This window comes from Canis lupus, chromosome X (assembly GCF_003254725.2).
Source record: "Canis lupus dingo isolate Sandy chromosome X, ASM325472v2, whole genome shotgun sequence".
Taxonomy (NCBI): domain Eukaryota; kingdom Metazoa; phylum Chordata; class Mammalia; order Carnivora; family Canidae; genus Canis; species Canis lupus.
Window position 1 is genome coordinate 106,305,691 of NC_064281.1, and position 143,176 is coordinate 106,448,866.

The window sequence follows — 143,176 nt, forward strand, 5'->3', positions numbered from 1 at the left end:
TCTCCAAACCTCTAAGTCACGCTTGATGGAAACGCCTGGGCACGCAGACCCACTTGCTGTATGTTTTAGACCCGTGACAACGGATGAGCTGGAACACTGGGCCGGGTCCCCTGAAAGGGGAGTCACTGGAGAACGGTCTAAAGATATGAACGGAGAAGAGACAGCTCAGAGAATTCGGAAGAGCAAGTGCCCTGAGGTTTTAGGAGTCAATACCTTAGAGCAGACGCCATATCTGAGGTGGAGTCTCAGTGTGAATGAGGGCGAGGGGGTCCCCGGTTGCTACTCCTTCTGCCCTAGGACAGGAACAGCTTCCTCGCAGCTCTGCAGAAGCAGCTTCTGCACGCGGCTGTGGATCTCCTGGGCCAGGAGGGCCAGGAGCTGCACGGACACCAAGGGACCTAGGACCCGTTCCAGGGTGCGCATCTCGGGCCGAAGCCACCGACCGCTGGCAAAGCTCCAGGAGCCGCCTGACGGTTTCCTGGGGCCCAGCGGCACGATCCACAGGGGCAGGTAGGAGGCCACCAGGCTGCGCCCTCCAGCTGGGCTGGGCTGGGCTGGGCTGGGCTGGGGGCAGCTCCTGGCGGCAGGTGCAGTAACTCCCGGGCTGTCACAGTCAGGAGGCCTTTGGCTCCTGGGAGCACGGGCCAGACGCCAGGGTCAGGTTCCGAGCCCTCGTGACCCCGAAAGCAGGCGCGACCGCCGCCGACCAAGGAGCCCGCGCCCGGGGCGGGCTGGCGCGCGCCAGACCTTGAAAAGCAGGTGCACGACCGCCGTGCCCCGGGCTCCCACTCACAGCCCGGAGGGGCCGCGGCCTGTGTGGCTTCGGGGAGTGGGGCTCCCGCCCCCTCGACCCGATTCTGCGCGGCCTTGGGAGGCCCCATCGCGGGCGGCTGTCTCCTCTCTGTCCGGGACCCACGCACCACTAGGCCCTGCTCCCACCAGGGAAGTGGCAGCAGCCCTAAAGTCTGGCGTCCGAACACCAAGGGCTCCAGCTGAGCTGCGGACCAACGTGTGCACCACTTGGCCTCAGTGACAGCCTCTGCCTGGCGCCGGCTCAGCCAGGAGGGAAAAAATGGGACCCCAGCCGCGGGGCGGGGACTGGCCCAGCCCCGCCCCGCCCCGCCCCGCCCCGCCCGCCAGGGACCAATTGGAAGACAAGAGGCGGGGCGGCGAGGCCAACCCCAGCCCCCACGAGCCCTCTGCTGGCGGCCCAGGGCGGAGAGGAGAGCACCGGGCTAGCCAGGTGGAAGCTCAGGTGTCCAAGGGAAGAAAGTAGGAAGGTAGCTCAAGGCCACTGGGACCCGCCAGACCAAGGTCAGAGGCATCAGCCCAGGAGAGCTTCTGAAAGTGCCAACTGTCCAGCTCCTGCGAGATGCGGTGCGTCAGGGTGTCGGGGTGTCGGGAAGGGGGGCCCCAGAGACGTGCAGTGTTCCGTGCAGGGCCTCCCAGGAAATTCTCCCTGCACTGAGACGTTTGAGAATCAGCGACCTGGGCGGAAGAGCCCGAGGGGGTCCCCACCGCTCCGGTTCCTCTCGACTGGACGGCAGAGAAGCCCTCGCTAGGATCAAAAACGGGGGATGTGCCACCCAGGCAGCCCCTGGGCTCTGGAAGCGCTTCAGACCGGAAACGGGGACGCTTCCGAAGCGGCAGGAGGCCCGACCCACGTCAGCGTCGTCTGGGGCCCAGCCTCGTCTGGGGCCCTGGCGGCGGGGCGGGAGGCTCAGGGCCTGCCCAGGAGCTGGAGTCCGCAGGGCGGGCACTGCCGGCCTGGGAAAGTGGTGCGCCCCGACGCAGTACCTGTCTGAGCCACCGGAGGGCGCGTGGGTCTCTGGGACGCGGGAGGCGCGGCTCCCCGCGCGCGTGCCTGGACCAAGGACCCGGGGCGCGCGCGAGGACGGAGGACTGGCACGTAGAGGAACGATGGGCGCGTGGACGAAGGACGCGTGGCGAGCGCGGGGACAAAGGACACGCGGGGGCGCGGGGACAGAGGACAGGCGCGTGGAAGAATGATGGGCGCGTGGACGAGCACGGGCGGCGGGCGCGAGGACGAGGACGAGCGACACGTGGGGGGCGCGTGGCCAGAGGGCGGGCGCGTGGACGGAAGATGGGCGGCGGGTGCGTGGACGAAGGACACGCGCGGCCCGCCCCTGTCCCGCCCGCCGGACTCCCTGCCGCCGCTCCCTGCGCCCCAGGCCGGGCCTTGCCCAGGTTGTCTGGGGCGAGGAGCGCCCGGCGGGGCCCTGGGTCATCCTGGTGGGGAGCGCGCCCGCACCCGCACCCGCACCCGCACCCGCACCCGCACCCGCACCCGCACCCGCCCCGGCGCCCCGGCAGCTGCCTGGTAACCGGATTTTGGACGTTCCCGAGACGCGTGGCCCTCGCTTTTCCCCGAGTGCGTGCCCGCTTTGCACGCAGCCTTCTTATCCCGGGGCCGAGTGAGCGCGGGCTCGCTCAGGCGGCTTTGGGGAGAAGCCGCGGTGCATGCAGTGAGGCTGCCCTGCGGGAGAGCGCATGGAGGGACGGCCGGACCATCTGGGCCCTCCCTGGTGGTCGTGCTGGAGGGTTGGGGCCCGTGTGGGGAGGGCTGCCAGCTCTGAGGCCCAGCACGGTCAGGGCACGTATGTCCACAGCCCAAGCGGCCCGCTTCCTGGATGCCTCGGAGCCGCGAGGAAGGCTCGGGGCTGAGGGCGGGCGACCGCGCACGCTCTCAAGGAATGGGTGCTCGCGAGCAATCCCCCTGCAGGAGCGCTTCCTCTGGGCCAGGCCGGCCTGCTGCCCGTGGCTTCCGTGCAGCTGCATGCGCCGCCGCGGGAAACCTGGGGAAACTGAAGGTTCAAGGAGAGACCCTGGGCGTCCTTGCAGATACCTTCCCCGAGGTGGGGGGAGGGGGGGCAGAGGCGCGGCGGCGGGCGGGGCCTGAGCGGCTCAGTTGCTTGAGCTTGGGATCCTGGGGGTCAGCTCAGGCCCTCAACTCAGGGTCCTGAGGTCAGGATCTCCCGCGCTTGTCAGTCTCTCCCTCCCTCTCCCTCTGCCACCCGCCCTCCCTCAAGGGAAGAAATCATTCCTTGTGCAAAAGAAACTTGCCCAGGGATGGGGTGGGAACAGCGCTGTCTTCCAAGACTGGGCAGGAAGAGTCCTGAGTCGTTTTCTGTTTCATGGCCTCCAGGGACGAGGCCGGGGACCCCAGGGCTGTGAGCAAAGAGAGGGAGAGCATGTGGGGGGCGCGGGTGGGGGCCGGTACAGGTCTGGAGACCTGTGCTGACGTGCACGTGACCACCCCTGTGTCCACCAGCCTGGCCCCAGACGTTGCACTAAGAACCTTTGGATGTTGCTACACGTGAGCATTGCAAGGGCTATCCACTCTAGCCCGGTCGCCATAACCCTCTGGCATATTCTGTGTGACCTGGGACGCGTCATTCAGTGCTCCTGAGCCACAAGCCTCAGGCCCCTCCTCTGGACTCCGGGCATGAGCTTTGGGTGAGGGCTGGGGGACCCGGCCTATGCATACGCTGCCCCCACTTGTGCGTCGGCCCGCCTATATACAGAAACAGAAGACGGCCAACAGTAGAGTGGCAGTGGGGTTACAAGCCACCACATGGATAGGGCTTCGCTTAAGGGGTGGGGTCCTTAGCCTTAGGCCTGTGGAGTTTCAAAGCCGAGCTGTCCCATAGGACTTCCTGAAATTCTGTCTCTAGAGCACTTGAAATGTGGCCAGTGGGAATGAGAAACTGAATCTTTCAGATTAATTCAACTGAAACTGCCACACGGGACGTGCACTATCGTATGGGGCAGCACAGTCATAGAGGGCCCTTGGATGTTCATGGACATTTTGTAAACCTTTGACATGGGATGTGTGTGTGTGTGTGTGTGTGTGTGTGTGTGCGCGCGCGCTGTGTATTTCTGGGAAGTGAGTCCGTGGCTTTCATCAGCTTCTGCTAACTACGGAAGAGGTCAGGACCTGCAGCTTTATGGCTTTGGGAGAAAGGAAGCAAGGTGAGGGAGGTGAGTGTGACCTCTGGTAACCACTGCGGTTGCCCCTTTCTGCGTTTGTCCGTGGCTGGCTTCTCGGGATGAGCTCCTACGTCGTTGACTTCTTCCCAGCAGGCTAGGACCGCTAGCCCAAAGCGCGCTGGTGTGAAGCTCAGACTCTGATGCATCCTGCGGTTTTATATTTTTTAAGATCTTCTTTATTTGGCAGAGAGAGACAGAGCGCAGAAGCAGAGGGAGCAACAGAGGGAGAGTGAGAAGCAGGCTCCCACTGAGCAGGGGACCTGATGCGGGGCTCTGTCCCACGACTCGGGGTTCACGGCCTGAGCCAAAGGAGATGCTCAACCGCTGAGCCACCCAGGCGCCCCTCTCTCTGTGTCTCTCATGAATCAATCAATGCAATCCTTTTTAGGAAAGGAATAGAGTGTGACCCTTGAACTCGGGGGTGTGAGCATGAGCCCCTCGTTCAGTGCAGAGAGGACTCAGAGGCAAATAAGCTTTTTACAAAGGGAGCACCTTTTAAGTGCGCAGCGCCCATTCTAGCCCTCCCACCACAGTCCAGCCACTAGCTTTCTGTCATATCTTATGGACATTTTAAAAACTTTCTACGAAATAGTTCATCGCATGGATGTCTCGCACTTTATGAAAACAACCGGCTCTTTTGGATAGAGCCCTTGGTTCCACATCTCCAAACCTCTAAGTCACGCTTGATGGAAACGCCTGGGCACGCAGACCCACTTGCTGTATGTTTTAGACCCGTGACAACGGATGAGCTGGAACACTGGGCCGGGTCCCCTGAAAGGGGAGTCACTGGAGAACGGTCTAAAGATATGAACGGAGAAGAGACAGCTCAGAGAATTCGGAAGAACAAGTGCCCTGAGGTTTTAGGAGTCAATACCTTAGAGCAGACGCCATATCTGAGGTGGAGTCTCAGTGTGAATGAGGGCGAGGGGGTCCCCGGTTGCTACTCCTTCTGCCCTAGGACAGGAACAGCTTCCTCGCAGCTCTGCAGAAGCAGCTTCTGCACGCGGCTGTGGATGTCCTGGGCCAGGAGGGCCAGGAGCTGCACGGACACCAAGGGACCTAGGACCCGTTCCAGGGTGCGCATCTCGGGCCGAAGCCACCGACCGCTGGCAAAGCTCCAGGAGCCGCCTGACGGTTTCCTGGGGCCCAGCGGCACGATCCACAGGGGCAGGTAGGAGGCCACCAGGCTGCGCCCTCCAGCTGGGCTGGGCTGGGCTGGGCTGGGCTGGGGGCAGCTCCTGGCGGCAGGTGCAGTAACTCCCGGGCTGTCACAGTCAGGAGGCCTTTGGCTCCTGGGAGCACGGGCCAGACGCCAGGGTCAGGTTCCGAGCCCTCGTGACCCCGAAAGCAGGCGCGACCGCCGCCGACCAAGGAGCCCGCGCCCGGGGCGGGCTGGCGGGCGCCAGACCTTGAAAAGCAGGTGCACGACCGCCGTGCCCCGGGCTCCCACTCACAGCCCGGAGGGGCCGCGGCCTGTGTGGCTTCGGGGAGTGGGGCTCCCGCCCCCTCGACCCGATTCTGCGTGGCCTTGGGAGGCCCCATCGCGGGCGGCTGTCTCCTCTCTGTCCGGGACCCACGCACCACTAGGCCCTGCTCCCACCAGGGAAGTGGCAGCAGCCCTAAAGTCTGGCGTCCGAACACCAAGGGCTCCAGCTGAGCTGCGGACCAACGTGTGCACCACTTGGCCTCAGTGACAGCCTCTGCCTGGCGCCGGCTCAGCCAGGAGGGAAAAAATGGGACCCCAGCCGCGGGGCGGGGACTGGCCCAGCCCCGCCCCGCCCCGCCCCGCCCCGCCCGCCAGGGACCAATTGGAAGACAAGAGGCGGGGCGGCGAGGCCAACCCCAGCCCCCACGAGCCCTCTGCTGGCGGCCCAGGGCGGAGAGGAGAGCACCGGGCTAGCCAGGTGGAAGCTCAGGTGTCCAAGGGAAGAAAGTAGGAAGGTAGCTCAAGGCCACTGGGACCCGCCAGACCAAGGTCAGAGGCATCAGCCCAGGAGAGCTTCTGAAAGTGCCAACTGTCCAGCTCCTGCGAGATGCGGTGCGTCAGGGTGTCGGGGTGTCGGGAAGGGGGGCCCCAGAGACGTGCAGTGTTCCGTGCAGGGCCTCCCAGGAAATTCTCCCTGCACTGAGACGTTTGAGAATCAGCGACCTGGGCGGAAGAGCCCGAGGGGGTCCCCACCGCTCCGGTTCCTCTCGACTGGACGGCAGAGAAGCCCTCGCTAGGATCAAAAACGGGGGATGTGCCACCCAGGCAGCCCCTGGGCTCTGGAAGCGCTTCAGACCGGAAACGGGGACGCTTCCGAAGCGGCAGGAGGCCCGACCCACGTCAGCGTCGTCTGGGGCCCAGCCTCGTCTGGGGCCCTGGCGGCGGGGCGGGAGGCTCAGGGCCTGCCCAGGAGCTGGAGTCCGCAGGGCGGGCACTGCCGGCCTGGGAAAGTGGTGCGCCCCGACGCAGTACCTGTCTGAGCCACCGGAGGGCGCGTGGGTCTCTGGGACGCGGGAGGCGCGGCTCCCCGCGCGCGTGCCTGGACCAAGGACCCGGGGCGCGCGCGAGGACGGAGGACTGGCACGTAGAGGAACGATGGGCGCGTGGACGAAGGACGCGTGGCGAGCGCGGGGACAAAGGACACGCGGGGGCGCGGGGACAGAGGACAGGCGCGTGGAAGAATGATGGGCGCGTGGACGAGCACGGGCGGCGGGCGCGAGGACGAGGACGAGCGACACGTGGGGGGCGCGTGGCCAGAGGGCGGGCGCGTGGACGGAAGATGGGCGGCGGGTGCGTGGACGAAGGACACGCGCGGCCCGCCCCTGTCCCGCCCGCCGGACTCCCTGCCGCCGCTCCCTGCGCCCCAGGCCGGGCCTTGCCCAGGTTGTCTGGGGCGAGGAGCGCCCGGCGGGGCCCTGGGTCATCCTGGTGGGGAGCGCGCCCGCACCCGCACCCGCACCCGCACCCGCACCCGCACCCGCACCCGCCCCGGCGCCCCGGCAGCTGCCTGGTAACCGGATTTTGGACGTTCCCGAGACGCGTGGCCCTCGCTTTTCCCCGAGTGCGTGCCCGCTTTGCACGCAGCCTTCTTATCCCGGGGCCGAGTGAGCGCGGGCTCGCTCAGGCGGCTTTGGGGAGAAGCCGCGGTGCATGCAGTGAGGCTGCCCTGCGGGAGAGCGCATGGAGGGACGGCCGGACCATCTGGGCCCTCCCTGGTGGTCGTGCTGGAGGGTTGGGGCCCGTGTGGGGAGGGCTGCCAGCTCTGAGGCCCAGCACGGTCAGGGCACGTATGTCCACAGCCCAAGCGGCCCGCTTCCTGGATGCCTCGGAGCCGCGAGGAAGGCTCGGGGCTGAGGGCGGGCGACCGCGCACGCTCTCAAGGAATGGGTGCTCGCGAGCAATCCCCCTGCAGGAGCGCTTCCTCTGGGCCAGGCCGGCCTGCTGCCCGTGGCTTCCGTGCAGCTGCATGCGCCGCCGCGGGAAACCTGGGGAAACTGAAGGTTCAAGGAGAGACCCTGGGCGTCCTTGCAGATACCTTCCCCGAGGTGGGGGGAGGGGGGGCAGAGGCGCGGCGGCGGGCGGGGCCTGAGCGGCTCAGTTGCTTGAGCTTGGGATCCTGGGGGTCAGCTCAGGCCCTCAACTCAGGGTCCTGAGGTCAGGATCTCCCGCGCTTGTCAGTCTCTCCCTCCCTCTCCCTCTGCCACCCGCCCTCCCTCAAGGGAAGAAATCATTCCTTGTGCAAAAGAAACTTGCCCAGGGATAGGGTGGGAACAGCGCTGTCTTCCAAGACTGGGCAGGAAGAGTCCTGAGTCGTTTTCTGTTTCATGGCCTCCAGGGACGAGGCCGGGGACCCCAGGGCTGTGAGCAAAGAGAGGGAGAGCATGTGGGGGGCGCGGGTGGGGGCCGGTACAGGTCTGGAGACCTGTGCTGACGTGCACGTGACCACCCCTGTGTCCACCAGCCTGGCCCCAGACGTTGCACTAAGAACCTTTGGATGTTGCTACACGTGAGCATTGCAAGGGCTATCCACTCTAGCCCGGTCGCCATAACCCTCTGGCATATTCTGTGTGACCTGGGACGCGTCATTCAGTGCTCCTGAGCCACAAGCCTCAGGCCCCTCCTCTGGACTCCGGGCATGAGCTTTGGGTGAGGGCTGGGGGACCAGCCTATGCATACGCTGCCCCCACTTGTGCGTCGGCCCGCCTATATACAGAAACAGAAGACGGCCAACAGTAGAGTGGCAGTGGGGTTACAAGCCACCAGATGGATAGGGCTTCGCTTAAGGGGTGGGGTCCTTAGCCTTAGGCCTGTGGAGTTTCAGAGCCGAGCTGTCCCATAGGACTTCCTGAAATTCTGTCTCTAGAGCACTTGAAATGTGGCCAGTGGGAATGAGAAACTGAATCTTTCAGATTAATTCAACTGAAACTGCCACACGGGACGTGCACTATCGTATGGGGCAGCACAGTCATAGAGGGCCCTTGGATGTTCATGGACATTTTGTAAACCTTTGACATGGGATGTGTGTGTGTGTGTGTGTGTGTGTGCGCGCGCGCGCTGTGTATTTCTGGGAAGTGAGTCCGTGGCTTTCATCAGCTTCTGCTAACTACGGAAGAGGTCAGGACCTGCAGCTTTATGGCTTTGGGAGAAAGGAAGCAAGGTGAGGGAGGTGAGTGTGGCCTCTGGTAACCACTGCGGTTGCCCCTTTCTGCGTTTGTCTGTGGCTGGCTTCTCGGGATGAGCTCCTACGTCGTTGACTTCTTCCCAGCAGGCTAGGACCGCTAGCCCAAAGCGCGCTGGTGTGAAGCTCAGACTCTGATGCATCCTGCGGTTTTATATTTTTTAAGATCTTCTTTATTTGGCAGAGAGAGACAGAGCGCCGAAGCAGAGGGAGCAACAGAGGGAGAGTGAGAAGCAGGCTCCCACTGAGCAGGGGACCTGATGCGAGGCTCTGTCCCACGACTCGGGGTTCACGGCCTGAGCCAAAGGAGATGCTCAACCGCTGAGCCACCCAGGCGCCCCTCTCTCTGTGTCTCTCATGAATCAATCAATGCAATCCTTTTTAGGAAAGGAATAGAGTGTGACCCTTGAACTCGGGGGTGTGAGCATGAGCCCCTCGTTCAGTGCAGAGAGGACTCAGAGGCAAATAAGCTTTTTACAAAGGGAGCACCTTTTAAGTGCGCAGCGCCCATTCTAGCCCTCCCACCACAGTCCAGCCACTAGCTTTCTGTCATATCTTATGGACATTTTAAAAACTTTCTACGAAATAGTTCATCGCATGGATGTCTCGCACTTTATGAAAACAACCGGCTCTTTTGGATAGAGCCCTTGGTTCCACATCTCCAAACCTCTAAGTCACGCTTGATGGAAACGCCTGGGCACGCAGACCCACTTGCTGTATGTTTTAGACCCGTGACAACGGATGAGCTGGAACACTGGGCCGGGTCCCCTGAAAGGGGAGTCACTGGAGAACGGTCTAAAGATATGAACGGAGAAGAGACAGCTCAGAGAATTCGGAAGAGCAAGTGCCCTGAGGTTTTAGGAGTCAATACCTTAGAGCAGACGCCATATCTGAGGTGGAGTCTCAGTGTGAATGAGGGCGAGGGGGTCCCCGGTTGCTACTCCTTCTGCCCTAGGACAGGAACAGCTTCCTCGCAGCTCTGCAGAAGCAGCTTCTGCACGCGGCTGTGGATCTCCTGGGACAGGAGGGCCAGGAGCTGCACGGACACCAAGGGACCTAGGACCCGTTCCAGGGTGCGCATCTCGGGCCGAAGCCACCGACCGCTGGCAAAGCTCCAGGAGCCGCCTGACGGTTTCCTGGGGCCCAGCGGCACGATCCACAGGGGCAGGTAGGAGGCCACCAGGCTGCGCCCTCCAGCTGGGCTGGGCTGGGCTGGGCTGGGGGCAGCTCCTGGCGGCAGGTGCAGGAACTCCCGGGCTGTCACAGTCGGGAGGCCTTTGGCTCCTGGGAGCACGGGCCAGACGCCAGGGTCAGGTTCCGAGCCCTCGTGACCCCGAAAGCAGACGCGACCGCCGCCGACCAAGGAGCCCGCGCCCGGGGCGGGCTGGCGGGCGCCAGACCTTGAAAAGCAGGTGCACGACCGCCGTGCCCCGGGCTCCCAGTCACAGCCCGGAGGGGCCGCGGCCTGTGTGGCTTCGGGGAGTGGGGCTCCCGCCCCCTCGACCCGATTCTGCGCGGCCTTGGGAGGCCCCATCGCAGGCGGCTGTCTCCTCTCTGTCCGGGACCCACGCACCACTAGGCCCTGCTCCCACCAGGGAAGTGGCAGCAGCCCTAAAGTCTGGCGTCCGAACACCAAGGGCTCCAGCTGAGCTGCGGACCAACGTGTGCACCACTTGGCCTCAGTGACAGCCTCTGCCTGGCGCCGGCTCAGCCAGGAGGGAAAAAATGGGACCCCAGCCGCGGGGCGGGGACTGGCCCCGCCCCGCCCCGCCCCGCCCCGCCCCGCCCGCCAGGGACCAATTGGAAGACAAGAGGCGGGGCGGCGAGGCCAACCCCAGCCCCCACGAGCCCTCTGCTGGCGGCCCAGGGCGGAGAGGAGAGCACCGGGCTAGCCAGGTGGAAGCTCAGGTGTCCAAGGGAAGAAAGTAGGAAGGTAGCTCAAGGCCACTGGGACCCGCCAGACCAAGGTCAGAGGCATCAGCCCAGGAGAGCTTCTGAAAGTGCCAACTGTCCAGCTCCTGCGAGATGCGGTGCGTCAGGGTGTCGGGGTGTCGGGAAGGGGGGCCCCAGAGACGTGCAGTGTTCCGTGCAGGGCCTCCCAGGAAATTCTCCCTGCACTGAGACGTTTGAGAATCAGCGACCTGGGCGGAAGAGCCCGAGGGGGTCCCCACCGCTCCGGTTCCTCTCGACTGGACGGCAGAGAAGCCCTCGCTAGGATCAAAAACGGGGGATGTGCCACCCAGGCAGCCCCTGGGCTCTGGAAGCGCTTCAGACCGGAAACGGGGACGCTTCCGAAGCGGCAGGAGGCCCGACCCACGTCAGCGTCGTCTGGGGCCCAGCCTCGTCTGGGGCCCTGGCGGCGGGGCGGGAGGCTCAGGGCCTGCCCAGGAGCTGGAGTCCGCAGGGCGGGCACTGCCGGCCTGGGAAAGTGGTGCGCCCCGACGCAGTACCTGTCTGAGCCACCGGAGGGCGCGTTATTGTCTAGGAGGCGGGCGAGCAGAATAATGGTGGGTCCTGGTTTCGTGGGCGAGCGACACGTGGTGGGTGCGTGGACAGAGGACCAACGCTTGGATGAATGAATGATGGTCGCATGCAAAGTAGACGGGCTGCTTTTGCGTGGTCCGAGGACAATCCTTCTCCCCCTGGCAGGCCTGACTCTTTCTGCTGCTCCCTGAGTCCAGGGCGGGGCCATCCCGCCTCTTTTCCAGGACTTTGAGCACCTTTTAGTCGTTAGACATCTTGCTGGGGAGCTGTCTGGGGCCGCGCCGGCACCCGTGCCCTCGGTGGTAGATTTGTCACTGGCCTTTAGACGTCCCAAGACATATCCCCGTCACCTTTCCCTGACTGTCGGGTTTACAAGCACCCTGGTTATCCGCGAGCTGTGTGTGCAGGGGCTTGTTCAGTTGGCTCTGGGGAAGACGGTGTGAGTGCAGGCATGCAGTGACGTTGCTCTGCGGGAGAGCGAATGGAGGGACAGCTGGATGATCAGAGCCCTGGTGGACATGCTGGAGGGTTCTGGCCCCTGTGGAGAGGCCTGCCTGCTTTGAGGCCCAGCACTGTCAATGGGGCTCTACAGCCCAAGGCAGCCCACTTCCTGGATGTCTTGGAGCCAGGGTTGATTGTGGCTAGGGTGTGGGCTGCACACGCTTTCTAGGAATCGATCTTAGTTGCAATCACCTTACAGGAGTGCTTCTGGTCTGCCAGGCCAGGCAGCAGCCCTTGGCTTCAATGCACTTCGATCCACAGGAGGAAAATTGAGGAAGCTGATGGATGGTGCAAGGAGAGACACTGGCTGTCCTTCCAGAAACATTCCTAGGGCGGGTGGGCAGTGGGCTGTAGAGCAGGATATCTAGATGGGTCAGCTGATTGAGCTTGGGATTCTTGGTTTCAGGTCAGGTCCTAAACTCAGGGTCTTGAGTTCAGGCACCGGCTCAGCCAGGAGTTGCCTTGACATTCTCTTCCTCCCTCTCCCTCTGCCTCGCTGTCCTCACTTAAGGACAGAAATCATTCTTTGTAAAAAGAAACTTGCCCAGAGATGGGATGGTAGCCGTGTCATTTTCCATGATTGGCCAGGAAGAGCCATGAGTCGTTTTCTGCTTCACCCCATCCACGGAAGAGCCTGGGAACTCCAGGTGTGTGGGCAAAGAGAGGGAGAGCATGTGGGGGGGCGCAGGTGGGGGACGGTACAGGTCTTGAGACCTGTGCAGGTATGCACGTGACCACCCCTGTGTCCACCAGCGTGGCCCCAGACGTTGCACTTAAAACCTTTGGATGTTGGTACACATGAGTATTGCAACAGCTATCCATTCTAGCCCTGTCGCCATAACCCTCTGGCATATTCTGTGTGACCTGGGATGAGTTATTTAGTGCTCCTGAGTCACAAACCACAGTCCCCTCCTCTGTACTCAAGCATCATACTAGCCCCCACATCTTAGCTTTGGGTGAATGCTAGGACACCTGACCTATGCAGGAGGCTTAGAACAGCTCTTGGACACAGCAATAGGAATGTGATCTCATGGGTTGTGTGGGCTACCTTCCTTTCGCATGTTCGTCTTTGCCTTGGTTAACCTCTCAGAAGCAGATGTCCATTTGGCTGGCATCTGTATGACAGTCCTCATGCACTCCTGGCTACCCTAAAGCTAAGAGAAAGAAAAACAAAGTGTTGTCTTCTAGAGATTGTATTCCTGCAGTACTCCATCTCCCTCAATTTACAAATGTCCTAGTACTTTACAAGAGAAAGAAAGCTTTCTTCTCAATAACCAAATTTCCAGTTGGAAACTCCTAAAGATTGTAATGCTTTACTAGAGGGAAAAGAACTTTAACCTGACAGTGACAATGCTTCTGGGTGGCTTGTAGGTCTTCTTTACCATATGAAAGTTCTTTTGATACTCTCCCTTTTTCATTACCTCCCTCAAGTCTAAAGTATATAATTAGCCATCCCTGAAAATTCCGAGCAGCAGCTCTTTCATCCCAAGGGTCCTGACTCCTTGCTTTAATAAAACCTCATTTTTTGCACCAACGATGCCTCAATATTTTTTTTTGGTTGTGGCCCTGGGCCTCACCTACATTCAAAAAGTAAATCTCGGAGCACCTGAGTGGCTCAGTAGTTGAGCGTCTGCTTTTGAGGCAGATTCCGGGGTTGGAACCTCAACCTCAATGGTTGAGGTCGGTTCCGGGGTCCTGGGATTGAGTCTAGCATCGGGCTCCCACAGGGAACCTGTATCTCCTTCTGCCCATGTCTCTGCCTCTGTGTGTGTGTGTCTCTTATGAATAAACAAATAAAATCTTTAAATACTCCATCTCAATGAAGTACTGATAAATGCTACAACATGGATGAGGCTTGAAAACATCAGTCTTAATGAAAGAACCCAGACACAAAAGGTCACATATTGTATGATTCCATTTATATGAAACGTTCAGAATAGGTAATTATATAGAGATAGAAAATAGACAATTGCCTGCTTATGTTAGGGTTGGTGAAGGGGAATTACAGGAATTCAATTGCCATGTTAATGTACAACTCTAAGAATATAGTAAAGACTACTGACTTCTAACACATTTTAATTTTTTAAAAGATTTTTTAAAATCTTTAAAAATTTTTAAAAATTTATTCATGAGAAACACACACACAGAGTGAGAGAGAGAGAGAGAGAGAGAGGCAGATACATAGGCAGAGACATAGGCAGAGGGAGAAGCAGGCTCCATGCAGGGACCGTGATGTGGGTGGGACTGGATCCCAGGACTCCAGGATCACGCCCTGAGCTGAAGGCAGACGCTCAACTGCTGAGCCATCCAGGCATCCCTAACATATTTTAATTGAGTTAATAATACAATTTGTGAGTTAGATCACAATCGAGCTGTTACAGAATCTAATTACTAGAACCAGAAGTCAAAGTCATGTTTATTTGTTTGTTTGTTTAAGATTTTATTCATTTATTCATGAGAGACACAGAGAGTCAGATACATAGGCAGAAGAAGCATGCTCCCTGCGGGGAACCCAATATAAGACTTGATCCCAGGATCACAACCTGAGCCAAAGGCAGATAGATGCTCAACCACTGAGCTACCCAGGTGCCCCCAAAGTCACGTTTAATAAGTCATTAATACAGGGGCACCTGTGTGGCTCAGTAGGTTAAGTGTCAGACTCTTGCTCTTGGCTCTAGTCTCGCTCTTGGAGCTGTGGGTTTGAGCCCTATGTTTAAGAAAATAATACCTCATTAATATTGTCAGGCATCAGTTTCAAGAGCTACCAATTTTAGAATGGAATCTACTTGGCAATTGTTTTTCTGATTACTACTTGTTGCGTCTTCTTCAGCACAAAATGAAACCTTTGAGATTCATTTGTCACATCAACAAAATCAAGGTGGTAGTCCAAATCATCATACAGCAGATACTTTTTTAAAAAGGATTTATTTATTTGAGAGAGTGAAACAGAGTTTGCACAAGCAAGTGTGGGAGAGGGCAGAGAAAAATCCTAAGCAGACTGCACTGAGCATGGAGCCTGACATGAGTCTCAAGATAATTACCCCAAGATCATGATCTGAGCTGAAACCAAGAGTCAGAACCAAGAGTCAGGTGCTCAACTGACTGGGCCACCCAGGCACCCCATGGATGATACTTTAAATTCAGCAGTCTGTTCCTCATTAGTCTCTCCTATTCTGAATAACTGCCTTCATCATCACAACTTTACTTATTGGAGGTAGCCTTTTCTTCTTCATTCCCATTTAACCACATCCTGTCTTTTTGCAAGTTTGCTTCTAATTCTCCATATTTCTCAAGAATTTATCTATGACTGCCCTCTTCTAAGCCTCTCAGAACACTGTCAGGTTCCTTTCTGTAAAGATAGTTCTTTGGTTTACTCCATCTCAGCTCTTGGCGTGGTTAAAAATCAGTTTTGTGTTGTGGATCTTATTTTTTTAAAGATTTTATTTATATGTTCTCATTCATTTGGGGAATATAAATAATAGTGAAAGGGAATAGAAGGGAAGGGAGAAGAAATGGGTAGGAAATATCAGAAAGGGAGACAGAACATAAAGACTCCTAACTCTGGGAAATGAACTAGGGGTGGTGGAAGGGGAGGAGGGCGGGGGTGGGGGTGACTGGGTGACGGGCACTGAGTGGGGCACTTGACGGGATGAGCACTGGGTGTTATTCTGTATGTTGGCAAATTGAACACCAATAAAAAATAAATTTATTATTAATAAAAAGATTTTATTTATTTATTCATGAGAGACAGAGAGAGAGAGGCAGAGACACAGGCAGAGGGAGAAGCAGGCTCCATGCAGGGACCTTGACATGGCACTTGATCCCAGATCTCGCACTGGGCTGAAGGCGGCACTAAACCGCTAACCCACCCATGCTGCCCTGTGTTGTGGATCTTAATTCTGGAAACTCCTCTTCCTTCTCTTGCTCATTGTAACCTTATTCAAAAAATGGTTTTCGGGATCCCTGGGTGGTGCAGCGGTTTGGCGCCTGCCTTTGGCCCAGGGCGCGATCCTGGAGACCCGGGATCGAATCCCACGTCAGGCTCCCGGTGCATGGAGCCTGCTTCTCCCTCTGCCTGTGTCTCTGCCTCATTCTCTCTCTCTCTCTCTGTGACTATCACAAATAAATAAAAATTAAAAAAAATATTTTAAAAAAATGGTTTTCTTCAAGTTGTTTCCACATACTGAGTTTGCCGCTCAGGATCACGCCTTGGTTCCTTTGGTGAATCAAGGTTGAAGGTTGAAGTGTTTAAAAGAAGAAAAATGCCCTGTAGCTTTTACATTTTTTAGTGTTTCAAACATATTAGCCCAAATTTAACCATAAATGTCATCTAGGTGTTATGTGTGTAATTAGAAACCCCTAATTTTTGCAGTTTTATAAAAAGAGAACATAGCTCAATGTTTGGTTTTATTATTAACCATATTAACAATACATAATGAAATTTGTTTTAAATAAATTACAAATTGTCTTCCTGGAGTCTATAGTCCTTTTGAAGATTTTTCTCTTCGAAGCTTATAAACCATATTAGGTTAAAGAGACTATTATGCTTATTTCTATATTCATTCTAAATGCTTAACTGTTTAATCCACAGATAATTTATATTGAAGAGTTACAAGGTATAACTTTATGCAGATTAAGATATAAAGCTCACACGGTGTAAAAACCGTACGATTAAAAAAAATAAAAGAAAAAGAAAATGCCTTTTATCTAACTACCCTGTTGGTTAGTGAGTGATTCAATTGAAGGGTAAGCCCAGGAAGGAATGGTTCAGATGTAACAATGTCTTGACTTCTTCTTCATTGTCAGAAAACATTGGGTTGAAAATACATGACCTTAGGAACATAGTTTGACCCTACCACCCAGCAATTGCACTGTTGGGGGTTTACCCCAAAGACACAGATGCAATGAAACGCTGGGACACCTGCTCCCCGATGTTTATAGCAGCAATGTCCACAATAGCCAAACTGTGGAAAGAGCCTCGGTGTCCATCAAAAGATGAATGCATAAAGATGTGGTTTATGTATACAATGGAATATTACTCAGCCATTAGAAATGACAAATACCCACCATTTGCTTCGACGTGGATGGAACTGGAGGGTATTAGGCTGAGTGAAATAAGTCAGTTGGAGAAGGACAAACATTATATGTTCTCATTCATTTGGGGAATATAAATAATAGTGAAAGGGAATATAAGGGAAGGGAGAAGAAATGGGTAGGAAATATCAGAAAGGGAGACAGAACATAAAGACTCCTAACTCTGGGAAACAAACTAGGAGTGGTGGAAGGGGAGGAGGGCGGGGGGTGGGGATGACTGGGTGATGGGCACTGAGGGGGGCACTTGACGGGATGAGCACTGGGTGTTATTCTGTATGTTGGCAAATTGAACACCAATAAAAAATAAATTTATTATTAAAAAAAGGAACATAGCTTTGAAAGATCGATTCTGAAATCATTTCTCTGTTGAGGCAAACACCTTTACTAGGGTCATATGTCACAGATAATGCACTGTCTTTTTTTTTTTTTTTAAGATTTTATTTTTTTAATTTTTTTTTATTTATTTATGATAGAGAGAGAGAGAGAGAGAGAGGCAGAGACACAGGCAGAGGGAGAAGCAGGCTCCATGCACCGGGAGCCTGATGTGGGATTCGATCCCGGGTCTCCAGGATCGCGCCCTGGGCCAAAGGCAGGCGCCAAACCGCTGCGCCACCCAGGGATCCCAATGCACTGTCTTATTGCAGGCTTTGAGGCAGTTTTGTTTTTCAAAAACTTAATTTGAGTCTCCTCTGCTTTTGCAGGTAAACAGTTAGATAAGTACTCTTTATTTTTCTCCTAGGCCTGCAGGTCTCTTTTCTGCTTCCCAGGGAAACTTCTCCCACAGACTTCCAAAAGAGGTGTTTAAACCCCACAGCCCTACTGAGTTAGTTTCTTCTCTTTCAATTCATAGGGACAGTTTTCATCCAAATGGCTCAATACTAGGTAAACATGGATAATTTGGAGATGCTGACAACCGAAGATAGTCAGGTTCTTAGAAAGATGACTTATCCAGAAGACTATGCTGAGCACCACAAGGGATAATGGGGTGAAACAAGGCTCTTGGGATACCTGGGTGGCTCAGTAGTTGAGCGTCTGCCTCTGTCTCAGGGTGTGATCCTGGTCTGGGAATCGAGTCCCTCATTGGGCTCCCCTGGGGGAGCCTGCTTCTCCTACTATGCCTCTGCCTCTCTCTTAAAGTTTTTTTTTTAAGAGAGAGCATCTGCCTTTGACTCAGGGCATGATCACGGAGTCCACCGGGATTGAGTCCCACATTGAACTTCCTTCATGGAGCCTACTTCTCCTTCTGCCTGTGTCTCTGCCTCTGTGTGTGTAAAATAAATAAATTCTCACATGAATAAATAAATAAATTCTCTTAAAAAATAAAATAAAATAGAGAAACAAGGTTCCTCCTGTCTCACGGGGAAGAAACAATGCAGCAGAAAAAGCAAGGGAAATAGCAAAAGACCTCAATTTTTCTCTAAAATTTGCCACTGCAATCCACATGATCCTGAGGCCATTATGCCTTACAATTCAGGAGGCTTGGGACAAATCTAGCGACGATTTTCAGGGCGGTGGCCCTCACTTGGGGTGGGGGTGAGGTTCCAGGTAGAAAGGGCTGCTGGCTGCCAGAACGCGACCAGAAGGATCTGCACTTGGCAAGTCAGGGCCACGTGATCGCGGCACCTGGGGTTGGTAGGCTATACAGCTCGCAGGCGACAAGCCGCTGCCGTGGCTCCCCCCACCGGCCTTTAGTGGGCCTGGAAAAGGCGCGTTCGCGTCCTAGCCTGAGCCTGAGCAGAAAGCCGGACTCCCAGGACGGAAGGGAGCGGGGTCACGTTGCCTGCCTGGCTGCGCCCGAGACGCCACAGGTAGAGAGAGGGAGACGACTGGGCGTGGTTGTCACGTAGCCACCGGAAGCGCATTCTTTCTTTTCCGGTTGGGCTAGGTCCACAGACCGCGACCCCAAAATGGCGAGTCGGGGCACAGCCTCGGGAAGCTAGAGGGGTCGGGTGGGGGAACAGTTCTTCAAGGCCCCCGCGCTCCCGAGCTCGGAGCTTCCGTCACCAGGCCCGGAGAGGCGCGGGAACCGGGCGCTCCCTCCCCGAGGCGGCGGGGAAGGCGTAGCAACACTGTAGCCAAGTTGAGGAAGAGGGAAGTGGCGTCCGCGGAAGCTCGGGCTGGGCAGAGGTAATGAAGAAGCTGCGTTGGCCCTGGGATTTGGTGGCCCGCGCCCCCTTCGCTGCTGGCCGCACGTGCCAGTGGCGGCCCCACTTCTCCCGGGGCGGTGAGCTGGGGCGGTGAGCTGGGGCGGTGAGCTGGGGCGGGGCTGGCAGCCTCCCGCCACGCACCAGGCGGTCGGTGGCCCGCGGCTGCAGGGCCAGGCGAGTGCCCTTGCTCCTTCCGCCCCGTCCAGCCGCCGCCAGCACTCTTTGTCCCCCATGTGCACGTGCAGCCCAGTGATGCACCCTGACCATCCTCGGGTGGTGGGCTGGCCGCCCGCGCAGTCCCTGGGAGAGCGCTGGTGGTCAGGCCCTAGGGCGTCTCGGATTCTTTGGGGGTGGAGGGGCAGCAGCAGTGTCTTCCGCTGCACCTGGCGGAACTTCCCCGTTTCCGCTCTGGCTGCTGGTCAGGTCGCTGGAGCAAGGGGCCTTTCAGCCTCAAAGATGTTAGGCTCTGCTGACATAGATATAGAGGAGGTTCCCCTGTACCTTCCGAGCCTGGAGAAGTGGCAGGGAACCGAGCATTTCTTTGAATACCCGTGGCATCCTCAAGAGAACTTTGTTGCTGTTTCTGCTGGAAACAGAAAGGGTGACCTTTCTGACCCTGAAAGGGTCACCCTTAGCCTTACTTAAAAGATCTGTGCGTCCCTAAGGAACTGTAAAGTCAGGAGAAGAGTTACCTTTACTAGGACCCTTCCTGTCTCAGGAACCTTAATCATCACCCTTTGTCTCATTTTTTACAAGCTGACATTGTGTTTGGAAAACAAGGCCAAGTTGTCTTTCCAGTAAAATAAGCAAAAAGTTAATAACACAAGTTATTAGCACCATGCCCTTGATGAGTCTTCCCAAAAAGTACCCCCCCAATTGTTTTTTGACACCTGGTTGCTCAGTTGGAGGATATTTGCTGAGAGGGATTAGGTTACTTTTTCCCCTAATGGCTTTACTTTTCTTATCTGGTTGTCTCAGCTCTCCTGCTGTATTAATACAGTGGAAAATGTTCCATGAGGTAAAAGTTTCAGCCTTCATTAGGGGTGGAAGGGGCATAGTAGTTGTTTCCCCCTAACTAAAGACAAAAGACTGGGCTGATCTGTTAAAATTTAGAGAAACTCAGATATGCCCTATTTGTGCAGGTGAAACAGGAAGCACACAGATTAAATATTGGATATTCTCAAAACTCCATTTAGCGAGTGAGTTGGCACCCACAAGCTTTTCCTCGACCTTAAACCAAAAAAAAAAGAAAAGAAAAAAGGAAAGTTACCAATTGAGGTTTGTCTTCTCTGAGCTGTGCTTTGTTTATCAAGCTGAGTGACAAAAAGAAATAGATATCTTGAAGGAACCTGTCATCGTAAGTGTCCTCATACTTGGCAGGTGATTTTAAAGGGGAGCCTGGACAAGTTCTTTTCTGTTTGTTCTTCTCTGGTAACTATAAATAGCAAGTAAATATATATGTCATGTTGCTTTCCTTTTGACATGTACTTTTTTTCTCCCCTCTCTCAGTGCTCTTGGGGAGAAGATCCACTCATTGGTTTTATACCAAGCCTGACAAGGCCTCAGTTGTCAAAGGTGGCACCAGGAGAATGTCACACATAGGAATAAAACTGTTCCTAGAGCAAATGATGATGAGACATCTGGAGGTGAATGCATGCTTATACCCACACATGGAGGCTTTGTGGGAGTCTAAGGGGTCCGTGAAAGAGAGCTCCAGTGAGAGTCAGAAATCCAGCCCAGAGATGGACAGTCTTGGTCCTGAGACCGCTCGCCAGCACTTCCGGAGCTTCTATTATCATGAAGCACCTGGACCCCTTGAGGCTGTCAGCCAACTTCAGGAATTATGCCACCAGTGGCTGAGGCCAGAGACCCACTCGAAAGAGCAGATCTTGGAACTCCTGGTGCTAGAGCAGTTCCTGTCTATTCTGCCCAGGGATACCCAGAACTGGGTGCGGAAGTATCATCCACAGAGCATCAAAGAGGCTGTGGCCCTGGTAGAGCGCTTTCAGAGAGAACGTGGTGGAATAAGTGATGAGGTGAGATGATCCTTTACACGTACAATTAAATAGAACAAAGGTGGATATATCCGGGCTAGGGGGGAGGAGTCAATTTCCTAAAAAATTATTTATTTATTTATTTATTTATTTATTTATTTATTTATTCATTCATTCATTCATGAGAGATGCAGAGAGAGACAGATACATAGGCAGAGGGAGGAACAGGCTCCCTGTGAGGAACCTGATATGGGACTCGATCCCAGGACCCCAGGATCACCACCTGAGTCCAAGGCAGATGCTCAATCACTGAGCCACTCAGGCACCCCTGGGGAGGAGGGATCAATTGACTATTGAGGTGGATTAGGTCCCTCCTCTTTAATTCCTTTAGGACTGCTATGCAGGATCTGAAATCAGAGGTGTGTAACAGCAGTAGATGATAGCTTTCAGGCTTCCTGGCCATCTTTTCCTGGCCTTAGGAAAAAACATATGTATTTTACCCTCTTTCAGGCCAGGGCAAACTGGGAATGGTGGGCCTTGTTTGGCATGGCCGAGAAGAGAAGACTTAAGTTCTTAGAAGCAGAAATAAAAGGCAAGATGGAGTTAGGAAAGGGAGGAAAAAATCTGGAAAAAAATGCACAGCACTTAGAGATCAAAGGAGAGAGGGCAGAAAATAGAAGTATAAATCAAACAACTTTGGGAAGACTGCAAAGAAAGAGAAGAGATGGAAAGAAAAAAGGGATGCAAGGATACAGAAAGAAGAAACCTGCTAAGAGGGGAGTGGATAGAATCAGGGTGTGGAAGGGTAGTGCCTTCTCTAGTGTGAGTGCCTGTCTCTCAGCCAGGAGGAAAGAGCCTCCATTGCCCTCACATAGTGGTCTGCCCTAGGCCTTCCTGAGAAGTGGGGAGCCAAGGGTATGCCCTCAGCAGATGGCAGCACCCTTCTTTTCCCTGGGGGCCTGCTCTGAAGGGCACAGGACAGGGCATATTTTTGGTGTCTTACTATAACAGAATCTTAGGGAAGAGTCCGAACTTTCCCCCCAGTTTTTCCTCCACTGTATCTCCTTTCTCCCTGAAGTCCTTCCCTGGCTGTGGAAGGATTGGGAAAGATGACCTATAGGTATCTTTTTTTAATTCAAGTTTGTTTGTTTTAGAGCAAACAGAGAAGTTAGAAATATCCTTAGGCAAGGATCCAAGTTGGGAAAGCAAGCCAGTAAAGGCAGCGTGTAAGAGCCAGTGGGCCCCCACCTTGCCCCCATGCTGCTTGCAGAGGGGTGGAGGCTGGCAGCAGCCACAGCTTTCGTCATCTTATACTGATCTCCCTAGCCGGTGTATGTAGTTCTTTGTGAAGAAGTGGTGACACGGTACCTCTTAATTTTTTATTACTTCTTTGAATGTCACAACTTCCTTCCCGAATCCAGGCTCCACTCTTGTTCATCCCTCCACCACCACCCTCGAACCGAAAGTAAGTTCTGTGCTAATGAGGATGGGGATTATTTCTAGGTCACAGCCCATGAGCTGGGAAAGGAGGCAGTGCTCTTGGGAGGAACAGCAGTGGCCCCAGGCTTTAAGTGGAAGCCAGCAGAGCCCCAACCACTGGGTGTGTTCCAGAAAGAATGTTGGAATACACTCCGGGTACCACAGGAACAGCTGGGCTGGAATACTCACAGAGAAAGCCAGCCTGTATATCAAAGAGGTGAGGAGCTTCATAATAATTCTCTTCTGGGCAGTGTGATAGTTATCGGTTCAGCTGGAATGTCATGGGAATTCTCCAGGTGCCCAGCCATGCCAGCTGTTAGGGTGTCTCTCAAGTGTGAGTACAATAGGCCAATGATGGGTAAAGGTGAGGGTCAGCTGGAGTGCAGAAATACCCAAACCAGACATTCCTTGGATTCACACCAGGGACCTTGCTTCTTAGGAATTTGAGAGAAGATGGAATAGGGACAAGTGGGGTCATCTCCCCCTTCTATGTTAGAGAGGAAACTGGGATCAGAAATGTGTTGTCATGGCAGAAGAAGGTGAGGATTGTGCACCAGGAAAAAAATAATAAAAGACAGAAACCACCTACCCTGGAAGGACCTGAGTCTTTCATTTTCAATCACCTCTAATTCCTGCTTAGCTCAGTAAACAATTTGTTTCATGAGAAGCAAAAAAATAATTACAATAATGGATTTTCTTGTAGTAATTTCTCTCACGAAATCTGGGTAAACAGCCAACTAGGGAACCAGTTTGTTGGCATGGTGGGTATTTGGTTCTCATTTACAATGAGAAGGTCACTTCTGGCACCACACACACACACTTGTGGAGGTGAGCCATCTTTCCTGAAGGACTCCTGATGTCCTGTGTTTTAGAAATCAGCTCAGAATATTTGTAAATACAAAAGAGAGACATTTTCTCTGGCTCTTTTCCATCCACAGCTGTGCCTGCTCAACAGATTCTAGCCTTTTCTGAGCAGAAAAGCACCCCACACTGGAGGATGGCATCTGAGCTCATCTTGCCTGAGTACCAGGTGAGCTGTACTTTCCAGCTTTTTCAGGCAGCCTGAACGCAGCCTTGTCTGTGCTTTTGTCTGCTGCCCATAACCCACAGTGCTTGGAAGGTGCTCTGAGGCACGTTAGCCCTGGATGTTCACATCTGGGCAACTAGGCTTGGCACAGTGGGGACCAGGCCCCTCCCGAGCTGTTTACTGATCTTTGGCTTTTTCCTTTTCTGCCATTTCACTTTTTTCCCCTGAATCTTAATACTCTTCTTTGGTGACTGGCCTGCTGTGTATTTCAGAGATGAGTGATAGGATGGCTTCATGCACTGGCAAGTACTGAACTAAAACCCATTCTCTTCTTCAGAGCTTATTGACATTTGAAGATGTGGCTGTGTTTTTTTCTGAGGAAGAATGGAAATTACTGAACCCTACTCAGAAGATCCTTTACAGTGATGTAATGCAGGAAAACTATGAGACTGTCATCTCTCTAGGTAAAAATTCTTCCTTTCCTTTGCATAGGAGTTGTATAATTGGGCTTCGATTTATGGAAGACTATCTCCCATGGGAGAGTCCCAGTTGCTGCTTGTGTCTCAACTTGATGGTGTGAGGGAAAGGCAAGGCAAATCTAGATCATTCAAAATAGATCCTGACTACAACCATGTCTCCCCCGTCTTATGCTCTTACCATATTAGTCTAAGCTGCTATCATCCCTGATCATGTCCGCTTCACCAGCACTGGATTCCCATTCTCTGCTTCATGTACCCTCCCCAGGCTTCCTTCTCCACCTTCTCCTTGTGCATCCCCCCGCAACCACAGTAGACTAGAAAGAGGATAACTGAGTCTAAGAATTTACCCATTTAAACGTTTGGAATAAATGAAAGTATGAAAGAATCATTCACGCTTCCTGAAGAGAGTCTGGAAGTAAGATGCCAGCCCATGACCTCAGGTTTTATACTCAGAGCATTATTGTTACCCCCTAAACCTGAACTAATCTGTTCAGAGCAAGGGATAACCACAGATCCAAGGTCCCCAAGAGTTCAAGGAGTCTTGGAGAGTCTCCTACAGGTAAGTATATACATGGGAAGAAGAGAAATGTTCTTTGGTAAGAATCTTTATAGGGTATTAACATTCCAAGATTCCATTCCTGTGTTTTCCTAAGTGAACTTCATATTGAGTGATAATTGTAAATTTATATGCAGATTTAAAGTGTAATACAAAGAGAACCCATAGATGCTTTACCCAGTTTTCTTCAATGGTAACTTTTGCAAAAGTATCATATAGTGTTACAACCAGGATATTGATATCTATAGTCTTCTGACCTTCCTGTTTTCCATTTTATTTGTATGTGTGCATAATTAGTTTTGTAAAGGTATTTTTTTAAGATTTATTTATTTTAGGGAGAGAGAGAGAGAACGCGAGCATGCACGCTTGTATGTGTGCAGGGGGAGGGGCAGAGGGAAAGAATCTCAAGCTGACTCCCTATTGAGCAGGGAGCATGATGCAGGACTCGATCTAATGACCCTGAGATCATGCCTGAGCAGAAATCAGGAGTTGGATGCTTAACTGACTGAGCTACACCAGGCGTCCCTAGTTCTGTAAAGTTCTGTTGCAATTATAGGTTTGTATATACAGCTCTGCAGTCAAGATACTGGATAGGTACATTACTGCAAGGACCTTTTTTGTTGCTCTTTTATAATCATACATGTGTCTTCTGTACCTCACCCCATCACCAACCCATGCCAACCACCCATCTGTTCTACATTTTGCCATTTCAAAAGTATTACATGAATAGAATCATAAACTGTAACCTTTTGGCATTAACTTTTTTCATTCAGAATAATTCTCTCAAAATTGATCTGAATTGTTGGATGCATCAGTAGTTGTTGGGCTTTTTTTTTTCTTACTACTGAGTAGCATGCCATGATATTGGGAGACCACAGTGTGTGTAACCATTCACCACTGAAAAGAGATCTTTGCTATCTTCAGCTTGGGGCTAGTGTGGATAAAGCTGCCCTGACCTGAGCATTCGTGTGCAGGATTTTTTACAGAGATAAGTTTTAATTTCTCTAGAATAAATGCTTTTAGAGTGCATTTGCTGGTTCATATGGCAATTAAATGTTTAATTTCCTAAGCACTTGCCAAACTGTTTTCTACAGTGGCTGTGCCATTTTATATTCCCAGCAGCAAAGAACGAATGGTCCAGTTTCTCATGTCCTTGCCAGTGTTTAGTATTCTCTCCCTTTTATGTTTGCTATTCTGATCGATGTGTAGTATTTAGCCCATTGTGGCTTGGATTTGCACTTCCCAATTGGCCAATGATGTTTTACAGCTTTTCATGCACTTATTTGCCATCTCTATATTCTCATCTGTGAAATATCTTTTACCTATACTTTAATTGGATTGTCTTTTAACTGTTGAATTTTGAGAGTTTTTCCTAGATTATAGATTCTAGCACTTTGTCAAATATTTGGATTGCAAATAGTTTCTCCAAGTCTGTATATCGTCTTTTTAATTCTTTTTCCGTGGACTTCCACAGAAGAAAAGGTTTTCATTTCATGAAAAGGTTTCATGAGGAACAATTTTTCATTTTTTCCTTTTATACATTGTATATTTGATGTCAAAGCTAGAACTCTAGCCCTAGATCCCTAAAATTTTCTGCTATTTTTCCCAAAAGTTTTATAATCTTATATTTAAGTCCATGATCCATTTAGGGTTGATTATTTTATAGGTGTGAAGTTTAGGATGAGATTCATTTTTTGGCCTATGGAGAGCCAGTTGCTTAGCCCCATTTCTTGGAAAGGTTATCCTTCCATTCAGTTGCTTTTGCACTTTTGTGAAAGATCAGTTGGGTATATTTGTGTGCACCTATTCTGTTCCATTGAGCTCTGTGTTTGTCCCTCTGTCGATATTGCATTGTCTTGATTACTGTAGCTATGTAATATCAAGGCCACAATATCTGTCAAATAGGCTGATTTTTCCACTTTATTCTTTTTTGTAAAATAAAATTTTATTTTAGTCCTTCTAGGGCCTGTGTCTTTCCATGTAAATTTTAGAGTAAGCTTATCTATATATACAAGAAACTTTGTTGGAATTTTGCTAGATACTATAATAAACCTAAGTATTAGTTTGAGGAAGATTGATATCTTTACTATGTGGATTTTTTTGATCAGTGAACACAGTGTGTGTCTATTTAAGTCTTTGATTTCTTTTGTCAACTTTTTATAATTTTCAGTGTACAGATCCTCTATGTGGTTTGTTAAATATATACATTTCATTTTCACTGGAATATTTATAGGTGGTATTATTTTTAATTTTGGTTTCTGCATGTTCATTATTATATAGTAATGCCACTGATTTTGTATTTTGATTTTGTATTCTGTGACCCTACTAACTCACTTATTATTTCTAAAGAGTTTTTTTGTAGCTTCCTTGAGATTTTTATACCTAGATAATCACATTATCTGCAGTGCCTTTTAATATGTTCTTTTTCATGCTGTAACTGCAATAGCTCCAACTTCCTGCTATGTTAAATAAAAGTGGAAAGAGCAGACATCCTTGCCTTGTCCCAGTTTTATCATGAAAACATTGTTTTTCACCTTTACCTATTTATATTAATATGTTTTTTTGTTGTTGAACTATTTTATCAAGTCAATATAATTTTTAACTTAAGTGTTTTTATCATGAATGGATAGTTTGTGAAACACTTTCCTATGTCTGTTGGTAGGAATATGATCTTTAAAAGCTAGTTGAGGGGCAGCTCCGGTGGCTTAGCGGTTTAGCGCCACCTTCAGCCCCGGGTGTGATCCTGGAGACCCGGGATCGAGTCCCACATCAGACTCCCTGCATGGAGCCTGCTTCTCCCTCTGCCTGTGTCTCTGCCTCTCTCTCCTTCTGTATCCGTCATGAAGAAATAAATAAATAAAATTTTAAAAAAAAGCTAGTTGATATGGTATGTTATGTTGATTGATTTCAAATGTTGAACCGACTTTGCATACTTGCAGTAAATTCTTCTTGATCCTGGTGTATAATTCTTACATACTGTTACATTCAGTTTGCTAGTATTTTCTTGAGTATTTATATATTTAAGTTCATGGGAGATGTTAGTCTGTAGTTTCCTTTTATTTTTAAAGATTTATTTATTTATTTTAGAAAGTTGCATGCACATGCTTGAGCAGAAGGAAGAGGAGGGACAGAAGGAGAGGGAGAGAGAATCCTCAAACAGACTCTTCACTGAGTGGGGAGGCTAATGTTGGGCTCAATCCCTGGACTCTGGGACCGTGACCTGAGCCAAAATCCAGAGTTGGCCTATTAACTACCGAGCCACTCAGGCACCCCAATACTTTTCTCTTTTAGTACTGTCTTTATATGATTTTGCTATCAAGGTGATATTGGCCTTATAAAATGAGTTGGGTTATATTTAATCCTCTTTTCAGGAAGAGATTGTATAAAATTCGTGTTAATTCTTTAAATATTTTATAGAATCCTCCAGTCACACCATATGGACTTGGATTTTGGAAGGAAGCTTTTAAACTATGAATTCAACTTGTTTAATGGTGATGGTGCTATTCAGATATCTATTTCATGTTGTTTGAATTCTGTTAGTTTGTGGTTTTGAGAAATTGGTCCATTTTTTCCTAACTTTTATTTTTTTTCCTAACTTTTAAAAGTTATGAACATAAGGTTGTTGGTAGCATTCTCTTACCATCTTTTTATTTTCTATTTTTTTTCTTTTTAATTCATTTTCTATTTTTAAAAAAGATTTATCTATTTATTTTTTAGAGAGCGTGTGAGCCAGGGGAGGGGCAGAGAGAGAAGGAGAGGGAGAGAAGCAGACTCCCTGTTAAGTGTGGAGTTTGAAGCAAGGCTTGATCTCAAGATCCTGAGATCATGACCTGAGCCAAAATCAAGAGTCAGATGCCCAAAGAACTGAGCCACCCAGGTGCCCCTCTTACTATCCTTTTAATTGCTGCAGAATGTGTAGTGGTATATCCAATTTACTTCCTCCTATTGGTGATTTGGATTTTCCATCCTTTTATTTTTGTCAGTTGTGATAGAAGTTTATCAATTTTTAAAATTTTTTTGAAGAACAGGCTTTTTGTTTGGTTGTGACTTTTGCTATGATTTTTATTATTTACTTTCTTTAACTTGCTTGCTTTGAGTTTATTTTGCTTTTTTCTCTAATTTATAGAGGGTGAAACTAGATTATTGATTTGAGACCTTTCCCCTGTTCTATCATAAGCATTCGGGGCTGTACCTTTTCCTCTGAGCACTTTGGCTGCATTCCACATATTTTGATATATTTTAATTTCACTTTTTTTCTTATTTAGTTATTTATTTATTAAAGGTTTTTTTTTTTAATTTTACTTATTTATGATAGTCAGAGAGAGAGAGAGAGAAAGGCAGAGACACAGGAGGAGGGAGAAGCAGGCTCCATGCACCGGGAGCCCGACGTGGGATTCGATCCCGGGTCTCCAGGATCGCGCCCTGGGCCAAAGGCAGGCGCTAAACCGCTGCGCCACCCAGGGATCCCTTATTAAAGGTTTTATTATTAAGTAATCTCTACACCCAGCATGGAGCTTGAGCTCATGACCCTAAGATCAAGAGTCTCCCATTCTACTGACTGAGCCAGCCAGGAGCCCCTAGAATTCAATTTTCATTCAACTGTGTATTTAAAAAATTTTTTGAGACTTTCTCTTTGAATCATGGAAATTTTAGAAGTGTATTTTTCTGTTTCCACATATTTTTAGATTTTCCTGTTGTCTTTCTGTTTTTTTATTAAGATTTTATCCATTCATACATGAGAGACACAGAGGGAGAGAGAGAGAGAGGTAGAGACACAGAGGAAAAGCAGGGTCCATGCAGGAAGCCTGATGCACAACTTGATCCCAGGACCCCAGGGTCATGCCCTGGGCTGAAGGCAGGCACCAAACCACTGAGTCACCCAGGGATTCACTGTCTTTCTGTTTTTGATTTCTAGTCTGATGCTATTTTTGTTAGATTGCCTTTTTTCACTCAAGTTGTGATTTTTTTTTTTTTTTTTGGTTCTTGGTCTGATGGGTGATTTTTTATTGTATCCTGAACATTTTGTTTATTATGTTAGGAGATTCTGGGTCCTATTTAAATATTTTAATGTAATAGTCCCCCTGTTTTAGTTTAGCACATAGGTTTTTTCCTGCTTTTGTGGGTTATGCTTCCAGCGATAGTTTAATTTTCAGAGCCTTCATGGTGTTATCATGATTTCCTTGGTTCATATGCTACTGCTACGGCTTCTTTTTTAAAAAATATTTTATTTATTCATGAGAGAGACACACACACAGAGAGGCAGAGACACAAGCAGAGGGAGAAGCAGGCTCCACACAGGGAGTCCGATGTGGGATTCGATCCCTGGACTCCAGGATCACGCCCTGGGCTGGAGGCAGGCACTAAACCACTGAGCTACCCAGGGATCCCTGCTAGGGCTTCTATATGTCCCTGCTGGTGTTGCTTGAGGGTGAGGAAGGTACTTACCCAGGCCAGAGTACCTCTCAGTGGGAAAGAGGAATCTCAGACCCTAATGGATGAAGAGGCTTCCTGGGCCAGGCCACTGTGGCTACTTACTACTGTGCCTTACACTGTGCCTCTTACTACTTCTGCCCCTCCACTTTGGTGTCTCCAAACTGGGGTTCTGCATGCAGGCTTCCCATTCAGACTGGTGAAGAGATAAGCCTGTCCAGGCAGCTTTCTGTTGCTAAGTTGAGTGTTGGAAAATGCTAGCTTGGGGCTCCATTCCTCTGGTGGGTGTGGGGATGTAAGACCATCTGCTGTGTTATTCTGCTAGTTCTGGAATCCAATACCATTTTGCTTTCATTTTACCATGTTTTAGAATTCTTTGCCGGTTGTGCCTTGCATTCTTTCATCAGTTGTTGTCCCTAGTGGAGAGGATCAGGAGGAAATGTGCCTGTGCCATTTTTTCCATATTGGACCAGAAATCATTTGTTCTGTGTTTTTTTTTAAAAGCAATCATCATTGATTTTTCTCTCCATTCCTATAGTTGTCTTGTTCTGGGACACAGACGGCTGACTCTTCTGTTTATTCCAACAGGGTTAAAGCTCAAAAATGACACTGGAAATGACCAACCTATATCTCTTTCTACATTAGAATTACAAGCATCAGGATGCAAAGTATTAAGAAAGGCCAGAGTGAAAGTTGCCCAGAAAACAACAGGCAAAGAAAATCATGATGGTACACGCAGGGTCCAGAAACGGCACCAAGCTTTTCTAGGGAGGAAAAGAAAGAAACTTTCAACCTGTACACAAGCGCTTCCAAAACATATGGATCTTCATGGGAAAGGCCATGCAGGAGAGAAACCTTTTAAGTGTCAGGAATGTGAGAAAAGCTTCAGAGTTAGCTCTGACCTTATTAAGCACCAGAGAATTCACACTGAAGAGAAGCCCTATAAATGTCAACAGTGTGATAAGAGGTTTAGATGGAGTTCAGATCTTAATAAGCACTTAATGGCACACCAAGGAATAAAACCATACAGATGCTCATGGTGTGGGAAAAGCTTCAGTCACAATACAAATCTACACACACACCTAAGAATTCATACAGGCGAGAAGCCCTTTAAATGTTATGAATGTGGGAAAAGATTTATTCAGAACTCTCACCTTATTAAGCACCAGAGAACCCACACAGGTGAGCAGCCATATACTTGTAGCATATGCAGGAGAAATTTTAGCAGGCGGTCAAGCCTTCTTAGACACCAGAAACTCCACAGAAGAAGGGAATCCTGTTCAGTACCTCCAGTCTGAAGAAAGTCACCATATGGATCTTGACCTTAGAGGTGATGAAAGAGTATAAAACTGTGATACATCGATGATAGGAACTTGTCACCCACAGGAAATTTGAGAGGGGTACATGTCCTGCTTTACAGAAAGGAATCTAAGCTGTCTCTCTTGTTCAGTATTGTATTTTCCGTGCCTAGCACAAGACTGATACACAATGAGTACTTGATAAATAAAGGAGTGGAAATATAGCTATTATATATCTATAGTTATCTATTCATCTATCTATCTATATATCTTTCTGGTTATTCAGCTTCCCCATACCCTCTGCAATCTAAGTTCTGCAAGTGTCAGGTGCTCAGCAAATACATGGTGGCCATGAGTCCTACTCTTATTCTTTCTGAAGAGAGATGGAATAGAAAAGTATTCAGGTCCTCTGAGGGGAGCTTAGAATTTCTAAGCTGGATAGTGTTTCTCTGGCCATTATTCTGCCGACATGAACAACCAAGCTCAGGGCCGAGGGAACTTTATTCTGTACCAGGAAGAGAGCATTCAGTGTTTGCCCTGGGAAAAGTGCCCCCATTACAGTAGCCATTCCCTGGAGTGCCCACTACCACAGTGTTTTCTCTCAAGAAGTTCCAAGAAGCAAGTGAAGGCCTGAATACCACCACAGACCTAGGGACCTTGCAAGCACTTGATATCTCTCCTGCTAATCCTCTCCACACTGAGGTATATGGAATGAAATGATGAAGGAAGCAGTCTGGGCCCTCATCCACACATTTGTCTTTTTGTAGAAAGCCCAGGGCCATGTTAAATGGCTTTTTTTTTTTTTTTTACTTTTCACAATGTGGGCTAGAGGCTTTCACATTGGGGCCACACTGCTCCAGGGCCTAAAGGGAGGCCCATTTTTATGGGTTGCTCAGCCACAACCCCATACACTTTGGATGATCTGCAGGAAAGTCTGGAAGTTTTGTACACTGATTTGCTGAGAATGGCAAGGTGAGACCTGTGGACTAGTAGCCTCAGTACACAGTGGATAGCAGGAGGGAGCCTCTGAAGTGTTGGAGCAAAGTAAGGCCCGTGGGCTAAAGGGATGTCCCCCACCCCAGTGAGAAGTAGGTCAGATGGAAACTGTTTTGTGATGTTGGTGGTTTCTCTTCCTTCCCTTGGCCTCGGATTATCTCCTGAGAACGTAATGTGATGTCAAGGGAAGGGTGAGGAAGTTGAAGGATATGGATTTATAGCTATGTCAGATCCTAGTTTAAGATGTTGGCTGAGAAAACAAAAATTAAAAAAAATGTTGGCTGAGGCTTCTCTATATTTATTATTTCATAAAATTTTCCCCCTTTTTCTGAAGATTTTATCTATTTATTCATGAGAGACACAGAAAGAAAGGCAGAGACATAGGCAGAGGGAGAAGCGGGCTCCCTGTGGGAAGCCTGATGTGGGACTCGATCCCAGAACTGAAGGTGGATGCTCAAGCACTGAGCCACCAAGGTGCCCCCAAATTTTCCTTTTTAATGAAATGAGGAATGTCAAACTAGGCTACCCTTATGACCACCACAAGGAGGCTTAAAAAGCAGCTGGGAATGACGGAAACAACCACTAACTGAGGATGCTTTTTTTGTGTGCTTATTTTCTTTTTAAAATAACAGAGATGAGGGGATCCCTGGGTGGCGCAGCGGTTTGGCGCCTGCCTTTGGCCCAGGGCGCGATCCTGGAGACCCGGGATCGAATCCCACATCGGGCTCCCGGTGCATGGAGCCTGCTTCTCCCTCTGCCTGTGTCTCTGCCTCTCTCTCTCTCACTGTGTGCCTATCATAAATAAATAAAAAAAAATTAAAAAAAAATAAAATAAAATAACAGAGATGAAGACTGATCTAAATGTTTATGGAACACCCACTGTGGCCCATCAGTGTGAGGCATGTTCACATCTCATTTGATCCTCACAGCAGCCCTTAGAGGATGGAATTATCATTTCTGTTTTACAAATCTGAAAACAGGCATAGAGGGGGCTCTTGATAGAAAAAAATATCTGGAAGTATCTATGCCAAAAAAGTGACTGCCATCTCTGGGTTATTTGGTAACCATGGAGTTTTGTTTAATGTTTAGTATGAAACAAGAGATGCTTCTCTCTAGTCATTATGAAGCAATAAGCCAATGTCCCCATTGAGCTAGATGCACTGATAGCAAGTAACAGAACCAAAATAGTCCCCAACATATGTGCAGTGTCGAGGGGGTGATGGCTAGGGGTGAACCTTTTTTGGACAGTATTTGCACTACGGGGTGTATTCATCCTCAAAATAATGGAGGAAAGGAGTGACTAAAATGGCTACTAAGAAGAATGCAAGCACTAAGCCCAGAGGAGGAAGTGACCCAGAAGGAAAAGATTCCATTTTATTCCTGAAGGCTTGGAGACTGACTGCCCCACCATTCCTTCTAGAACTGAGATTGTGCTCTTGAAATTAACGGAAAATTCAGCTTCTTTCAGAGGGCATTCTCTTTGTGTGACCCTGTTTGGTACCACCCTGGATGGCTCCTGTCATACCACCATTCAAAGGACCTTTGTTCGTGTAGCATTTAGAAAGGGGAGATGGACTCGAAAGTTGAAGGAAGTACTACATCAATGGAGCAAGCAGTTACTGCCCACTTCCAAGATTCAGCAGAATTACTGAAAATGAGTCAGTAAAAGGGCCCTCCTGTTTCCATAAAGCTGCCAACCCCTATTATTATACCTGTTGGTGTGAAAGCTCATTTTGGAGGTCCTCATCTACACTGGCATCCTCAGGAGAGGTCAGAACTAGGGAAGCTGGGTCCTATTTTAGAGATCAATTATTTAAGGCAAGCAGCAGAAAGGCCTTTAGATGCAAATGGGCCGAAACACAGAATTTAGGATACCCTGTTCTAAATTCAGACCACACTGCCCTTTGAATACAAGGGCTCCAGGAAGAAAGGACATTCCCTGCAGTTGTGGGACTGGATTTAGAAGTTGGGGCTCCTGGCTGACTCATCAATACCTATTTTTCCCTTTCAGCCTTGTGATATAGCTTCCTGGGGCCCCATTCCCAAGGCATCCTGACCACTCCTGTCAGCCCTGATTGTCAGAAAAAGGAGAGACATGGGCACTAGGGGATAAAATGGCAGAATGAAATCAAAGAGAGATGTCATTCTGCTTTATACTTGCCTGCCACCTCCCCAGCATATGGCTAAGAGATGGGAACTCCACTGCCTTTCTGAGGACACAGCAGGAAGCCCGGAGACTGAAGGAACAGGCTGATTAGTCATCTGAGGGACAGAGCAAAGAGGCAGAAGGCTCCATCCCACTGGCAGAGATGGGACCAATGAGACAAAGGCTGGCCTGAACCTGGTGTGAGGGCTGTGGGCTCAGATCCCAGTGTGTATGCTCCTGTCCTCAGGGATCGAGGGGCAGGCATCATAGGGAAGACAGGCTGAGTGGAGAGGAAGAGCAAGGAGCTGGGTGAGCAGAGGCCAGCAGTCCTCTTCCACTCAGATCTGCATCTGTAAGGCCTGAGGTTGGGGGTCGAGGGCTCACAGAGCATAGTACTGCCACTTGCTGCTGCTGAGGCACAAGGTCATGTCTGAATCAAGGCTCATTCATGCAGAACCCAAGTCTCTACCTTCTCTCTCAGAGCAGACCATGGCATGGCTGCCCCCAGGAGTCTGGTTGGGTCCCTCTATAGTTACAGCTGCAATCACATAAAGCTGTATCCCCTGCTCCCTGCAATCATGTAGGACACCAGGGCTGAAGGAGCCTTGGAAGCCCAGGAGACCACGCTCCTTATTTTACAGAAGAGGCCACTGGAGCTTAGGGTGTTTCCCTTCCCAGGGCCTTGTTGGCAGGGGGAGGGACTGAAATAGTCTCCCAAGCCCCAGGCCTCTCTCTCCAGACATGACACATTCAGCTCCTGGCAGTAGCTTCTCGGAAGTATCATTCTTAAACCTCTTGGTTGTCTCCCATAGGGTGAGAAATCTCTTCTGAGCAATGGATTGTTTTGTTCTTGGAGGACTCCAAGCCCTGTTCTGTCAAGATAACCCCTCAGGTAGGAGGTTCCACTTCTGAGCTCTTTAAGAAAGAGCTGCTCTGTTAACAGGGGATGCCAGTCCTCCAAAAGTACATCTTGTCCCTTTACAGAGACTAGGACCAGGGAATCATCCCCCTTCTACCCATTCTCAGGTGCAAAGGGGTCTGGGACTTGGAGATTCACAGGGAAAGCTGGGCATGGGGCACACGTCCCTGGAGAGGCAGCCTCTTCTCAGAATACCTCAACCACTTATTTCTGTCCTACATATTCAGGAATGTTCCTGCACCACCATAGTGACCCAGTCACTTTGCTTAAGCTTCCAGCAGCCCCCGGTTCTCACATCCTTTATGTTCTGCTCCCTACTTGGGTTTCCAGGCTCTACTTTGTCTGCCTGGCTCCAAGAGAGCCAACCCTCTTTCCTGTGTTCTAACTCACAGATCCAATGCTGAGCCATACTGTTAATGCACCTTCAGGTTTTGTTTTTAGCCCCCAGTATGGCCTTCCGACCTGTCCCAATCCTTCCTTCAATGTCACATCGCCTCTTCCTCCTTAAGCTCCCTAAACTCCATACTGTCCCCTTAGAACAGCATTCATTCATTCATTCATTCATTCATTTTATTTTATTTTATTTTATTTTTTTAAAGCAGTTCTTTTTTTAAATTTTTATTTATTTATGATAGTCACAGAGAGAGAAATAGAGAGAGGCAGAGACATAGGCAGAGGGAGAAGCAGGCTCCATGCACAGGGAGCCTGATGTGGGATTCGATCCCGGGTCTCCAGGATCGCGCCCTGGGCCAAAGGCAGGCGCCAAACCGCTGCGCCACCCAGGGATCCCCATTCATTCATTTTAAAAGATTTTTATTCATGAGAGACACAGAAAGAGGCAGAGACACAGGCAGAGGGAGAAGCAGGCCCTCTGTGGGGAGTCTGGTGGAGGATTCGATCCCAGGACCCCAGGTTTATGCCCTAAGCTGAAGGCAGACGCTCAACCACTGAGCCACCCAGGTGTCCCTAGAACAGCATTTAAAACCCAGATTTTGTTGAAACACTGATTGCTGGGCCTCATTCCCATAATTTCTACCTCAGTTGGCCTCGGGTAGGGCCAGGAAATGGGCATTGCTAGCAAGTTGCCACATGATGCTGATGCTCGAGCAATGCTCTGTTGAGTAGTGTTATCTTAGAATACTTCTCACGTACTTTCTCCTGTGGACAGAGATAGTCTTAAAACCTCAGTAACTGGTGATGGGTGGCCTGGGGCTAGATGTCAATATAAATTCTCTGAACATATGGGGTTGGTCACTTTAGCTTTAAACGTGAACTTAATCTGCACTTTACTCTCATGTAATTGGAAAATCACTGCCAAAATTTAAGTGTGACTGTAAAGGTTCTTGGTGTTCCCTGAATTTTGAGATTTCCATCCCATCTCCCTGATCTTTTTATTTATTTTATATATTTTTAAAAGATTTTATTTCTTTATTCATGAGAGACACACAGAGAGAGGTAGAGACGTAGGTAGAGGGAGAAGCAGGTTCCCTGCGGGGAGCATGATGCAGGACTCAATCCCAGGACCTCAGGATCATGCCCTGAGCCAAAGCCAGATGCCCAAACACTGAGCCACCCAGGCATTGCCCGTCTCCCTGATCTTGCTGTCTGTTTCAGTCTCTGGGACAGCCAGCGTGCCTGGCCTCCTGGCTGTGGGCCCTGGTGGATCAGTCACCAGGAAGCTGGCTGCATTGTAAGGACCTCTGCGATCTGGTGGTGTCTGGGAATGGCTCTGACCAAAACACCTTGGGAGCATCCCTGCACACTGGTTTTTCTCCTTCCTGGTGTTACGTCTCCTCCAATGTCCTGCCTGCCTGCCAGCCTTTTAGAGCTCCGTCCACCCAGCATGCTGTCCTCACTGGAAACTGACCTTGGCAGATGTCATCGAGCAGTCCAAAACGATGCAATAGGGAGCACAGGGGACTGGCATTCCCCAGGGAGATTGGCCTTTTTCTGAGCGTTCCTACCTCCTTCCTCATTTTGGAGATAGGTGGGGTCAAAAACCATCCAGTGCTCCAGAGGTGAACTTGGCAATTGTTGCAATAAAGTAGACCCTGCACCTTCGCTGAGGCCTGTAGGCAGCCTGGGTGCTCAGGACCCAGAGATCCCTCTTGGAGATGAATCTGAGGAGCCACTTCTGAGGAGTCCATTAGTGACCAAGGTTCACTTGTGCCTGGCAGGCATGTGTCAGGACTGTCCAAGGGAGATTGGGCACAGATAGTTTTACAGGGATCTATTTGAATCCGTAGGTTCCATACGTCCTTCTTCCTAAAACTGATATGAAGAAAACCCAAAGGGAGGTTCTCCTTCACCATCCTCCCCTTCCTCACCCACCTTCCACCACTCTTCCATGCTCTGATCTTCCCGTGGTGCATTGCCCCAGAGTTTAAGATGTCTGAGGAGCCAAAGGGGCATTTAAAATATCCTAGCTGGAAAACTGAGTGACTAATGACTGGTCAGGGAATCCTGCATATCACATAGTTTTCCATGTTTTCCTTTAGACAGAATTGAAGTAGGACTTATTAATCAACTGATCAATTGATAGATCATTGGGGAAAAATGGTGATCTTTCAGTACTTGATTTATGCCATATACCTCTAAGGGAAATTTATAAAATTTGAGTGACCCTGCTATATAACAAAATTTTGCACATGCCTATTGACATATCATCTCTGAAAATGAGAAATAGGAATATAATTGGTGATGAGCGAGGCTTTATTCTGGAAATAATTAATATTCATGATATGAACTAATTTCAAGGATGTCATCTATAGCATTGAGTGGGATTTTCAATAAATATTTATTTTTTGTTTATAAATACCCAAATTTATAATATATTTATGTTGTTTAATCAATATCATTTAATAATTGTAATAATCAAAAGAAAACACATTAACACTTAGAGCCTCATGGTCATAAGACATTTCCCCCCTATTTTTATGTTTTTTTTTAAAGATTTTATTACTTTGTTTGAGAGAGAGAATGAGCTGGAGGAGCAGTGGGAGAGGGAGAAGCAGACTCCCCGCTGAGTAGGGAGCTCACTGCGATGCTCAATCCCAGGACCCTGAGATCATGACCTGAGCCAAAGACAGATGCTTAACTGGCTGAGCCACGCAGGTGCCCCTATTTATATGTATTTTAAAGGAAGCTTACTGAAGCATGGGGCAAAGAGGCTCAAGTAGTGAGTGTCCAGCTCAGTGATTGCACTAAGTGAACATCCTTGTAACTACCACATAGATCAAGTAAAAGAATATTTCTAGCACTCTAGGTGTGGGATGGTTGGGTCATAGGGTTTATATATGTTCACCTTCTTTAAACACTGCCAAAATGTTTTTCAAAATGTACCAATCTGCATCCCCACTAGCAGTGTGTGAGGGTTTCAGTTGCTCCTTATCCTTGTCAACGTTTGAAGTTGGCTGTCTTTTTCATATCTGCCACCCTGGTGAGTAGTACGATTATGGCTTTAATCTGCATTTCTTTGGCCAATTAACATGAGCACCTTTTCATGTGTCTAATATGTGATTAGTGAGCATTTGCTTTTTTAAAATATTTTATTTATTTATTCATAAGAGGCAGAGAGAGAGATAGAGAGGCAGAGACACAGGCAGAGGGAGAAGCAGGCTCCATGCAGGGAGCCTGAGGTGGGACTGGATCCCGGGTCTCCAGGATCACACCCCGGGCTGAAGGTGGCGCTAAACCATTGAGCCACCGGGGTTGTCCATTAGTGAGCATTTGAATATACTTTTTTGCAAAGTGCCTGTTAAGTCTCTTGCCCCTATTTATAGTGGGTTCTTTTACTGATATGTTGGATTCTGAATTTGAGTCCTCTGTTGGATACATGTGCCACATGTACTTTCTGCCACCCATGGCTTGCTGTTTCGCTCACTTGATGTCCCCCTAATGAAGAAAACTTCTCAATTGTAATGTCTTCCAATTCATCAGTATTTTCCTTTGTCATTAGTGCTGTTGGAGTCTTGGTGAAGAAATTATTGCCTGAGCCAAGGTCATGAAGATATTTTCCTATGTTGTCATTTACAAGTCATATTATTTTACCTTATACATTTATTACTCAAATTTATCTGAAATTGTCTTCTTAAACAGAACGTGATGTGGATAATTATATAGCCAAAAAAAGAATGAAATATTGTCACAGGGATATTATGACACGTGGACAAATGCTACAACATGAATGAACCTCAAAAAACATATGCTATGTGAAAGAAATCAGGCACCAAAGGTCACATGTTGTATAGTACCATTGATATGAAATATTCAGTAGAGGTAAATCCATAGGGATAGAAAATGATTAGCGGTTGCCAGAGGCTGGGGAGGATGGCGTCTACTTTGGGGTAATGTTTTCAAAGTAGATGTAATGGATGCACAACATAGTGAAGATACTAAATGCTACTTAATTGTATACTGTTTTTGAGGTCCATCCACGTTGTAGCATCAGTTCCTCATTCCTTTTTATGACTGAATTATATACCACTGAAAAGATATACCATATTTTCTTTATTCATTCTTCCACTGAAGGGCATTTGGGTTATTTTCATCTTTTGACTTTGTGAATAGCTCTGTATGAAAATTCATGTACAAGTATTTGTTTGGATGTCTGTTTTTAAAATAGTTGAAAAGACAAATTCTTTCAGGTATATACTCAGGAGTTAGAATTCCTTGGTCAGTTGGTAATTGCATGTGTAAATTTTTGAGGAACCTCCAAATGTTTTTCCGCAACAGCTGTACCATTTTACATTCCCACCAGAAAGTACAAGGGTTCCAATTTCTCTGCATCCCAGCCAAGTCTTGTTAATTTCCATTTGTTTTTAAGTATAGCCATACAAGTGGGTATGAGGTTTTGAGGTTTTTACTTATATTTCCCCAGTGACTGAGTACTAATGTTGACTATCTTTTCATGTGCTTATTGGCCATACGTGTATATACCTTGAACAAATGTCTATTTGAGCACTTTGCCCATTTTTTAACTGGCTGGTTTGTCGTTTTGTAGTTGAATAGTAATAGTTCTTTATATATTCTGAATACTTGGCTCTTATAACATACATGATTTGCAAATATTTTCTCCCATTCTGGAGAAATTCATCCCTTTCTTGATGCACAAAAGTTTTTACTTTGACTGAAGTCCAAGTTATTTTTTTTTCTATACTTGCTTGTACTTTTGGTGTCATATCTAAAAAAAAGCCGCTGCCAAATCCAAAGCCATGAAGATTTGTCCTTTGGTTTCCTCAGAATTTTGAAGTTTTAGCTCTTTGAACATTTAGGTCTTTGATCCATTTTTGAATTAGTTTTTGTATATATTGTAAGGTAGGGGATTCAACTTCATGCTTTTTCATATAGTCATCCAGTTGTCTCAGCATCATTTTTTGAAGAGCCTGTTTTGCCTCATTGAATGATCTTGCATCTTTGTCAAAAATCAGTTGAATGTAGATGTACGGGCTTTTCTCTGGACTTAAAATTCTATTCCATTTTTCTGTATATATCCTTATGTCAGTACCACACTGTTTTGATTATAATAAATTTTGAAATCAGAAAGTGGGAGGCCTCCAACATTGTTCCTTTTTCAAGGTTGTTTTGGCTATTCAGCATGTCTTACAATTTCTTTTTATTTTTTTAAAAGATTTTATTTATTTATTCATGAGAGACACAAAGAGAGAGAGAGAGAGAGGCAGAGACACAGGCAGAAGGAGAAGCAGGCTCCATGCAGGGAGCCCGACGCGGGACTTGATCCCAGGTCTCCAGGATCACACCCTGGGCTGAAGGCAGTGCTAAACCGTTGAGCCACCCAGGCTGCCCATGTCTTACAATTTCAGATCAATTTTAGGGTTGGCTTTTGTGTTTCTGCATAAAAGGCTATTGGAAGTTTGATAGGAATTGTATTGAATTTTGTAGATTGTTTTGTTTAGTATTGTCATTTTATTTATTTTTAAAGGTTTACTTATTTATTTTAAAGAGAAAGAGTGTGTGTGTGTGTGACTGTGTGTGTGTGTGTGTGTGTGTGTGTGAGTGGAGGTAGGGGCAGAAGGAGAGGGAGATAGAGAATCCCCAAGCAGACTTCCTGCTAAGTGCGGTGCCTGATGCAGGGCTCCATCCCAGGACCCCGAGATCATGACCTGGGCTGAGACCAAGAGTCAGCTGCTTAACCAACTAGGCCACTCAGGAGCTCCTAGTATTGCCATTTTAGCAATAAGTCTTTCAGCTTTTCTAGGTGTATTAAAATTTCTTTCAGTAATGTTTTGTAGTATTTATGTTCAAACTTTTGAGCCTCCTTGGCTAAATTTATTCCAGAGCATTTCATTCTTTTTGCTATTACTATAAATAGAATTATTTTGTTAATTTCCTTTTCAGATTATTCATTGCTCATATATAAGAATACAACTGATTTGTTGGAGTTCCTGGGTGGCTCAGTCACTTAAGCATCTGACTCTTGGTTTCAGCTCAGGTCATGATCTCACGGTTGTGAGATGGAGCCATATCTCAGGCTCCAAGTTCTGCAGGGAGTCTGCTTGGGATTCTCTCCCTCTGCCCATCCTCCCACTTGTGCTCTCTCTCTCTCTCTGTCTCTAGAATAGGATAGAATAAATAAATCTTAAGAAAAGAATACAATTGATTTTTGCACGTTGCTCTTTTATCCTGCAATTTTGATGAATTTGTTTATTAACTTTAGTGTTTTGTGTGTGAATTCTTTTGGATTTTCTATCTATAAGATCATGAAATCTATTAATATAGTTTTACTTTTTCCATTCCAATTTGAGGCTTTTTGGTTTGTTCATTTGTCTGATTGCTCTAGCTAGAACTTCCAGTATAATGTTGTCCATTTCATCTGGGTTACCTAATTTGTTGGTGTTCAGTTACACCACTTCCATTTCTGATTTTAGTGATTTGACTACTCTAGCTAAATGTCTGTCAACTTTGTTGGTCTTTTCAAATAACTACCTTTTTGTTTGGTGATTTCCTGTATTATTTTTTTTTCTGTATTATTTTTCTATTCTCTCTTTTCTTTATCTCCACTCTAATCTTTATTATTTTTTTCATTCTACTAGCTTTATATTTAGTTTTTCTTGGTTTCTTAAAGTATAATGTCAGGTTATTTATTTATTTCTTCTTTTTAAAATGTATATATTTACAGCTCTCAGTTTCTTTGAGCACGGTCTTTGCTACATCTCATAAATTTTTTATGTTGAGAGTTTTATTTCATATATTTCATTTCCTTTCTGGTTTCTTTTTTGACTCCATATTTTTAAGAGTGTGGTATTTAATTTCCACATATTTATTTTTCTAGTTTTCCTTCTGTTTTTGACTTACAGCTCCATTCTGTTGTGGTCAGAGAAGATATTTTGTGTCATTTCAATCATTTAAAATTTATTGAGACTTTTTTGGGAGGACTTGTAAATTAAGTTAAATTTAATTTAATTTTTTAAGATGATGAATATGAGATCTACCTTTTTAAAAATTGTGAAGTGTACAATACATTATTGTTGAATATATGTACAGTGTTGTACAATGGATCTCTAAAACTTACTCATCTTGCTTAACCGAAACTATGCCCATCAATTAGCAATTACCCATTTCCCCCTGCCCCCCAGCCCTGGCCAACCACCATTCCACTCTGATTCTATGAATTTGACTATTTTAGATACTTCATATAAATGAAATAACATGGTTGTTGTTTTTTTTTTCTCTGACTGCCTTATTTCATGTAGCAGAATGTCCTCAAGGTTCATCCATATTGTCACATTTTGCAGAATTTCCTTTTTTTATGTGGCGTTTCTTTAAAAATATGGAACAATTCACAAATTTGCATGCTGTCCTTGTGTAGGGGTCATGCTCTTCCCCTCCATAAAGAGCCAGTTTTAGTATATGTACTGTTGAAATGAGCATCCTTCTTTTTTTTAATGCTGAATACTCCGTTGCATGTATATACCACACTTTAAATTCATCTGTCAATGCACATTTAGGTTGTTTCCATATCCTGGCTACTGTGAATAGTACTTCTGTGTACATGGGAGTGCTAATACCTCTTTGAGACACTGACTTCAGTTATTGTGGATAAATACTCAGAAATAAGATTACTAGATCATATGGTATTTTATTTTTAATTTTTTGAGAAACCCCCATACTGTTTCCCATAATGACTGCACTATTTTTCATTCCCACCAACAATATACAAAGGTTCCAAATTCTTTTTTTTTTTTAATTTTTTTTATTTTTTATTTATTTATGATAGTCACACACAGAGAGAGAGAGAGAGAGAGTCAGAGACACAGGCAGAGGGAGAAGCAGGCTCCATGCACTGGGAGCCCGACGTGGGATTCGATCCCAGGTCTCCAGGATCGCGCCCTGGGCCAAAGGCAGGCGCTAAACCGCTGCGCCACCCAGGGATCCCAGGTTCCAAATTCTTTACATCTTTGGCAACACTTGTTGTCTTCTTTTTTAAATAGCCTTCCTGACAAGTGTGATACGGTATCTCATTGTGGTTTTTATTTACAATCTCTGATGATTAGTAATTTAGATCATTTTTTTTCATATATATGTTGTTGCATTTGTATGTCTTTTTTGGAGAAATGTTTGTTCAAGTTCTTAGCTCATTTACTACAGAACACTGATGAATGAAATTAAAAAACCAAACGCATGGAAAGATATCCTATGTTCATGGATCAGAAGACTTAATATTTTTCAAATATCTATATTTCCCAAAGCAATCTATAGATTCAGTACAATCCTATCAAAATACTACTGGCTTTTTAAAAATAAATAGAAAAAAACAATTCTGAAATTCATATGGAACCATAAAAGACAATGAATAGCCAAGTCAATCTTGAGGAAAAAAAGTACAAAGCTGGAGGCATAATTCTTCCTTATTTCAAAATGTGTCACACAGCTACAGTAACCAAAACTATATGGTACTGGCATAAAAGTAGATATGTAGACCAGTGGGACAGAATAGAGAGCCTGGAAATAAATCCATGTATATATGGTCAACTGATTTTTGACAAGGGTGCTATGAATTCACTAGGGGTAAGTGATATTCTCTTCAACAAATGGTATTGGCAAAACTAGATATCCACATTGTAAAAGAATTAAATTGGACCCGTATCTTATACCTTACACAACAATCAAGTCAAAATGGACTCAAGACCTAAATATATGGCTTAAGATAAAACTCCTAGAAGAAAACATATTGAGAAAGCTCCATAATATTGGTCTTGGCAATGATTTCATAGATAATATACTAAAAGCACAGGCCACAAAAGCCAAAATAGACAAGTGGGACTATATCAAACTAAAAAGTTTCTGCATAGCAAAGGAAACAACAGAGTTAAAGGGAAACCTATAGAATGAGAGAAAAGTGTTTGTGAACCATAATCTGATGAGGGGTTAACATCCAAAATATATAAGGAACTCTTACAACTCAACAGCAAAAAAACCTAATAACTCAAAAAGTGGGCTATATACTTGTGACTTAACATATACTCTATCCTGAGAAGAGTCCATGTGAACATGAAAATGTATGTTCTACATTTTGGGGGTGGAATATACATGTATGTTAGGTCAAGTTGATTTATAGTGTTGTTCAAGTCCTCTATTTCATTATTGATCTGTCTGGGTGTTCTATCCATTACTAAAAGAGAGAAGTGAAATTTTTGACAATTGTAAAACTATTTCTCCCTTTGAATTTGTCAAATATTGTTTCATATATTTGGGGACTCTAGTAAGGTGTGCATATGTCTATAATTGTCTCCCTCTGCCTGTATCTCTGCCTCTCTCTCTGTGTGTGTCTCTCATGAATAAATAAATTAAATCTTTAAAAAAATTAAAATAAAGTGATTTTCTAAGGGTTTACCCTGGGACTACAATTAACATTTTAAACTTGAACAATGTAGTTAGATAATTTTTTTAAAAATATTTTATTTAGGGATCCCTGGGTGGCGCAGTGGTTTAGCGCCTGCCTTTGGCCCAGGGCGCGATCCTGGAGACCCGGGATCGAATCCCACGTCGGGCTCCCAGTGCATGGAGCCTGCTTCTCCCTCTGCCTATGTCTCTGCCTCTCTCTCTCTCTCTCTCTCTCTCTCTCTCTCTGTGACTATCATAAATTAAAAAAAAATATTTTATTTATTTATTCATGAGAAACACACAGAGAGAGGTACAGACATATGCAGAGGGAAGAACAGGCTCCCTCAGGGGGCCCAATGTGGGACTCAGTCCCAGGACCCCGGGATCACGCCCTGAGCCAAAGGCAGACACTCAACCACTTAGCTACCCAAGTGCCCCACAAGCATCTTTCTTGATGGCTTCAGCAAAAGCCATTTTATCATTTGGGTTGGGCTACATGCTGACTAAAGAGTGAGAAGGGTTTAAGATGATAAAGAGGTATTTTGATTGTTTAGGCCTCTGGTCATTCGTCTACTTTTGAGGTTGGAAAAAAGCATATGAGCCCCACCTGTGTCATGTGGGGGTGAGAAGGATATTAGGATGGGAAAGATTGGGATCCCTGGGTGGCGCAGTGGTTTGGCGCCTGCCTTTGGCCCAGGGCACGATCCTGGAGACCCGGGATCGAATCCCACGTCGGGCTCCTGGTGCATGGAGCCTGCTTCTCCCTCTGCCTGTGTCTCTGCCTCTCTCTCTCTCTCTCTCTCTCTCTCTGTGTGACTATCATAAATAAATAAAAATTAAAAAAAAAAAAGGATGGGAAAGATTTGGGTCATCTGAGTGGCTCATTGGTTGAACATCTGCCTTTGGCTTGGGTCCTGATCCCAAGGTCCTTAGATCGAGTCCTGCATCAAGCTCCCCTCAGGGAGCCTGCTTCTCCCTCTGCCTGTGTCTGTCTCTCTGTGTGTCTGTCATGAATAAATAAAATCTTTTTTTATTTTATTTATTTTATTTTTTTTAAAATTTTTATTTATTTATTATAGGCACACACACACACACAGAGAGGCAGAGACACAGGCAGAGGGAGAAGCAGGCTTCATGCACCAGGAGCCCGATGTGGGATTCGATCCCGGGTCTCCAGGATCGCACCCTGGGCCAAAGGCAGGCGCTAAACCACTGCGCCACCCAGGAATCCCTAAAATCTTTTTTTAAAAAAAGAGTTGACCATGGAGGAATGCTTTTGGAGCACAAAGGACATATTTAAAGCAAACTTGGAAGAAATAAAGTGTTTATAAAAGACATGATGATTTTTCAACTGAGTTTCAGAAAGTGGTGAAAAGGAGTTTACTAGATTTTATAAAAGGGAGACATTTAGAAAAAAAGAATAGTTCTTGGATGAAGCTAGATTTTCAAAATAGTATGTTAAGAAGTTTGATATATCTAGAAGTTAGATACATTTGTGGCTAAGTGGACAAAGATGAGGCTAGAGAAGTAGGCAGAGGCCAGATCAGGAAGTATCTTGTGTCCTAAACTAAGTCATTGGAACTTCATACTGAAAGCATTGGAGATCTCCTGAAGAATATTCAAAAAAGAATGTTTTCATAACTTCACCCTGTTCTACTCTGAAAAGCAGTGTACAGGATGGGTTGGAAGGGGCCAGACAGAGGTAAGCAAGTTAAGAGACTCGAGTAGAGACACACTCTTTGTCCAACATCATGGTCATCAAAATACCAACTTTCTCCCATCCTTTTTTTAAAGGATTTTATTTATTTATTCATGAGAGACACAGAGAGAGAGTCAGAGACATGGGCAGAGGGAGAATCAGGCTCCCTGTGGGAAGCGGATGCGGGACTCAATCTCAGGGCCCCGGGATCACGTCCTGAGCCAAAGGCGATGCTCAACCACCGAGCCACCCAGGTGTCCCCGTGGTCAACTCTTGAACAACACATTTTATAAGATGTTTGATTAATGTCTGCCTCCATTTTATTGTGTGTTCTCTCTCTCTGTTTTGTTTTTGTTGTTGTTGTTTATTTTTTTCGTTGTTTTTGAGAGAGAGAGAGCAGGGTAGGGAAAGAGGGGGAGGGAGGAGACTTTTTAATTTTTTTCATCTTTTTTTTAATACATTTATTTTTTTATTGGTGTTCAATTTGCCAACGTATAGAGTAACACCCAGTGCTCATCCCATCAAGTGCCCCCCTCAATGCCCGTCACCCAGTCACCCCCACCCCCTGCCCACTCCCTTTCTACCACCCCTAGTTCGTTTCCCAGAGTTAGGAGAGGAGACTTTTTTAAAAGCATTTATTTATTTTAGAGAGAGAGTGAGCAAACTGGGGGGGAGGGGCAAAGGGCGAGGGGAAACAGATTTTCTCCTGAGCATGGAGCCTGGAGGTGGGGCTCAGATCCCATGACCCTGAGTCATGACCTGACCCAAAACCAAGAGGCTCAACTGACTGAGCCACCCAGTCGCCCTGGAGAGAGAAAATATTTTTTTAAAGATTTTATTTATTCATGAGAGATACAGAGAGAGAGGCAGAGACACAGGCAGAGAAAAAAGCAGGCCCCATGCTGGAAGCCCGATGCAGAACTCAGTCCCAGGACTCCGGGATCATGCCCTCAGTCAAAGACAGATGCTCAACCACTGAGTCACCCAGGCGTCCCTGGAGAGAGAAAATCTTAAGGAGGTTCTACATGCAGTGTGGAGGCCTGATCTCATGATCCTGAGATCATGACTTGAGCCAAAATTAAAAGTTGGTCACTTAACTGACTGAGTCACTCAGGCATCCCTGTGTGCTCTTTTATAATAAGCAAAGGTGTTCTATTCAGTGTTTTCATCTTCAATAGTTAGCCCAGGACCTGGTACATAGTAGAAAGCCAGAAAATGCTTTAAAGAGCTAAAACGCCTAGCACTTGTCAGGCCCCCCACCATTAAACCCAAAAAACAAATTGTACCTTCTTTACTTTCAAAATTCTTTGTGGATACCAGCACTATTTTAATTTTATGAAACTTTTTGTTTGTTGCTACCTAATTCAAGGCGGATGATTCATACGTGGCTGTACTACTGATGTACTTAAGAAGCTGAATTCCACTGATTATTCGTTTCGTGGCTCCCTTCAGTCTATTCTGAGGCCCCAAGATGGCAAGGATCACATTTGATACATTGGTCCACAGCTAAGCCTGACTTACAAAAGGTGCTCATTGAATGTTTGCCAGGTAAACACACACCTCCATGTTTTCCCAAGTAAGCTCTCAATGATTTATAATTAGGCTGTGAATGTTTTCTTTTCTGTCATATACCATGTCTCCTTTTAGTCTCCTTAAAGCCCTAATTTTACATTTTTCCTCTTACTCTGCAACTATTTTTATGTTCTCCATGTAGCCAATAGGAGGTGAGTCGTATTCTTGCCCCTACTTCCTCTGAATCTAAATGAGAAGCAGAGACAGCTAAATGGGAGTCGGACACCAAGAGTCCTAATGCAAGAAAGTCATGGCCTCTGCATGTCTATCCGATGCAAGTAAGGACAACACAGACCTGCAGGCCTAGTGTAGGAGCTCTGGGAAGCCAGACCAGTATCAATTCGGTATGTGGCTATGACGTCATGAATCTCATGGAAACTTTCTGTTGTTGAAGCCCCCTGGTCTGGGACTGCTATGGCAGTCCTCACAAATCAATACACATGGGTATGTTAGGAAGCATTTGTATTCACTTCTTCCACTGAAGTGCTAAGGTGTGGTGTGACCAGTTGGAAAGGATTCTAGGAGTCCGAGGTCAGACGACTGGGTGTCCATGCTTTCTGTTGACTTGCAAGTCCTGGAGCAAGTCACATTTCTCTAATGATCCTTGGTTTCTGCCTCTCTGAAGTAATCATACTTGCTTCATTCACTTTACTGAATGGCTTCTAGGATCACATTTATAGCTATGAAATCACACTATAATTACGAATCGGCTTACTCATATCCGAGGTTATTATTCCCACCATTCTCATTATGGGGTTGAGGAGTTTGCCTTCTCACCTACTTTCCAATTGTGCCAAGTGTAAGAAGGGAGCACAGGCTCTGTGATTTTCCTTCTTACTGAGAAGCAGAGGACAATGAGAAAGAGGGGAGAGGAAGGTGCAAACTGGAACCAGTGATGTTCAGTTTGCTTTTCTCATAATTTGACCTCATTTGGCTTAATTTTTCAGAGAAAACTCTCCTCACAGAAACCAACAATATGGGACATCCATCTGTGTAAGGAAAGGATCAGTCTGTGCAGAGTATCTATTGAGTACCTACTGTGTGTACCAGGCACTACATTACAGGGCAAGCAAAGCACATAGGCCTTTGACTTTACAAAGTGTACTGTGCAATGGAGAAGAAAGAACTACTGAATAATTACAGACATCTAATTTAACTACTTGTGAATTTCCAACTGCACAAACATTTCTGGAGGATTAGAGTGTATCTCCTTGGGACTCATCTGGGTCCTGTTACAGTGCTGGCTAGGGAGGGACAGAGACACCCATCATCCAGTCACGGCTACAGATGGACTTGGGAGAAGCAAAACGGAGGTGAGTTAGTTACTTCTCTAAATGGGCAATGATTCAGAAGGGCTGACTAGCATTTTATTTTCCTGGTATGATTTTTCAGGTTGCAGCTACGTTTACATATTAAAGGTCCTGAAAGAAAAGATGAGGCCAGAATTGCTGAGCCTTGCCTGATGAAGCCTAGGACACAGGAAGTGCTAAGTAGCCAAGAGCAGGATTGGTGACCCTGGAAGTGCAACGTGATTCAGGTGCCGAAGGATGGCCCTGCCTCTCAGGAGGAGGCGGAGAGCGCACTGCAGGCAGTTGAGAAGGCAACACCAAAGGATGTGGGCTGCACGTGTGCACATGCACGCACATGCAGTCATCCTTCTCTTTTTTGCACATCATATTAGGAGGATCAAGGCTATGAAACTTTGTTTGATGCCTGTTTCTTCGCAGTTCCTAAAACCAGCCCATCCTTTAGGAAGACAGAAAAGAAAACCATTCTGCTAGGACCGCACAGTTCAGGAAGGTATGGTGAATTTTAGGTTACAGCGTGCCTGGGCAATGGGGTGAACAGGCATTTAGCCAAACATTCCTTTGGATGTGTCTGAGGGCAGTTTTGGTTGAGATTAACATTTGAATCCGTAGAGGGAGTAAAGCACCTGGCCTTCCCCAACATGGGTGGGCCTGGCCCAAGCAGTTGAAGCCAACATAGACCAAAAGGCCATGTAAGAGGGAATTTCTGCCTGACTCCCTAAGCTTGGACAATTGGTCTGCTCTTTCCTGTGGACTGGAACTTACATCTTTGGTTCTCTTGGGTCTCCAGCTTGCTGACTGCAGATTTTGGGATTTCTCAGCCTCCATCATCTTGTTAGATGATTCCTATAATACATACATATGTATATACGTACAAACATACATATCAATTCAACCTTTATATCATCAGATAAATCCTTTGCAAAAGAATTATGCTTTTCCCCACCTTTGAAACAGATAAAAACAAGAGTTTATAGAGAGAATGTTAACAACTCTGGCCAATTATTTATATATATAATATCATAAACCAAATATTAACAAACTGTGCAATTCTATCACATTTTCTCTGAAATGTCATCCATCATAATAAAAATCCTGATTTCAGGTATGTTTCGTGAGGGGGAGAAAAGGTCAATTCATATCAGGATGAATCTTTTCATCGTTCAATGGGGAAAAGCCCTCCCTCTCCCCCAAAGTCCAGGGCAATGATACAGGAGTTGTATTTTATAAAGAAGTAAAAAAAAAGATATATTCCCAGCTAAGAGTGAGATAACTCTCTCCAGGAACCGATAGAGGATCCCAGACAGAAGAAAAAGGGAAAAATTAAAATTAAAAAAGAAGAAGAAAAAGAAGGGAGTGGAAACCATACACATAGCCTGTTAGGCTTCATGGCCAAAAGTAAATTGAATGACCAGAAATGCACATCCAGAGCTAGGGGTGGAAGACAGGGTAGGTCATCCTCAGGAGGCGGAGGAGGGAGGAAAGGCAGAAGCTGAAACAAGTTTTCTGTTGTTTCCCCTGCTGAAGACAGTCAAAACAGTTCTTTTCCAGGGGTACGCACGCTTGCCCCAGAGACACAGGCAGAGGGAGAGGCAGTCTCCCTGCATGGAGCCTGATGCAGAACTATATCCCAGGACCCTGGGATCAAGACCTGAGACAAAGGCAGACCTCAATCCACAGGTGCCCCTGTCTCTGCCTCTCTCTCTCTCTCTCTCTCTGTCTTTCATGAATAAATAAATAAAGTCTTTAAAAATAAAAATAAAATGCCCTTATTGGAGCCCAAGCTAGAGCCAATAACTGAGGGTGTCTGGGTGTGGTGAAGAAATCTAAATTTAAGAAGTCCAAAGTTTAAAAAGCTCTTGCAAGAACTTCCCCCTCCCCTCCTGTCAGCACAGGGGAAGGTAGAGAGTGCTGGGCCCCAGTTAAGGAGACAGTGGGGCCTCCATCCTGGCCTGTGCCTCTCTGCTTCCAGGCCATCATATGAGCTGGCACATGGGGGAGAACCCCGCTGGTCCCGCCCTGGTGCCACGAGGAGGACTCTCCCACCCTGCCTTAGTGGCTTCCATCAGGAGGCCGCCTGGCTACTACCCCCTGGCCCCTTGCAGCACTGTACCCAGTGCCAGAGAACCTGGAGGCCCTAAGTCCTGGAGCCAGAGGCATGGACTCCCTGATGGGAGTGGCAGGGTTCCCTTGGGTGGCTCAGATCACACAGCAACTGCCCAGGGAGGACACAGGTAGAAGAGACAGCACAAGGCCACTGTGCATCCCCAGGCCTGGGAAAGGAACCAGAGGCGGGTCCCTCCCGTGTCCCTGGGAGCAGGAATGCAAGGGGCAGTGCAAAGAAGGTCCCTGTGCCTCACCAGACAAAGGAAAGGAATGAAATGCAGGTCCTTGTGTGTCACCAGGTGCGGAAAGGAAAAGGGTGGCTCATGGTGGGCCCTGTGTGTACTAGAGATGCTAGCCTAGGGATCTGGGCCCCTTTTATCCCCCAAAGCCACGGGACCTGGTCACCTCCAGTCCTGGCCTGGGCTTTAACGCGAGTTGCAGCGACCCATTAGGTGCCTTTGTCCTTCCAAGGAGCTCAGGGAAAAGTGACTGGCGGCATGCCCCAGGCAGGCCTCTGGGGCACCAGGGAAAGTTGTTCGCCCCGACGCAGTACCTACCTGAGCCACCAGAGGGCAGGGACGCGAGCGGCCGAGCTCCAGTCCTGCTAGGCTATTTCAAAAGGTCACCGCCAGCGGCCTGTGGACAGAAAGAGGGCACGGGGATGAAGGAGGGGAGGCAGGCGCGTGGAAAGAGGACACGCGGCCTGCCTCTGTCCCGCCGGACTCCCTGACGCTGCTCCCCGTGACCTGGCCAGGCCTTTCCGAGGTTGTCTGGGGCGAGTAGTGCCCTTCGTTGGGGCACTGGGACATGCTGCTGGGGCCACTCCCGCGCCCGCTCCTGCACTCTCGCACCCTCGCCCCGCCCCAGGCAGCCGACTTGTCACTGGCTTTTAGACGCATCCCCTTCGCCATTCCGCCTTTCCCCGAGTGCCGGCTTTGTACAGAGCCTTGTTATCCTAGGGCTTAGCAAGTGCAGGCTCTCTCAGGCGGCTTTGGGGAGAAACTGCGGAGTGCAGTGAGGTTGCCCTGTGGGAGAGCAGATGGAGGGACAGCTGTACTATCAGGGCCCTGGTGAACGTGCTAGAGGGTTGGGACCCGTGTGGGGAGGGCTGACAGCTCTGAGGCCCAGCAGTTAGGGAGGGTCCACAGCCCAAGGCGGCCACTCCTGGATGCTTTGCAAGCACGAGGAGCAATCACCCTGCAGGAGCTCTTCCTCTAGGCCAGGGCAGGCAGCTGCCCTTGGCTTCCATGAACTTTCGATCGCAGCAGGAAAATTGAGGGAGCTGATGAATGGTACAAGGAGAGAGACTGGCTGTCCTTTCAGAAACATTCCCAGGGACGGGGGCGTGGCACATGGGGGCGGGGTGCCTGGGTGGCCAGTTGGTTGAGCTTGGGATTCTTGGGGTCAGCTCAGGTCCTCAACTCAGGGTCCTGAGGTCAGGCTCCCACTCAGCCGGAAGTGCGCTTGACAGTCTCTCCCTCCCTCTCCCTCTGCCACCCCGCCCTCCCTCAAGGACAGAAATCATTCTTTGTAAAAAGAAACTTGCCCAAGGATGGGATGGGAACAGTGTCATTTTCCATGATTGGCCAGGAAGAGCCATGAGTAGTTTTCTGCTTCACCCCATCCATGGAAGAGGCCGGGTACCTCAGGGGTGTGAGCAAAGAGAGGGAGACCATGTGGAGGATGGGGGGCTGGGATACAGGTCTTGACCCCTGTGTAGACATGCACATGACCACCTCTGTGTCCACCAGCGTCGCCATAGATGTTGCACTAAGAACCTTTGGATGTTGGTACACATGAGCATTGAAAGGGCTATCCACTCTAGCCCCATCACCATAACCCTCTGGCATATTCTGTGTGACCTGGGACAAGTTATTCAGTGCTCCTGAGCCACAAAACTCAGTCCCCTCCTCTGTACCCAGGGCATGATACTAGCTCCCATCTCCTAGCTTTGGGTGAAGGCCAGGGGACCTGACCTATGCAGGAGGCTTAGAACAGCACCTGGACACAGCAGGAGGAATGTGATTGGTGTCCTTTGTTCTTCACGCAGCCCAGGTGGCCGGTGGCCCGCCCTGTAGCGGTGTATTTTTCTTCCGAGGAAGCCTCGCATGCCCTAGCAGGAGGCCGGTCACGCTGATGCTGGCTGAAGTACACATGCCTTGAGTGGAGAGGAATGAAGGCTCATGGATTTGCAGCCTTTGGAGGCATGGCTGCAGCTAAGATGCCCATGGCTGAAGGTGACCAAGGGTCACTCAGAGCCACCTGGACCTTCAGGGTTGCTCAGCAGAGGTGTGAGTGCTGCCCTCCACTTCTTCTGTGGCCCATATATATCTATGGAAACAGAAGACAGCCCACAGTAGGCTGGCAGTGGGGTCTCACACTGGTACTTGTGTGGTGGGTTCTCCTTAAGGCAAGTATCCTTAGCATGCTGAAATTCAAGAGCCCAGCTGGTGGAAAGAACGTTTTACACTGATGGCCAGGGAGCACTGGAAATGTAGCTAGCACCAGAATTGGTATTTTCATCACTCGGGACTTAAATGTCTGTGTGTCTCTAGTGGCTCCCCATAGGACGACAGCACAGTTCTCGAGGGTCTGTGGATGGGCTGGGACATTTTACGTATCTTTTGGAACTTAGATGCAGAATGGGACTTGTATGTGTATTTTTCTAAGAAGTGAGTCCAGTCCATGGCCTTGCCATCAGCTTCTTAAAACCATAGAAAGGCCAGGGGCTGCTGCACCAGGGATGTAGTGGAAAGTCAGCAAGGTAGGGAAGGTGAGAATGGTCTCTGGTAACCACTGGTGTTCCTCCTTTCTGATTTTGGCCTCTCCTCAGCTGTGGGTGCCTCCACCCCATGCCTACAAAAAGAAACAGATCAGAATTGAGACTGGAGGCCCCAGAGCCACTGTACCTCACCAGAAGGGGGGTGGCTATGGCCCTGGGTTGTGCGATCCAGGCCTCCCTGAAAATGGGCTTTGTGTTTCAGTACTATGATGCCCCCTGTGAAGCCTTCTGCCAGCGCTTCAGGCAGTGTAGTGCCCCAGCCGCCCCTCCCCCCAGGCTTTCAAAGGACTCTGGGAGCTTTGCTGCCAATGGTGAGGCCCAGCATGCACGCCAAGGACCAGCTCCTGGAGCTGCTAGTGTTGTTGCAGTTCGTAACCATCCTGCCCATGGAGACAGGGACCCGGGAGATGCCACTGGGGCTGCAGAACACAGGAAGAGTTGTAGCAGTGAGAGACGACTTCTGCACAGAAGCTGAGCTAGCGGAGCAGCGGGTGGGCATTGCCTTTGGTGTCTTGGTGACGAGACCCCGCTAAGGAGTAGAGGCAGCCGGCTCTGGGTCAGATGTTTGTCTCCATGTCCTTTTGGACCCCAGGATCCCGGGGAGGTCCTTTCTATCTCTGGATCAGTGTATGGCTCACTTCTCTGGGTATCAGACCCAGTCCCTTCCTACAACAAAGACTCTGTAGTGTCCCCTTAGATACACGGTTGTATATTCATAGGTTGGGGACGTACCCACATTCATCCTCCAGTAACATCAATATTGTGTGGTAGGCTGTGCCGGCCAGATCTGGCCACAGCCTGTGTTTGTATACCCGGGAGCTGCGGCAGTTTTAACCTGTTAAAGGGTTGCTTTTTAATTTTTAAGGTTTATTTATTTATTTGGGAGAGAGAATGAGCACTAGGGGGAGGAGCTGAGGGAGAGGATATCTCAGGCAGACTCCTGGCTGAGCGTAGAGCCTGATGGGGGACTCCAACTCACCACCCTGAGATCAGAACCTGAACCAAAACCAAGAGTCAGATGCTTAACTGACTGCAACAGCCATGTGACCAAAGGGTTGCTTTATTTTATTATTTTTTTAGGGTTGCTTTATAGAACAAATTAGGAGGATAGTAGGGGACAGGCTGATATGACCACGAAGCCTAAAATGTTTCTTATCTGGCTCCTTATAGGAACATGTTGCCAACATGAGTCAAGTGGAGCCCAGAAAGGATATAAAGGAAAGCGAACATAGTTTGTCATAATCGAATAAGCATATGAACACACATGCTGGGGCTTGACTGCACCGGAAAACCTCATGAGGTTGTCATGTGCCCCCATCCCCTCTATGTACAGTCTCAATATGAAGGCAACAGTCACCAACACTGCTGATGGTATAATTTTCGGAAGGGGCATCCCATGTTAGCAAATCTAAACAATAAGTGATAGCGTGGTTGTTTGGTTTCCAAAGTAGGGCTTTCCTAGAAGATTCAAGTCATGCTACAATATGCAAAAAATGTTTTGTGCTTATATGAGCAGCAGGATAAGGTCTTGACAAGATCTTTTACGTTTAGCGACAATGCTGAGTTTACTGAGACCCCACGTTTCTGGTGGTACCAGCTGGGATGAGGTGGTGGATTCCTCTCCCCCATGTAGTCTGTTCCAGTTGTGATTGTCTGACAAGGCTTCTCAGATTTCTAGTGCAGGCCAGGTCCACATGGTTAAGGTGCTAAGGTTCTTGAATAAAAAGTGTTACAAACATAAAATTTTTAAAAATATTTTATTTTTTTTAATTTTAGGGTGATAGAGCATGAGCAGGGGTAAGGGCAGAGGGAGAGAAAGAATCTCAAGCCAACTCAGAGCCGAGTGCAGAGTCCTATGCGGGGCTCAATATCACGACCCTGATATCACAAACTGAGCATAATCGAAGTCAGATGCTCTACTGACTTAGCCACCCAGACATCCCAAATATATTGATAATTTTAAAGATTTACCTCCATCTGTGTACCCAAGACAAGAATACCCAAGACAAGAATAGATGCTGACAGAGGAATCTGGGGGGGGGGAGGGCTTTCCCTCCCCTGCATGTCCCCAAAAGCTCTGTTGCATTCCTTCCTGAGTTCCTGTATGCTGAATCTCCCTGATCTGAAGGTGCATCTGATCTCATTTCCCACACATGCATGTATTTGAAGCCAAGTGGACAAGTCCTGTGGCTGTAGCTGGTAGTAGGACGAAGGCCACAGTTAACTTGCTCACCTTTGTATCCTGACACCCTGGTCCAGAGTCTGGCACTGAGAGGGGGTCTGAGGGGGCCTGGGTCAGGCATCACAGTGTTGGTGGGCCCCCATGAAAACTGAGAGGATGTTCTGGGGTGGACAGCGGTCCTGCTCTGAAGCATTCATCTCATGGCCACGCCCTGGGCTCAGGACCAAAGGGCCTTCCTGCCACGTGGTCATCAGAAGATCCCACAGGGAGGGGAAAGTATTGTCATGTCCACTTTACAGACCAGTCAGGGAGACACAACCAGGGGAAAGTGGGCACCTGGCTAGTGTCACCCGGATCTGGAGGCCCAGCAGCCATTCCCTGCCGTGTGTGCTCCTGCTTCAGCCTCTGGGGCAGCTCCTTCCACAAGATGAGTGCAGGGGGGTTCTGGGGCCAATTTTGAAAGGGTCTCCTCTGTAGTCAGTGTTGTCCTCCCAGCTGGGCCCGGCCTTCTTGGTGCCGTGATCACATGTCAGTTGATAAGGTGTGCTAGTGAGTTTGCATTACAGGGCCATCCAGTGGTTAGTGTTTCTCTTTGTGGGCATGTAGAAAGAGTGAATACTCTGTAGAGCATAGGCTATATCACTCATTGGTTCATTCCACAATTATTCCTGATTCCCTTTCATGTGCCAGGCACTGTTGTAGTCAATTGATTCATAGTCTTGAAACAAGAGGACAAAATTCCTGCCCTGATGGAACTTGCCTTCTGTTAATTCTCACTTGGCTTCCTGAGCCATGGAGTCACAGGAGAGAAAAGGGGCAATTGGGGCCAGTGTCGGCTCTGGGTCCCCATGAATGTCATCATGCTAAAGTGGCAGCACACCTGTGGTCACACAGGGAAGCCCACTGTTAGACTGAACAGATGCAGAGACTGTGGATTCTCCCACTGGGTTGATGTGGGGAACATGATTTTGAGACTGCCGGGAGCATGGCTCTGGTCTCCCAGGATGGATGATGTCATGGCACTAGGACCAGGGACCAGGAAGGATCTGTCTGGGCTGTGTTAGAAACAAGCTTTTAATAAGTTACATGAAAACCCACAACATGGAACCCCAATTTTCTGGGGCTCCAGTGTTCTGTGGTGGAGTTTCTGAACTGATGTGCTGGGAATGAGTAGCAGATGTGCTGATGTACAGATCCCTCTCCACTCACTTAGGGTTCACTGCACTGAAGGAAAGGAAGTAAAATGGTCCTCTTGAGCATGGGTTGCAAGGTATGGCCCATGCTGCACTGCTGCCCAAGATAATTCTTAAACAATGACATTTCAGTAACGTACCTGGAACCTAATCTGTGTCTACAGTGGTGACTCTACTGTCCTCCTCATCATCACTGTGATTGTCGTGTCAAGACAGGGACTTTGAGGTATCTCGTCATGACTGGTTTCATCCATTATTATTTGTGTTCCTAATTGCACTCAGTTCATTCCTCTGCTGAGGCTGCTCGCATGCGGCTTGAATGGTACATATCCCTGGTACCTGGGCTTTCTCAGCACCAACAGCCCTTCTTTGTCATGTTCAGTGTGTAGTTCTTTGGTTTGTTTTGTTGGAAATGGGAAATGCCATTTCTTCTGCCATTCCTCCAAAGTTCTGTGCCCCCTTTTACTAGATAACCTCAAGTTTAGAGGATCTTATTCCTATCTTCTGTTGCAAAGCATGAGATGACAGGCTTCGTGCAGTTTTCATCCAGAGCACAAAGGTCATCCCAGGATCCCATCTGTGTCCACCTGTCGTCCATGTTTGCCACTCGCTTCGCACATGGGGAGCTCTTTCACTGCATCCTAGGTTTCTTGGCTGCTTCCCACTGTCATGCTGTGGATCCTTTGATGCTGATGGGTAGCCTTTGTGGGATGCTGTAGTTCCCGCCTCCTGTAGGCCTCGAATTCCACCAGCCACCTTAACACCTTCTCTGGGCAGGCTTGCCAAAGGCTCCCCCTCTCATGGAGGAAGAGGAGAGAAAGGGGATCCGCTTTGCTTTTTAGATCCTTCACAAAGCTGGCTTATATTCTCCACTCTGTGTAACTGTCACTTCTGGTACTCGGACTTTAGCTCGGAATGAGCATCTCTTTTTTAAAAGATTTTATTTATTCATTTAAGAGAGAGAGAGAACACAAGTGAGGAGGGGCAGAGTGGGAGGGAGAAAGGATCTGAAGCAGATTCCACACTGAGCACAGAGCCAACACCGGGCTCACTCCCATAACCTTGAGATCATGACCTGAGCTGAAACCAAGAGTTGGATGCTTAAACAATTGAGCCACCCAGGTGCTCTGTGAACATCTTTCTAAATGCACTGACACCATGACTGGTGCTCTGGACATAATGTGAACTCTTGTGGTTGGTAAAGGGCTAAAGTTAATCACACATACATGAGAGGCAGAGACACAGGCAGAGAGAGACTAAGATGAGTTAGCACGACTGTTACCCTCACCTGGGAGTGGAGAGTTCTGTCTGCTGGGGTGGGAAAGTTGCACTTTGTGAGAGCACTGCCCCTGTTAAACATAAATTATGTTCATGAAAACACTTCATTCCCAACTGTTCTCTATAGCTCAGAGGTACTGTTTATGTCACTAGTGAAAAGTATAATGTTCTTGTTGAAACTACTCCAAAAGCATAAGTTATTTTGACAGAGGAAAGATCATACTTCGCAGAAGGTACATTGACCAATACTCCCTGATTTCTCCAAGAAAGATATGTACTAACTAAGGGCTGAAAAGAAGGGTAAGGATTAGAATTTTCCCACATCCATTAAATCATGATGTAAAACATGCCTAATGATATATGTCATCTAAAGTAATGTCATTGTAAGTTTACAGAAATGCTTGTCTAAACGATCCAATATCTGTTTCCAGAATAGTTTTTGTAAGGTACCTGGATGGCTCAGTTGGTTGACCATCTGCCTTCGGCTCGGGTCATGATACTGGGGCCTGGATCAAGCCACACATTGGGTACCCTACACAGTGCGGAGCCTGCTGCTATATCTCCATCTGCCCCTCCTCCAACTCATGCTCTCTCTCTCTCAAGAAATAAAATCCTGGGGGATCCCTGGGTGGCTCAGCGGTTTGAGGCCTGCCTTTGGGCAAGGGCGCAATCCTGGAGTCCTGGGATCGAGTCCCACGTCAGGCTCCCGGCATGGAGCCTGCTTCTCCCTCCTCCTGTCTCTCTCTATCTCTCTCTCTCTCTCTCTCTCTCTCTCTCTCTATATATATATATATATATATATATATATATATGAATAAATAAATAATAAATATTTTTTTAAAAAAAGAAATAAAATCCTTTAAAAAAGAATAGTTTTAGGGAACTGGATGGCTCAGTTGGTTAAGCATCTGCCTTCGGCTCACATCATGATCTGGGGGTCCTGTGATTTTTTTCCTTTCTTCGTATATATTTCTTTTTTTTTAAGATTTATTGGGCAGCCCGCGAGGCTCAGTGGTTTAGCGCCGCCTTCAGCCCAGGGCGTGATCCTGGAGACGCGGATCAAGTCCCGCATCAGGCTCCCTGTATGGAGCCTGCTTCTACCTCTGCCTGTGTCTCTGCCTCTCTCTCTCTCTCTCTCTTTCTCTCTGTCTCTCATGAATAAATAAATAAATAAATAAAAGATTTATTTATTTATTCATGAGAGTGTGTACACACACACAGAGAGAGAGAGAGGCAGAAACACAGGAAGAGAGAGAAGCAGGCGTCGTGCAGGAAGCCCAACGTGGGACTCCATCCCGGGACTCCAAGAACATTCCCTGGGTGAAAGGCAGTCGCCAAACTGCTGAGCCACCCAGGGATCCCTGTATTTATTTCTTTCTTGAAGTACAATTTGCCAACATACAGCATAACACCCAGTGCTCATCCCGTCAAGTGCCCCCCCATCAGTGCCCATCACCCAGTCACTCCAACCCCCCCCCCGCCCACCTTCCTTTCCACCACCCCTTGTTCGTTTCCCAGAGTTATGGGTCTCTCATGTTATGTCACCCTCACTGAATAGTTCCCACTCATTTTCTCTCCTTTCCCCTTTATTCCCTTTCACTATTTTTTATATTCCCCAAATGAATGGGACCATATAATGTTTGTCCTTCTCCAATTGACTTACTTCACTCAGCATAATACCCTCTAGTTCCATCCACGTTGAAGCAAATGGTGGGTATTTGTCGTTTCTAATGCCTGAAAATATTCCATTGTATATATAGATCACATCTTCTTTATCCATTCATCTTTTGATGGACATTGACACTCCTTCCACAGTTTGACTATTGTGGACATTGCTGCTATAAACATCGGGGTCCAGGTGTCCTGTCGTTTCACTGCATCGGTATCTTTGGGGTAAATTCCCAGGAGTGCAATTGCTGGGTCATAGGGAAGTTCCATTTTTAACTTTTTGAGAAACCTCCACATAGTTTTCCAGAGTGGCTGCACCAGTTCACATTCCCACCAACAGTGCCAGAGGGTTCCCCTTTCGCCACATCTCTCCAACATTTGTTGTTTCCTGTCTTGTTAATTTTCCCCATTCTCACTGGTGTGAGGTGGTATCTCATTGTGGTTTTGATTTGTATTTCCCTGATGGCCAGTGATGCGGAGCATTTTCTCATGTGCTTGTTGGCCATGTCTATATCTTCCTCTGTGAATTTTCTGTTAATGTCTTTTGCCCATTTCATGATTGGATTGTTTGTTTCTTTGCTGTTGAGTTTAATAAGTTCTTTATAGATCTTGGAAACTAGCCCTTTATCTGATATGTCATTTGCAAATATCTTCTCCCATTCTGTAGGTTGTCTTTTAGTTTTGTTGACTGTTTCTTTTGCTGTGCAGAAGCTTTTATCTTGATTAAGTCCCAATAATTCATTTTTGCTTTTGTTTCCCTTCCCTTCATAGATGTATCTTGTAAGAAGTTGCTGTGGCCAAGTTCAAAAAGGGTGTTGCCTGTGTTCTCCTCTAGGAGTTTGATGGATTCTTGTCTCACATTTAGATCTTTCATCCACTTTGAGTTTATCTTTGGGTATGGTGTAAGAGAATGGTCTAGTTTCATTCTTCTACATGTGGCTGTCTGATTTTCCCAGCACCATTTATTGAAGAGACTGTCCTTTTACCAGTGGATAGCCTTTCCTGCTCTGTCGAATATTAGTTGACCGTAGAGTTGAGGGCCCATTTCTGGATTCTCTATTCTGTTCCATTGACCTAGGTGTCTGTTTTTGTGCCAGTAACACGCTGTCTTGATGATCACAGCTTTGTAGTACAACCTGAAATTCGGCATTGTGATGCCCCTGGCTCTGGTTTCCTTTTTCAATCTTCCCCTTCGGGGAAGAATTCGGGGTCTTCTCTGATTCCACACAAATCTTAAGATGATTTGTTGCAACTCTCTGAAGAAAGTCCATGGTATTTTGATAGGGATTCCATGAAATGTGTATGTTGCCCTTGGTAGCATTGACATTTTCACAATATTAATTCTTCCAATCCATGAGCATGGAATATTTTTCCATCTCTTTGTGTCTTCCTCAATGTCTTACAGAAGTGTTCTGTCGTTTTGAGGGTATAGATCCTTTACCTATTTGGTTAGGTTTATTCCTAGGTATCATACGCTTTGGGGTGCAATTGTAAGTGGGATTGACTCCTTAATTTCTCTTTCCTCAGTCTTATAGTTAGTGTATAGAAATGCCACTGATTTCTGGGCATTGATTTTGTATCCTGCCATACTGCCGAATTGCTGTATGAGTTCTAGCAATCTCGGGATGGAGTCTTTTGGGTTTTCTACGTACAGTATCATGTCACCTGCAAAGAGGGAGAGTTTGACTTCTTCTTTGCCAATTTGATTGCCTTTTATTTCTTTTTGTTGCCTGATTGCTGAGGCTAGGACTTCTAGTACTATGTTGAATAGCAGTGGTGAGAGGGGACATCCCTGTCGTGTTCCTGATCTTAGGGGAAAGGCTCTCAGTGTTTCCCCATTGAGAATGTTATTTGCTGTGGGCTTTTCGTAGATGGCTTTTAAGATGCTGAGGAATATTCCCTCTATTCCTATACTCTTAAGAGTTTTGATCATGAATGGATGCTGTCTTTTGTCAAATGCATTCTCTGCATCTATTGAGAGGATCATATGGTTCTTGTGTTTTCTCTTGTTGATATGATCTATCACGTTAATTGCTTTACGAGTGTTGAACCAGCCTTGCATCCCGGGGATAAATTCCACTTGGTCATGGTGAGTAATCTTCTTAATGTATTGTTGGATCCTATTGGCTAGTATCTTGTTGAGAATTTTTGCATTTGTGTTCATCAGGGATATTGGTCTATAATTCTCCTTTTTGGTGGGGCCTTTGTCTGCTTTTGGAATTAAGGTGATGGTGGCCTCATAGCATGAGTTTGGAAGTATTCCATCCCTTTCTATCTTGTGGAACAACTTTAGTAGAATAGCTATGGTTTCTTCTTTAAAAGTTTGATAGAATTCCCCAGGGAAGCCATCTGCTCCTAGACCTTTGTGTCTTGGGAGGTTTTTGATGACTGCTTCAATTTCCTCCCTGGTTATTGTTCAGGTTTTCTATTTCTTCCTCTTCCAGTTTTGCTGGTTTGTGGTTTTCCAGAAATGCGTCCATTTCTTCTAGATTGCCTAATTTATTGGCGTATAGCTGCTCATAATATGTTTCAAAAATCAGTGGTGTTTCCTGGGTATTGGTTGTGTCTCTCCTTCTTCATTTGTGATTTTATTAATTAGAGTCTTTTCTCTTTGGTTTTTAATAAGGCTGGCTAATGGCTTATCTATCTTATTAATTCTTTCAAGGAACCAACTCCTGGTTTTGTTGATCGGTTCTACAGTTCTTCTGGTCTCTATTTCATTGTGTTCTGCTCGAATCTCTATTAACTTCTTCTGCTTGGTGTAGGTTTTATTTGCTGTTCTTTCTCCAGTTCCTTTCGGTGCAAGGTTAGCTTGTGTATTTGAGTTTTTTCCAATTTTGTGAGGGATGCTTGAATTGTGATGTATTTCTCTCTCAGGACTGCTTTTGCTGTATCCCAAAGATTTTGAATGGTTGTATCTTCATTCTCATTAGTTTCCATGAATCTTTTAAATTCTTCTCTAATTTCCTGGTTGACCCTTTTCTTTTAGCAAGATGCTCTTTAACCTCCACGTGCTTGAATTTCTTCCAAATTTCTTCTTGTGATTGAGTTCAAGTTTCAAAGCATTGTGGTCTGAAAATATGCAGGGGACAATCCCAATCTTTTGGTATTGGTTAAGACCTGATTTGTGACCCAGTATGTGGTCCATTCTGGAGAAAGTTCCATGTGCACTTGAGAAGAATGTGTATTCAGTTGCGTTTGGATGTAATTTCTGTAAATATCTGTGAAATCCATCTGGTCCAGTGTATCATTTAAAGCTCTTGTTTCTTTGGAGATCTTGTGCTTAGAAGATCTGTCATTTGCAGAAAGCGCCGCATTGAAGTCTCCGAGTAAAAGTGTATTATTATCTAAGTATGTGTTTACTTTGGTTATTAGTTGATTGATATACTTGGCAGCTCCCACATTAGGGGCATAAATATTCATGATTGTTAGGTCCTCTTGTTGGATAGATCCTTTAAGTGTGATATAGTGTTCCTCTTCATCTCTTACTACAGTCTTTGGGATAAACTTTAGTTTATCTGACATGAGGATTGCTATACCTGCTTTCTTTTGAGGACCATTTGAATGATAAATGGTTCTCCAACCTTTCATTTTCATGCTGTATGTGTCCTTAGGTCTAAAATGAGTCTCTTGTAGACAGCAAATAGATGGGTCTTGCTTTTTTATCCAGTCTGAAACCCTGCGTCTTTTGATGGGATCATTAAGCCATTCACGTTCAGAGTTACTATTAAAAGATATGAATTTAGTGTCATCATGATACCTATTCAGTCCCTGTTTTTGTGGATTAGTTCTTTGGGCATCCTCTTTCTTTTACAGAGTCCCCCTTAGTATTTCTTGCAGAGCTGGTTTGGTGGTCACATATTCTTTCAGTTTCTGCCTATCTTGGAAGCTCTTTATCTCTCCTTTTATTCTGAATGAGAGCCTTGCTGGATAAAGGATTCTTGGCTGCATGTCATTCTCATTTAAGACCCTGAATATATCCTGCCAGCCCTCTCTGGCCTTTCAGGTCTCTGTGGAGAGGTCTGCTGTTAATCTAATAGTTCTCTTCATATAAGTTAGGGATCTTTTGTCTCTTGCTGCTTTAAGGATTTTCTCTTTATGTTTGGAGTTTGCAAGTTTCACTATTACATGTCGAGGTTTTGAACTTTTTTTGTTGTTGTTGTTTTTGGTTTTAGGGGAGGAATCTCTCTATCTCCTGGATCTGAATGCCTGTTTCTCTCCCTAAATTAGGGAAGTTCTCACCTATGAGTTGTTCAAATATGCTTTCTGGTCCTTTGTCCTTCTAGGCGCCCTCTGGAACCCCAATTAAACATCAATTTTTCTTCTGAGGCTGTCATTTATTTCCCTTAAGCTTTCCTCATGGTCTTTTAATTGTTTTTCTCTTTTTCCTAAGCTTCCTTCCTTGCCATCAACTTGTTTTCTATACCACTCACTCTTTCTTTAACTTAATTAACCCTCATCATGGGGGCAAATCACATTTCATAATAGTCGATTTTGTCCCTCAAAAGAGTAGTGGACCTCCAGTTTTGATTGCATCTCATTTAATTGATTTTTAATTTCCACCTGATTAGATCTAAATTCTGCAGTCATGAAGTCTCTTGAATCCTTTATGCTTTTTTCTAGAGCCACCAGTAGGTTTATAATTATGATTCTGAATTGGTTTTCTGATATCAAATTGTAATCCAAATTCTGTAGCTCTGTGGCAGAGAGTACTGTTTTTGATTCTTTCTTTTGTGGTGACTTCTTCTTTCTAGTCATTTTGCTCAGTGCCTAGTGGCTAAAAACGAGCTGTATTTGTTAGAAGCAGAAACTCTTCTCTCTGTAGCATTCCAGCTGTTCTTTCTTTAAATGTCAGGTCAAATCGTATGTTTTCAGGATGATTTGAAAGTTATCTATGTAAGTTGGTGGGGACAGGTGACTTGGGGACTCTACTCTCTGCCATATGCCCCGCCCCCACCTCTCTTTCTCTTTCTCTGTCTTTCTGTTTCTCTCTGTCTCTTGCTCTCTCTTAAATAAATAAATAAATAAATAAATAAATAAATAAATAAATCTTTAAGCAGATGCATAGGTAGCAGCAGCAGCAAAAGCATATTTTTAAAGATTTTATTTATTTATTCATGAAACACACACACACACAGAGGCAGAGACACAGGCAGAGGGAGAAGCAAGCTCCATGCAGGGAGCCTGATGTGGGACTCCATCCTGGGTCTCCAGGGTCACACCCTTGGCTGAAGGCAATTAACTGCTGAGCCACCCAGGCTGCCCAGCAAAAGCATTTGGTAGGGTCCTCACAAGCCAAATATTTTTAAGAATGTGAAGTCATCATGCCACATAACAGCTCTTCATCCATATAAGCCCCTGCCTGATGGGTATATGTATTGCAGGGCATTATTCTTCCCATTGAGTGCTCTATAGAATTGCAGCCAAGGCCCAGTTAAGACACAAAACCAATGGGCACAAGGCAAGTGATATTGCCTGGGTCTAGCATCTGTCAGGCTTATATTGGACTTGAGACACACAATGCAATCTGGGAAACACAGATATATCCAGAAGGAGACAATGACTTAGGGTCATTTTAAGGAGGACCCCAATCTCATAATTCGACCCCTAAATGCTAACTGTTGAAATTTCCAAATTAGGAAAAATTTGGTTTGCATGTCAAGAAAGGAAATAGCACGCATGCTCCAAGAGTGTATTGATGGGTTTATCACACACACACTGAGGCTTTCTGGGATCAGGGCAGAATTCCCAAAATGGGAATTGAAATCTGTCAATAGTCAAACATTACAATGGAGTAAGATAGGGGAACCTGGGTAGCTCAGTGTTTGAGTCTCTGCCTTCAGTTCAGGTGACCCCAATACCTGGGGTCCTGGGATTGAGTCCCACATTAGGTTTGCTGCAGGGAGCCTGCCTATCCCTCTGCCTATGTCTCTGCCTTTCTTTCTGTGTTTCTCATGAATGAATAAATAAAGCCTTTTAAAAAATGGAGTAAGACACTTCATTTCAGATATTTTCTTGACAAACTCTGAAGTGGGAGTGCCTAGGGTTACACATTACAGATGAGAAAATAAGGCTTAGAGAAGTCAACACAGATGTTGTAAGTATCAACAATGGGATTTGGACACACATTTACTTTTTGTTAGTGACTGTGATATTGACTCATGCAAAGTAAAGTGGGGAACGTATGAACTAACATCAAGCTGATTTCCAAATTAAGGGAGCAGAGTATTCTTATCACGTCTGGATTCTTATAAATTAATGATGAATGCCACACCAATTATATGCAGTATATGATTACCCTTTAAATTTCAGGATGTTGCTGCTAGTATATTAACCCTGATTCCAATTGCACATAAATCTCACTTTTATGTCAGTGCCTCATATTGCATTAATAGTAATGTATGTTATTGCCTGAGGACTCACATGTACCTCTCTTCCACTGGAGATGAAGCAACACTGGAGATGAAGTCTGAAGTTTGGTGTGTATGTAAGCTATGGGATCTCGTAGTCTTGTACCTGACTCGGGGTAATGACTCCCTGGGCACCATCAGTTATCACTAGCATCAGTGCTTTAGGCTAGTGCTTCACCTGCCATACTGGTACCCATCTGGGTCACCGACAGACCTCAGGATTCCCACTCCTCATCACTGGAATTGAGCTCATGCATGGCTTCAAGGGTAGTTTCCTAGCATGCTGAGTTGTCCTGGCTAAGGTTCTCAATGGCAGATGTTGGAAGAACTTTCAGAATATTCTCTTGAGTGAACTCTAATAACTGTAGCCAAGGATGTGTCTGTTAGCCATGGTGTAGTGACCAGCTTGAGACCCAGGAGCCCTGTGTCTTTTGATACTGTGAGGATCATGAGCTTTGCCTTACCCCAAGACCTCTTCTTTGTAATTGGATGGAGAGGAATGGGACAGTGTCCTTAGGGAGTGAACTTTGCAGAAATTGAATATACATCCAACTGAGACTGCTTAAATCAGAGTTGACTGGGACATCTGGGTGGCTGTTGGTTGAATGTCCGACTCTTGATTTTGGCTAAGGTCATGATCTCAGGGTCCTGGGATTGAGTGCTGCATCTGGGTCCACACTCAGCAGGGAGTGTGCTAAGGCTTCCCTCTCCCCCTCTCCCTCTGCCCCTCCCCACGTATGTGTTCTCTCTCTGTAAATAAATAAATCTTTTTAAAAAATCAAAGAATTGACCAAGATGAATGCTGTAGCCTGAACACTCCCTACATGCTGGACACTGTTCTGAGTGCTTTCATGTTACTTTGTTAATCTTCACAAATCCCTAATGGAGGAGGTCTGGTTGTCATCCACACTTTCAAAGGGGAAACTGTGGATCAGAGAAGCTAAAGGACTTGTCCAAGGTCACACAAACTTGGATTGGAAATCAAACTGCCTGTCCCCCGAGCTTATGCTCCTAACCACTTCATGTAGCAGCATTTTACTTCTGTGACCGAGCATCAATCCTTGCAACTATGACCCAGCAGGATTGGGGTCCATCAGGTCAATTTATTTTGTGACAGCAGATAAAGATGCGACATTAGCTAGCTGTGCTTGACTTAGACCACAGGAGCTATTCTGAGTAGCCACATTTCCTCCAGGAGTAACAATAGGTCTGGAAAAAAGAGCAAAGGAGAAAACAAAAATTTCCTTTCCTTTTGTCCTCCTCTTTTTTCTAAGTCCCAGAGCCTGATTGGTTAAGTGCCCAGAGGAGTCATGGTGACTCACAATGGTTCTCAGACTTTGTGACCACATGTAATGGCAAGATATGGGCACTGGTTACCACCACCTGGGTGACTTCTAGGTCAGGGCTAAATATGGTGTGTTGGAGAGAGGCACTGGAAGAGGTGGAAGCTGGTACAGATACTTGAGTACCATCTCCAGACCTGCTCTTTGCATGATCGACTGTCTTGTCCCAGACCTCTTCGTGAAATGATGCGAAATCTCTCCATTAGCACTTTCTCTGTGGGGTTCACCGAAATGTCCTAACAGTGTTCATTGCATTTCAACAGGTCTACTGGGCAATGGTCAGTGACTCTGACCTTGAGATCCAATCACCCAGTGAAAGCTGAAAAGGAACTCAGTCCCAGGTAGGATTCTCCACTCTTCCCCAAACTCTGGATCATGTTGTGGCTGTGACTCTTAGAGTTCTGCTTTCTTTATGTACCAGTTCACATAAAGGGCATGGATAATTGCAGGAATTTCATCTGAGTAGTCTGATGGCCGTATCATTTTGAAAAATATTTTATTTATTATTCACGAGAGAGAGAGAGAGAGGCAGAGACACAGGTAGAGGGAGAAGCAGGCTCCATGAAGGGAGCCTGATGTGGGACTCGATCCTGGGACTCAAGGATCATGCCCTGGGCCCAAGGCAGGGGCTAAAGTGCTGAGCCACCCAGGGACGCCCTGATGGCTGTATCATTGACATTAAAGTATGACCCACGTGGGTGCCATCTAGAGGTAGGATATGGATTTTCACAGGATATTGGAGGACTGATGGGGAAGATGTTTTGTTTGCTATGGCACTACTCTTTTGAGGGACAAAATAGACTATTATGAGATGTGATTTGTCCCCACATTGGCTGCTCCACTCAGTCTCACATAACAACTGAGGACACTGAGGCACAGATGCCTGGAAGATGGCGCCAGTCACACACTCCTTTTCTTGAGTGTCAGGGAATGCTCAGTCATCCAGATCTCTTCCCATCTCAGATAGAAACATGTAAAACCACAAAGGTACTGTGTTCTGTTATCAAAAGAGATAAACGGGTGAGAATTGTTTCCTTGGCTTTCACGAGGATCAAGCGGAATCATCCTGAAGGGGTGGAAGGATGGGGCTCTGAAGCCAGACAAGTTGGGTTCATATCATAGTTGTGTCACATGCTAGCTTATGTGACCTTGGGCCAGTGACATACCATCCCTGGGCCTCAGTTCCCTGCCCTGGATAAATGGGCATGACAGCGGCACCCACCATAGATGTGAGAAGTTAAACAAGCTGTTGTGTAGGAGACCAGAGAGTGGGTGTCAGCACGTCATCTCTCCCTCCTGAGTAAAGCTTCTTAAAGCTACAGACAAGGGTGGAGAATCTTTCCTGGCTAGGTAAGCTCTCTTACCTTGAACTGCATTTACAGGTTGGTTCCCTGTTCCTTTGATTTGGGGTTTGGTACTTTTCTTCTGAACTCCAGTGCCTTTCCCTTGGAGGAGACAGGCAGAGCAAATGAATGTGGGCCAACCTGCCTGGGTGTTGGCACCTCTCTCTGTCTCAAATGTATGCTTCTGAGGAATCTTGTTTTACTTAAAGTATTTTGCAGAATTCACTTACACATATTTTTGCATTCTTGTTGGAGAAAATACAAGAATTACATTTATAGAGATCAATTCATAAGGCCCTCATTTACTCTGCTCCACCATTTTACACTCGTTACACCAGAAGAACCAACATTAGCAGTTTGCTGTAAACTTTTCAGATCTTCTTTTTTTAAAAAAATATTTAAATTTCAATTAATTAACATTTATTATTGGTTTCAGAGGTAGAGATCAGTAATTCATCAGTTTTATATAATATCCAATGCTCGTCAAATCATATGCCCTCCTTAATGTTCAACACCCAGTTACCCCCTCCACCGACCCCCTCCCCTCTAGTGACCCTCAGTTTGTTTTCTATGATTAAGAGTCTCTTATGGTTTGCCTCCCTCTCTGATTTCATCTTTTTTATTTTTTCCTCTCTTTCTCTATGATCCTCTGTTTTGTTTCATAAATTCTACATATAAGTGAGATCATGTGATAATTATCTTTTTCTGATTGACTTATTTCACTTAGCATAATATTCTCTACTTCCATCCATGTTTCAAATGGCAAGATTTCATTTTTAAAGGCTGAGTAATATTTCATACATACACACACACACACACACACACACACACTTCTTTATCCATTTATCTGTTGATGGACATCTGGGCTCTTTCCATAGTTTGGCTATTGTGGACATTGCTGCTATAAACATTGGGATGCAAGTGCCCTTCGGATCACTACATTTGTATTTTTGGGGAAAATATCCAGTAGTGCAATTGCTGGGCTGTAGGGTAGCTCTATTTTCAACTTTTTGAGGAACCTCCATACAGTTTTCCAGAGTGGCTATACCAGCTTGCATTCTCACCAACAGTATAAAAGTGTTCCCCTTTCTCTGCATCCTCAGCAATATCTGTCGTTTCCTGACATGTTAATTTTAGCCATTCTGACTGTAGTGAGGTGGTTCCATACAAATTTTAGGATTTTTTGGTCCAACTCTGTCAAATACATTGATGGTATTTTGATGGGAATTGCGTTGAATGTATAGATCACTCTAGGTAACATAGACATTTTAACAATTTTGTTTTTTAAAGACTTTATTTATTTATGAGAGGCAGAGAGAGAAAGAGAGAGAGAGAGAGAGAGGCAGAGACACAGGCAGAGGGAGAAGCAGGCTCCATGCAGCGAGCCTGATGTGGGACTCGATCCTGGGTCTCCAGGATCACGCCGTGGGCTGAAGGCAGCACTAAACTGCTGAGCCACCTGGATGCCCAACAGTTTTGTTCTTATAAATCCATGAGCATGGAACTTTTTCCTATTTCTTTGTGTCTTCCTCAATTCCTTTCATGAGTGTTCTATAGTTTTCTGAGACAGAAACTTTGCCTCTTTGGTTAGGTTTACTCCTATGTATCTTAAGGTTTTGGGTGCAATTGTAAATGTGTTTGACTCCTCAATTTCTCTTTCTTTTGTCTCATTGTTAGTGTTAATGCAACTGATTTCTGTGCATTGATTTTATACCCTGCAACATTGCTGAATTCCTGTATGAGTTCTAGCACTTTGGGAGTGGAGTATTTTGGATTTTCTATATAGAGTATCATGTCATCTGCAAAGAGTTTGACTTCTTTGCCAATTCAGATGCCTTTTATTTCTTTTTGTTGTCTGATTGGTGAGGCTAGGGCTGTGTTGAACAGCAGTGGTGATAGTGGACATTCCTGCTGTGTTCCTGACCTTAGGGGAAGCTCTCAGTTTTTCCCCATTGAAAATGATATCCGCTGTTGGCTTTTTGTAAATGGCTTTTCTGATACTAATGTATGTTCCCTCTATCCCTACACTATGAAGAGTTTCAATCAAGAAAGGATGTGATGCTTTGTCAAATGATTTTTCTGCATCTGTTTCAACTGCATCTGTTGAGAGGATCATATGATTCTTGTCCTTTCTTTTACTAATGTAGTGTATCACATTGATTTGTGGATGTTGAACTACGCTTATAGCCCAGGAATAAATCTCACCTGGTCGAGGTGAATAATCCATTTAATGTACTGTTGGATCCTATTAGCTAGTATTTTGGTGAGATTTTTGCATCTATGTTCATCAGGGATATTGGTCTGTAGTTCTTCTTTTTGGTGGGGTCTTTGATTTGATGATCAAGGTAATGCTGGCCTCATTGGAAGAGTTTGGAAGTTTTCCTTCCATTTCTGTTTTTTGAAATAGCTTCAGAAGAATAGGTATTAATTCTTTTTTAAATGGTAGAATTCTGGGAAGCCATCTGGCCCTGGGCTTTTGTTTGTTGGGAGATTTTTGATAACTGCTTCAATATCCTTGCTGGTTATGGGTCTGTTCAGGTTTTCTCTTTCTTCCTGTTTCAGTTTTGATAGCTTATATGTCTCTAGGAATTCATCCATTTCTTCCAGATTGCCTATTGTTGGCATATAGTTGCTCATGATATGTTCTTTTAATTGTATTTCTTCAATGTTGGTTGTGATCTCTCCTCTTTCATTCATGATTTTTTTTATTTGGGACTTTTCTCTTTTCTTTTTGATAAGTCTGGTCAGGGGTTTATCAATCTTATTAATTCTTTCAAAGAACCAGTGCTTAGTTTCATTCATCTTTTCTATTGTTCTTTTGGTTTCTATTTCATTGATTTCTGCTCCAATCATTATTTCTCTGCTCCTGCTGAGTTTAGGCTTTATTTGCTGTTCTTTTCCAGCTCCTTTAGGCATAAAGTTAGGTTGTGTATCTGAGACCTTTCTTGTTTCTTGAGAAAGCCTTGTAATGCTATAGGCTTCCCCCTTAGGACTGCCTTTGCTGCATCCCAAAGGTTTTGAATAGTTGTGTTTTCATTTTCATTTGTTTCCATGAATTTTTTTAAATTTTTTATTTGTTTATGATAGGCACACAGTGAGAGAGAGAGAGAGAGAGAGAGAGAGAGAGAGAGAGAGAGAGGCAGAGCACAGGCAGTGGGAGAAGCAGGCTCCATGCACCGGGAGCCCGACGTGGGATTCGATCCCGGGTCTCCAGGATTGCACCCTGGGCCAAAGGCAGGCGCCAAACCACTGCGCCACCCAGGGATCCCTGTTTCCATGAATTATTAAAATTCTTCTTTAATTTCCTGGTTGACCCACTAATTCTTTAGGAGGATGCTCTTTAGCCTCCATGTATTTGAGTTCTTTCCAAATTTCCTTTTGTGATTGAGTTCCAGTTTCAAAGCTTTGTGGTCCAAAAATATGCAGAGAATGATACCAATTTTTTGGTACTGGTTGAGACCTGATTTGTGACCCGCTATGTGATCTATTCTAGAGAACTTTCATGAGCACTTGAGAAGAATGTGTATTGTGTTTCTTTAGTATGGAATGTTCTGAATATGTCTGTGAAGTCCATCTGGTCCAGTGTCATTCAAAGCCCTTGTTTCCTTGTTGATATTCTGCTTAGTTGATCTGTCCATTGGAGTGAGTGGAGTGTTAAAGTCCCCTACTATTATTGTATTATTATTGATGTTTCTTTAATTTTGTTATTAATTGGTTTATATAATCAGCTGCTCCCAAGTTAGGAACACAAGTATTTGTAATTCTTAGATCTTCTTGTTGGAAAGATCCTTTAAGTATGATATAGTGTCCCTCTTCATCCTGTACTACAGTCTTTGGTTTAATATCTAATTTGTCTGGGATCCCTGGGTGGCGCAGTGGTTTAGCGCCTGCCTTTGGCCCAGGGCACGATCCTGGAGACCTGGGATCGAATCCCACGTCGGGCTCCCGGTGCATGAAGCCTGCTTCTCCCTCTGCCTATGTCTCTGCCTCTCTCTCTCTCTCTGTGTGACTATCATAAATAAATAAAAATTAAAAAAAAAGATTTAAAAAAATATCTAATTTGTCTAATATGTCTAATATGAGGATTGCTATTCCAATTTTCTTTTGAGGTCCATTAGCACAATAAATGGTTCTCCACCCCCTCACTTTCAATCTGGAGGTATCTTTGGGTCTAAAATGAGTTTGCAGACAGCATATTGATGAGTCTTGCTCTTTTATCCAATCTGATATGTTGTGTCTTTTGATTGGGGCATTTTGCCCATTTACATTCATGGTAACTATTGAAATATATGAATTTAGTGCCACTGTATTACCTATAAAGTCACTGTTTCTGTATATTGTCTCTTTTCCTTCTTGGCCTATGTTACTTTTGGGCTCTCTCTCCATTTAAAGGATCCCAGTTAATATTTCATGTAGGGTTGGTTTAGGGATCACAAATTTTTTTAGTTTCTGTTTGTCCTGGAAGCTTTTTAAAAAAGATTTTATTTATTCATTTGAGAGAGAAGGAGGGAGAGCAGAGGGAAGGGCAGAAGCAGAGGGATGAGCAGGCTCCCCCAATGAGCAGGGAGCCTGATGCATGGGTCTTAATCCCAGAACTCTGGGATCAAGACCTGAGCCTAAGGCAGATGCTTAATTGACTGAGCCATCCAGGCACTCCTGTCCTGGGAGCTTTTTTATCTCTCCTATTTTGAGTGACATCCTAGCTGGATAAAGTACTCTTCACTGCATATTTTTCTCACTTAGCACACTGTATATATCATGCCAGTCCTTTCTGGCCCACCAGGTCTCTGGGGTACGTCTCCTGCCAGTCTAATGTTTCTACCCTTGTAGGTTATGGATCCCTTGTCTAAGCTGTTTTCAAGATTTTCTATTTGTGTCTGAGATTTGCAAGTTTCACTAGTATATGTCGGGGTGTTGACCTATTTTTATTTATTTTTTAAAATTCTTTTATTTATTCATGAGAAACACACAGAGAGAGAAGCAGAGACACAGGCAGAAGGAGAAGCAGGCTCCATGCAGGGAGTCTGATGTGGGACTCAATCCCAGGACTCTGAGATCACATGCTGAGCCACAGGCAGATGCTCAACCACTGAGACACCCAAGCATCTCCTTTTTACTGATTTTGTTTTTTTTTTTTTTTTTTTTTTTTTTTTTGTTTTTTTTTTTTTTTTTTAAATTCTTTTTTATTTATGATAGTCACAGAGAGAGAGAGAGAGAGAGACATAGGCAGAAGGAGAAGCAGGCTCCATGCACGGGGAGCCCGATGTGGGATTCGATCCCGGGTCTCCAGGATCACGCCCCGGGCCAAAGGCAGGCGCCAAACCGCTGCGCCACCCAGGGATCCCCTTTTTTACTGATTTTGAATGAGGTTCTCTGCCTCCTGGACCTGGATGCCTGTTTCTTTCCCTGGATTAGGGAAGTTTTCTGCTATAATTTGCTCCAATATACCTTTTGCCCCTCCTCCTTCTTCTTCTTTAGGATCCCAATTATTCTAGTATTTTTTTACTTTATGGTATCACTTATCTCCCAAATTCTCCCCTTGTGAGCCAGTAGTTCTTTTTTTTTAAACTTTATTTTTGTTTATTTATTTATGATAGTCACACAGAGAGAGAGAGAGAGAGAGAGGCAGAGACATAGGCAGAGGGAGAAGCAGACTCCATGCACCAGGAGCCCGGCGTGGGATTCGATCCCGGGTCTCCAGGATCATGCCCTGGGCCAAAGGCAGGCGCCAAACCGCTGCGCCACCCAGGGATCCCGAGCCAGTAGTTCTTTATCTCTCTTTTTCTCAGCTTCTTTATACTCCATTGTTTTGTCTTCTATATCACTAATTCTCTCTTCTGCCTCATTTATCCTAGCAGTTAGTCTCCATTTTTTTAAAGATTTTATTCATTTATTCATGAAAGACAGAGACAGAGAGAGAGAGAGAGAGAGAGAGAGAGGCAGAGACACAGGCAGAGGGAGAAGCAGGCTCCATGCAGGGAGCCCAATGTGGGACTTGATCCCAGGACTCCAGGATCATGCCCTGGGCCAAAGGCAGGCACCAAACTGCTTAGCCACCAGGGATCCTTTTTATTGCATCTCATTAATAGCCTTTTGGTTTCAACTTGATTATATTTTAGTTCTTTAATTTCTCCAGAAAAGGATTCTCTAGTGTCTTCCATGTTTTTTCAAGACCACCTAATATTTCAGATCTTGTTCGTTGTTTTTACTTTTATCTGTATAGATGACCCTGTGAAGAAAAAACAGAGGGCATAAGATACATACTGTTTTTCAAGTTTCTTTCTTAAGTTACCACTTCTTGGAGATCATTTCCATGTTGGTGCATAGAGGATCCCTTTTACCCTTCTTTAAAAATTTTATTTATTTATTTGAGTGAGAAAGAGAGATAATGAGAAAGGGGGAGGGGCAAAAGGAGAAACAGACTCCCTGCTGAGTGGGAACCCAATGTGGGGCTCAATGTGGGGCTCGATTCCAGGATCCTGGGATCATGACCTGAGCTGAAGGCAGATGCCCAAGCGACTGAGCCATCCAGGGGCCTCCCTCTTACCCTTTTAAATAGCTGAATCTTATTTCATATTATTGAGATATAGAGCTTATTTACATAAGGAAATTTGAAAAATTGCCTGTGTCTTCTTAAGTCAATGTCTCTGGAATAGCCAAGTCATTCACTTAGATGTTTTACCAAAAACTAAGGTTAGATATGAATTAAAGACATAAAAAAAGATATTGCATACTTCTCCAAGAATAAAATATGAAATAATGGAAATAACATATCCAGTTCACACTGGCCACAAAACACATGTGAATTTCATATCTTATTTTAATTTTTTATATTATATATTTTTATTGGAGTTCAAATTTCATATTTTATTATTTAATTTTATATTTTAAGATTTTATTTATTGTGAGAGAGTATGTGTAGGAGGAGGGGCAAAGGGAGAGGGAGAGGGACAAGTAGACTCCCCACTGAGTGGGAGTCTGATGTGAGGCTCAATACTAGGACCCTGAGATCATAACCTAATCTGAAAACAGATGCTTAACTGACTGAGCCACCTAGGTGCCCCATTTTTTTTAATAGAGGGAAATATGCACGAAACTTTTTTATGAGTCAACTGTTTTGATGCTAAAAATACCATTTCTTGGGGATGCCTGGGTGGTTCGGTTGGTTGAGAGTCTGCCTCTTGGTTTCAGCTTGGGTTATGATCTCAGGGTCGTGGGATTGAGCCCAGCTTAGGGCTCTGCGCTCAGTGTGTCTGCTTGTCCCTCTCCCTCAGCTCTTCCTCCTGCTCTCTATCTCTCTCTCTCTCACTCTCTCAAAGAAATAAACAAAATATTTTTTAAAAATACCATTTCTTGCTGGAGTGGAACATTAATTACTGTGATCTTATAATTTTTTTTTGCAAAACAAATCCATGAATTCAGTGCAAGCACAGTCATGAACTGTACTAGGTTTTATTTTGCCATGAAATAAAATGAGCTGATTAGTCAATTAAATGATGGAGAACATATGTGGGAGTAGCTGTTGATGGTGAGCTTGCCATAAAAGAGATGAAAATCAACACTATAAGCTTAGCAATTAAAATAGGAATTGAAAATATGGCAGTGGAGCAGAATAGATTCTGACAGAATGGGAGATATGACAAGGTTGGTATTTCCAAACAGATTGTGCCCCAAAGCAACATTCTCTGACCATGCTGGAAAATGTGTGTGGTGAGGAGGTGGCAGGGGGAAGAGGCCCTGGGCCCAACTGGATCAACTGGGTTTCATCATCTTTTTCAGACTTCCTTGGTTGTATTCCTTCCAAAGCCATCTGTAGCATCAGCCAGTCATGGAGAAAGGATGCTCTGAAGTCAGTCCCAGCACACCCATACCGAGCATCAAGAGGAAGGCAGATGAATACTTAAAATCCATTTTGTCCTCCAAAAACGTGCTGAGCTTTCTACTTGGTAGGCAACTAGGGAGCCACAAAAATGATCTGGATCTGTCAAAGTGGCTATGGATGCTGACACGAGCCACACCAGGGTGGAGGTGACCTTTGCCAAAAAACCACATAACTTACCTGCTTACGCCTGCCAGCAATTTTGGAAAATGCATAAAAAAGGCTTAGAATAACAAACTCTTGCCTTGCTTCAGCTGTTAAAATAAAAGCTGCATTTTCACTTCTATGGTTTGATACGTTTTTATGCCCAAGCAGCTTTCTTGGGTTAGTTAAACCAAACAGGGAATTCCATTCAATGGAATGCAATGGAACCAATGCTAGAATTGTATGCAGGAGCTCTCAGTCTGGGAGGCTGGAAGATCACACGGCAAGTCACAATTCTTCCACCTTTAGCCTGAAACAAAAGCAAGGGGGCAGTGATGTGGAATTGGTCCCCCACCCCCACCCCCCCGGAACCTAGACTCCTCTCCCTAGGCATTTGAGGAGACACCCACTGTGTCTCCCTGGAAAACCTAGCTGCTACCCTGGTGAAAGTTTAAGAACGGGCCTCAAGCAGTGTGGGAAGTTTAGGATACCCATATTTTTTATTCTGAGGCTCATGAGAATATCATTTAGAAATTACAGCGTTATGTCTTTGTTGGCTCTATTTCATATAAAAAAATCAGAGCACAAGGCATTTTAACATGGGAACGTCACACTTTAACAGCTCCAACCAGTCTTTAGGGTAAACTTGCTTTAAGCTTATGTGCTCCTTGCTTGCTGACCTAGGTCCTTTGGTCTGTAGTGGAACTAACCTACTTTCCTTGAGATTTGCAGAATACTGGCCTTGAGGACTGGAGTTCCGGACTTTCCCAGAAGATAAGGCCTAACCGCCTTTGAAAACTGCCCCCAACTGATGCCAGCAAGTCTGTTCAAGGACATGTCAACATGTGGCTAACCACCTGGGCACCTGCTTCTCCTGTGCCCCCTTTTCCTGAGCCCTGTCTTTTAAAACCCTCAGGCCGGGATCCCTGGGTGGCGCAGCGGTTTGGCGCCTGCCTTTGGCCCGGGGCGCGATCTTGGAGACCCAGGATTGAATCCCACGTCGGGCTCCCAGCATGGAGCTTGCTTCTCCCTCTGCCTGTGTCTCTGCCTCTCTGTCTCTCTCTGTGTGACTATCATGAATAAATAAATTAAAAAAAAAAAAAATAAAACCCTCAGGCCCCTCCAGACGTGGAAGATGGTCTATGAAACCTATGCCCACCATTCTCCCAGGTTGGTGGCTTTATGAACAAAGCAACCTTTCCTTTCCTACTATCACTTGTCTCTTGAGTATTGATTTTTCACTGGTGAGCAGCTGAACCTGAGTTGGGAAGCAGTTCTCTGTCCAGGACCAATACCCGCAAAGCCTTCTGAAGGTAAGGGCCCTTCTCACTGCCCTCAAGCCCTTCTCATTGCCCTCAAGCCCTTCTCACTGCCCTCAAGCCATTGCTGGCCAGGTCTTCTTCGGCCGGGTGCACTTTGTGGTGGCTGGCAGCGGAGAACTTATGGGACTGAGGGCCCCAGCCCCTCTCGGCAGGACGGGAGGGGGGGCCAGCTCCCCAGGCAGAGCCCTCCAGGAGCCTGCGGAGCGCGACTATCCCTGGGGGAAGTGAGCACAGTAGCGAGGACATGGGGGGGGCGCGTGGGGAAGCCGGGGAAGACACCACAAGGTTGAGCGGGGATTGTCCCCATGCCCCCCCCAACCCTCCGCCTGTCGGAGATGCTACCCTGCTACTTCCCTGCCCCTCCTGCCGGCACCTCAGGGCGCCGGCTCCTTCCTGCCCATCGGTTAGGTGGGACAAATCCGGCCCTCCGCATCCTATCCCCTGGTTCACGGGCCTGTCCCCTCGCTATGCTGGGGGCCATTGCAATGTGCCCTCTGGTGCTCGGCAGCATGGGCGTGCTACTGTGCACACAGGTCCCCAACCCGGCGCAGCAGCTGGCACCACCTACCGCTTATCTCCCAGGGGTGGCTGATGTCCATTGACACAAAAATTGTAAAACTGTTGATGAGGCACAATTTATCTATTTACTTTCTTTTGTTGGTTGTACTTTTGGAATTGTGCTTTTGTATGTAAAAAACCAGGACCAAATCTAAGGTCATAATTCACCTCTGTTTTTTTTTTTTCTAAATGTTTTATAGTTTTAGGACCTACATTTAGGTCTTTGATCCTTTCTGAGTTAAGTTTTGTATATGATGTGAGGTAAGAGGCCCATTTTATCCTTTTGCATGTGCCTACCCAGTTGTCCCAGGATCATTTGTTAAAAAAAGATGTTCTTTTCTTCACTGAACTGTGTTGGTGTCTTTGGCTAAAATCAGTTGATTATTCAAAGATCCAGCATATGTAATGAACCCTTACAACTGAATAACAACAAGTCAATATCCCAACTTAAAAATTAGTGAGGGAGGGGCACCTGGGTGGCTCAGTGGTTGAGCTTCTGCCTTCTGCTCAGGTCGTGATCCCAGGATCCTAGGGTCGAGTCTGCATCTGCATCTGGCCCCCTGTAGAGAGCCTACTTCTCCCTCTGCCTATGTCTCTGCCTCTCTCTCTCTCTGTATCCCTCATGAATGGATGAATAATATCTTTTTTAAAAATAAAAATAAAAATTGATGAAGGACTTGTATAGAAATTTCTCAAAGGAAATATGCAAATTGCCAACAAGCACGTGAAAAGATGTTCAACATCATTAGTTACTAGGCAAATGCAAATCAAAACCACAATGAGGTACCATTTCACACTCACGAGGCTAACCAAAACCAAAACCAAAACCAAAACCAAAACCAAAATAAAACAAAACAAAAGAGTAATTAACACATGCTGGAGAGGATATGGAGAAACTGGAACCCTCACATGTTGCAGGAATGTAAAATGGTGTAGAACTTTGCAAAACATCCCAGCAGTTCCTCACAAAAGTAAACAGAATTACCAATGACCTATCATATACCCAAGAGAAATAAATACATATGTCTACACATACACTTGGAGACGAATGTGAATCTTACCTTTATTCATAATAGCCAAATCGAAGAAACAAACCATATGTCCAACAAATGATTATTGGATAAACAAATTGTATATCCATATAATGGAATATTTGGCCATGCAATTGGATGATGTAGCAATACATGCTACAACATGGATGAACCTCAAAAACATTGTGCTAAGTGAAATAAGCTAGAAACAAAAGGCCACATTTTATATGCTTCCATTTGTAGGATAGGAAAATCTATAAAATATCCTTGTCTTGTTTCTGATTATGGGGGGAAAGCATTTAGTCTTTCACCATCAAGTATATTAACTGTAGGCTTTTTATAGATAGTCTTTACCAGGTTGAGGAATGAATTGAGGATATTGATGTTTACTGGAAGATTTCTCAAATTTCTTTCTGGTGCCAAATGAATATTTTTCATTAGAAACCATTGTGCGATGCTGTTGAATTTACCTAAGCCATACTCTCTGCACATGGACTGTGTATCATCATCAGGCAAGGGGTAACCTTAACATTTTTCTCTGGCAGAAGAAATGTACATAATCCACTCTTAGTAAGAAATAATATTATCAGAAAGAAATGAGGCTTCCTTTCAAGAAAGGAAGGGAATTTTCATTAAAATCACTTGCAAGTTAGATTGAAGGCCAAAAAATGTTTCAAAATATATGCATTTTTCCCCGTTCAACTGTTCTTGCTATTCTTGAGCTCCTGACATTCAGTGTTAGGAATTCTTTTATTGCTAAGAAATTTGCTAGTAGGTCTTCCTGTAATATATGTTAAGACTTAGCTATTTCAACTGCCTGTGAAATGTTTGGATAAGTTGTAACCCTTAAACCAGTAGTGGTGATTTTGCACATTCTAAAATTGTATGTTGATAGAGTGATTCAACAGTAATTTTTCTAACCTCTTCTTAAAAGGCTGATGAATCTAAAACCTCAAATTTCTGATTATGATGTACAGAGATCCACACATTCCTTTACTACTGCAGTAAAATATTTTAGATAAAGTGACTTTCTGAAAAAAAATCAAACATTGCAGTGATTTTTGTTGTTATAAACTTCCACTTCCCTGACCTAGGTCTGGTACTAGGGCTTTGTTTTCATTGTCATATAAATGTGCTACTGATTCTCTCTACCTAGGAGCCTTCTGCCATCCTCTCCTGCTACTGGTGCCACAGGGAGGTGTGGCTCTCCCTCGGGGTCAACCCATGTATCACAGATACTCTTTTGTGGCCCTGGGATCTTTATTGTCCCCAGCATCAACCTCACTTTTCTATAAAACCAGTTGAAATCTGTTCTGGTTTCTTTTGTGGGACTATTAGAGCATAAAAGTATGTATATGATGTAAAAATAGTAATATAGAAAACTGAGCTGTGCCTTCAGGAAGGGGCTTGGACCTGCTGTTTGAAATACAGCTACAAGAGAATGGGAGGTCATCAGTCCTGCCTTCCTGTCGCAGGCTATATTCCCTGAAAGTCCTGCCAGTGTTAGCTCACACTGACCCCAGGGCCAGAGACTTAGAAGAAAGGAAATATGCTCACTTTATCTGTGCACCATCGGCACACATGCATGTATGCACCAGGCTCTGTGCTGAGTGCTTGACGGGTGATGTTCCGGGTAACGCTGCCATCTCATGCAAGCAGCAGAGGATAGGTCGGCCTGTGAAGGTTGCCAGCAGGGGCGCAAGATTGGAGGCTGGATGAAGAGTTCTCCCATAGGATATTTTCTAGTGCCTCTTGAGTATCTGGGCTCCTCACTGTTCTAGGCTCAAGGCACAATGCCTCAGGGAAAAACACCATGTGGTGATGACAGGGGAAGATCTGCCTGGGGGAGGTGACAGGGTGGAGGAGAGGTGACAACCGGAAGCGTGGGTCTAATACAATAAAAAAGAGCCTAACTTCTGATGTGTTGATAGCAAATAGAACTACGTGTGACTGGGAAACTCCAGATGGAGGAAAAAAGATGGGTAAGCAGAAACGGATCTGAGGTCCAGAGGAAAATGAGGTAAAAAAAATCAAAACCCCAACTGGTGTGTGCTCTGCTCCAAAGACAAGCAGCAAATCCTCCCTCCACCACCAGCAGACAGACTTCAGACAAGCCCAGCGCCAGTTAGTGGGTATCTGGATCCCTCTCCATATCTGGTGCTCTGTGAAGGGGCTGGGATTGACTTTGGGTACTCCAGTAGCTGAAGAGTGACCGTGGAAGGGTGCATGGGTGGCTCAGTCAGTGAAGTGTCTGCCTTTGGCTCAGGTCATGATCCCAGAGTCCCAGGATTGAGCCCTGTATCAGGCTCCGTGCTCAGTGGAGAGTCTGCTTTTCCTTCTTCGTCTGTTCCTACTCTCTATCTCAAACAAATAAAATCTTAACAAAAAAAGAAAGAAAAGTGATGTGATGTGGAGACAGTGGAGACCGTCCCAGTGAAAGGAAACAGAAGCTAACTGTGACCCCTTGCTGAATCAGTGGCAATATTTTCACAGTTGTGACTCACTTCCTGTACATGATGCATGAAAGCAAATGGAAGGGTTGTTCTTTCTTCCCTGTTTTGATGTAGTTCTGATTATAAGGTACATGGGTCTTGTTTCATGAGGTCTTTGGATCCCTGGGTGAGCATGAACCATGATTTTTTTAAAAAGTCTTTCCCCAACTTTGGACAGTGCACAGTGTATACTCTCCACCAAACTCCATTGATTATTCATTTGTCATAGTCGATTATGGCATCCCTTGAAGAGAAACAAATGGGTATTCTACAAAATTCTTACTTGAGCTTATTTTTTTAATATTTTATTTTTATTTATTCATGAAAGACACACAGAGAGGCAGAGAAATAAATAGAGGGAGAAGCAGGTTCCTCATGTATGGAGCCCGATGTGGGACTCGATCCCAGGACCTGGGTTCATGACCCAAACCAAAGGCAGATGCTCAACCACTGAGCCACCCAGGTGCCCCACTTGAGGTCTTTAAATGGAAGAGCTCCTGGTGGAGGGCACTCAAGTCTAATCTCAATCGATTGATAGCCCCTCAATTGACTCCCAGATGTGAGCCAGTTTATAGATCTGGAACCCCTTGAATGAAGGGGAGGCCGGGTCCCCTGAAGAAAAATTTCACTACACTGCCAGAGATATATACTCTTGATCTTTCTGTCAGCCTTCCCCCAAAGGGACTTATGGCCTATTATCAGGGTGACTTGCATTAGGGGAAAGGAAGTAACCAGCCTTTTGTGGGGGGAGAAACGAACACTGCTTCTGAGCTGACATGAATTCCAAGGGGCTCAAAGTATTGCTGTGGCTCACCAGTCAGAGTGAAGCTCATGGAGATCAGGTGATCAATGGAGTTGTAGCTCAGTACTGACTCACGGTGGGCCCTTTAAGTCCCCAAACTTACCCTATGGTTATTTCCCCAGTTCCAGACTATAACTAGAACACATATACTCAGGAACTGGCAGAATATCCACATTAGTTCCCTGACCTGTGGAGTGACAGCTATTATTGTAAGAAAGGCCAAGCGGAAACCACTAGAACTTTCTTTACTTAGGCCAATAGTAATCCGAAAGCAATGCTTCATTCATCCAGGAATTTCAGAGAGTAGTGCCACCATCAAGGACCTGAAACATGCAGGAGTGGTGATTCCTACTACACGACAACTCACCTGGCATATATTTTTTCTTTTTCAAATCTTTATTTCTTTATTTAAATTCTAGTTAGTCATCTTGGATATTTAACCTGTGTAGAACACAAATACATCTCAGGGCTCTTGAGTGGTGCAGTTATTTAAGTGCTCCACTCTTGGTTCAGGCTTGGGTGGTGACCTCAGGGTCGTGATCTCAAGGTCAAGAGATCAAGCCCCCCTTGGAGCTCTGTGATGGGCTCAGTGCTCAGCGTGGAGACTTCTTGAGATTCTCTCTCCTCTCTCTCTCTCTCTCTCTCTCTCTCTCTCTCTCAAACTACATAAATAAATATTTAAAAAAAGAAAAGCAGATATATCTTGGAGGACAACAGTGCTTTATTGTAAACTTAAGGAGGTCGGGATTCAGGTTACACCCACTGTTTCAGATGTGATGTCATTGCTTGAGTGAATTAGCACAGCCTGTGGTAGCTGGTATGCAGCTCTTGATCTGGCAAATGTCTTTTCCTCCCACTCAATAACTGTTAGTAAAGACTACCAGAAGCCTTTGATGTCACCAGGCAAGGCCAGCAATACATCTTCATTGTCCTACCTCAGGGATTTCTCAACTGTCTAATCCTGTGTCCTAATTTAATTCCTGGAAACTTGATAGACTTTCCCTTCCACAGGATTATCACAAAGGACTATTACATTGATGATGCTAGGATGATTGGACCTAGTAAGCAAGAAGTAGCAACTACTCTAGACTTCAGGGCTTCCCTGAGTGATCACTGGCTCCAGCTAGAAGATCAGGGACCTTCATGCTGTTCCCTAAGGGAAAGTTTCCTTCAGAAGCATTTCTGTTCCTAGCCCATTGTTTCTGACCATAAGTCAACCTGCCATCACTTATCATCATAAAAGGGCCCAATAGCAAGAGAGATTATTACAGGAATCTGAGGGCCAACTTTCAATAGAGGAACACAGTTTGGAGGGCACCTGGATGGCTCAATCAATTAAGCTTCCGCCTTCCACAGGTCATGATCCTGGAGTCCTGGGATCAGGCCCTGCATCAGGCTCCCTGCTCAGTGGGAAGTCTGCTTCTTCCTCCCCCTCTGCTCCTTCCTGCTGCTTCTTCTCTCTCTCTCTCAAATAAAAAAAAATTTAAAAAAATAAACTACAGGGGTTTTTGAGTGTGAGTCTGTGATTGTGGAGGGGGTGGGGAAACCTCCTTCCCACTGCCACCTTTTCACATAGATCCTCCCAAGTACTGCATTCCCACTTATCCTCTCCACCTCTTTGGGGTGCTCCCCTTCTTCACTGCAACTTAAGCAAACCTAGGAGTGGGGTCCAGGGAGTGTGGCCTCAAAGTCTCAGTGCTGAGTTTGGGACAGATAGGGCTAGGCAGGGAAAGATAAGGAGAGGCCCCAGAGTCAGGCTCCTATAAATCCCAAGGACACTGAGATGCAACAAAAACAGAAGATAATTAAGAAGATCTGGCCATCTGGCCCTAAATGTTAGGGAACATCGTCCTTTGATGGCTACAAAGTAATCACAGAGACCCAGCAGACCCAAAACCAGCCATCTGCCATTCATTAGAGATGGCACAAGAAATCACAAGGCCATAAACTCCCTAGAAGGCCTCTCTATAAAAGGCCAAACAAAAAACCTTCAGTCCCAACTCTGTCCCTACCCCTCTCACTTCTGAGAACTTTCTCTGTATCTTTGCTTAAAAAAACTTCTATCACTTTACTCACTCTTCTTTGTCCACGAGATTCATTCTTCACTCCGAGAGACAAAAACCAAACATTCCTGCAACAGTGCCAAAATGTTTCCCTGAGCTCAGTGTTAAGTGAGACCGAGCTCTGCGGATAGGACGAGATCGCTGACCCCAAGGTAACAACCGCAAACCTTGAGTGTGTTTGCTCAGAGACCAGGTCTCCCTGTGTTGCCCAGGCTGGAGTACAAAGGCTCTGGACAGGCACGAACCCACTTCTGGTGCCCAGGCCAATTCTGACCTGCTCCATTTGCAACCTGGGCACAAGTCCACCTCTCCTCAGGCAGCCTGGAGGTCTCCTGCTTCGGGGAGGTTAGCCCAAGTGAAGGCAAACTTGGGAACGAACGTAGCCCGCACAGCCGACCAGCAGAGCGCACGCCAGCCCAGAACTCCTGGGCTAGGGCAGTCCTCCCGCCTCCGCCCCCGGCATCTCTGCATCTCTGCCGAGCAGCTGGGACCAGAGGCGCGGCCGCCACACCAGGAACGCTCAGCTGGAAGCACTAACTATCCACCACCAGCAGTGTCATCACACGGATGTGCTGATCCTCTTTGAGTCCTCCAAACCACCCCAGGAGCCGGTAGGCCCAAGGGGGAACAGTAACTTGCGCAGAGTTACACCATTAGTGGGCAGCCAGCAGAGCCAGCATGCAAACCCTTGGGATCCCAGTGGAGCGCACCCTGACGACCTCAGCAGGAACAGCGCCTCCCCGCGGAGACAGGTGCGCCCGGGGAAAACCTGCAGGATCCAAGTGGCAAAGGAAACCACAAAAGGTCACTTGCCCAAGTCAGGTCTCCCGGGACAATCAAGAATGTGAATGGGCAAGTAAGAGTCCATGGGCTCTCAGTCTTTCAGGCAACCCAGACCAGATAGGAGCCCGCGCTTACTCTCTCTCTGACCTAGTCCCTCGCCCCCAAGCTCTGCCTAGACTCTGCGAGAGGCACAGCTTCCTCGCAGCTCTGCAGAAGCAGCTTCTGCATGCGGCTGTGGATCTCCTGGGCCAGGAGGGCCAGGAACTGCTCGGACGCCAAGGGACCTAGGACCTGTTCCAGGGTGCGCATCTCAGGCCGAAGCCTTTGACCGCTGGAAAAGCTCCAGGAGCTGCCTGATGGTTTCCTGGGGCCCAGTGGCAGAAGCCACAAGGGCAGGCGAGAGGCCACCAGGCTGCGCCTTCAGGGTGGGGTGGGCTGTGGTGGGCTGTGGTGGGGTAGGGTCAGCTCCTGGCGGCAGGCACAGCAACTCCGGGGCTGTTACACTCAGGAGGCTTTGGCTCCTAGGAGCCCGGGCTGGACGCCAGGGTCAGGTTCCTAGGCCTTGTGACCCTGAAACCAGCTGTGACCACCATCCAAGGTGCCGGACGCCCCGGGTGGACGACATTAAACAGCAGGTGCATGACCGCCGTGCCCCGGGCTCCCAGTCCATCAGCCTGAGTCCAGCCCCAGCAGAACTGTGTCCAGGGCTGTGGCCTCTGTGGATTCTGGGTGGTGGGGTTCCTGCACACTCTCCACCTGCTTCTGTGCGGGGTTGGGAGGCACAATCGCAGGTGGCTGTCTCCTCTCTGTCCGGGACCCACGCATGACTTGGTCCTGTTCCCACCACAGACATAGCAGCAGGCCTAAAGTCTGGCATCCGAACACCAAGGGTGCCAGCTGGGGAGCAAGGTTTGCATGATGTGGCCTCAGTGACAGCATCGCCTCTGGCCTGGCGCCAGCTCAGCCAGGGAGGAAAATGTGACCCCATTGGAGGGCTTGGCCCGTGAGGGATCATTTGGAAGACAAGAGGCAGGGCGGGGGGGAGAACCCCAACACCCCCCAACACCCAGGAGCCCTCTTCTAGTGGCCAGGGCTGAGAGAAGCACACTGGGTAGGGAGATCAAAGCTCAGGTGTTGAACGGAAAAAACTAGAAAGGTACCTGAAGGTCACTGGTACCCGCCAGACCGAGACCAGAGTCATAAGCCCAGGAAAGCTTATGAAAATGCGAATTGTCCAGCTCAGGCGAGATGCTGTGCATCGGGGTGTCAGGGTGTCGGCAAGGGGCCCAGAGATGTGCAGTGTTACGTGCAGGGCCTCCCAGGAAATTCTCTCTGCACTGAGAGGTTTGAGATTCAGTGACCCAGTTGAAGGGGATCCCCACCCCTCCGGTTCCTCTGGGGTGGATGAGAGAGAAGCCTCGGTAGGATCAGGAACAAGGGACGTCCCACCCAAGCCCCTGGGCTTTGGAAGCGCTTCTGACCGGAAAAGGGAAAGCTTCCAAAGTGGCAGGAGGCCCCTAGGAGGCCAAGGAAGTGGCGGCCACTCCCACGTCAGCATGCTCTGCGGCCCAGACAGCGGGACGGGAGTTTCTGGGCCTGCCGGGAAATGTAGTCTACAGGGCGGGCGCGCGCCTGCGTTCTGCGCAGCTGCCCCGGGGAGCCTGGGAGAGCCGTGGGCGCCGAGGCGGTGAGTCCCTGAGCGGCCAGAGGGCGTGGCCGTCCCTGGGGCGCGGGCGCGGGCGCGGGCGGCGGGGCTCCCATCCCGCTAGGGCTACGCCAACTGGCCGCCACCAGCCCTGACCTGGCGGCGGGCGCGTGGACGAAGGACACGCGGCGGGCCCCTGTCCGGCCCGGGTCGCCGCCGCTGCTCCCTGCGACCCGGTCGGGCCTTCCCGCGGTTGTCCGGGGTCCTGAGCGCCCGTCAGGACGCTGGGACATCCTGGTGGGGAGTGCGCTGGGGCCGCACCCACACCCCAGGCAGCCGATTTGTAACCGGCTTTTAGAAGTTCCCGCGACGTGTCGCCCTAGCCTTTCTGCAAGTGCCCGCTTTGCATGCACCCTGGTTATCCGTGGGCCGTGAGAGCGCGGGCTCGCTCAGGCGGCTTTGGAGAGAAGCTGTGAGCGCAGGGGTGCAGTGAGGTTGCTCTGCGGGAGGGCGGATGGAGGGACCGCGGGACAATCAGGGCCCTAGTGGACGTGCTGGAGGGTTGGGGCCCGTGTGTGGAGGGCTGCCAGCTCTGAGGCCCAGCACAGTCAGGGCGGGTCCACAGCCCAAGGCAGCCCGCTTCCTGGATGCCTTCCAGCGGGGAGGGTTCAGTGCCTGGGGGTAGGGGGGACGGGGGAAGCTTTCTAGGAATGAGTCTTTGGGAGCAATAAATTGGCTTGAGCGGTTCTCCTGTGCCAGGCCACGCAGCTGCAGTTCACTTCCATGCAGTTGAATCTACTACTACAGGAAAGCTTTATGAAATCAATTCTATGATTATTTCCCTGTTACAGACAGAAGCACTGGATGTCAGGGTCACAAAGCCAGCAGGTTATCACATGTGGATGGATCTGCTGCTAAAGTACAGGTTAGCATGGAGTTAAAGTATATAGGGTCACAATGTACATTTGGGATGACTAAGTAGGAAGATCATGAGTATTTCTTGTGCTACTGCAGGGAAGAGTACAGGTACATGAGGCATCTGGGCAAATATGTAGAGAGAGGATCCATAGCATAGGGTGAGTAGTGGTATTGAGATCTGCATTTGACCTCATCTGTGACCTCAGAGATTGCACTAAGAACATTTTGATAGTTTTAGACATGACCGTTGCAGAGATCTGTTCATTTTAGCCTCGTCACCATAACCCTCTGGCATATACTGTGTGACCTGGGACAAGTTATTCAGTGCTTCTGAGCCACAAATCTCAGTCCCCTCCTCTGTACTCAGGGCATAATACTAGCCCCCACCTCCTAGATTTGGGTGACGGCTATGGGACCTGACCTATGCAGGAGGCTTAGAGCAGTACCTGGACACAGCAGGAGGAACATGAAGTGTCCTTCATTCTTCACCCAGAAAAGATGGCCGGTAGCCCACGCTGTTGTGGTGTATTTTTCTCCAGAGGAAGCCCCGCGTGCCCTACCAGGAGGAGGTTCAGGCTGATGCTGGCTGAAGTACACACCCCTTGAGTAGAGAGGAATGAAGGCTTGTGGATTTGCAGCCTTTGGAGGCATGGCTGCAGCTAATATATCTGCATCTGAAGGTGACCGAGGGTCACTCAGAGCCACTTGGACTTTTAGGGTTGTTAGCCAGTGCTCCTTCCCCCATTTCTTTTGTGGCCTGTGTATATTCAGAAACACAAGACAGCTTGTATTAGACTGGGGCTGGGGTTATAGGCCAGCACATCTGTGGATCAATGGAATTCTGGAGCCAAACTGTCCAGTAGAACTGTCTACAATGAAATCTATGCAGCACTTGAAATGTGCTCCATAGATTTGAATGAGAAACTGAATGTGTAATTGCAATGAATTTAAACTGAAACTGCCACATGGGACTTCTTGCTACCATATTGTGTAGCAGAATTTTAGAGGGTCCATATTTGGTCTAGAACATTTTGTAAATTTTTGGAAAATAGATGCGGATTTAGGTGTGTATGTGTATTTTTCTAGGAAGTGATTCCATGGCCTTCATTAAATTCTCAAAATCACCAAAGAAGATTAAGTTCTGCTGCTTTAGGGCTTGGTGGAAAGTAAGCAAGTTAGGGGAAGTAAGTATATCCTCTGGTAACAACTGCTGTTCCTTCTTTCTTGCTTTGCCCTGTCCTTAGCTGTGGGTAGCTCCCCTTGACGCCTGCACAAAGAAACCTATTGGAATCTGAGACTTCTAGCCCCAGAGAAATTGCACACCGCCAGAACAGGGCGATGGCTGTGGCCCTGGGTTGTGCAATCCAGGCCTCCTTGAATCAGGGCTCCGTGTTTCAAGACTATGATGCTGACTGTGAAGTCTTCCGCCAGCGCTTCAGGCAGTTCCAGTACAAAGAAGCAGCCGGGCCTCATGAAGCTTTCAACAAACTCTGGGAGCTTTGTTGTCAATGGCTGAAGCCAAAGATGCGTTCTAAGGAGCAAATATTGGAGCTGCTAGTGTTGGAGCAGTTCCTAACCATCCTGCCCACGGAGATAGAGACCTGGGTGAGGGAACATTGTCCAGAGAATAGAGAAAGAGTTGTGTCACTGATAGAAGACTTACAGAGAGAACTTGAGATACCAGAGCAGCAGGTGAGAAAAGAGTTTGGGATCATGGTAATTAGACAAAGAGAAATAGCAGAGACATCTGATCCTAGATCAGACATTTCATTTTGAGCCCCATGCTTTCCTAGAAGTGGTTTTCATTTTTCTCTTCTGCTGTAATTAGCATATATGGCTCAGTGATTCTCAACTATTAAACCCAACTCGTATTCTATAACAAATATTTGGTACTGCCTCTTCTATCCTGAAATGAAATTTATGTGTAATATAACCAATTTACATATACAAAATAAAAAACATTACTGTAAGGGTTCTGTGATCCATGGGCCAAATGCAGCTTATGGCCTGTTTTATGCAGCCATTATCTAATAATGCTTATTTATTATCTTTGTAAAGAGTTGTTAATACAAGAACTGTATGCAGTAGACCAACATGCCCCACAAAGCGTAAATTATTTATTATCTGACTTCCTATAAGAAAATGTTGCCAATCCGAGTCAAGTGGAGCCTAGAAAGGATATAAAGGAAAGTGAACGTAGTTTGTCATAATCAAATAAGCATATGAACACACACGTTGGGGCTTGACTACACTGGAAAACCTCATGAGGTTGTTGATGCCCCCATCTATGCACAGACTTACTGTGAAGGCAACAGCCACCAGCACTGCTGGTCCTGTAATTTTCCCAAATGGCAACAAGTTAGTAAATCTGAACAATAAGTGATAGAGTGGTTGTTTGGTTTCCAAACTAGGGCTTTCCTGGGAGATTTAAATCATGCTAAATTATGCAAAAATATTTTGTGCTTATCTGTACAACAGAGTGAGGTGCTTGACAGGTTCTTTTTACCTAGATGGAAGTTTGAGGGGCAAGTACAAAGTTGGTAGGGACTTGAAACATTTTAGCACTATGAATGATTGATACATACTCCCATCTCCACCTGCTAACTTCTTTCTTTTTTTAGAAGATTTTATTTATTTATTTGAGAGAGAGAGAGGGAGAGAGAACTCGAGCAGGGAGAAGAGAGAGAAGCAGGCTCCCCATTGAGCGGGGAGCGTGACGTCGGGCTCAATCCCAGGGCTCCAGGACCATGACCTGAGCCGAAGGCAGATGCTTAATAGACTGAGCCACCCAGGCGCCTCTTCACCTGCTGAATTCTGATAGCTGCCTGTCATCATGCCACATCACCCTTTGGTGGCAGCGCACCGCCTCCTGCTCAGAGGCACCTGGCACAGGGCAGAACCTTTGGCAAAAGGGAGAAAGGGCTTCTAGTTGGGCCTTAGGAACCCAGGATTGCGTGTTGATGCATCTGTGCAGTTAGCCTGCCGGATCTAGAGTTTTCCCAATTTCCCTGCCTCCCCTTCCCAGGATAGAATGACTTTATGGTTTTCCCTTCCTTTCTCTGTCTTCTGGGTTTGGCTTGCTATATAAGATTTTACCTGCCTGTAGCCCAATTGTGCACTGCCCAGTGTGGTGTGTGGTAGCCACCAGCCAAGTGTGGCTCTTGGGCACTAGAAATGTAGCTAGTCCAAATTGAGATGTGCTGTAAGTATAAAACAGTCATCACATTCAGAAGACTGAGTATGAACGATGAAGTAGGCGAAATATCTCATTAATACTTATTTATATTGATTACACTCTAAAATTGTGGTGCTTTAGCTATATTGGGTGAAATAGTGCATGTCATTAAGATTGACTTAACCTATTCTTTTTCTGTATGGGTACTGGAAACTTAACATGACATGGCTGGCTCACATTGTTGCTACTGGGCAGTGCTGGTCTAGACTCGAGATTGATGGGTTCTGCCGTTTTCCCCAGATCGATAGGCAGGAAATGCTCTTGGAGGAGCTGGCACCAGTGGGAACGGCACATGTAGCGCCCAACATCCACCTGGAGTCACCCTCACTGCAAGTGATGGGACCTGCCCCAGAAGCCCCAGTGGCAGAGGCCTGGATCCCACAGGCGGGGCTGCAGGAGTTGGACTATGGTGCCGCTGAGGATTGCCAGCCCTTCCTGGACCCTGGTAAGGCAAGGGTATGAGTTCCCTTTTGTGGTTTGTATGTTGAGAGCTCCAGAGCATCCTGGGTTTGGGGTCGTGTTAGAAACGTTGGTCACTGGATGGAAAGGAGTGCTGTGGTGAAGAGCAGGAGGAGGGATACCTTTCTGGGAACAGTTAGGAACAAAGCTCGGGACAGCAGATGGGATTCAGAACCCCTTAAGCTATGACCCTGCTCAGGAAGCCTATTTTCCTCTTTTCATTTTTTTTATTTTTGTAAAATACACATAACATGAGGTTTAGAATTTAATCATTTTTAAAAAGATTTTATTTATTTATTTATTAGAGAGAGAGCATAAGCAGGGGAGGAGCAGAGGGAGAAGCCGACTCTTCACTGTGCAGGGAGCCCAAAGCAAGGCTCGATCTTGGGACTCCAGGATCATGACCTTAGCTGAAGGCAGACTCTTCATTGACTGAGCCCCCCAGGTGCCCCAACATCTTAATCATTTTGACCTGTATAGTTCAATGGCATTGACTACATTCATAATGTGACACCATTCCTACCATCCATTTCCATATCTATTTTCATTTTGTAAACTGAAACCCCATGCTCATTTAAACAAGAACTTTCCATCTCCCTAGCCCCTGGAGACTACCATTCAACTTTCTGTCTCTATAAATTGGACTCCTCTATGTACCTCATGTAAATGGAATCATACAGTATTTGTTGTTTTGTGACTGGCTTATTACACTTAGGAGAATGTCCTTAAGGTTTTTCCATTTGTAGTGTGTGTCAGTATTCCTATCCAACTAAAGGCTAACTAATATGCCAACGTATGTATTACCAAATTTGGCTTATCTGTTTTACCTAAACATATGCTTGGTTTGCTTCTATGTTTTAGTGATTGTAAGTAATATTTGTATGAACACAGAGGTGCAGATATCTTTTTGAGACCCCACTTTTACTTTTTTTGGGCCATATAAGCAGAGGTGGAATTGCTGAATCATATGGTAATTCTATTTTTTTAATTGAGGAACAGCCACGCTGGTTTCCACAGGAACTGTACCATTTTACATGCCCACCAACAATGTATAACTTTTCCAGTTTCTCCACATTCACTAACACTTGTTACTTTCTCTTTTGTGATAGTAGCATTCCTAATAGGCGTGAGGTGGCATCTCACAGTAGTTTGGATTTGCATTTCCCAAATGATTAAGGATATTGAACATGTGCTTATTGGCCTTTTGGATATCATCTTTGGAGAATGTCTGTTTACATCCTTTACACATTTCAAAATTCATGTTGCTTTTTGTCTTTGGATTTTAGAGTTCTCTATATATGATTGGCAAATATTTTCCCATTTGTGGGTTGCCTTTTTACTCTCTTTAAGCTGCCTTTTAATGGATAAATTTTAAATTTTTTTCATGAAGTACTCTGTATCCATTTTTTTGTTGTTGTTGCCTATACTTTAGGTGTCACATCCAAGAAATCATTGACAAATCCAATGTCAAGATGCTTTTCCTCTGAGAGTTTTTTTTAAGATTTTATTTATTTATTCATGAGAGACATAGAGAGAGAGAGGCAAAGACATAGGCAGAGGGAGAAGCACGCTCCCTGCAAGGAGCGTGTTGTGGGACTTGATCCCAGACCTGGGAGCATGCCCTGAGCAGAAGGCAGATGCTAAACCGCTGAGTCACCCAGACATCCCTCCTCTGAGAGTTTTATAATTTTAGGTCTTTGATCCATTCTGTGTTAATTTTTGCATGCACTGTGATGTAAGGTTCTAACTTCATTCATTTGCATATGCATAATCCACTTTTTCCAGCACCATTTGTTGAAAAGAGTATTGTTTTTCCATTGAATGACCTTGGTATCATGGTTAACAATCATTTCACTATATATATGAAAGTTTACTTATGGGCTATGTATTCTATGCCATTGGTCTATATATACCTGTCTTTATGCCAGTACCGAACTATTTTGATTACTGTTACTTTTTAGTAAGTTTTATTTTATTTATTTATTTTTTTTTTAAATTTTTATTTATTTATGGTAGTCACACAGAGAGAGAGAGAGAGAGAGGCAGAGACACAGGCAGAGGGAGAAGCAGGCTCCATGCACCGGGAGCCTGACGTGGGACTCGATCCCGGGTCTCCAGGATCGCGCCCTGGGCCAAAGGCAGGCGCCAAACCGCTGCGCCACCCAGGGTTCCCTTTTTTAGTAAGTTTTAAAATCAGGAAGTGTGAGACCTCTAGCTTTTCTCTTCCTTTCCAAGATTTTTTTTTTTTTTGTCTATTTGGGTAACCCTGGAGATTATATATGAATTTTAGGTATGGATTTTTCTATTAATTTTTTTTAGAGAGCAAGCAAGTGTTGGGGGCAGAGGGAGAAGGAGAGAGAATTATAGGCAGGCTCCATGCCCAGAGCAGAGCCTGATGTGGGGCTTGATCTCACAACCTTGAGATCATGACCTGAGCAGAAATTAAGAGTTGGACACTTAACTGACTGAGCCAGCTGGTTGCCCCAGGGATTTTCTGTTCATGAAAAAAGTATCATTGGGGTTTTGACAGAGATTGTATTGAATCTGTAGATCACTTTTGGTAGTATTGACATCTTAACAATATCAAGTCTTCTAATCCATGAACATGGGATGTGTATTCCTATATTTATATCTTCTTTAATTTCTTTTGCCGATGTCTTGTAATTTTTATTTTAAGTCTTTCACGTACTTATTTAATTCCTAATTATTTTATTTTTTTCAATGTTATTGTAAGTGGAATTGTTTTCATAGTTTCCAGAATTGTTCATTGTTAGTGTATAGAAATGGAACTAAGTTTTGCATGTTCACTTTGCATCCTGGTACTTTGCTGAATTCATTTATGAATTCTATCAGTTTGTTAGCGGAGTCTTCAAGGTTTCTACATATTAGGTCATCTAATCTGCTAATAGAGATCACTTTACTTCATCCTTTTCAATTTGGATGCCATTTATTTCTTTTTCTTGCCTAATCGCTCTGACTAGGACTTCCAGTACTGTGTTGAATAGAGTGGGCAAATAGGCATCCTTGCCTTCTACCTAACCTTAGAGGAAAAGCTTTCAGTCTTTCACCGTTGAGTATGAAGTTCCCTCTGAGTTTTTCATATATGGCTTTTGTTATGTGGAGGTAATTTCCTTCTGTTCTATTTTGTTGAGTGTTCTTTTATCATGAAAATGTGTTGAATTTTGCTTTTTCCACATCATTTGAGATTATACTGTTTTTTTTCCCTCATTCTGTTAATGTGGCATATTACATTGACTGATTTTCATATGTTGAAAAATCTTTGCATTCCAGGATCATATATCACATGACTAGGGGTGGTAGAAGGGGAGGAGGGCGGAGGGGTGGGAGTGAATGGGTGACGGGCACTGGGGGTTATTCTGTATGTTGGTAAATTGAACACCAATAAAAAATAAATTAAAAAAATATCACATGATCATGGTGTATTATCCATTTAATATGCTGCTGAATTCAATTTGCCAATATCTTGTTCAAGTTTATTTTTCTATCAGTGTTCATAAGGGAATTGGTATGTAGTTTTTCTTATAATGTCTTTTCTGGCTTTGGTATCAGGGTAATGTTGGCCTCAGAGAATGAGTTAGGAAGTGTCTCCTTCCCTTCATTTTTTTTTTTTTTGGAAAAGTTTGAGAATGATTTGTATTAGTTCTTCTTTATATGTTTGATAGAATCTACCAGTGAAGCCATCAGGCTTTTCTTTGTCAGGAGATTTTTGATTGCTGCTTCAATCTCCTTACTGGTTAGAGGGCTATTCAGGTTTTTCTATTTCTTTATGTTTTAGTCTTGGTAAGTTTTATGTTTCTGGAAATTTATCTCTTTCATCTAGGTTATCCAATTTGTTTGTGTACAATTGTTCATAGTACTTTTAAAATTATTTTATCTATGTAGACGCATTGATAATATCACCACTTTAATTTTTTAAAATCTTTATTTAAATTCAATGCAGATAATAACATATACTGTATTATTAGTTTCAGAAGTAGATTTTAATGATTCATCAGTTGTAAATAACACTCGGTGCTCATTTCATCATGTGCCCTCCTTCATATGTCACCAAGTTGTCCCTACCCCCTCCCCTGCTCCCCTCCACCAACACTCTGTTTCTTAGAGTTCAATGTCTCTTATGGTTTGCCTCCCTCTCGATTTTCATCTTATTTGTCCTCTTTAATTTTAACAATTTGAGCCTTCTTTCTCTTTTTCTTAGTTCATCTATTTAAAGGTTTGTCAAGTTGATTAATTAAAAAAAAACAATTTTTGGTTTCACTGATTTTTCCCTATTATCTTTCTAGTCTTTATTTTGTTTATCTCTGCCTATTCTTTTTTGTTTCCTCCCTTCTACTAGCTTTGGGTTTAGTTTTTCTTCTTTTCTCATTTATTAAATTGTAAAGTTTTGTTATTGTTTTGGGATTATTTTTGTTTACTAATGGAAGTGCTTATAGCTATAAATTATCTACTTAGCACTGCATTCATTGTATCTCTAAGTTTTGGTGTTGTGTTTTCATTTTTGTTTATATCTAAGTATTTTGTAACTTTCTTTGTGATTTGTTCTTGCCATCCATTGGTTATTTAAGAGGTTTTATTCAATTTTCACAAATTTGTCAGTTTTCCAGTTTTCCTTCTCTTGTTTCTAACTTCATCCCACCATGGTTGGAATAAGTACTTTGAATGATATATATGTTTTTAAATATATTGGAACTAACTTGTGGCCTAACATATGGTCTGTATCCCATAGACTGTCTCATGTACACTTGAGAAGAATCTGATATTTTTATTCTTAGTGGGTGTTAAGTGGTATCTAATGGAAGTTTTCATTTACATTTCTTTAAAGACTAATGGTGTTAGTCTTTATTTAGTCAATAAGCCAATCTTTTCATTGGCTTATTGGTCATTTGTATATCTTCATACAATGATATGGAGAAATGCCTATTTAGGTTTTTTCCTATTTTAAAATTGGATTATATGTATTACTATTATTGAGTTGTGGATGATCTTGGTATATTCTAGATAAAAATTTGTTACTAGATATATGACTTGTAAAAATACTTTCATGTTCTGTGGTTTGTCTTTTCACTTCCTTTTTTTTTAAAGATTTTATTTATTTGAGAGAGAGTGAGGGAAGGAAAGCACAAGCAGGGGTAGAGGGAGAAGGAGAAGCAGATTTCCTTGCTGACTGAGCAGAGAGCTCGGTCTGGGGCTCGATCCCCAAACCCTAGGATCATAACCTGAGTCAAAGGCAGAACTTTAACCAACTGAGCTACTCAGGCACTCCTAGATACCTTTTCTTTCTTTCTTTCTTTCTTTCTTTCTTTCTTTCTTTCTTTCTTTCTTTCTTTCTTTCTTTCTTTCTTCTTCTTCTTCTTTCTTTCTTTCTTTCTTTCTTTCTTTCTTTCTTTCTTTCTTCTTTCCTTTCTTTCATTTCTTTCCTTTTTTTTCCTTCCTCTCTCTCTCTCTCTCTCTCTCTCTTTATGTCTTGCTAATATTGCTAATATTATTTTAGTAAGGCTAATATTTAAGAAAATAATGTGACCCTTTAAATAGCATCCTACATTTAGATTTAAAATCAGCAATTTCCATCCCACACTTTACTGAAGACCACTATACTTTGCTAGAGCTGAGGAAAGCTAGGAGGGGTCGTGGAAAGAGAATGCATGCCACACCAGCTCTCAGTGGAGAGAGGGATGGTAGGACACAGGGGATAGTAGTGAAGAATCTTGTCTAGTTGTTCTTTGTTTTTTAGAGAGGGAGAGAAAGAATCTTAACCAAGCTCCACACTCAGTGCAGAGTGCAATGTGGGGCTCGATCTCACACCTGAGGTCATGACCTGAGCTGAAATCAAGAGTCGAGTGCTTGACCAGCTGAGCCCCCTGTGCACCCCGTTGTCCTGGTTGTTCTTAGATTGACAATGAGAAACACTTTGAGAGTTTGGGTTAATTTCAAGAGAGTCCACTTCTAGATTTGGCTTGAAACAAACACTGCTTTTGCTTGTTGCCAATTTCATCATTTTCCATTTTAATGTGAAAATCTCAATGGAAATTATTCTAGTATACAGTTTCATAACCCATGCTTTTAGCTCTCTCTTCATTTGGTGCTCAGTAGCAGCATTTCTCAGTTAATATGCCAAAACTTTATGAAGATTTACTTCCTATTTTGGCTCTAACCTGAATAATCAAACATTGAAATAGATACAGAGATCATTTAGTGCATTGATTTCTTTTTTTTAAGATTTTATTTACTTATTCATGAGAGACACAGAGAGAGAGGCAGAGACATAGGCAGAGGCAGAAGCAGGCTCCCTGAGGGGAGTCTGATGTGGGACTCAGTCCCAGGACCCCAAGATCATGACCTGAGCAGAAGGGAGAGGCTCAGTCACTCAGCCACCCAGGTGCCCCTAGTGCATTGATTTCAACACAGAATAGATTCACTCTCCTTCCATAGATTCAAGGAGAGTATCCTTGAATTTCATGTTTTATTCTTATCTTTAAAAAATAGACTCTCGTAAGAGGTCCGGGTGGAGTAGTTCTGATTAGGGAGGAAGTAGATATTAGGCAGCCACATGTCCAATATATCATCAGGGAAAAACCTTGATGATGTCATCTATTCTTCTCATCTTTCTTGTGGCTAGGATATCCAATACCAAAGCTTGACGTGAGCTTTCCATTGGAGCCTCGGGAAGAGGTGTGGGTGAAGGAACTACAAGATTCCAAAGAAATGAAGCAGTTACTTGATTCCAAGATTGGTAAGTAATTGTTTACTGATACCACAGAGAAAAGAAAAGAAAAATTCAACCTGATCAGGATAAAGAGTTTGGGATTCTCCTTGGGAATTTCTGTATTCCTACTGGTGCCTAAATACAACTCTTCACTTTAGCTCATGGTTTTTTCTTTTTTTTTTTTTTAATGTGGGACACAGTGATAGCAGCCATTTCTGTTTCTTCCCTCAGGTTTTGAGATTGGGATAGAAAACGAAGAAGATACTTCAAAACAGAAAAAACTGGAGAACATGTATCCATTCATTGTCACTCTAGAGGGGAATGCTCTCCACGGTCCCATTTTGCAAAAGGACTATGTACAGTTAGAAAATCAATGGGAGAGCCCCCCAGAGGATTTGCAGGCAGATTTAACAAAACTGATAGATCCCCAGAACCCCCCTGCTGGAGAGAAGCCTGAGAATCCCAACGTGGAAGAACCTCTCAACCCCAGGCCCCAGAAGAAAAAGAGTCCAGGAGAAAAACCTCACCGATGCCCTCAGTGTGGAAAATGTTTCGCTCGGAAGTCACAACTTACAGGGCACCAGAGAATTCATTCAGGGGAGGAACCTCATAAGTGTCCCGAGTGTGGAAAAAGATTCCTTCGTAGTTCAGACCTTTATAGACACCAACGGCTGCACACAGGGGAGAGGCCCTATGAATGCACTGTGTGTAAGAAGCGATTCACTCGGCGCTCACACCTCATAGGGCACCAGAGAACCCATTCTGAAGAAGAGACTTACAAATGCCTTGAGTGTGGGAAAAGCTTTTGTCATGGATCAAGTCTCAAAAGACATCTGAAAACTCATTCTGGGGAAAAACCTCACCGATGTCACAGTTGTGGTAAAAGTTTTAGTAGACTGACAGCTCTGACTTTACATCAGAGAACTCACACAGAAGAGAGACCTTTTAAATGCAATTATTGTGGGAAAAGCTTTAGACAGAGACCAAGCCTTGTTATTCATTTAAGAATTCATACAGGGGAAAAGCCATACAAGTGCAGTCATTGTTCTAAAAGCTTCAGGCAGAGGGCAGGCCTTATTATGCACCAAGTCACTCACTTTAGAGGACTTCTTTAAGGATTATCCAAGGAAACAGGCTTCTGCAGAAATTGATGCTAACTAAAAAAACAAAAAATCTTAACCTACAGCAGCCTGTTTGTCTTCGCAGAATCTTTTCATTTGAACTTATGAGAACAGGTTTTAAAAACGATTTTAAAACCCTATCTTCCAAAGTATATGAATTCTAGAGTGTCTGTCTACTCTTGCAATGTTCTCAGATTTGATCTTTTCCTGTCTCTGATATTTTTCTCATTACAGTGAAATGTTTTGTGTCCCAGGCCAAACCTATCATAGATATAAAGCATATCATTGATGACAATCCTTTTCAGGGTAGGGTTAATATGATGAATAATCATGTCTATCAACATATCCACTATAGCAGCACTGTAATTATTCTGCTGTCATTATTAAAAGTGATTATATTAGTTCAAAGCTTTGTGTCCTACGTAGCAAGGAAGGAGACAGTGTATTTTGTCAAATAATAAAAATGTGTCAGGAACACATTTGCCTGGTAAGAACTGGGTTATTTCCACTGAAAGTTTTTTATGTTTAAGGAAATTAAGATTTTAACCTTTACTAATGAATTGTATGGAGTTTGTTAGTCTGTGTAGTTGGTGGTCTAGGCTGATGCTGCTTAGATCTGAGTACTAATTTGATGATTTATTTTGTTCACAGAACAAGTAAGCTCTTTGTGGAAGAATCCATTTGACAGTTGATGTCATACAAGTAGAATCAGATTTAATTTAGATTGACTGAGGAACCAGCATCTGTTGCTTTTTACTCTCCTTTGGTTTTCATCCCTGTGTCTCTCAGTGCTTTTAAGACTTTCCCCATTCTTTACTTCAGTGTCCCCCTAACTATGTGTTGTAGAGCCCTTAGTTCTACAAGAAATTTTACAAATGACTTAGGGAATCCTTGCTGTCTTCACTTTCTAGATTCAGAGTGCACATCAGCATGTAAGAATCTCTGAGAGACCCTCCAGTAAAGGTGGAAAAAAAGCACCTCTTTTGGCTCAATGTTTTGCCTACCTAGTTGACCCCAGAACCCTTTCTCATGTACACTCACTAATAACCCACGGAAGTGGTATTCTGCAAATATTCCTTGGAATACCTTATCTTTAACAAATGTATCTATAGCTATCAATATAATCTTCTTGCTCCCAAGCCTAGTTATCTCCAGTTGTTTCAAGGGTGTTATGAAAAATTTTCTACATATATACCTTTTTTATTTAATACACAGACACATCAATCTGTGGAGATGAGCATCACTAATTGAGATAATTTATATGTCACTCGGTGATTCTCAGCCTCTTTGAATTTTACTTATAATCACACACACTTATTGCTACTTATATAAACATTCTCATGTAATCGTGGTCATGACTCAAAGTCCCATAGCAAGGGAAGAACTCTGTCAGTTATAACTGTTAACACCTGAAAATATTCATTCAGCCTAGTTCCTTGTTATAAAATACAAGAGGTAGGACATTCAAGCATTTTCCCTTTATGAAGATACCAGTCATTCTTTCCCCAAACTAGAATTAGGAAGATTATATATATATATATATATATATATATATATATATATATATATATATATATTATATAATATATATATTTTCTATTCCATTGAAGTTCTTGTAAGTGATGTTGAATATAAATATTTCGAGGGCAACTATGTGCCCACCTTGTCCTGTTCTAGGCTTAATGGAAATCAGTAAAGACATTAATCCATGAGTCAGGTTCATAAGGAGTTTATAATATTGTTAGTTAAACAAGAGTTGGGAAACACATGGAGAACCATGCAAGAGAGTTTGGAATTAGTGCCAAATCATATCAAGTGCTAGAGCCAGGGTGTGTCCTTAATTCTCGTCATCCGGGTCCCTGTATGATGCTGCTATAAGTGTGGGGTTAAAGTTGAGATCCCAGTAGCAATAAACATGTAACATGGGAGGAGTCTGAATGTAGAGATGAACAATACAGAATGTAATGGCTTCTCTTTTCTCTCTTGTGGACTTGCATATAAACCAGGACAGTGCCTTAGAATGAATGTGCCCAACTGCTCTGTATCTATGCAATATTTTAATAAAGTGGAAATGTGTATGTTCTTCCTGCTTCAGTCACATTAATAATGGTTTGCACAACTCAGAACCACTTCTTTGAGCTGTGGCAACAAGCACCACAATTGACTCCTGCTCCCACCCAAAGTTGCAATCACTTTACTCTCTGCACCCATGGTACTGGATTTATTCATCATTTTGATAATTTAATACAGTCAGTTTTAGCTGGCAGGCTCAGTTGCCATCATAATATGAGCCACATCCTCCCTCTCATCTATAGCATAAATGTACAACTGAATTTTGCAGGATATTATCCATTTCTTTGTTCTGGTATCCTGTATATAGCAGGCACTAAGAAATATTTGTGGCATTGAATCAAGAAATATGTGAAATAGTTCTTGGAAACATATACTGGTGGATGTCCCTAGTGGATCCTAGTGGATGTGCCTAGTTATATTTCTGAATGTTTCCAAAAGGTAATGGCAAAATACAGTACCTACCTCCTAAAGCACTTATGAAGGGCAAAGCCCCAGCATCCACCTCGTAAGTGCTGTGAAGGTTAAATGAAATGTGTTGTTCCGGCCTTACACAGTGTAAACTTTCAATAAATATTCAGGATATTGCCTCTTCATTCTCTGCTTTTTAATGATAAAAAGCATTTAAGTTATGGATTTTCCTCTAAATATGGTTTTAGTCACCTTCTATAGTTGTATATATAATGTCTCTATTAGGCTTTTCTGGAGAAACAGAACTAATGGTGTGTGTGTGTGTGTGTGTGTGTGTGTAGAGAGAGAGAGAGAGAGAGAGAGAGAGAGAATGATTACAGGAAGTGGCTCATACAGTTGCGAAGATAAGTAGCATAACCTGCTGTCTGCTAGCTGGAGAGCCAGGATAGCTGGTGGTATATAATTCAGTTCTAGTTGGAACACAGAACTCAAGCCTGATGGCATAACTCCCAGTTCAATGTGGAAGACTTGAGAATTGAGGTAGGGGGGTTGCATGTATAAGTCCCAGAGTCTTAAAATCAGAGAACCAGGAGCTTTAATGTTCAAGATCAGGAAAGGATGGACATCCTAGCTCAAGAAGAGAGCAAGGGAGTTTGCTCTTCCACCTTTTTGTTCTATTCAGGCCCTCAAGATTGGATGCTGCCCACTCCACCTGGTGAGAGCAGATTGCTTTGCTTAGTCACTGAGTCAAATGCTAGTGATCTTTTTTAACACCCTTCTGACAAGCCCAGGAATAATGTTTTACCAGCTATCTGGGCATCTCCTAGTGCAGTCAATTGGCACATTAAATTAACTACCACAGTGTTATTACTGATGATTTCAAAATTACTTGTTTTGCAGTTTTTGTTATAATTCCTCTTTGATCCAAAGCAATATGATATTGCCATTTTCTTTTTACTTTTCATTTTGCCACAATGTGATTAGAAAATAGCTTCATTCTATTTCTGCTTTCAAAGTTCATTTAGGGTGCTCCGCATCACTTGCCATCAAGGAAATACAAATCAACACCACAATGAGATACCACTTCACACCAGCAAGAATGGTGAAAATTAACAAGACAGGAAATAACAAATGTTGGAGAGGATGTGGAGAAAGGGGAACCCTCTTGCACTGTTGGTGGGAATGTGAACTGGGCATAGCCATTCTGGAAAACTGTGTGGAGGTTCCTCAAAGAGTTAAAGATAGAACTGCCCTATGACCCAGCAATTGCGCTGCTGGAGATTTACCCCAAAGATACAGATGCAGTGAAAGACTGAGACACCTGCACCCCGATGTTTAGAGAAGCAATGTCCACAATAGCCAAACTATAGAAGGAGCCTCGGTGTCCGTTGAAAGATGAATGGCTAAAGAAGATGTGGTCTATCTATACAATGGAATATTAGCCATTAGAAATGACAAATACCCACCACTTGCTTCGACGTGGATGGAACTGGAGGGTATTATGCTGAGTGAAGTCAATCAGAGATGGACAAACATTATATGGTCTCATTTATTCGGGGAATATAAAAAATAGTGAAGGGGATTAAAGGGGAAAGGAGAGAAAATGAGTGGGAGATATTAGACAGGGTGACAGAACATGAGAAACTCCTAACTCTGGGAAACGAACAAGGGGTGGTGGAATGGGAGGTGGGTGGAGGGTGGGGGTGAGTGGGTGACAGGTACTGAGGTGGGCACTTGATGGGATGAGCACTGGGTATTATACTATATGTTGCAAATCAAACTCCAACAAAAAAATATACCAAAGAAAGGCAAGGCAAAAAATAAGTAAAATAAAATAAAATAAAATAAAATAAAATAAAATAAAATAAATAAAGTTCATTTAGGGGAAAAATAAAGTTCATTTAGGTTATTTAAAAAAATACTTATTTGAGAGAGATTGTGCATGCATGCAAGGGGTAGGAAGGGCAGAGGGAGAGGAGAAGCAGATTCTCCGCTGAGTGTGGAGCTATATGTGGGGGCTCCATCCCATGACCCTGAGATCATGACCTGAGCTGAAACCAAGAGTCAGATGCCTTAACTGACTGAGCCACCCAGGTGCCCTCATTAAGGTTTTTTTTTTCCCAAGAGTTATAGGTGATAAGATTTGTTAAGTATTCTAAAGCCCTAGAAAATAAGGATTCTAGATGTAAGGTACACACTTAGAATAGTGTCTTGGGCCTCTCAATTACTTCGATGTCTTCAGGGGTGTCCTTGGTGCTTGCGAAGGGGCAGTGACAGAAGAGATTGGGTTGCTACCCATTCTGCCTCCCAGCATTTTGTACTCCCTGTTCTCTTGGTAAGAGGATTTTTTGGGAATCCACTCTGGGTGTTATATAGCAATAGTTAACAGCTGTCCATCTATCAAAGGTGGCAGTAAAAACAGGAGGCCAAAGGACCTAGGAGAGACCCAGCCTCTCCACTCCAAGCTGACAGAGCTGTCCCCTGGATTCTGTAGTGGTCTGTCCCCCCGAAAGTAGAAAGAACCTGCACTGGGTGCCTTGAGGTGAGAATCCAGGCAATAAGGAAACATGTAGGTGAATCAGCCCTGGGCAGCTCACCAGCAGGTCAGGGAGGGGAGACATTGCACTTGGCCCTCTTGCACTTGCCATCACATGACATTTGGAAGAGAAGCAGTGGTGGCCGCCTCCAGAAAGTTGCAGGAGCTTTCTTCCTAAAATCTCCTGTCACTTCTAGCCTACGGATATGGGCTGGATAATCTCATAAATCACCAAAGCTCACACATAAGCCCTGAGCAGCCTGTGCTTCTTTTCTAGTCTTCTGTAACAGATATGCAATGGATGGGAAGACAGCTCATCTCCTTGTCTCTCTGTAACATTAATAATCAATGTACTCAGTTCCCCAGTTCTGGAATTTTAACTATTGAGATTGAAGGGTGGTGGTGGACTCTTTTCTCGCCATAATGATGGATAAGTTAGTCTCTATCTAGCCTTTTCCATCTAGCTTGACCTGAGGATCCAAAGATATTAAAATATGATTTCTCTTTCCTCTCAATGAATGAAACTCATCACAATCCCCAATATACAGGAAACACTGATATGTAAAATCGAAATTTTATCTCCAAGGATTACCTGGAAACCTGATTCATCTATTAGAGAACCAGTTTACATTAGAAAGATACATAAACTACTGAGTCACTAAAGAATCCCTCTAGATTTTTGTTCGAACTAAAAAATATGAGTAGTCCATGTTGATTTTATGCAATTCAGCATTACACCCGGAATTTCCCTTAGACAGAGCAATAGTGGATTCCATCCACAGCCCTCCCTCTCCTGGACACTCCTAGTACCTCTTCATCTTTCAACATAGCCCACATTTTTTAAAAATAACTTTTTAAAAAGATTTTATTTATTTATTTATTTATTTATTTATTTATTTATTTGAGAGAGAGAGAGAGAGAGAGAGAGATTGGTTGGTGGGGGGTGGAGGAGCAGAGAGAGGGACAAGCAGACTCTGAGCCCCGATGGGAGGATGAGATCAAGACCTGAGTCGAAATCAAGAGCCAGACGTTCAACCAACTGAGCCCTCCAGGCACCTCAACATGGCCTGCGTTTGAAGGGCTGTGTGCCAGAGAAGAATGTCTAGAATGAATAATACTCTGTCCCTCATACCAGACTTTTTTACAGCCCTTAAACTACTCACTTCATCATAATCCCTTTCAAAACAAAATTCCTTTTCTCTCAGGTTTACTGAAGGCCCTGTTCTGATTCCTACCTCAACTGACCCACATTTTACGCATCTAGAGAAGTCAAAAGTGTGAAACAGAGAAACCAAACCACTCCTCTGAATGCAACTTCCACCTTATCCTTCCACCACTCCAGCTGCTAAAGAGCTATAAGAAGTTAAATGAATCTGTTGTGTCCACAACACCTTCCTGGAGAGTGATGAAGTCAAGCCAGGGCACTCCTTCCATCCACTTTGGTGATCTTCGAGTTCCTTTCAGACCTCCTTCTCAATGCACTGCATTATGATAATGGAATCTCCAAACTTTGGAGTCTGATTTTCACCTCAGAGGGCTTGTATTAACTTCCTCATGCCCCTATGCCTCTCTAAAGGCCCCTGAGGTTACAAGCATCAGTGAGCCATTCGGTTAATTGAGCTATTGTACCAAGACCATACCTTGTACACAAGGGGAGAGGTCACCCATATTTGTACAGGTGGCCCTGAAAATTCAATTCTTCTGTGTGATGCCAGAAAGCCTCCTAGTACAAGTAATTTGCTCGTAGTAAATGTGCATATTGCTCCAGGAGGTAGTCCTTAGTACGGAGAACTTCATTTGCCCTCAAGAAAATGGCTCACTTGCTTTTTCTCCTCTGCTAAAAGCCATTAGCATTGAGCTGTTGGTAGTCTGAACCTATTTGTCATGTTGGTCTTCTCAGAGGGGCACTTGCATTGCCTCAGAGGGGTATTGCTTACCAGAACTTTATCTGGGAAGCTTTAGCCCTCTGCATTTCACTTTACAAAACTCATTCAAGGTTTCGCTTTCCTTGCCTGCACCTGATAATGTGATGATATTGTTCCCCCAAGGAGTAAACAATACATGGTTTCAAGTGGGGTTAGAGGATTTGAGTGTCTTTTTTTTTTAGAAGGGGAGAGAGAGAGAGGCAGAGGGAGAGGGAGACAGAATCTTAAGCAGGTTCCCCACCCAGCATGAGACCCAACACAGGGTTCAATCTCAGGACCCTGAGATCATGACCTGAGCTGAAATCAAGAGTTGGGTGCTTAGCCGACTGAGCCACCCAGGCAACATGTCTTACTTTTTAAAATTTTTTAATTTAAATTTTAGTTATCATACAGTGCAATATTGATTTCTGGAGTATCTCAGTTTTGATTTGAAACCACATAACATAAACTTGTACAGAGGTGGCCTGCTTCTTGATCATGGCCCAAAGGTTCCTGGGATAGTTATACTGGATTGGAGCCCTGTGTGATTCAGGAGATTTAATAATTCTGCTGATATCAAGTGTGTGCCATCTGTAGCCTCTTCCTGACTTTGAGGCTACCTATAGGTATGTATGCTGGTGGACACTGAGGAATAGCAGGGTCCCTTAGCCAGCCTGGACACCTGGCCTGGGACAGCACTGGCCACCCAGTTTTTACTGCAGGAGCCCATTAAGATTCCAGCCTGGAAAAGGGTAAGGTTCACTATAAGTCGCAGCACTAAGCTAGCTGACCTTGGGATAAGTTTAAGTTAAAAGTGACATACAAGGACACCTGGACACCTGGGTGGCTCAGCGGTTGAGTGTCTGCCTTCCGCTCAGGGCACTATCCCAGGGTTTCGGGATCGGGTCCCACATAGGGCTCTCTGCATGGGGCCTCCTTCTCCCTCTGCCTATGTCTCTGCCTTCTCTCTGTGTCTCTCATGAATAAATAAATAAAATCTTTTTTAAAAAGTGACATACATACAATGATGTTTGGTGGAGTAAGCTTAAGTTTTACTGTGAGACGACAATAAGAATGATGATACTTCCTGGAGCTGCTACTGGTCAGGAGACAAGGAACATTAAGACCAAGACTCAATTAATGGGGATGTCCAATGTGTGACAATAGCATAAGAACGACTGCTACAGGTCCAGGCCTTGGTGAGGTGGGGGCGGGAGGAGTGCGCCTGCGCATTAGAGCTGCCTGGGGAGGCGGGGTTGGGGAGTGGAGTCCTGCTCCCACGGGTAGGTGGGCTGGTCTCATCTCCACCTCCTCTGTCTGTACTCAGTGACCAGGTCCCCTATACAGAAATCACATCGCACTGGATAATTGAATGAAACGGGGACAAGTAAAGCATTGATTACAAATGTCTTAACGATGAGCAAAAGTGGCAGGAAAAATTATATTAAGACAAGTGATACTGGAAGCAATTGAATCTCAGAAGGATGGAACATTCTGTGCAACAGATTCTAGTGGCAGAGAGTGAATTTGCACATATGCAGAATTCAGAATGATCAAAATTCAAGCCCTACTTCAGCTTGCATTTCTGCAGCTGGATCAGGCACTGGACAAGTCTCCCCAGTTGTAAGTCTAGTGCGTGCAGTTACCTTCAGGCCCAACTGTAGGTGACCAGGGAGCCACTGAGACACCACAGCATTTGGTTATTCCATCTACAAATACAAACTGTTCAGGTGGTAGGCAGAGACAGAGGAGTCTTCAGAATCGGAAGTTGTAACCAAGCCCCATAAATGTAGAGAAATCCTTTCCCAAAGACCCTTTATATATAGAAAAAGACTGAATTAACTTTTCTCTGATGTGCCTAGTGTTCCCAAGATTGAAGAAGAAAATCAGAGGAATGAAGAATTCCACTTAACATTGCTATCATGGCAATAGTGGCTATCATGTGTCAGGCTAGCACAGGGTACTGGGGCAGGTGCACAGTCCTGTATGATGCAGTACTAGCTTTGAGTCTTCTTGGCTCTCATGGAAGCAACATGGGTTTGGCATGAAATTATTCCATTTAAAAATGTATCATGAATACTTAACCTGTGTATCAACATGAAATGTGAATGTTAAAATGAGAAATTCATACTGAGAGCTGTCAATAGACTTTTGAAAAGTAAAAATTTTTATTACTGACTATAGAAGAAAATCTGGGGTAAAAATAAACAAGGGAAAGTTTTTCCTATTTATATGTATTTTTAATATTGAAGTATAGACATAAAATGTGATATTAGTTTCAGGTGTACAATGTAGTAAATTGACAGTTCTATACATGACTCAATGCTCTCTATAAGTGTGGTCACCAAACAATGTTATTACAATATTATTGACTATATTCCTTATGCTGTACTTTTCATTCCCCTGCCTTATTTATTTTATAACTGGAAGTTTGTGTCTCTTATTCCCTTTCATCTATTTTACCCATTCCCCCCACCCTCCTCTCCTCTGGCAACCACCAGTATGCTCTCTGTATTTAAGAGGCTGTTTTCATTTGTTTGTTTTGTTTCAGATTCCACATGTAAGCAAAATCATATGGTATTTGTCTTTCTCTGTCTGATGCATTTCATTTAGCATAATATCCTTTAGGTTCATCCATGTTGTCACAAATGGCAACATCTCATTCTTTTTTATGGTTGAGTAATATTCCATTTTGTGTGTTTGCATATGTGTGTGTGTGTACCATATCTTTATCCATTCATCTCTTCGTAGATATTTGATTTTCTTCTATACTTTGGCTACTGTAAATAATGCTGCAATAAACATAGGGAGGCATGTACCTTTCAAATTAGTGGGGATTTTTAAAAGATTTATTTATTTATTCATGAGACACACACACACATACAGAGAGAGAGAGAGAGAGAGAGGCAGAGACATAGGCAGAGGGAGAAGCAGGCTTTTCTCAGGAGCCCAATGTGGGACTCGATCCTGAATCCCGGGATCACGACTTGAGCCGAAGGCAGCTGCCCAACCGCTGAGCCACCCAGGCATCCCATCAAATTTGTGTTTTTGTTTTCTTTGGGTAAATGACCAGTAGTGGAAGTACTAGATCACATGATATTTCTATTTTTAGTTTTTTGAGGAACCTCCATACTGTTTTCTACAGTGGCAGCACCAATCTACATTCCCACCAACAGTGCAAAAGGATTCTCTTTTCTCTAAGATTCTCGCCAACACTTATTATTGCTTGTCTTTTTGATACTGATCATTCTGACAAGTGTGAGGTGATATCTCATCATGGTTTTGATTTACATTTCTCTGATGATGAGTGATGTTGAGCCTCTTTTCATGTGTCCATTGGCCATCTGTTTGTCTTCTTTGGAAAAAAATCTCTATTCACTCCCTCTGCCCATTTTTTTACATTTTTTAATTTAAATTCAATTTGCTAACACATAGTATAACATCTGTCCATTTTTTAATTAGGCTGGTTTTTTGAAGTTGAGTTGTATAAGTTCCTTATATATTTTGGATATTAACCCCTTATCAGATGCATCATTTGCAAATATCTTCTCCCATTCAGTAGGTTGCCTTGTTGTTTTGTTGATGGCTTCCTTTGCTGGGCAAAAGCTTCTTATTTTAGTGTAGTCTTCGTAGTTTATGTTTGCTCTGATTCCTTTGCTCGAGAGAGAGATCCATAAATATGTTGCTAAGGCTAATGTTCAAGAGGTGACTACCTGATTTCTTTTAGGGGTCTTATGGTTTCAGGTGTCACATTTAGGTCTTCAATCCATTTTGAGATTATTTTTGTTTATGATGTAAGAAAGTAGTCTATTTATATGTTTATATCTATCTCCTGTAAAAATTTAAAACATGTTTTTATTGTCTTTATGATGCATGCAAGCATGATAAGATACAAATGTTTGTATTTTATTCTTGTTGGGTTTTGCTACCAACAACTACATATTATACTTACTAACCTAATATAAGTACATTTGTTTTCTAAATATATTTTAAAGATTTAATCTTATTTATTTATTTGAGAGAGAGAGAGAGAAAGAGAGAGAGAAAGGTAGTGGAGGGGCAGAGGAAGAGGGGAAAAAGGATCCTAAGCAGACTCCACTCTGAGCACAGAGCCCAACACAGTGCTCGATTTCACGACCCTGAGATCACAGCCCAAGCTGAAACCAAGAGTAGGACGCTTAACCGCCTGCACAACCCAAGTGTCCTATTTTCTAAATATATTTTAAATGTTATTCTGTTTTCACTACTTTCTACTGAATTAATCTGTGTTGCAGGATTTTTTTTTTCTAAGAGAGAATGGAAATTTTTATTTTTAAACCATGGCAATTTAGTAGACTATTTTATTTTAAATATTAAGCACCAAACAGTCACAATTACTTTTTAAAATGACTTCCATGAATTAGATTAATGTTCAGAGTGAGACAGCTACTTGGAATGAAGTGAGGGTTCAGTGTTTGATAACAGGCTTATCGGCCTGACTGGTGGAATAATCGTAAGGTGCAGTATTACCACTGCAAGTGACCACTGGAGTGAAATTAAGATTCAGGTCGAAAGCAGAAGCATGAAGATGACTTGTTCCTTATATGACAAAAGCAGGCAACTTTCACTGGGATAAAGGTTACGGTTCAGTGTGAGATATCAAGCAGGAAGATGAACACTGGAAAAAAAAGTATGTCCTCAGTGTGAAGAATCCTGATGATGTCTGCGGGAATGTTAAGACTCATTGGGCAACAAAACCAATTAGATGGCTGCTCAAGAAAGGATTGTTTCAATTTAACACAAGGCTAATGGCAAATGCAAGAGTGAATTTACTCCTCAATGTGAGACAAAGAGCAGCAAGCTGATTGCTGGGTGAGGTTAGGTTTGGTGTGCAACGGCAAGAAAGAAGATCACTGGGGGAATAAAGTTTAGTGGAACACAACAACCATGAACTTGATGGCTGGAGTAAGGCAAAAACTTTGAACATGACCACAAGCTAGAAGGTCACTGCACAGATAGGATAACGTTCAGTGTGACCCAACAACCAAGAAGATGGCTGATGGATTACAGTTATTGTTCAGTGGGAGTCCACAAACCCAAAGATGACCACTGTGGTAAGGGTTAAGGTAAGTGTCATAAGATCAGACACTTTCAGGATCATGATTGCTTGAATAAGGTTACAGTTGAGCAAGACACAACAGTGTAATGATGGCCACAGGCATTAGATTAAAGCTCCTCCTGAGATAGCCAGCATGATAGGGACTGCCAGAGCAAAGTTAAGATGCAGTATGACACCAGAATATGTGAAGATGACCAGTGGAAGAATGTTTTGCCTCACAAGAGATACCAAGCATTCAGTTGACTGCTGGAGTAAAGTGAATATAAAGTCTGCAATAAGAGCATGAAGAGGACATTGAAATAAGTTTGAGGTTCAGTGACTGGCAACAAGAATGAAGATGAGTGCTGGAGTACAGTTAAAATTCACCAAGCCAACACAAACAAGGAGAGTACTGATGGGGACAGGCTAAAGTTCAATGTGACCCAACAAACATTAACGTTAGTAGAATAAGGTTAGGTTTAAAGTGCATCAACAACCTAGAATATTAGTGATGGAATAGGTTAAGATTCAGTGGGCACAGGGGAGCCTGGGTGGTGCAGTCAGTTAAGCATCTGACGCTTGGTTTTGGCTTGGGTCGTAATCTCAGGGTTGTGGGATTGAGACCCTCATTGGGCTCGTGCTCAGTGCAGAGTCTCCTTAGGACTTTATCTCTCTCTCTTCCTCTCCCTCTCTCCCTGCTCTCTCTTTCTCTCCCTCAAATAAAAAGAAATAAATCTTTTTTTTTTAAAGACAACTTAAAAAAAAAACCAGCTACAAAGTAGATGCCTGTTGGAATAAGGGCAACATTCAGCTGAGACAACCTGCATGAAGATGAAGAGGATTGCAGGGGTAGTATCAGCGTTCAGTGTCAGATAATAACTAGGACGATAACCAGCAGAATAAGTTGAAGTTGTGTGTGTCTGTGATCACAGCATGTTGATGAAGGCTGAAATAAGGCAATTTATTCAGTTTGAGACAACAGGCCTGAAGACAACTACTTCAGAGTGTCACATTCCCTGGGGGCCAAGAACAAAGATGACCATCGCAATAAGGTTAAGTTTCAGTGGGAGACAAACAGCATAGTGTTGACTCCTGAATAACAAGCTTCAGTGTGAAATAGCAAAAGTGATGGGAAGGGATGCCGTAAGGAGAAGTTTCAGGGTAATGTGACAGGCACGAAGATGGCTGCTGGAATAATCATCTTCTCTGTGAAAAGGGAGATAAAAGTAGTTGCATATCCCTTGAGGTTTTGAGAAGATTGAGACAGATGAAGAACTGAGTACAGGTGTTGGTCCTAGTTAGGCTTTGAGTCATCGGGGTACCAGCTGTTTGCTGGTTACCATCACCTCTGCTGCCAGCGGCACTGTCACCACCATCAAAATGGTCATTTCCAGCATGTTAGTATCTTTTTCTTTTTTAAAAAAATATTTTTTCTTTCTTTTTTTTTTTTTTTAGATTTTTTTTTGAGAGAAAGAGAGAGAGCATGTGCGAGTGTGGGGAGGGGTAGAGGTAGAGAGAGAATCTGAAGCAGGGTCCATGCTCAGCACAGAACCCAACACGGGGCTCGATCCCAGGACCCTGAGATCATGACCTGAGCTGAAATTAAGAGTCAGAGGCCTAACCTACTGAGCCATCCAGAAGCCAGTAGTGCCTCTTTCAAAAGGACCATTGCTGCATGGGTTCCGATATTGGCTGGTTTAACAGGAGCCTTTTTGTTTTCGGGAAAGAATACACACAGCTACATTTTCCCGCAAGGCTGATGTCTCCCATCTGTGGTTGGAATCTAGGCTCCAGAAAACCAACCCAGTCACTAGGAAGATTGAAGGTGGCACTCAAGGTGGCAAGCACAGGCCTGAAATTTCCAGCAGGGGTCAGAGGAGAGAAGTGCCTTTCCCTCACCTATATTTTTTTTTAAACAGGGCTTGTTTTCTGTTGTTGGCATATAGCCTCACTTCACGAGGATCCTGAGAAAGGCAGCCACTCAGCAGCCAAGGGGGAATAGTGAAAACAAGAGATTGGGCTTGTTGGGTCAATAGTTCATTCATTCATTCATTCATTCATTGGGATCCACACCCAACATGGAGCTCGAACTCTCGACCCTAAGATCAAGAGTCACACGCTCCACCTATTGGGCAAGCCAGGTGCCCCATAGATGATACATTTAGAGAATGGATAAAGTTACTCTCCAAGTAGGAGGCCACAGAACAGTTCCTCTGTGTGCTGGGAACAGTCCTGTTCTCTCTGCCACTTTCCAACCAGGCTTCCAGCTGGCATCTCTTACTCTGCCCCCTCTAGTAAAGTCCTTGCCCACACATCAATTACTCTGTCATCAGATGGAGAAGGGTTCAAGCAAGGTATCACTCTGTGAGGAGAGCTCTAGCAGAAATCCACAGGTCTTCTCTTTAGTAATCTGTCAGTTACTAGACTCCTCTGTGCCACTTTATGCAATAGCACAGTAGAGACTTTCTACCCTCTCTAGCTATGGAGTTAGGGAAGCTTAACTACAAATATACTAAATTGCTAACAGTGGATATAATTCCAGGTAGGTGGACTTTTGGTTATTTTATTTTATTTATTTTTACTTTTTTAAAAGTATACTCCACACCCAGCATGAATCCCAAAGCAGGGATCCCTGGGTGGCGCAGCGGTTTAGCGCCTGCCTTTGGCCCAGGGCGCGATCCTGGAGACCCGGGATCTAATCCCATGTCGGGCTCCCGGTGCATGGAGCCTGCTTCTCCCTCTGCCTGTGTCTCTGCCTCTCTCTCTCTCTCTCTCTCTCTCTCTCTATGTGTGACTATCATAAATAAATAAAAAATTAAAAAAAAAAGAATCCCAAAGCAGAGCTCGAACTCACAACTGTGAGATTAAGACCTTCGCCAAGATCAAGAGTTGGACACTTAACCCACTCAGCCACCCAGGTGCCCTGATTGTTGGTGATTTAAAATCCCATTATACACTTCTGAAATCTCTACACCTTCCACATAAGCACATAATACATCTATTGTTTGAAAACTCATTTCAAAAAGAACAAAAATGGAGTGCGTCCAGCCTTTTTGGGCATCGTGCTTTCTCATCACTTACTAGCAAAAATGCCTCCTACACAGGTAGTCCACAGGGTATAAGTAAATGGCCTTGCCTTAAAGTTTCAGTGAACTGGTGCGGCCACTCTGGAAAACTGTGTGGAGGTTCCTCAAAGACTTAAAAATAGATCTGCCCTATGACCCAGCAATTGCACTGCTGGGGATTTACCCCAAAGATACAGATGCAGTGAAACACCGGAACACCTGCACTCCAATGTTTATAGCAGCAAGGTCCACAATAGCCAAACTGTGGAAGGAGCCTTGGTGCCCACCAAAAGATGAATGCATAAAGAAGATGTGGTCTATGTATACAGTGGAATATTCCTCAGCGATTAGAAATGACAAATACCCACCATTTGCTTCGACGTGGACGGAATTGGAGGGTATTATGCTGAGTGAAATAAGTCAGTCAGAGAAGGACAAACATTATATGGTCTCATTCATTTGGGGAATATAAAAATTAATGAAAGGGAATAAAGGGAAAGGAGAGAAGATGAGTGAAAGTATCAGTGAGGGTGACAAAACATGAGAGACACCTAACTCTGGGAAACGAACAAGGGGTAGTGGAAAGGGAGGTGGGTGGGGGGTTGGGGTGACTTGGTGATGGGCACTGAGGGGGGCACTTGATGGGATGAACACTGGGTTTTATGCTATATGTTGGCAAACTGAACTCCAATGAAAAAAGAAAAATTATGTAAAATGATGAGCTTAGATTAATAACCTTTAATGTCCTTCAGCCCCAAATTTCTAAGATTTTTTTTAAGTTTTATTTTTTTAATTATTTTTTAATTTATTTTTTATTGGTGTTCAATTTGCCAACATATAGAATAATTTCTAAGATTTTATCATGGGCTGATGCCTTGGATTATGAAAACATTGTCTTCTGCCATGATAAAAAATACTTAAATGCTTCTAGAACTATGGTGGATACTCATACTGCCCTATCGTTGTTTTGTTCTTTATAAAAGTAACTTTCTTCTTTATTAATAAAAGTAGGTTGTGGAAAGGAATGTGTGGGGGGATGGGGTAACTGAGTGAAGGGCTTAAGAAGGGCACTTGATATGATGAGAACTGGATGTTATGCTATATGTTGGCAAATTGAATTTAAACAAAAACAATTTAAAAAAAAAAAAAGTATACTGCATAATTTCCAAAAAAAAAGTTTCAGTGATAATTCATTCTCTTGTGATTAAGGATAATAACAAGAAGAAAGACAACACACTTAATCCAGTACTTTGTTTGCTGTGGAATATATCACCCCTAATTTATAGCAAATAATCTCACCAATGAGGAAACATCCACTGAACAGAATTCACATGAGAGAAAATACAAAAGCTTTCATAGGAGTCAACTGCTCAAGAATGATCTAAGAAGCCATACTTCACCATATATTTGGAAGAGAGTAAACTTCCCTTTCCCTGGGGGAGTGGTTTTCCCAATTTTGGAGATTTCCACCAATTAGAGTTCCCCTTCCTGGACTCCTTTGCCCTTTTTTACTTTATTTATTTTTTAAATAATGTATTTACTTATTTTAGAGAGAGAGCACGAGCAAGAGCACATGGGAGCTGGAGGAGGAGCAGAGGGAGAGGGACAAGCAGACTCGACTCCTCACTAAGCATGGAGCCTGACACCAGGCTTGATTTCACAACCCTGAGGTCATGATCTGAGCCAAAATCAAGAGTCGGACACTCCACCGGCTGAACCATCCAGGCACCCCTGCCCTCAATTAAATGTCAATTCTCAGTGGAATTGCTCATTAAACCAAATAACTCAGAGAGGCCTTCCCCCAGCATACAATAAAGGCACTCAAGATGACTGGGTTTCTTTTTTTTTTTAAGATTTATTTATTTATTTATGAGAGAGAGGGAGAGAGAAAGAGGCAGAGACACAGGAGGAGGGAGAAGCCGGGAGCCTGATGCGGGTCTCAATCCCGGGACTCCAGGATCGCGCCCTGGGTCAAAGGCAGGCGCTAAACTGCTGAGCCACCCAGGGATACCCGATGACTGGGTTTCTAAGGAGAAAGAGGTTTTATAGATATGTTTCTACAGCACCTGGGTGGCACAGTCAGTTAAACATTTGCCTTCAGCTTCGGTCATGATCTCAGGGTCTTGGGATGGAGCCCTGAGTAGGGCTTCCTGCTCAGCAAGGAGTCTGCTTCTCTCCCTCTGTTCTTTCTCTCTCTCTCTCAAATAAATAAAATCTTTATAAGTAAATAAAACTCTTTTTAAAAATAGGTAACCATTTATTTTTTAAAAAAGATATATTTCTCTTTTTCAGCTTTCTTGCTCTAGCAAATAAGCATCTGGTCAAGAAGCAATTATAAATCTGGGTGGTGACTGGCCCTTGGTCACCATCAAGTCACCTGGTAAAAGAACTTGGCCGCCATGGTTCAAATAAGTGGTTTAGGGTTTAACTTCTAAATATGTAAGGCCTCAGCTTTTCACAGGTAGAAAATAACAATGATCCCCACCTTCCTAGGTTTTCACATTATTTAATCACTTATGGTAATAAATCTAAAGGCTTTTCAGTGTCAGCAGGTTCTACAAAAGTGAGGTTGGGTGTTAGATTTCTAATCAAACAGAAATTTCGAAATTTGAATCTTAGGTGTGGGGCTGGCCTCATGAATATGCATCCCGTGCATTCAAACAAAGCCCTGGGGCTTGGTTGGAAGCTTTGCTATTGGTACCTTGAAATTCCTAATAATTTTTGAACAAGATACTTCTCATTTTCATTTTGCACTAAGGCCCTGCAAATTATGTAGCTTTTCCTGACATGAGATGCATGATGCCACTCTGGTAACCAAACCTGTTCATATAGAAAAACAGAGTAACTAGAGATTTCTGCTGAGAATAAAAGTAAAAAATCTCTTTGAGAACATTTTCTAATAGGTCATATTTATATTTGGCCATCTCCGCCCCCCACACTTCAGTCTCAAATTGTCTTTACCTGATCTTCATTGATTTAATCACTGCCCAGAAAAGAAGGGACCTTGTATAAGAAGGGAAAGAGCAGAAAGCTTTCTGCCACTGCCAGTTAACAGGCACCATGGCCTCCAGTGTTCCCATCCTGGATAGTCCTCCAAGGTGCTGGGTGCTGAGCCACATCAGCCTCCATATAAAGGGGCTGAGTCGACCAGGACAGAATGTGGCTCAGAGCAAGGAAAAGCCCAGGGTCTTGGACCACCTCTTGTTTCAGAGCAAGATTATAGAAACATGGTTTCCAAAGGGAAGTCCATTTAATCCCTGAGGAAACTTGCTGGCCCTGGGAAAAGAAACAAACAATGAAAGGACATGATGACCAAGTCTAAAGAGCTTGGATTGGGAGTGGGGGTGGGAAGGGAGATGGGGGGAGGAAGGAGGAGAGTGGAAGAAGATCGGAGTAGGAAGAAATGCTCAACCAGGCACCATTCATGTGTTGCCCCCCAAATATGGATTAAGGACAGGGGTTACTGATTCCTTGACTATCTCCTGCGAGCTGGGGCACTTTACAAAGATAATCATACTTGGTCCTCACAACATTCCTCACAGCAAAGTGTGATTCCCATTTTATGGCTGAGGAAATTCTCGCATGAAACTGAGGTTTGCTGAGAATGAGCCATGGGGTTTCCAGACTCAGACCCTGGGAGACTTGTGAATAAGACACGGTTTATGGTTCTGGCAATGTCCACAAAGCAAAAAAAATGATATATCAAAAGTGAAGATTTGAGTGATACTAATGTACTTATTATTTTGATGGTTGGCTTATGTCTCTGTGACCCCCAGCACATGCCTACACCACACCACTTCTGCAGGGAGAGACTGGGTAGACTGCTGCTCCCTGCTCTCCACTTGGTCCACAGGCCCCATCTTTTCTCTTTTTCCTGGATGGAGCTGGCTTTAAAGAACATTCAGATCCACATTCTCACCTGCAATAAAGGCACTTGAACAGCACTCCCACAATCCTATGCAGCCCACCTTCCTGCTGCTTCCTGCTATGGCAAAGCTTTCTGAAAAAGGGAGAAAAATCAAGATAAACACTTGGGTGTTTAAAAGGTGACATTTAGGTTTATTTTTAAATGAAAACCACTTAATAAAGTCAAGATATCTATGACAGAGTAACCCACAGTGCACAGAAGAAGACAAATAAGGACTGGAAAAAGATGTCACCACCAAGTCAAAGAGCAGGTTGTAGAAATGCCCAGTAGTGACTCTACCACTGCTGGTAGTTCCTCTGTCTAGAGACTCAGAGAAGGAATATCAACACCATCTTTAATGATGGCACAGGGGACAGCAGAGGGAGGCAGCCCTCTGCCCAACACCCCTCACTTCCCACTACATAGAGATGTACTTACTTGTCTGGCTGGTCTTGACAGTTCTGGTTCCACTCTCCTGACCTTACAATCCCCTAGGCTGACAAGTGCTGGACTTTTTCCATCAACTGTTCCTGAAAAAGTTGATCATCGGACATACTATGTTCATAGGACTATTTCCATACGCTGTATGCCCAGGAAGGCTGCCAGTCCCAGACTGCATTACCCTCCTTCACCCTCGAGCTGGTAGTTGGGTTGGGCCAATGGTAAGCAACTTCATGAAATCCAAGGATAGGAGGAGACAGGCCAAAGTATTTTTATTCCCTACCACAACTCTGACTAGTCATTTTGTCTCTGGCAGTTGGCGATGTCCATCCACAATTGTAGCTTCTGGCAAGTGGCCCTTCCTCCTATGAATCTATTGTGGCAGAAACAACACCGGTGGTTGCTTAGGTGCGGGAGATAGGAAAGCATTAGAAGAAGAAATTACAAAGGAACACAAGGAGACTCGAGGGTGATGGATGCATTCACTTGAGCACAGTGATGGTTTCAAGAGGATATATATATATATGACAAAACTGATTAAATTAAGTATTTTAAATATGCTCCATATATTGTATGTCAGTTATACCTCAATAATGGTGTCTGGTAAATGAAATGAACATTGTCTCTTATCTCATGCCATACACAAAACTTATTACTTTTTTTAAGCCAGAGCAGGAAAGTTCTCTGCCTGTGCACAGACACTTCTGGCAGCTCCACCCTCCCACTTTCTGTGAGCCAGAAATACCCAGCCACCACTCCAGCTGAATGGAGGAAGACCAAAAATTATTCTAAAATGGTAATAGATCGGGCTGCCTGGGGGGTCAGTTAAGCGACCCACTCGGTTTTTGCTGAGGTCATGATCTCGGGATCGTGAGATAGAGTCCCACGTTGGGCTCTGCACTCAGCATGGAGTCTATTCGAGATTCTCTCTCCCTCTCCCTCTGCCTCCACTCATGCTCTCTCTCTCTCTCAAATAAATATATTTAATAAAATAATAAAGTAGGTAATAGATCAAAGTGAAACACCAAGACTATAAAACTTCTAAAGTCAAGGATAGGGGAAGATCTCTGTAACTTTGGGATGACCACAGATTTCTTACACAGGACCAAAACCCATGAACCCAAAAGAAAACACTGATAAATTAAATTTTATCAAAATGTAAAACTCCTGGTATTTGTAGAGAGTAAGATGGAGTCACTCCTGTCAAGCAGGGGCCTATGCCAAGCAATGATGTGGCAGCTAAGACAAGGTATCACCGAGACCAGCATCAGCTGATGATACACTCATAACTGACAACCAACAGCAGCAGAGGAGGTCTGTGGGGGCCCAAGACTGGTCACATCCCTTTAAAAAGAGAGGATTTGGGCAGCAAACTGTCAGACTCCTCAGACCCTGACCCCTCTACATCTGACCACTTCGAAAACACAGCTGCCACTGAAGGCTCTGCCTGATTGATCTGGGAACAGACCTGAGATCATTCACTCCTGGAACATCAGAAGGAGTAAGTGCTGAGAGCTGACCCAGCCCGAACCAAGGCCTTAACTGCACACCCATAGACTGACTTCTCTTTGGGTTCCTTAACTTCCTACTCTCTGTTCTATCCTGTTTGTCATGTGCTTTGCCTTGTGCTTTGCTTTGTATGCTGTGTAAGAAGCCAAGTTAAACACGTGATGAAATGTCATTGGGTTTGAGATCCTAAACCAGTTTTATTTATTTATTGATTTTATTTTATTTATTTATTCATGAGAGACACACACAGAGAGGCAGAGACATAGCCAGACAGAGAAGCAGGCTCCCTACAGGGAGCCCAATGCAGGACTCAACCCCAGTACCATGGGATCATGACCTGACCCAAAGGCAGACATTCAATCACTGAGCAACCCAGGCATCCCTCTAAACCTTTTTTATGATTATGTTGATGTTGCTCAAATACTGAATAAAGGGAACACTGTGGAAAGACACAAGCCATGTGTGTGCCTCCATAGCATGCGCAGGACAGAAATACCTTGCAAAAATTAAAAGGCTGGCTGCAGCCTGGGACAAAATACTTGCAAAACATATATCCCAGAAAGGCCTGGTGCCTAAAATATATAAAGGCCTCTCACAACTCCATAATAGACAACCTAACTTTTAAAAGAGGGTAAAAGATTTGGACGGATGCTTTATAAGAAAATAGATATTGAATAGCAAACAAGCATGTGAAAAGATACTGAGCATCATTGGTCATAAGGGAAACACACAAGAAAACCACAGTGAAATATCAGTACGTACTCATGAGGATGGCTAAAATTAAAAAGACTCACACTAGCAAGTGTTGCTAATGAATGTAAGTCAATCAGTCCAGCCCACATTCAAGGCTGTGGGTGGCCCAAGGGAGTGAATACCAAAAGTGTGTGATGACAGAACACAGGCCAGGGATGGCCTGGGCATGGGTGTGGAGAGAAGGAGTGTCTGGGAACAGCACAAGGGAACTTTCTGTTGTGTTGGAATGTTCTTTTTCTTAAGATTTTATTTATTGGGGGATCCCTGGGTGGCGCAGTGGTTTAGCGCCTGCCTTTGGCCCAGGGCGCGATCCTGGAGACCCGGGATCGAATCCCACGTCGGGCTCCCGGTGCATGGAGCCTGCTTCTCCCTCTGCCTGTGTCTCTGCCTCTCTCTCTCTCTCTCTGTGACTATCATAAATAAATAAAAATTTAAAAAAAAAAGATTTTATTTATTGGGATGCCTGGGTGGCTCAGCAGCTAAGCATCTGCCTTCAGCTCAGGGCATGATCCTGGAATCCTGGGATCAAATCTCACATCAGGCTCCCTGTGTGGAGCCTGATTCCCCCTCTGCCTGTGTCTCTGCCTCTCTCTGTGCGTCTCACATGAATAAGTAAATAAAATATTAAAAAAAAAAGGCAGACGCTCAACCGGTGAGCCACTCAGGTGCCCTGTGATCTATATCTTGATTGTAGTGATGACTGCACAGATGTATAACTTGAACAGAACTCCTCAAAATAATAGATTTGCATTTCATTGTATGTTGATGGCACCTCAAACATAGAAAAACTGAAAGGTGGAAGTAGGGCTGCCTGAGAACCTTGGAACTTGAGGAATGACATGGCAGTGAGTTCCCCGGATTGCCCCTTGCCTGCCACATATGTCTCATGAGGTGCTGGAGTTTCCTGCAATCCAGAACCTCCAACAAATAAAAATTGCAAGAAAAGCTTGCTCCCCCATGCCCAAGGCTGGGAAAAGGGTGGCCTAACAGAATAGGATAACTTTTTTTAAAAAATATTTTATTTATTTATTTGAGAGAGTACGAGAATAGGGAGGGGAGGGAGAAGCAGACTCCCACTGAACGGAAAGCCTGACGTGGAACTTGATCCCAAGACCCCGGATCATGACCTGAGTTGAAGACGAATGCTTAACAGACTGAGTCACCTAGCACCCCAATATGGCACCTTTTGGACAACACTCATCTTCCTCTTTGCAATTTCAGCAGGGTGGGTGAGGAGCTGACCTTCATTCCCCACATCGCGACCCCCCTCCTAAGAGAAGAGAGAAGAGAAGAGAGGAGAGTCCCCTAAAATCAGAAAGGAAATGATAACACAAGGAGGATGGGACTCCAGGCCAGAAGAGAGGCCAGTGGAGTGAGAAAACGTCGTAGTAAATAGAGTAGAATCACAATCTCCTCTTGAGTTTTTAAGATCTTGCTTTACAGGGGTCCCTGGGTGGCGCAGCGGTTTGGCGCCTGCCTTTGGCCCAGGGCGCGATCCTGGAGACCCGGAATCGAATCCCACGTCGGGCTCCCGGTGCAAGGAGTCTGCTTCTCCCTCTGCCTATGTCTCTGCCTCTCTCTCTGTGTGTGACTATCATAAATAAATAAATTAAAAAAAAAAAGATCTTGCTTTACAGGGATGCCTGGTTGGCTCAGTGGTTGAGCGCCCACCTTCAGCTCAGGGTATGATCCTGGGTCCTGGGCATCAAGTCCCACGTTGAGCTCCCCGTGGGGGGTCTGCTTCTCCCTCTGTCTATGTCTTTGCCTCTCTCTCTGTCTCTCATGAATAAATAAATAATATCTTTAAAAAAAGATCCTGTTTTATAGTTAAAGCAAAAGCTCTAACATCATCTGATGTGGGTTCCATGTACATAATGGAAATAGTTAAGCTATTTCTTTTTTTAAAGGAGTAGAATAAAGGGACCTAAATGGAAAAAAAGTTTCTCTACTTCACTCCATGGGTTTAAGTGCTGATACCAGTAAACTGTGACAGGTACACATGTATATTGCATTGAAAAACTATAAAATAAACAGTAAAACTATAAAATAAATTTTTAAAACTGATACAAAGTTATACAGAGAGATATACTAAAACCACAATAAATAAATAAAATTCCTAAATTCCTCAAACGTGCTCAAGTATCCTACAGGAAGATAAGAAAAGACAAAGAGGAATGAAAAACAAAATGAACAAGCAGAAAACAATATGGTAGACTAAGCTCTAACATATCAATAATTACTTTAAATATAAATGGCTTAAGAAGGATAATCAAAAGAAAATAAGTTGATTTTGCAAACATCACCCAACTCTGTGCTGTCTACAAGAACATCACTTCAAATTTTACATTAGATTTATTCATTTTAAGCATAATTTTATGCTTCTTATAAAAAATATATTTCCAAATAAACTCCAAAATAAAATTACTTAATTTTATAATGAACATAAACATGAGTGAACCTAGAAGCAAATGAGCCTGGAATTGTAAAGGATTATTCAGTGACACCCGGGTGACTCGTGGTTGAGTGTCTGTCTTTGGTCCAGGTGATCCCTGGGTCCTGGGATCGAGTCCCATCTTGGACTCCCATGTGGGGAGCCTGCTTCTCCCTCTGCCTATGTATCTGATTCTCTCTGTGTCTCTCATGAATGAATAAATAAAATCTTTTAAGAAAAAAGGATCGTTCAGGCCACTGAAGCTTAATGGTTCCATCAAGGAAAACTTAATTTAATAATGTTTCTGACCAAAAATTTATTTCCAGGTGGTTCTAGGACACTTAAAATAACAGGAGCCTCATTACTTCTCAAGGCTGTCCATTTCTTATGTTGGCCAAGAACAGTTTCAGCTGATTGGCCTAAATTCTAAACCATGGAATAGTAAAGCAGTACTTTAATCCCTTTTGAACATGGCAGATCTTCAAATATTTTTTCAAAAGATTTTATTTTTAAGTAATCTCTACACCCAACGTGGGACTCCAACTTACAACTCCTGAGATCAAGAGTTGCCTGCTCTACCGACTGAGCCAGCCAGGTGCCCTGACTTTCAAGTTTTTAAAAGAGCTGTCACATCTCCTTTATAAGTCTTTGTTCTCTAAACTATGAACGTTTCTTTCAATAATTCATCACAAGACATGGATCTAGTTCTTTTATCACCCACACTGGCTTCCTCTGGAGACATGGCAGAGTAATGCTCTTCTTAAAATCATAAAATAAATCCAAAAAGATTTAAAAGAATTGAAAGCATACAGAGTTTGATTTCTGATCACAATGGTATCAAACTAGAATTTAATCACAAAAAATTAACCAGAAAATATCCAAACCAGAAAATATCCAAACATGTGGAAAATAAACAGCACAATTCTAATGAATTCCACAAAATTTCTATGTAATAATCAGGAGCATGTGGAAACTGAAATTAAAAACAAAGTATCAAAAAACCCACAAAATATCATTTATAATTGCTTCAAAAAAAGGGAATATGGGATGCCTGAGTGGCTCAGTTTGTTAAGCATCTGCCTTTGGCTCAGGTCATGATCCCGGGGTCCTGGGATGGAGCCCCACGTGGGCTCCCTGCTCAGTGGGGAGCCTGCTTCTCCCTCTGCCCCTTCCCCACAATACTCGTGTGCTCTCTCTCTCTCTCTCTCTCTCAAATGGATAAGTAAAATCTTAAAAAAAAAGAAAAGGAATACTTAGGAATCCATTTATTAAACACATATCGGATCAAACACAGAAAACTACAAATTTGATGAAAAGAATAAAACATTTAAATAAATAAATAAAGAGACACACTGTGTTCATGGATTGGAATACTAAAAACAGAAATGATGTCAATTCTCCCAGAAAGTGGTCTTTGAGCTTAACACTATTTCTAGCATAGGTTTTCTAAGCCAATAGACAAATATATATGGAGAAACACAAGCCCTAGAATTGCTAAAGAAATTTTGAAAAAGAAAAAGGAAGTGGGGGAAATCACTCTACCTGATTATTAACACAAACTAAAGAGATACCACAATCCAGACAGTATAGTAGAAAGGAAAGGATAGACACATAGACCAATGCACCAGAATTGGATGCAATCCACAGAGATGTGCTCAACTGATTTTTGACAAGTTGTGAAAGAAATTCACTGAAGGAAGGATAGCCTTCCCGACAAATTGTGCTCTAGCAATTTGACATTCTTGTCAAAAAATGGAACCTGGACCTACACCTCCAAACCTGACACAAAAATTAACTCAAAACGGACCACAGATTTAAATGGGAAATAAAAGTTTGAAATTTTAAAAAGAGGGGCACCTGGGTGACTCAGCCGTTGAGCATCTGCCTTTGGCTCAGGTTGTGATCCCTGGGTCCTGGGATCGAGTCCCACATCAGGATCCCTGCAGAGAACCTGTTTCTTCCTATGCTTGTCTCTACCTCTCTCTATGTGTCTCTCATGAATAAATAAATAAAATCTTTTAAAAAAAATTAAAAAGAAAACACAGGAGAAAATCTATGGGACCTAAGGCCTGGTAAAAAAGAGTTTTTATATCTGCATAAATCATTTGAAACTCATCAAAATTTTAATATTTAGCTCTGAGAAAGCAGAATGAAAAGACAACCTGAAGACTGGGAGGAAAATATTTGCAAACCATGTGTTTGACAAAGGGCTCATATGTAGAATATATAAAGAACTCACAAAACTTAAAAAACAAACAGCTCAATTAGAAAATGACAAAAGACATCTCACTGAAGAGGATATACAGATAGAAAATAAGTACATTAAAAGATTTTCAACATCATTAGCCATTAGGGAAATACAAATTAAAACTACAATGAAAGGGTGCCTCGGTGACTTCGTCTGTTAAGTGTTTACCTTCGGCTCAGGCCATGATCTCAGAGTTCTGGGATTGAGCCCCACATCAGGCTCCCTGCTCAGCAGAGAGTCTACTTCTCTCTCTCCCTCTCTGCCTCTGCCCCCAACTTATGCTCGCTCTCCCTTTTAAATAAATAAATAACATCTTTAAAAAACTACAATGAAATATCACTCCATCAGAATGGCAAAAATAAAAGTACAATGATAACTAACACCTGGTGCTGACGAAGATGCAGAAAAACTGGATATATTCATAAATTGCTGATGGGAATGTAAAACATTATAGCCACTCTGGAAAAAAAGTTTAGCAGAGTCACAAAACTAAACGTGCCCTACAACCCAGAAATTGAATTTTGGAGAATTTATCCAGATAAAAGATTTTGTTCGCATAAAAACCTATAAACAAATACTCATGGTAGCTTTATTCATGATAGCAAAAACTGGAAACAACCTTGATGTCCTTCATGGGTGAATGGCACACAAACTATGATGCCATCATACCAAAGAATACTACTTGGCAATAAAAAGAAATAAACTATAGGGGCTCCTGTGTGCCTCAGTCAGTTGAGCACTGGACTCTTGGTTTTAGCTCAGGTCATGATCTCATGCATGCTCCAAGAAGGGCTCTGCACTCAGCTGGAAGTCTGCCTGAGATTCTCTCCCTCTGCCCCTTCCTCTGTACATGCACCCACGTTCTCTCTCTCAAATAAATAAATAAATCCTTAAACTATAACTTTTTATTTAAAAAAAAAGAAATGAACCATATGCTATATATATATATGCTATAGTTCCACTGTGGCGGTGGATGCATGGACCTACATATCTGATAAAGTTGCATAGAGCGAAACATACACATGCACACACGTGCACACATGCACAAGTAAATTGGGGGAAATTTGAACAAGAGAGATAGATGCATCAATATCCTGATTTTGATACTGTACCACAGGTTTGAAAGATATGTGAAACTAGGTTAAAAGTACATGGGATCTCTGTACTTTTTCTTAGAACTGCATGTAAATCTATGATTATCTCAAAAAAAAAACCCCTAAAAGTTCAGTTGCAGTTCTATTTATCAACAATGAACATGTGAAAACCAAAATAAAACACCTACCATCACTTATAATCACTCCAAATAAAATGAAATAGATATAACTCTAGCAAAATATGTATAAGTGGCTGAGTGAGTTCGAAGAGGTAGCACTAAGGAGTTCTTTTGTGCTGATAGAATATGTTTTTATCTTGATTTTTAGTGGTGATTATAGGAATCCTGATATGAAATGAAATAGCTACAGTGATACACACACACACACACACACACACACACAAATTAATGCAGGTAAGGAAAATGGGGAAAACTGAATTAAGCCTGTAGTCTACTTAACAAGCAATGTACCCATGTCAATTTCCTGGTTTTGATAAATTGCATCTGTAGAAAATGTAACCATTGAGGAAGCTGGGTAAATGTGCAAGGTTTTTTTGTACTATTTTTGCAACTTCCTGTGAGTCTTTAATTATTTCAAAATAAAATGTTAAAAATAAATGAGATGAGGCCAAGGAGGGGTTTCAGAAATGGTTAGAGAAAATAAGCTATTCAAAAGAATGAGGCTGGATCCAGTCTGGAACAAAGTACTGAGATTTGTCCTTTATGGACAAAGCCTGTATGTGGCTTAAGCCTGTATTTCTGTGGCTCTTTCTTTTTCAAGTGATTAATTTTTTCTTGGCACTACACAAATATATATATATATATATATATGCAAATGGACATACATATACATACAGAGAGTAAAAAGTACATCTTCCTTCCTATGTCCTTAACCAGAGGTAAACAATGTTGAGTAATTTGATATATCTGCCGATATTTTTTCTGCATTCACACCCATGTATGGTTATGCTGTGGATAAAGTCATGATGCCACACAATAACACAGTGGTTATGAAATTCTCTGTTTGGGGGCAGCTGGGTGGCTCAGTTGGTTACCTGGGCAACTCTTGATTTTGGCTCAGATCATGATCTTAAGGTTCTGGGATCAGCCCCTTGTGGGACTCCACGCTCAATGGGGAGCTTGCTTCTCCCTCTCCCTCTGCCCCTCCCCCTGCTTGTGCTCTCTGGCTCTCTCTGTGTCAAATAAATAAATATAATCTTTTTAAAAAGATTTTTTATTTTATTTATTTATTTATTTATTTATTTATTTATTTATTTTTTTTAGATTTTTTATTTTAAAATAAAAGACTGATTTATTTATTTTAGAGAGAAAGAGGCTCCCCGCAGAGCCGGGAACCCAAGGCAGGGCTCAATCCCAGAACCCTGGGACCATGACCTGAAAGGAAGGCAGGCAAGCGACTGAGCCACCTAGGTACTCTTAAATAAATGAATCTTTAAAAAATGAAATCTTTTTTTTCCACGACCATGTAAATATGACAATTGCTCAATCAGTGTACATAACTCTGCTGAGTTCCTCTGTTACAGAGATGACACACATGTTCAAGTGTGATGATGATTAGGCATTTTTAGAGAGCATAAATACTCAGACTAGCCTTCCTTGTGAAAACTGGGATGAGGTCTAGGTGAATCTACTCACAGACAGCTTTTAAAAAGTCATGACTCTAATGAAGCTTGATCATTTCAATAGTTTTGAAAAAGTGGTCGAGCTTGCGTCCGATTTGGTTTAGAATAAAGGTAAGATGAAACCACGAAAGGGCTTTTAAGCCCACCAGCAAGGAAAACAGCCATGAACAAGGGCAAAAGAAAACCTGAGAAGGCCTTGTGCGGTATCCGGGGCAAACAGACACTTAAGAGGAGAAGATGTGGTTTATGTATACAATGGGATATTACTCAGCCATTAGAAATGACAAATACCCACCATTTGCTTCCACGTGGTTGGAACTGGAGGGTATTATGCTGAGTGAAGTAAGTCAATCGGAGAAGGACAAACATGTTCTCATTCATTTGGGGAATATAAATAATAGTGAAAGGGAATCGAAGGGAAGGGAGAAGAAATGGGTAGGAAATATCAGAAAGGGAGACAGAACATGAAGACTCCTAACTCTGGGAAACGAACTAGGGGTGGTGGAAAGGGAGGAGGGCCGGGGTGGGGGTGAATGGGTGACGGGCACTGAGGGGGGCACTTGACGGGATGAGCACTGGGTGTTATTCTGTATGTTAGCAAATTGAACATCAATAAAAAATAAATTTATTATAATAAATAAATAAATAAATAAATACAACTGAAAAAAAAGAGGAGTACTTAGAAATAACTATGGAGGGAAAGGTAAAGGCAACGCGGGTAACGGGGTAATTCACCAATAGAGAAATACACATGACCAGCAAATATACCAAGAAGAAAAAAAATGCGCCTGTGGGTTTGGTGAACCTCTACAGTGCTGAGTTAGCAGAGAAATTAAAGGTACAATGGATTGCCTGGCCAGATTTTCTGTGTAGACAGTGCGGAAGGGGGATAAAGTAAACAGGCGGAGCCTTCCCAGTGGGCTTTCGGCACGTCATCAGTATAGCTTTCTAGACCCTCTGGCCGTCCGCCGCGCTCAAGGACACGCCCCAGAAGCGATCCCTGGGGAACGTCACCTTCCAATCTCTTCCCGCCCTCGGGCTCTGCCCTTGGGAGCCCAGGAGAAGGCGGGGCTTGCTGGCGGGGCGGTCCCGCGGGCCGTCGCTCTGTGGCGCCCGGGAGGGGGCGTGGCCAAGCCAGGGGCGGGGTTCCGCTGGCGGCGGCTGCCCTGGCAGCCGGCGAGGGGCGGAGTTCTCCGTGGGCGGAGCTCCCCATAGGCTGCTGGAGAGGGGCGGTGGCGGAGGCGGAGGCGACAGCAGCTGAGGCTGCATCCCCGGCCCGGCCAGGGAACGGGTGACCGAAGGCGGGCCGGGGCGCTTCAAGCCTCGCGTCCCCCTGCCCGGCAGCTCGGGCTCCCCTGGGTCGGCGGGCCCGCGCCGGCCCGGGCCCATGGCGGCGTCGGCGGCTCTGTCGGCGGCGGCGGCCGCGGCGGCCCTGTCGGGCCTGGCGGTGCGGCTGTCGCGCTCGGCGGCGGCCCGCGGCTCGTATGGCGCCTTCTGCAAGGGGCTCACGCGCACTCTGATCACCTTCTTCGACCTGGCCTGGCGGCTGCGCATGAACTTCCCTTACTTCTACGTGGTGGCCTCGGTGATGCTCAACGTCCGCCTGCAGGTGCGGATCGAGTGAGCGCGCGCCGCCGCAGCCCCGGCCAGAGGGTCCCGCGGGCCGGGCCGCCGCGGGCAGGGGCGCGGGCATGGACGACGGCCGCCGGGACGCGGCGCGGGCAGGGGGCGGGGCGGCCCGGGCCCCGGGGCCCTAGACCCCCGCAGGAGGACGCCGGCCACCCGGCCGCGGGGCCACCCTGCCCGGCCCTGGCCGCGACCCCCCCGCCCGCAGCATGGCCGGTGACCGATTGCACAGAAACTCCACAAACGGGCCCTTTCCGTCGAGCTCGAAAGAAAAAAAAAAAAAAACGATTTAAGTGCCGCCGACCTGTTGCCTCACGTTGGCCAGAGGCGGGGAAGCAGCAAGGAAAAATTCTGCAGCAGGGACTTGACTGGCCTCAGTCTTCAAGGTAGGAGGCCCGAGGCTCCATGGAGGACCCATGGGCTGGCGGCGGCGCTTGCCAAGACATCTTGGTGGCAGGGGGAACTGTGGACGGGACGCCGGGAAGCTAGCCCCGGAGCTGCCCAGGCAGGGGGCCGCAGGCACCCCAAACTCCCTGGTCCTCATTCCCAGACGAGGGTGAGGGGCAGCGGCGGCCTGGGCATCTGGGAGGTCAGCCCATCCCCGCCCCGCTTTGCCCAGAGGCCTGGCGTTGCCACCTGAACCCCAGGGAATGGAGGGGAATGAGCTGGGGGAGGCCCCAGGGAAGACTGTAGAAGGAAAAGATGCTGCCACCCTTTGCCCCCTTGGGGGACCAGACAGGAAAGCTGGTTGTGTTCTTGGCCAAAGCCCTGGTCAGGCCTCTTCCCATCCCTCAGGCCCCTGGGGTCTGGGCAGCTCACGCCCAGCGCTTGGCAGAATTGCATCTGCCCCGTGTTGGTGTCCAGGGGACTGCTCTGGGCCTGATTCTGCTGTGCCTGCTGCTCGCCTACCCCCAGGGGCATCCTCTGGCGCTGGGCATTTGGACATTTGGAGACCTAGAGTGGAAAGGTCGCCCCGCCCTATCCCTGCCCCCACAGTCTCTCTCTTGCGCCATCACAGCCACCCTCCCTCCAGCCTCTACCTCTGCCCTCCCGATGCTACTGAGTGCCGCCTCCAGCAGCCTCTGTGCACCCAGAGCATCCGGGGAAATGGGGATCTCCTTGAGCAGACGGCAGGCAGTTCTCAGGCTCGCGTGGCAAAAGCAGGTGGAGGAGGGGCTTGGGAGGAGACAGCACTTGGGGAAGCCGTCACCACTCTTCGTGGGGAGGCCACTGTGAAATCTCCATCTCTTTCTGTCTTTCAGGAGCCAGTGTTTGTAAGTGGTGACCCACCCCTTCTCTGGCCTTGTCAAGAGACTCCAATCCCTGCCCATGGGGTGCCCCTGGCCCCACAGCCGCCTGGGGAGCAGCTGGGCAAAAGGCCTGGGCCAGGAGGAGAGAAAGGACCTTTCAGGCAGAGGCACTGAGGGGTGGGGTACCCAGTGGTCCAGTTGTTGCATGGGGAAGGACTCGACCCTGTCATCTCAGCACTAGATCTCCTAGCAACACTTTGAAGGAGTTCTGTTCTCCCCACCTGATGATTGGAAAGACTAGTTCTGGGACAGGGAGAGATTGTCCTTGTCATACAGATAAGAAGTGGTGGGGCTGAATCTGATCTGCCCCCAGACTTTGGGAAAACCTGGCATGGTAGAGGGTGGATGTGGGAGGGAACTCAGGGCCCCTCTGAGGGACCTAAGGGGAAAGAGAGAGGTCCAGGGTAGGGAATGTGGGGGATTGGCTTTTCTTGGAGTGCTATGGGAGGTCACAGGGGAGACAGCGAGAGCTGAGGTGGACTCAGGAGAGTCCTAGAACCCCTTGCGGAGCTGACGTCTACCCACACGGCCTGGCCTCCCCAGCACCCCACCCCAGGCTTGACCAAGGGCTCCTCAGCAGTTGAGTGGCAGGAGCCTCTTAGTTTGGGTGGCAGGGTGGGGGTGGGTGGTGGCATGGCTCCTGGGGACATGACGGAATCAGGAGGGTGAAGGGATAAACCTAAGATGAGCCTGGGACCCGTGTGTGACTCCGTCTCTCTGTCCCCAGGCTCAGGGCCCCAAGCCCAGGATCACTCAGAGAACCTTCTCTGGATGGGCTTGGATTGGTCCCGGAGGACCCAGGTGTACTGCTACCTGGTGCACCGGGATGGCCAGGCATGGCCCCAAGGGGAGCCAGGAAAGACCCCTGTCCCACAGCTGCTCTGCCACTGGTTGCTCTTGGTCCCCACGCTCTGAATTCCTGGACCTGAAAACCAAAGCAATCTGGTCAGCCCCAGGGACAGAGTGGCCCAGTGTCACACCTCCTGCTTTCCTCAGCTGCCAAGCTGGAAGCCTGATCCTGATTGAAGAGCTCTGCCTGCCTCACCCCGGGGACTGAGGCCAGACGAAGCCACCATGTGTCCCCTGCAGCTCCCCACAGGGTGTGATGGCTTCCTTCCTTGTGCCTAGTGCCCTGGGGTCCCTGATCCGGGTGGAACCTCCCATACCCCAACCCTTTCCACCGAGGTCCAGTTCGGTGAGCCTGCCAGCCTGCTGACTCCATCTACAGATGTCTGGGGACAGCCTTCAACAGCCACCTGAGGCTGTCTGAGAGGAGAGGACGAGGGGCCTCCTTAGGGCTGATCCACTGATGTGCCCCTTTCAAGACCCCCGTCTCACCCTCGAGCGACCGGCTCCCCAGCTGCAGCCTTGTGGCTCAGGTGGAGCTGCCTGGGGCCTGTGACATCTCTTACCGGCTGGGAGAGGGTTGGGGGGAGCCTCAGGGCCCCTGGCCCGCGGCCCCTCCCCTGCAGAAAGCTCCATCCTGTGCCACCCCCTCCCCCAGGGTATAGGGTGTCCCTGCGCAGCCCTCAAGGGTCAGGGGAGGGGCAGGGGAGGGGATGCACGTCTTTCGCCCCGTGTTCCTGCCACTGCTTTCCTGACCGGTTTGGCCTTGAGTACTTAGCGCGCTTCTTCCCCACCCCTTCCCTCTCCCGCACTGGGCCCTGGCTGCCTGACAGGCTCTCCATGCACTTTATTTATTTGCAGTCTGTGTTCCAGGCGGCAGAGCTTCTACAGCATCAGAGCCACGGGCTGAATATGATGACTGTCACTTTCCCGTGTGTGATTAACTGCTGGTCAGCGCCCTCTGCTCAGAGGAATGGGCTCGTTTCTGCTGTCAAATCCTGTCACTCTAAGTTAAAAAGAAAACCTTCCCTAAGTTCAATAAAATGAAATACAAGTGGAGGCCATCCTTCTGGTGTGGCGCAGTAGCCTTCGAGGAGGGGGCCAGCGGTGATATCACGCTGCAGGGCTGTGGGGTGGGGGTGGCGGTAGGGGTGGAGGCCTGCTCCGGAGGTGTGGGGAGATGGGCTGGCCTGGGCCACTGCTCCTTGAGGAGAAGGCAGCAGTGGGGCCTGGCCCGAGGAGTGGGAATTTGTCCTACTCACAACCTTTATCTGAATGACCAAGCACCTCGGTCTTTTCTCCATTTTCGAGCTGGGCTTCAGAAAGCACTTAACACCTGGAGGCTTGAGGATGGGCTGGGGGAGGTGGGGTGAAGCGGGCTCTCTGCACATCTTTTTGGGGCCCCCAAAAGCCACAGCAGGTGGCGAGGACCCCTTGTCTCCCTGCTAGTCCGGTGGTGCCCAGATTTGGGAAAGGTAAAGCATGGGGACTGGGAGCCTGCTGCCCTTCCCCCCAGCTTAGGCCCCACCTGTCCCTTCAGAGCCCCAGCCTGGTGACTCCTCAGAGAGGCCTGGCCATGGGCTCCACGGGCTGCAGAGCTGAGGGTGGGTACGCAGGCAGAGGCCTGGTGGAGGGGGTCTGGGGAGCACAGTGGCCCAGGTAGAAAAAGGAAGGCTCTTGGTCCCCAGGGGGCAGGCGGCTGAGGAAGCAGGGCAATGGTCACAAGGAGGAGCACAGCCTGGGGCAAGGGCCTTGGGTATATTCCCCTTGCTGGGAATTTCTGGGGGTCCAAGCACCCTGACAGGAGAGAGACCCTCCTGACATCTGCCACCACGGGAGAGATGGACCTCAGTCCCTGCCAGTGCCCGGAACCCGCCCTTCACTCATCCTGTGGAAGGAGGTGCCCCAGAGGCTGGAGGGGGGGGCACACCCAGCAGGGAATGGCTGCTGGGCCTCTGGGTCTGGATAATACCAGTCGGGTGCCCACTTTCCCCTGGTCATGTCTCCCTGACCTGGCTGTAAAGTGGACATGACAATAAAACCCCCTCCTTGTGGGGTCTTCTGGCCCTGTGCCCAGGGCTTGGCCCAGACAAATGCTCGGCTCATGAGATGAACATTTCAGAATACTAGCAACAGAAATTTAAAAATTGGAATAAAGAAAATATTTTATTTCATTCACAATAGCCTAAAAAGAGTAGAACACTTAGGGATAAAAAAAAAAAAAAAAGAACACTTAGGGATAAAGCAGATAAAATATGTACCAACCTTGCATACTAAAAATGAGAAAACATTGCTGGGGTATGCCTGGGTGGTTCAGCAGTTGGGCTTCTGCCTTCTGCTCAGGGTGTGATACTGGAGTCACGGGATCAACTCCTGCAACGGGCTCCCTGCATGGAACCTGCTTCTCCCTCTGCCTATGTCTCTGTCTCTCTCTGTGTCTGTCATGAATAAATAACTAAAATCTTTAAAAAAAGAAAACATTGCTGGGAAAATTTAAAGAAGCTCTGGATAGAGGGGTGCCTGGGTGGCTCAGTTGTTTAAGCGGCAGGCTCTTGATTTTGGCTCGGATCATGATCTCAGGGTCCTAGGATGAGCCCTGCGTGGGTTCTGTGCTCAGAAGTGAGTCTGCTTGAAGATTATCTCCCCCACAATCCTGCTCCAGCTCACTGTCTCTCTCTCTCTCTCTCTCTCTCTCTCTCTCTCTCTCTCTCTCTCTCTCTCTCTCTCCCTCTCATATGTATATATATAAAATGAAGAATGAAGGTATATAGAAAGACATTTCATAGTTTGGAGACTGAATATTGTCAAAGATGGCAATCTTCCCCAAATTTATCTGTAGATTGAACAGATGCTCTATCCAGATCTCAGCTGAGTTTCCTGTAGAAACTGACAAGCTGAACCCAAAATGTAGGTGGAAATGTATATTACCTTAAATAACTAAAACATTTTGAAAAAGAAAAAGTTGAGGATTCACCATACCTAGTTCAAAACTTAGTATAAACTATAGTAAGAAAGACAGTGTGGTATTGGAGCAAAGATATGTGTATTAATCATTGGAACAGATTGAGAGACTTTAAAGAAATCCTTACATTTATGATCCATTGATTTTTTTTATTGTGGCAAAGTACCTATAAGATGAAATTTGCCATTTTAACCATTTTAAAGTATACAATTCAGTGGCATGGAGTACAATCACAATATTTTGCAACTGTCACCAGTCTCAAGTTCCAGGACATTTTCATCACCCTGAACTGGAAACACCATATGCATGAGGCTGTCAATCCCTGTTCCCTCCCTACCCCAGCCCTTGGCAACCAAAAATGTGTTTTCTGCCTCTATAGATATGCTTCCTCTGGGTATTTGATAAAAATGAAATCACAGATATGTGACTTTTATGTCTGGTTTCTTTAACTTAGCATAAGGTTTGGGAGAGTCATCCACATTGTTACATGTGTCAGTACTTTGTTCCTTTTGGGAGGTGAATAATATTCCACTGGATGAATATACCACTTTTGTTTACCCATTCACATATGCTGTTGGAGATTTGTGTTGTTTAGAACTTTTGGCTCTTTTGAATAGTGCTGCTAGGAACATTCATGTACAATTTTTTTTTCATGTACAAATTTTGTTTGGACACCTGATTTCAAATTTTGGGATCCATATCTAGGAGTGGAATTTCTGGATCACATGGTTATTCTACGTTTAACTTATTAAGGAACCACCAAACTATTTCACATAGAGGCTGCATCACTGTATATTCACACTAGTAATGTATGATGTTTATGATTTTGCCACATCCAACCCTATAACTGTTATTTTCCTGTTTTGAAATTATGGCCTCCTGGCGGGTGTGAAGTAGTATCTCATAGTAATTTTTTAAGATTTTATTTATTCATGAGAGAGAGAGAGAGAGAGAGAGGCAGAGACATAGGCAGAGGGAGAAGCAGGCTCCATGCAGGGAGCCCGATGTGGGACTAGATCCCTGGACTCCAGGTCATGCCAAAGGCAGACAACCGCTGAGCCACCCAGGCATCCCTCTCACTGTAATTTTTATTTGCATTTCCCTAATGACTAAGGATGTTGAGCATCTTTTCATTTGCCTGTCGGCCATTTGTATAACTTTGTAGAAAGTTTAGTACTTAGGGATAAACTTGACAAAAGAAATGCAAGACCTGTACGCTGAAAACCTGAAAAGAAATTCAAGAATGAACATAAATGCAGAACTATGCCATGCTCATAGATTTGAAGACTGATGAAACTGACATATAGATTCAGCGCATTCCCAACAAAATCATAGCAGGACTTTTAAAAGAAATTACCAAGGTGATTCCAACATTTATACTAAATACAGAAGGCTTAGGACAGCCAAACAATTTTGAAGATGAGCAGAGTTCCAGGGCTTTGACGCCTTCAAGACTTACTATAGAATGTAAGCCATCATCCGGGCCTTGTGGTATTGCAGAAAGACATCAATGAACAGACGAGAGTTCAGAATGTACTCAGAACTAGGTGGACAATTGCCTTTTGACAGAAGCGTCAAGGCAAGCCAATAGAGAAAGGATAATATTTTCAAGAAATAGTATTGTGCACATCGGAAAGGCCTGCCTGGAAAAATGAAACTTGACCCTAACCTCACATCCTATACAAAAATTAATTCAAAACCATGGCATACATGTAAAAGACAAAACTGTAATACATGCCACTTGTGGGTTACTGTAGCTCTCAGCTGAACTGCTGCTGGTTGTGCTTCTCTCCGATGTCAAATTTAATAAAAAAGTCATACCACATCACCCTGGCGATAGGGCTAAAGCAGATGCCCCACAGGCTCACACTGACCCCCACATCCCCAACCCCCTTTTGGTGCCCCAAGACCTTTCCCCTTAAAAACTGCTCCGAAAAAAAAAATAAAATAAAATAAAAAAAATAAAAACTGCTCCGCATGGCTGACTGCCGCCCCTTAGTGGAAGGCGAGAGCAACGGCCCCGCCAGGCTTTCTGATGTAGTTCGAGGAACTCGCCAGGAGATGGCGCCACGCTCAGCACAGGCCAGATTCGCGGGAGCACAAAGGGCCTTTCATCCAGCTTTGACAGAATTAAGCTGCCTGCAAACTAGGAACCCCTGAAGATGAGATAGGGGTTTCCCAGTTACCCGAGGTGCAAGATCTTGAGCAACGAAGACCCCTGAACGGATGATGTGCTGCCGATTCTAGGCATGCTGCAACCATGATTCTCAGACACGGGGGTAGCAGGGCACCCCCGTGTCACCAGGGTCTGTTCAGAACCCCGTTAATACCAGGAGATGGTCAGTCCCATCTTTAAACCGGGGCCCGTGCGGTCCTGGAAGGCTGGGGAAGCGGAAAGCAGCGGGGTTTGGACCCTGGCTCTTTGGGTTGTGAGCGGGGACTTCTGCCAGGCCCGCGTACTCTCTGTCTGCCCCCCCTTCTTCGTCTGCACAAGGATTAGTGACCCAGGGTCCTGTGGGGAGTCGGTGAGGACATGTCCGTCAATGAACAAGCATCGCGCGGGGCCGACACGTGGAAGCCGTGGGGTAAACGAAGACTAGTCTTTATCGGCGCTTAGCCGTGTGGGCAGCTAGTCACACAGGCTGTGCGGGGTCAGGGACGCCAAAAGGCAGCCCCGTGTCCGCGTCGGGGCCACAGACCTGGTGGTGGGGGTCCCACAGCTGCACCACCTCTCAGGGGCCGTGGGGAGCGCCCTGCGCCGGCCGGAGCCCCAGCCTCGTGACTGATGGTGACACTGGCAGGTGCCACAGGGTCCCGGCAGGCTGTCACGGAGGCGGGGGGCGGGGGGGCACGTGGGAGGGGCCCCTAGGGTCACGGCTGCTGTGGCACCCCGCTGGGCAGGAGCCTGGCCTGCCACGCGCGGTCCCCCAGGAACGCCCCCTTCCTTCCAACGGGTGCGCGTGGGGTGCTTCACTTCTGCTCAGGGGCTCTCAGCTGCAGGGGGGTGGGGGCTCGCGGGGCAGCGGGGCGTGTGGGTGTGGGAAGCGCAGGGGTCGGTGTTAGGGGGGTAGGGTGGGGGGGCGCAAGGGGGCTTGGGGGTGCTGGACGCGGGGGTCGCCCTCGCAGCAGGAGAGAAAGGAAAACACGAAATGGAGGGGATTCCATCTGTCCCCCTGTTTCCTGCTTTGGGAAAGACAGCCGCCCCTGAGTCTGACATCTGTATGGCGGCTCCAGTCGACAGGGAGGCCCCTGATGCTCCCGGGGGCTCGTCTGCATCAGGCCCTGCTGGAAACATCCCGAGTCCTAGCTGGCCTGAACGTTTGGCCCCTAGTAGCCACAGCAGCCAGCCTCTTGGGGCCTCTTCTTCCCCCCCCAACCCCCCTACTCCCCAACCCCCAAACCCCGCCCTCTCCGTGCTTCTGGGAGAACCGAAGGATGAGAGCCTAGCCACATTCCTGCCCTGACTCCATTCTTTCCTGCGACTTCGCCTTTTCCTCTGCCAGGGAGAAGCAGGCCTTGTCAGGCATGGCACAGTTTCCTGTCCCTGCTTCCTGAGAGCTCTCCAACCCGGGCCCACTTCTTCCCCACTTGTGTGCTCAGCCCAGCCAGCGAGGTGCTTGAGCAGGGCTTCTCTGTAGTGGGAAGGATTTGGAATCCCAGCATTTCAGAGACCAAAGGTAACCTTTGTTTCTTTGCAGTTCCTTTTATTTCGTTAGTTTTGGTTTCATCATCATCATTAATAATATTTCTTGGACACAGAAGAGGAACAAGGCTCTGGCCTAGGCCCCTCATAGTACTGGATTCTGCAATGTTCTTTATAGACAAAAGAAACGAGAGGAACAGCTTATGTCAGGCAAACAAAAGGATTCAAGAAACAATTACATTGTTTTTAATGTTGAAACCTTTTTTCCTCTCAGTGTTTTTTTAAAATATTTATTTATTTTAAAGAGAGAGAGTGTGTGTATCCATGTGAGTGAGGGGAGGGGCAGAGGGAGAGAGAGAATCTCGAGCATACTCTGAACTGAGCACTGAGCACAGGGCTGGATCTCACCACCCTGAGATCAGGACCTGAGCCAAAATCAAGAGTCCCATGCTTAACCAACTGAGCCCCCAGGCGTCCCTCCCCTCAATCTTTCAAATCTAGCTTTCAGCAAAGCAATAGAGTGAGTGCAGTTAAAATGATGCTGGAAAGATAGTAACAAGGCATTCCTGGCAAGGAAAGGCATTTTACAGCAGACTTCTCCTTCAGCATCTCCTGAGCGCAGTTTGTCCTCATGTCTTGAACGAGGGACATGACAGCCTCCTCTATGGAAGCCTTCTTGTTTTTACTCTTGCCCCTCTGTTCTAGACACAGCAGCAAGGCTGAGTTTTTTCAAACAGAAAGCATGTCCTTCAACAGATGAATGTATAAAGATGTGGTCTATATATACAATGGAATATTACTCTGCCATCAGATAGGATGAATACCTACCGTTTGCATCAACATGGATGGAACTGGAGGGTATTGTACTGAGTGAAATATGTCAATTGGAGAAGGACAATTATCATATGGTTTTACTCATATGTGGAATATACGAAAGAGTACAAGGAACCATAAGTGAAGGAGAGGGAACTGAGTGGGGAAAAAAATCAGAGTGGGAGACAAACCATAGTTTGTCTATGAGAGACTCTTAACTTTGTTAAAAGTGGGGGACTCTTTGGGAAAGGAACTGAGGGTGGCTGGAAGAGAGGTGGGTGGGGGGTGGGGTAACTGGATGACAGGCATTAAGGAGGGCACATGATGTAATAAGCACTGAGTGTTATATGTAATAGATGAATTATTGAAAACTACATCTGAAATTGATGATGTACTATATGTTGGCTAATTGAATTTAAATTAAAAAAACAAACAGAAAGTATGCTTCTTTCTCTTCCTTAAGCCCTAAGATTTGGCACTTAGCAGCAGATCCCATCCTTCTGCTGTTCTCTTGTACTCTGCCAGTGACCCTGCCACTTGTGCCTTGGGAGGACCTGTACCTTTCAAATGGAGAGGCTCACCCTGATCATCTCCTGGGATCTCCTTCTAGTTGTTCAGATCTCTGCTTAATGGTACATCTCAAAGTGGCCTTGCTGTCCACCTTGTGTCATGCCTGCTTCTAAGCTGTCTCTCAATTAGAACTTGTTTACCCCAAGAGGGCAGTGTCCTTGTCTGTCCTGCCCTTGACTTATTTCCAACACTTAGAACAGGTGATTGATAAATATTGGTTTAATGGCGGTCAAGATAATACCACTGTTTTTTCCCCTTCTTGTTCTTAAGCATACAGTGATTCTTCACCTGGTTTTGTGCTACTTCATAGGGCCTTTATATTTTAATTGGAAAAGGGAACAAGATATAGATTCTTTTACTTGAAGAACCGTACTTAAGTGCTTCAGCTAGTCTAAACTTCAGTCAACATAAGCCTACTTACCTCCTGGGCTGTGAGTTTGTATAATAAATGGGGGCAGCTTTTATGAACTGCAGAGCACTGTCCTCGACCACAAGAGTGGACTGATGAGGAAAAGGAAGCTCAGAAAAACTAATTGGTAGTAAGTGAACAGAGATTTGTCTGCTATACCACGCTGTAAAGCACAAATCCTGAACCATATGTAAATTAATTGATTTTAAGCAGATAAAATACCAATTCAACACTTTCAAAAGAGGGAGTACATGCTGAACCACAATAGGAAACTTCATTTTAATGGATTTTTTTTCTTTTTCAGAAATTTTCACATCTATTTCTCAAATTTTTTGGCCTTGAGGATTTTAACAAATTATTTTTTTATTTTTTTAAAAATATTTTATTCATTTACTTGACAGAGAGAAAAAGAGTGCACAAGCAGGGGAAGCAGTAGGCAGAGGGAGAAGCAGGCTATCCAAGGATCAGGGAGCTTGATGCAGGACTTGATCTCAGGACCCCTGGATCATGACCTGAGCCGAGGGCATTGCCCAACTGACTGAGTCACCTAGATGCCCAAGCCTTGGGGATTTTAAATAAGCTCATAGGACCCTTGTCAACATGTTTTTCAGACTACACCACATGCACTGCCTTTCAACATACAATATTATTATTTGGAATCTTTTTTTTCTGCTTTTAAAAAAAATAGGATAGAATTTTCTGAAGTTCTATTCAAATAATTACTCCAATTATGTTAAATTACAATAGTGACTACAGAATCATATTATAATGTAGTGGAAGTG

The 143,176-nt window shown here is 45.5% G+C and overlaps 3 protein-coding genes and 1 non-coding gene across 16 annotated transcripts; 3 read left to right on the forward strand and 1 right to left on the reverse strand.

Annotated features, from left to right (window-relative positions):
• The first annotated feature begins 10,538 nt into the window (after positions 1-10,538).
• Positions 10,539-82,081, forward strand: ZNF75D (zinc finger protein 75D). Of its 10 annotated transcripts, none has more exons than XM_025431095.3 (7): positions 18,615-18,881; positions 20,411-20,937; positions 22,399-22,591; positions 23,313-23,404; positions 23,739-23,865; positions 68,872-68,949; positions 78,707-82,081. In XM_025431095.3, exons 2-6 carry the CDS (start codon positions 20,491-20,493, stop codon positions 68,892-68,894), a joined length of 882 nt encoding a protein of 293 aa, XP_025286880.1. In that variant the 5' UTR covers positions 18,615-18,881; positions 20,411-20,490; the 3' UTR covers positions 68,895-68,949; positions 78,707-82,081. The 10 variants fall into 10 exon arrangements, with proteins under 10 accessions (XP_035567688.1, XP_025286873.1, XP_025286880.1 ...); XM_025431092.3 differs by lacking the exon at positions 78,707-82,081 and adding an exon at positions 77,731-78,114; XM_025431096.3 differs by having other exon boundaries at positions 18,616-18,881; positions 78,699-82,077.
• On the reverse strand, positions 43,009-43,115 carry LOC112649541 (U6 spliceosomal RNA). Its single transcript, XR_003129612.1, has one exon. It is a non-coding gene; the product is annotated as a U6 spliceosomal RNA (small nuclear RNA).
• A 6,508-nt stretch (positions 82,082-88,589) lies between the features above and the next one.
• On the forward strand, positions 88,590-103,210 carry ZNF449 (zinc finger protein 449). 4 transcript variants are annotated; one of them, XM_049107186.1, is made up of 6 exons: positions 88,843-89,142; positions 89,522-89,595; positions 90,833-91,280; positions 93,064-93,268; positions 99,920-100,033; positions 100,238-103,210. In XM_049107186.1, exons 3-6 carry the CDS (start codon positions 90,927-90,929, stop codon positions 101,119-101,121), a joined length of 1,557 nt encoding a protein of 518 aa, XP_048963143.1. In that variant the 5' UTR covers positions 88,843-89,142; positions 89,522-89,595; positions 90,833-90,926; the 3' UTR covers positions 101,122-103,210. The 4 variants fall into 4 exon arrangements, with proteins under 4 accessions (XP_025286883.1, XP_025286886.1, XP_048963143.1 ...); XM_025431098.3 differs by lacking the exons at positions 88,843-89,142; positions 89,522-89,595 and adding an exon at positions 88,590-88,712; XM_025431101.3 differs by lacking the exon at positions 89,522-89,595 and having other exon boundaries at positions 88,826-89,142.
• A 28,149-nt stretch (positions 103,211-131,359) lies between these two features.
• Positions 131,360-135,061, forward strand: SMIM10L2A (small integral membrane protein 10 like 2A). The gene is made up of 2 exons (XM_035712074.2): positions 131,360-132,227; positions 133,104-135,061. The coding sequence occupies exon 1, from the start codon at positions 131,603-131,605 to the stop codon at positions 131,837-131,839; it is 237 nt and encodes a 78-aa protein (XP_035567967.1). The 5' UTR covers positions 131,360-131,602; the 3' UTR covers positions 131,840-132,227; positions 133,104-135,061.
• Positions 135,062-143,176: the final 8,115 nt, after the last annotated feature.

Excerpts from the sequence above, each read along its gene's own strand:
- ZNF449 (XM_025431098.3), top strand. The coding sequence starts at position 90,927 with ATGGCTGTGGCCCTGGGTTGTGCAATCCAGGCCTCCTTGAATCAGGGC. Across the intron at positions 93,269-99,919 it reads CCAGCCCTTCCTGGACCCTG|GATATCCAATACCAAAGCTT; the intron begins GTAAGGCAAGGG and ends TCTTGTGGCTAG. Across the intron at positions 100,034-100,237 it reads GTTACTTGATTCCAAGATTG|GTTTTGAGATTGGGATAGAA; the intron begins GTAAGTAATTGT and ends TTCTTCCCTCAG.
- ZNF75D (XM_035711795.2), top strand. The coding sequence starts at position 20,491 with ATGTCACACATAGGAATAAAACTGTTCCTAGAGCAAATGATGATGAGA. Across the intron at positions 23,405-23,738 it reads TCATCTTGCCTGAGTACCAG|AGCTTATTGACATTTGAAGA; the intron begins GTGAGCTGTACT and ends TCTCTTCTTCAG. Across the intron at positions 23,866-30,454 it reads TGAGACTGTCATCTCTCTAG|GGTTAAAGCTCAAAAATGAC; the intron begins GTAAAAATTCTT and ends TTATTCCAACAG.
- SMIM10L2A (XM_035712074.2), top strand. The coding sequence starts at position 131,603 with ATGGCGGCGTCGGCGGCTCTGTCGGCGGCGGCGGCCGCGGCGGCCCTG.